At 44.2% G+C, this 110500-nt stretch overlaps 6 protein-coding genes, 1 long non-coding RNA gene and 2 pseudogenes across 7 annotated transcripts; 4 read left to right on the forward strand and 5 right to left on the reverse strand.

Annotated features, from left to right (window-relative positions):
* Positions 1–247: 247 nt before the first annotated feature.
* Positions 248–56249, reverse strand: kat2a (K(lysine) acetyltransferase 2A). The gene is made up of 18 exons (XM_070864311.1): positions 55949–56249; positions 46400–46523; positions 43023–43168; positions 40467–40556; positions 38039–38220; positions 36494–36685; positions 35588–35694; positions 34094–34204; positions 32022–32158; positions 28480–28688; positions 27672–27798; positions 23848–23958; positions 23566–23709; positions 15351–15465; positions 6079–6115; positions 2888–2951; positions 1884–1968; positions 248–1096 (listed from the first exon to the last, which is right to left on the reverse strand). The coding sequence occupies exons 1-18, from the start codon at positions 56216–56218 to the stop codon at positions 903–905; spliced, it is 2445 nt and encodes an 814-aa protein (XP_070720412.1). The 5' UTR covers positions 56219–56249; the 3' UTR covers positions 248–902.
* A 263-nt stretch (positions 56250–56512) lies between these two features.
* On the forward strand, positions 56513–61771 carry LOC139233587 (uncharacterized). Its single transcript, XR_011588185.1, has 3 exons — positions 56513–56616; positions 57831–57853; positions 61535–61771. It is a non-coding gene; the product is annotated as an uncharacterized lncRNA (long non-coding RNA).
* Positions 61772–77422: 15651 nt separating this feature from the next.
* On the forward strand, positions 77423–78382 carry LOC139233588 (heat shock protein 30C-like). The gene has a single exon (XM_070863990.1). It carries the CDS (start codon positions 77505–77507, stop codon positions 78165–78167), a length of 663 nt encoding a protein of 220 aa, XP_070720091.1. The 5' UTR covers positions 77423–77504; the 3' UTR covers positions 78168–78382.
* A 5565-nt stretch (positions 78383–83947) lies between these two features.
* Positions 83948–84888, forward strand: LOC139233589 (heat shock protein 30C-like). Its single transcript, XM_070863991.1, has one exon. It carries the CDS (start codon positions 84033–84035, stop codon positions 84693–84695), a length of 663 nt encoding a protein of 220 aa, XP_070720092.1. The 5' UTR covers positions 83948–84032; the 3' UTR covers positions 84696–84888.
* A 6277-nt stretch (positions 84889–91165) lies between these two features.
* LOC139234207 (U2 spliceosomal RNA) lies at positions 91166–91367 on the reverse strand (annotated as a pseudogene).
* A 163-nt stretch (positions 91368–91530) lies between these two features.
* LOC139234205 (U2 spliceosomal RNA) lies at positions 91531–91732 on the reverse strand (annotated as a pseudogene).
* Positions 91733–93036: 1304 nt separating this feature from the next.
* LOC139233590 (heat shock protein 30C-like) lies at positions 93037–94096 on the reverse strand. Its single transcript, XM_070863992.1, has one exon. It carries the CDS (start codon positions 94015–94017, stop codon positions 93355–93357), a length of 663 nt encoding a protein of 220 aa, XP_070720093.1. The 5' UTR covers positions 94018–94096; the 3' UTR covers positions 93037–93354.
* Positions 94097–96748: 2652 nt separating this feature from the next.
* On the reverse strand, positions 96749–97797 carry LOC139233591 (heat shock protein 30C-like). The gene has a single exon (XM_070863993.1). The coding sequence runs from the start codon at positions 97716–97718 to the stop codon at positions 97062–97064; it is 657 nt and encodes a 218-aa protein (XP_070720094.1). The 5' UTR covers positions 97719–97797; the 3' UTR covers positions 96749–97061.
* Positions 97798–104799: 7002 nt separating this feature from the next.
* Positions 104800–107122, forward strand: LOC139234038 (heat shock protein 30C-like). The gene is made up of 2 exons (XM_070864894.1): positions 104800–105012; positions 106670–107122. The coding sequence occupies exons 1-2, from the start codon at positions 104800–104802 to the stop codon at positions 107114–107116; spliced, it is 660 nt and encodes a 219-aa protein (XP_070720995.1). The 3' UTR covers positions 107117–107122.
* The last annotated feature ends 3378 nt before the right edge of the window (positions 107123–110500 follow it).

Raw genomic sequence — 110500 nt, forward strand, 5'->3', positions numbered from 1 at the left:
CTGTACATGGGAAACGCCGCCACAAAAAGGTGCCTGAAGTTCCCGCTGACCAGTTTTCGCCAAATATGGTGAAATATCGCCAAAAACCCGGTCACAAAGTCGGCAAATTTCTAGCCCTCACATTTATATAATACCATAACCCCTCAAAGTACTTTGTATTTAACGGTTTTACATGGTGACTTATGCAGGAAAACACAGCAATCATTTTACAAATAGCAAGAAATAAAAACTGTATCTACAATTTGAGTGAAGTTACTGCTGAATTTATTTACATCAGCAAGACATTACAGCAAACGTACAAAATGCAACTGAGTTTTTAAAAAAAATTACAAAAACTGAAAGTAGTCAGGCATTATTACAACATGCCCAATATCGTTCACTGACAGGCAACGCTGAAGTCACAGACTCCACAGAGTGAAACGTGAGAAGCTCACTGTAGTATGCATTCTGCTGAAATGATCTGCTTTGTGTAGGTTCCATCATCGATTTCAATAAAGCCACATAAATGTTTGCAACCTTGTGATTTACTTCTGTGATGTGCATCATCTTTGCATACTTGTGAATATTACAGATCACTAAATATCCAAATGGACCATCCAAGGTCTCGATTATCTGCGTACACATTTGACAGTAGAAACTGCATGCAGTGAGATGGATACTTCAACAGTTAAACACTGGAACAGACTGGGTTTTTGTAAAGAAAATGATGCATTATTGGTACCAACGGCCAGCCCATGCAATTACAGCACACCGTAATGGCGTTCAAACAAATTTCAGTAATGCCACTTTCCGAAATGCACTGATCAGACTGAGTTACAGTTTAGGAGTAGTTTATTCTGCTGTGTTCACAGTCTGTCAGATCTGAATGTCCAAGCTTTCATCTATCCCCTTTGAAAGTGTTCTCATTTGTCCAAAAGCCCCATTTCTTTAATCTTGAAGTAGAAAAATTTCTCCAGCATGTTGGCACATTTGCAGTACTCGCTCTCAGGAGGATTATACTCACGGCAATTTGTGATAATACGTTGAACATCAGCGATAAATAACTTCTTGGAAACATAATAACGATTCTTCAGCCGGTCACTCATACTCTTTAAATCTGAGGCAAAAACAACAGTCAGTATAACCTTCATATTCTTATAGGATGAGTTTCTCGCGTAATTTACATAAAAATAAAATATAGGGAACAAGAAATTCCAAGAATGGTAAATACTTATCAAGTTCACAGCTTGTGCAAGTTGGCAGTTTCCACAATGTAAAATAAAATGCATAAATTAACACGTGCTGCATTCACTGATCAATAAGAGAGAGGCTTGAATTTACACTCTTGTAGGCAGTTAGCCTAATTGCCCCATTTTGTATTAACCACTATAATTTAGGAAAGATTTTCAGGGAGCTGTTGCTATGGTAATGTAATTATAGACCTCATGACTGACTTGAAGCAAGTATGAAAATGAGGTCGAAGTATCGTCCTTTCTTTACAAAAACAAAGCCAATGAATGAGGCTCATCCATAGATAAGTTGCCCACCAGAATATATTTTGGCTCAAATTCAAATAAATTGAAAAAAAAAGTTTAAGATAGGTTAGCTGATAAAAAGACTATTGTTTTTGAAACTCTTATTCATCAGTTAAAAAAAAGACAGTATGGTCCAGCTGATTAATGTTGAATCAAGTAAGAACACGCTGCATGTCACCACCAACATAATTACAGAAACTAACTGCATTAATGCTCAAACATTGCCCAAGAGTAATCTGATCAAATGGAAGTAGATAATTAAAAATTAAATTGGTATGTAGAGTCAATTATCCAACTACTTCAGACATCTCCTTTACAACAGAAAGGTGAAAATTAAAATGAAAAACTTGTGCAATTACGGAAACATACCGATTGGAAACCGAATAATTTCGTAGTAATCTGGAGCCTCAGACTTCTTCACTGGTTCCATGAAAGGCCAAGCACTAGGATGGCTCTGTTTTTTAAAAAAAGTGATTTACATGAGATCATTGATACTAGAAAATAGAAGTCCAGTTTTTTTTATTTTAGAGGGAAGTATGTAAAATAAATAAAACTAAGCCAGACTAGGTGATACAGCAGGTTTTGGCTTCAACACCATGGAGCAGTAGAGATGGATCTGATGCTGCAATTCCTTACTCTAAGTTCACCACCTTAGCAGTGCTATCATGGGGAGGTGCCTAGAAGAAGCTGGGTGCTTGCTCACAGGAAAGAAAAACAAAGTTACCGTGGGCCTCACTCAGGTACATCCTGATTTGCATCCAGTCCCACATTCTGGATGTAGAGCAAGCATTGGTGGTAACCTGAGAAAAGGTTACCCGCTCACTATCTTAGCTAGAATGTGTGTTGTGTGAAGACCCAAACAAAGGGTGGTTGGGGGCGGGGGGGAGGGAAAGAGACTTTAAAGTCTTGACTTCAAATAATGTAATTTAAAAAATAGATTACATTGCAACTTGAAGCCAGTGGTGGTATAACTTAATGTTACTCGACTACAAAAAAAATCTTGCCAAAGGTTAACTGAATCATGTTGGCAGTCAAAATATTTTAACTGATTTATTGCAGAAAAGTTCAATCACTGCTGCTGTGACATTTAACTGTTTGATACTATTGCTACCAGTTCAGCATAGAAAATGTTTATTCAAAGGTTTCAGAAAATAGATCAGGTAAAGGTTGCATGACTATACACAGTTTAATCCTTATAATTCAAAATCACGTTGGATAATGCAAATCTTTTATCGCAAAACAATGACTGAATTATATGAGTGTTCAGTATCAGAGGTCCAGAAATCAACTGCATAGTTGTTGTGTTTACACAAATTATCAACAATCCTTTAATCATATCCCGGATACCTCCTATACACCCCTCTTCTTACAACCTTTATTTGTGCCAGTAGATTTTTCAAAGAGTTGTGGAGCTGATCTGGATCCTTCAATTCTTTCCTGGAATACAAACAAGGTAGAAACTGATGACAATCTTTAAAAACAGACATTGGATTGAAGAATAAAGCAGTTTCAGTAGTTAATAGTCTGAAAAATATTTCATTGGCAGGATCATGATTCGAGCATGAAATGTTGTTTGTCCCAAGCATATATTAGCACAAAGAATGAAACACTAATTTTTCAGTGTGTTAATTATTCTCAGTGTACATACATTTTGGAAACTTTAAAACGTCAGAATGACTGACCAAGGGAGCAATTAGTAACTATTTATTTTGAGGCAGATTTGATGGAACACCACAGCAATACCATTCAATTAGGATGGTAAAGGAGTACAAAAACAAACATACTGCCTTCAAACGAAATAAAGAAATAGCAATAAATGTGTAAGGTTCCTGCACTCAAATATCAATAAACCCAAAATCAAGTATTTAGAATGCAGTACAACCTAATGTTAAAGGGAATTCTTTCGGACACAACTCTCCACTCAGAAGTAATCATCAAATGTTTATGCACAAACATTTTGAAACTGCTTTGAAAAGAGGAAATGTTCAGTAACTCTGCATTAAACAGACATTAACTATTGGGGGAGGAGTGGGGGGGAGAGGGAGGGGGGGGGGGGGGGAAAGAGAGGGAGGGAGGGGAAGGAGGGGGGGGAGAGAGGGAGGGGGAGGGAGGAGAGGGAGGGGGGGAAGAGGGAGGGGGGGGAAGAGGGAGGGGGGGGAAGAGGGAGGGGGGGGAAGAGGGAGGGGAGGGAAGAGGGAGGGGGGGAAGAGGGAGGGGGGGGAAGAGGGAGGGGGGGGAAGAGGGAGGGGGGGGAAAAGGGAGGGGGGGGAAGAGGGAGGGGGGGGAAGAGGGAGGGGGGGGAAGAGGGAGGGGGGGGAAGAGGGAGGGGGGGGAAGAGGGAGGGGGGGTGAAGAGGGAGGGGGGGGAAGAGGGAGGGGGGGGAAGAGGGAGGGGGGGGAAGAGGGAGGGGGGGGAAGAGGGAGGGGGGGGAAGAGGGAGGGGGGGGAAGAGGGAGGGGGGGGAAGAGGGAGGGGGGGGAAGAGGGAGGGGGGGGAAGAGGGAGGGGGGGGAAGAGGGAGGGGGGGAAGAGGGAGGGGGGGGAAGAGGGAGGGGGGGGAAGAGGGAGGGGGGGAAGAGGGAGGGGGGGAAGAGGGAGGGGGGGGAAGAGGGAGGGGGGGAAGAGGGAGGGGGGGGAAGAGGGAGGGGGGGAAGAGGGAGGGGGGGAAGAGGGAGGGGGGGGAAGAGGGAGGGGGGGAAGAGGGAGGGGGGGGAAGAGGGAGGGGGGGGAAGAGGGAGGGGGGGGAAGAGGGAGGGGGGGGAAGAGGGAGGGGGGGGAAGAGGGAGGGGGGGGAAGAGGGAGGGGGGGGAAGAGGGAGGGGGGGGAAGAGGGAGGGGGGGAAGAGGGAGGGGGGGAAGAGGGAGGGGGGGAAGAGGGAGGGGGGGAAGAGGGAGGGGGGGGAAGAGGGAGGGGGGGGAAGAGGGAGGGGGTGGGAAGAGGGAGGGGGGGGGAAGAGGGAGGGGGGGGGAAGAGGGAGGGGGGGGGAAGAGGGAGGGGGGGGAAGAGGGAGGGGGGGGAAGAGGGAGGGGGGGGAAGAGGGAGAGGGGGGAAGAGGGAGGGGGGGGAAGAGGGAGGGGGGAAAGAGGGAGGGGGGGAAGAGGGAGGGGGGGAAGAGGGAGGGGGGGGAAGAGGGAGGGGGGGGAAGAGGGAGGGGGGGGAAGAGGGAGGGGGGGGAAGAGGGAGGGGGGGGAAGAGGGAGGGGGGGGAAGAGGGAGGGGGGGAAGAGGGAGGGGGGGAAGAGGGAGGGGGGGGAAGAGGGAGGGGGGGGAAGAGGGAGGGGGGGGAAGAGGGAGGGGGGGGAAGAGGGAGGGGGGGGAAGAGGGAGGGGGGGGAAGAGGGAGGGGGGGGAAGAGGGAGGGGGGGGAAGAGGGAGGGGGGGGAAGAGGGAGGGGGGGGAAGAGGGAGGGGGGGAAGAGGGAGGGGGGGAAGAGGGAGGGGGGGGGAAGAGGGAGGGGGGGGAAGAGGGAGGGGGGGGAAGAGGGAGGGGGGGGGAAGAGGGAGGGGGGGGAAGAGGGAGGGGGGGGAAGAGGGAGGGGGGGGAAGAGGGAGGGGGGGGAAGAGGGAGGGGGGGAAGAGGGAGGGGGGGAAAGAGGGAGGGGGGGAAAGAGGGAGGGGGGGAAGAGGGAGGGGGGGAAGAGGGAGGGGGGGGAAGAGGGAGGGGGGGAAGGGGGGAAGAGGGAGGGGGGGGGAGAGGGAGGGGGGGGAGAGGGAGGGGGGGGAGAGGGAGGGGGGGGGAGAGGGAGGGGGGGGGAGAGGGAGGGGGGGGGGAGAGGGAGAGGGAGGGGGGAGAGGGAGGGGGAGAGGGAGGAGAGGGAGGAGAGGGGGGAGGAGGGGGGAGGGAGGGGGGAGGGAGGGCGGGGGGGAGAGGGAGGAGGGGGGAGAAGAGGGAGGAGGGGGGAAGAGGGGGGGGAACGAGGAGGGAGGGAGGGGGTCGAGGAGGGAGGGAGGGGGAGAGGAGAGGGAGAGGGAGGGGGCTGAACGGGTCCGGCTGACGTGAAGAAGCCGGGCCCAAGACTTCGGGCGGGGCCCGCCCCCAGCAAGGTAAGTGGCCGGGGGAAGCCGGAGCGAGAAATGGCCGTCCAGGTCGGGGCTGCGCTGTTCTAGGTGCGGCCCGAAACTTGGGCCCTATATGTCTATCTATAGTTACAAAGGTCGCCCTTGCTTAACCAAATTCCTTGACGTCACCAGCACACTGGCTGCAGCACATGCACTCAACAAGATGCAGTACAGCATCTCCCTCCCATGACTACCACCACCGAGAAGGATAAGTGCAACAGTGTTGATGTCACACACCATGTTGACTTGGACACATATATCCTCCATTCCTGCTGAGTCATTCCCTATCTAACACCATTGTGAGAGCACCGTCAGCACAAGGACCTCAGGGAGAAGGCTGCTCACCATTATCTCCTCAGGGCAACTAGTGGGTAAGGCAATAAATGTAGCTTTGTTGGCATTGCCCACATCCAGAGACCAATTTTCTTTTAAAATCAAATTTTAGAATAGTTTGCCTTCAATCTTTTGCCCAACTTAAAAATTAAAAAGCCTTTGACAAACTGTACTTACCCTTTCTCTTTGCCACTAGGTTTCCATCCAGTTTCCTCTGTTGGATGGAAAAAGATGATTATTTTACAATTTGGGTTAGAAGTAAAAAGAACACGATTCTCAGTGTCAGTATGTGGTAAACAACTCATTGCCATAATTCAAATTACTGAAATGCCACTTCAGAATACGTTAGACACTGAAGACAAACATCGCAAGATTTAAGAATGCAGAATCAAAGAGAAATTCAACATCTGGTTTGCTCCATTGCAAAATACATAAATCCAGCAACATTACTTCCACTTGCCTTATGTATTGTAATTTATTTTAATGTTACTGATCAGGTGGTGCACTGCCTGAAGTGTGAGACAGTGTGACCAAAATGTAAAAGCTAGCTTTTGGTAAGTAGTTCCATGCATTTTATAACAGGAGCTATAGAAACATAGAAAATAGGTGCAGGAGCAGGCCATTCGAGCCTGCTCCGCCATTCAATAAGATCATGGCTGATCATTCCTTCAGTACCCCTTTCCTGCTTTCTCTCCATACCCCTTGATCCCCTTAACCGTAAGGGCCATATCTAACTCCCTCTTGAATATATCCAATGAACTGGCATCAACAACTCTCTGCGGCAGGGAATTCCACAGGTTAACAACTCTCTGAGTGAAGAAGTTTCTCCTCATCTCGGTCCTAAATGGCCTACCCCTTATCCTATGACTATGTCCCCTGGTTCTGGACTTCCCCAACATCGAGAACATTCTTCCCGCATCTAACCTGTCCAGTGCCGTCAGGATCTTATATGCTTCTATGAGATCCCCTCTCATCCTTCTAAACACCAGTGAATAAAGGCCCAGTTGATCCAGTCTCTCCTCATATGACAGCCCAGCCAACCCTGGAATCAGTCTGGTGAACCTTCGCTGCACTCCCTCAATAGCAAGAACGTCCTTCCTCAGACTAGGAGACCAAAACTGAACATAATATTCCAGATGAGGCCTCACTATGGCCCTGTACAACTGCAGTAAGACCTCCCTGCTCCTATATTCAAATCCCCTAGCTATGAAGGCCAACATACCATTTGCCTTCTTTACCGCCTGCTGTAACTGCGTGCCCACTTTCAGTGACTGATGTACCATGACACCCAGGTCTCGTTGCACCTCCCCTTTTTCTAGTCTGCTGCCATTCAGATAATATTCTGCTTTCGTGTTTTTGCCCCCAAAATGGATAACCTCACATTTATCCACATTATACTGCATCTGCCATGTATTTGCCCACTCACCTAATCTGTCCAAGTCACCCTGCAGCCTCTTAGCGTCCTCCTCACAGCTCACACCGCCACCCAGTTTAGTGTCATCAGCAAACTTGGAGATATTACACTCTATTCCTGCATCCAAATCGTTAATGTATATTGTAAAGAGCTGAGGTCCCAGCACTGAGCCCTGCGGCACTCCACTAGTAACTGCCTGCCATTCTGAAAAGGACCCGTTTATCCCGACTCTCTGCTTCCTGTCTGCCAACCAGTTCTCTATCCACGTCAATACATTACCCCCAATACCATGTGCTTTGATTTTGTACATCAATCTCTTGTGCGGGAGCTTGTCAAAAGCCTTTTGAAAATGCAAATACACCACATCCACTGGTTCTCCCTTGTCCACTCTGCTAGTTACATCCTCAAAAAATTCCAGAAGATTCGTCAAGCATGATTTCCCTTTCATAAATCCATGCTGACTCGGTCCGATCCTGTCACTGCTTTCCAAATGGGCTGCTATTTCATCCTTAATGATTGATTCCAACATTTTCCCCACTACTGATGTCAGGCTAACCGGTCTATAATTACCCACTTTCTCTCTCCCTCCTTTTTTAAAAAGTGGCATTACATTAGCTACCCTCCAGTCCATAGGAACTGATCCAGAGTCGATGGATTGTTGGAAAATGATCACCAATGCATCCACTATTTCTAGGGCCACTTCCTTAAGTACTCTGGGATGCAGACTATCAGGACCCGGGGATTTATCGGCCTTTAATCCCATCAGTTTCCCCAACACAATTTCCCGCCTAATAAGGATATCTTTCAGTTCCTCATTCTCACTAGACCCACTGTCCCCTAGTACATTCGGAAGGTTATTTGTATCTTCCTTTGTGAAGACAGAACCGAAGTATTGGTTCAATTGGTCTGCCATTTCTATGTTCCCCATTATAAATTCATCTGAATCCGACTGCAAGGGACCTACATTTGTCTTTACTAATCTTTTTCTCTTCACATATTTATAAAAGCTTTTGCAGTCAGTTTTTATGTTTCCGGCAACCTTCCTCTCGTACTCTATTTTCCCCCTCCTAATTAAACCCTTAGTCCTCCTCTGTTGAATTCTAAATTTCTCCCAGTCCTCAGGTTTGTTACTTTTTCTGGCCAATTTATATGCCTCTTCCTTGGATCTAGCACTATCCTTAATTTCCCTTGTTAGCCACGGTTGAGCCACCTTCCCGGTTTTAATTTTACTCCAGACAGTGATGTACAACTGTTGAAGTTCATCCATGTGATCTATAAATGTTTGCCATTGTCTATCCACCGTCAACCCTTTAAGTATCATTTGCCAGTCTATTCTAGCCAATTCACGCCTCATGCCATCGAAATTAGCTTTCCTTAAGTTTAGGACCCTAGTTTCTGAATTAACTGCGTCACTCTCAAACTTGATAAAGAATTCTACCATATTATCGTCACTCTACCCCAAGGGGCCTCGCACAACAAGATTGCTAATTAGTCTCTTCTCATTACACATCACCCAGTCTAAGATGGCCAGGTCCCTGGTTGGTTCCTCAGCATATTGGTCTGGAAAACCATCCCTAATACACTCCAGGAAATCCTCCTCCACCGCATTGCTACCAGTTAGGTTAGCCCAATCAATATGTAGATTAAAGTCACCCATGATTACTGCTGTACCTTTATTGCACACATCCCTTATTTCTTGTTTGATGCTGTCCCCAACCTCACTACTATTATTTGGTGGTCTATACACAACTCCCACTAGCGTTTTCTGCCCTTTAAATTCCGCAGCTCCACCCATACCGATTCCACATCATCCAGGCTAATGTCCTTCCTTGCAATTGCATTGATTTCTTCTTTAACCAGCAACGCCACCCCGCCTCCTTTTCCTTTCTGTCTATCCTTCCTAAATGTTGAATACCCCTGGATGTTGAGTTCCCAGCCTTGGTCACCCTGGATCCATGTCTCCGTGATGCCAATTACATCATATCCGTTAACTGCTATCTGTGCAGTTAATTTGTCCACCTTATTCCGAATACTCCTCACATTGAGGCACAGAGCCTTGAGGCTTGTCGTTTTAATCACACTTTGCCTCTTTTGAATCTTGCTGTAATGTGGCCCTTTTTGCCTTGTGTTTCTTTGCCTTTCACTTTTGCGATTCTCCTTTCTATCTTTTGCTTCTGCCCCCCTTCTAGTTCCCTCTGTCTCCCTGCATAGGTTCCCACCCCCCTGCCATATTAGTTTAACTCCTCCCCAACAGCACTAGCAAACACTCCCCCTCGGACATTGGTTCCGATCCTGCCCAGGTGGAGATCGTCCGGTTTGTACTGGTCCCACCTCCCCCAGAACCAGTTCCAATGTCCCAGGAATTTGAATCCCTCCCTTCTGCACCATTTCTCAAGCCACATATTCATCTGAGTATTCCTGCGATTCCTACTCTGACTAGCAAGTGGCACTGGTAGCAATCCTGAGATTACTACTTTTGAGGTCCTACTTTTTAATTGAACTCCTAGCTCCCTAAATTCATCTCGTAAGACCTCATACCGTTTTTTACCTATATCGTTGGTACCTATATGCATCACGACAACTGGCTGTTCACCCTCCCTTTTCAGAATGTCCTGCACCCACTCCGAGACATCCTTGACCCTTGCACCAGGGAGGCAACATACCATCCTGGAATCTCGATTGCGGTCGCAGAAACGCCTATCTATTCCCCTTACAATTGAATCCCCTATCACTATTGCTCTCCCACTCTTTTTCCTGCCCTCCTGTGCAGCAGAGCCAGCCATGGTGCCATGAACTTGGCTGCTGCTGCCCTCCCCTGATGAGTCATCCCCCTCAACAGTACTCAAAGCAGTATATCTGTTTTGCAGGGGGATAACTGCAGGGGACTCCTGCACTACCTTCCCTGCACAGCTCTTCTTGTTGGTCTTCCATTCCCTATCTGGCTGTGGACCCTTTACGTGTGGTAAGACCAACTCACTAAACGTGCTACTCACGTCATTCTCAGCATCGTGCATGCTCCAGAGTGAATCCACCCTCAGCTCCAACTCCGCAACGCGGTCCGTCAGGAGCTGGAGGCGGACACACTTCCCGCACACGTAGTATTCAGGGACACCGAAAGTGTTCCTGACTTCCCACATAGTACAGGAGGAGCATAACACGTGCCCGAGCTCTCCTGCCATGACTTAACCCTTAGATACACTTAAATTGGCAACAACAATGCTAAAAGTTAATTACTGATATATATAAGGACGGGAGAGTGGAGCGCACCAGTTCCAACTGTCGCAGGAGAGAGATAAATAAACACCCACTTGAAGCATGTCCATGGACAGGAAAGCTAGAAGGAGTAGGGGACTAGAGGCTGGGAGGCAGTGCTATTAAAAAAAAGTGAACTCATGTTAAAATGTTCCTTGTGGTGACTAGCTTTGAAGCAAACTGGGATAAACTCAACAAAACAGCAAAAAATACTGCCATTAATTCAGTGCAGTCAATGGCCAGTTCGAACAATGTCTATCAGAATGTCTCAAACCTCCCCGCCTCCATCAAGTCCCACATTAGTAGGCTAAAAACTGCCTGCGAGTATACTAAATGTTGCCTACTTGTCCACTTTATTATACTGTAGTCTATTTTTTCCTTTTGCCAGTGGAGATTTCAGAAGTATGTTTGCATAAACTTCCAACTTTATTCATTACAGCAGCAGGGAACAAGATTGTGCCAGCAGTAAAAATTGGTAACCTTGTAATTGTCACAGGTCACAAATAGGTGGAGCCTGCTTAAAAGCTTGGCCAGTATCAGCAGAATATCCCACTGCAAGCATTGGGAACCTGGCAGCTCTCCAGCCTTAGGCCACACAAATAAGAGAAACCTGTGCAGAATAAAGTTTTTACAGGGATATCCGAGATAAAGCAGATAGGTTTAAGGGGTTAGTTTTGTTCAAGAATTTTTTGTGTGTGTGTTTGTGTAATTAATTTATTGTTTAGATATAGTCAGTGGCTCGAAAAGCAACATGGTTATTGAAAGAAGTTGCAGCAAAATTGTGATTAATTTGATTGGTTGGCTTGGGAAAAAGAATTGACAAATTTGGCTCCTCAGTTTTCTGCTGGTTACCAGTTCCTTACTGGTTCCTTGTTGTAATTGCTGAGCAAATGGAACTATTTTTGGTTTGTTTACAGTTAGATAATCATTTGATTCTTAACTTAACAGACAATGGTTACTTGGATCAATTAGGATTTTTTTGCTCTAGGAATGCATGACATTTATGAAATACTTTGCCCTGAAAAGGACTTGTGCTAATTGTAATACTTTTAACTCTGGAGACATATGCTGGGGTGAATGTTTGCTCAAAGTAAAAGATGCTAGAATGTCAGGATCAAACACACTCAAATCAGTGTAGGTGCAGCTCCCTCTGCAATGCCCAAATATGCTTCAAATGCACTGCTACACTTTCATTTCTATCCCTATATATTCTAAGCGAGTCAGCCAGCCTAATACAGAACTTGGAAAGGTTTTTTGCTGAGGACTCAAAATCTATTGAGAACTGGCTGTAAGGGTACGAAAGGAAGAGCGTTTTGCCAAAACTCTTTATTTCATTTCCTTACGGTAATTAGAGAAGATATTTTTATCTTGATTGTGGGCTGGATTCATATCCGTCCAAGAGATAAAAATGCAGTGTTGAAACCCACTGTACTGGTATCCTAATTTCATAGCAAGGTTTTAAATTTTATAATTAATACAATCTCGAACATTTCAGGGCTGTTATTCATATATGCCTAATACCTGTAGTAATTTATTTTAAAAGCCTGTCTACAAATCCTGCTTCATTATGAAGTCAAAAGCAATTAGCCCAGTTCTGTGTAAACAATGCTTACTTGAAGACTGATTAAGCATATGACAATCTCAGTCTTGATGAGAAGTCACTGACTTTGATTTGCAGCATGCTATAGTGGAAGGAGTATGGTGTCAACATAGTTCAGCATCAGTCCTGGAGACCCAAAGAAGTATGTATGATCACTGACCAAATAACACATTGCTTCATCAAGAAAAAGACATCTGTCAGCACCCCACAAGTCAGCCAATCAGCTTAAGGAAACTGGTAACAGCTGACACTGGTTGTCAGTGAGATAAAGTCGGCCTTTTGGCTAAGATCATGCGTAACTGACCTGACAGGGGAGTAACCATGACCCCAAAGTGGTTCTCCCTGGATCAGGAAGGTGGTTCTCCTATGCTTTTTGGAAATAGGAGGTGGGTGGGGTGGCTTGACCCATCCACCTCCACGGAGGTGTGTGGGGGGCCTGACCCATCCACCTCCATGGCACGAACCTGGTGTATTGCAGTACTTCCAGGAATGGTGCTTGGGCTCTCGGCCTTTTGGCTAAGAGCATTAGCGCAGGGTGATCCTTGATGTGTACAAGGTGACCTCTGGCGTTTGTGATCTGACAAAGAATTGGAAAGATTGACTACGAAAAATTAAAGACCAGACTAGAAGCGTGTGTATGGCCAGGAAGCTCAACTGAAGCTACAATACCAGAAACTACTGGAGAGAAGTTTGTAAAAACTCAAACTTCCGGCAAACTTCTGGCAGCTGCACAGATCAAAGAAAGATGAGCACATAAATGGCACCAGCGTTACCACCATCCCAGAAGTTCAAGAACCAGGTCCTACAGCTTCAGTTGTCTATCGGTTTCAACTTTGGTTTTTCATCAGCTAAGATTTGGGGAACCTCATTTCATTGACGGATATTAAAGAGTGGTACATTAGATTCACTTAAGAAAATATTTTAGAAATGTGTTCTGGTTTTCACAACTAACCATATACTGTACACGTTCTACAATTGTAGAATGAGAGAATCTAATTAGGATACAACACACTCATAATTTTCTTATTTCTGGGCTGCATAATCAGATTGCTTTGGAATTTTTTTTATATTTAACTAATTTACTAGAATTCTTTGAGGATATAACGAGCATGGTGGATAGAGGTGTACCGATGGATGTGGTGTATTTAGATTTCCAAAAGGCATTCGATAAGGTGCCACACAAAAGGTTACTGCAGAAGATAGAGGTACGCGGAGTCAAAGGAAATGTATTAGCATGGATAGAGAATTGGCTGGCTAACAGAAAGCAGAGAGTCGGGATAAATGGGTCCTTTTCGGGTTGGAAATCAGTGGTTAGTGGTGTGCCACAGGGATCGGTGCTGGGACCACAACTGTTTACAATATACATAGATGACTTGGAAGAGGGGACAGAGTGTAGTGTAACAAAATTTGCAGACGGTACTAAGATTAGTGGGAAAGCGGGTTGTGTAGAAGACACAGAGAGGCTGCAAAGAGATTTGGATAGGTTAAGCGAATGGGTGAAGGTTTGGCAGATGGAATACAATGTCGAAAGTGTGAGGTCATCCACCTTGGGAAAAAAAATAGTAAAAGGGAATATTATTTGAATGGGGAGAAATTACAACATGCTGAGATGCAGAGGGACCTGGGGGTCCTTGTGCATGAATCCCCAAAAGTTAGTTTGCAGGTGCAGCAGGTAATCAGGAAGGCGAATGGAATGTTGGCCTTCATTGCGAGAGGGATGGAGTACAAAAGCAGGGAGGTCCTGCTGCAACTGTACAGGGTATTGGTAAGGCCGCACCTGGAGTACTGCGTGCAGTTTTGGTCACCTTACTTAAGGAAGGATATACTGGCTTTGGAGGGGGTACAGAGATGATTCACTAGGCTGATTCCGGAGATGAGGGGGTTACCTTATGATGATAGATTGAGTAGACTGGGTCTTTACTCGTTGGAGTTCAGAAGGATGAGGGATGATTTTATAGAAACATTTAAAATCATGAAAGGGATAGACAAGATAGAGGCAGAGAGGTTGTTTCCACTGGTCGGGGAGACTAGAACTAGGGGGCACAGCCTCAAAATATGGAGGAGCCAATTTAAAACCGAGTTGAGAAAGAATTTCTTCTCCCAGAGGGTTGTGAATCTGTGGAATTCTCTGCCCAAGTCAACCTCCACATCCCCGGAATCAATCTAGTGAACCTTCTCTGAACTGCCTCCAAAGCAAGTTTATTCTTTCGTAAATATGGAAATCAAAACTGCACGCAATATTTCAGGTGTGGCCTCACCAATACCTTATATAGCTATAGCAAGACTCCCCTGCTTTTATACTCCATCCCCTTTGTAATAAAGGTCAAGATATCATTGGCCTTCCTAATCACTTGCTGTACCTGCATACTATCCTTTTGTGTTTCATGCACAAGTACCCCCAGGCCCTGCTGTACTGCAGGACTTTGCAATCTTTCTCCATTTAAATAATAACTTGCTCTTTGATTTTTTTCTGCCAAAGTGCATGACCTCACACTTTCCAACATTATACTCCATCTGCCAAATTTATGTGGCAGTCTGTCAAATGTCTTCTGGAAGTCCAAATACACCACATCCACTGGTTCCCCTTTATCCACCCTGTTCATCACATCCTCAAAGAACTCCAGCAAATTTGTCAAACATGACTTCCCCTTCATAAATCCATGCTGACTCTGCCTGACCGAATTTTGCTTTTCCAAATGTCCTGCTACTGCTTCTTTAATAATGGACTCCAACATTTTCCCAACCACAGATGTTAGGTTAACTGGTCTATACTTTCCTGCTTTTTGTCTGCCTTTTTTTTCAATAGGGACATTACATTTGCAGTTTTCCAATCTGCTGGGACCTCCCCAGAATCCAGGGAATTTTGGTAAATTACAACCAATGCATCCACAATCCCTGCCGCTACTTCTCTTAAGACCCTAGGATACAAGCCATCAGGTCCAGGGGATTTATCTGCCTTTAGTCCTATTATCTTACTGAGTACCACCTCCTTAGTGATTGTGATTGTGTTAAGTTCCTCCTCCCCATAGCCCCAAGACTATCCACTGCCGGAATATTGTTAGTGTCCTCTTGTGTACACTTCCTGCGTAACAATATTTACTGTATCTATTACATTCTCATGATTCATATACCTTCAGCGTTTCTACGTATTCTGTATTCACTCTTCTGAAATGGAACACTTACGAATTCCAGGTATACTCTCTATGGGTATCTGCCGAACTCCTTCCTTGAAGCAGGTGAGGCCTGGATAAACCTTCCGGATCTGTGCTTGCTTTCTCTCAATCAGCTTCTTTATGATCTGTATGGAAAAGGAAAACATTAGTACAACTTCAATTAGAATAGGCTGTAAATATTGAGTATTCGTTTATTTCTGAAACTGTGATTGATGTGCCTGGGGGGAAAAAAAGTGCTTTCTACATTCTGCGACTGTTCAGCATGTAGAGTATTCTGTTTGCTGTGAAAGGGTCACTAAACTGGAACATGAATCATTTTAAATGATCTATATTATTCATTAATTATTGCCTTATTCAGCGCCATGTGATGGCATAAATACTGCACCTGCAGCAGGTCAGGACTTGGGCTGCTACTGCTGGGCCTGGCAGTGAGTCTTGCTTCCCTCCGGTTCTCGGTTTGAAGTGGGGTTCACCTACTCTGCCGGGGCAGAGGACCTGCTCCGCTCTCGGGCCCGCAGGCTGGGCTGAGCTGGGCTGGATTGGGTCAACCTTACTCTCAGCTGTTTGCTGCCCAAGTGCAAAAGGCCGATTCAGGGAATGAAGGCGTTCGGGCCCGCTGCGGCGTCCAGGCCTCTCCCCAGCGGCGTCTGGGCGTTCGGGCCCCCTTCGGAGACGACTGGGCATCTGCTTCCCCGCAGTGCTCCGGGTGTGGTCTGGCCAGGGCTTCTGCAGCTGCAGAGGGCTGGCAGTGCCCATGGAACAGTACCAAGGGAGGTGGCTTACTACTGACTTTCATTTCATTTTAAACTTTTAATCAACTTGGGCAACTTTTAAAACTTCAGGAAAAACTTTTAAACAACTTGGAGAAACTTTTTAAAACCTCTGGAGAAACTTTTAAATAACTTGGGAAAACTTTTTTAAAACTTCGGGAGAAACTTTTTTTTTTAAACTTCTGAAGAAACTTTTAAACAACAACGTGGAGGAATTTTCAAGAATTATTTTCTTTTAAAAATTTTTGTTAAGGAATTGAATACTGTACCCCAATCTAACTAGAAAATAGTTTGGTGTGTTTTATCAGCATCATTTTCATGCATTTGAAACTGAGTTACTCGCGACGACACCCGGCGAACAGGTGCGCCTCTGTCCAGGGCGACCGGGACATCACCCCACCCCCTCCTGCGGCGGGCTCTCATCCCTCCAGTGGCGGGCCTACATCCCTCTCCTCGTTGACGGCTGGACCTCTCCTTCCCCACTGGTGACCTGGCCTCTTCCACTGGTGAGCATCACGGCTATGACTCTTCCACCCTCCCACTCGGAACTCCAGCGGACAACTGACCTTCCTAATGCCTGCCCCCAACCAAGCCTTGGGTCACCTACCATCAAGGGCGCTACTTGGCGCCGAGCTTGCGGCCAACACCTCGCCGTAGGCAACTAGGCTCATACAGCAGTGCTTGGTCTCCAGTCGTCTTGGACCCCCTTGCCACTGGACCAAGACCTTGCTTCGCTTAGCCCATGTGGTGGTGGGTGTTCAACGGCCACCCCACGTTAAAAGAACTCATACACAGGCATCTTACACTCCGTCAACATGAAGTTCGGGACCTGGAACGTCAGGACCCTCATGGACAACCCCAACAGTGACAGGCCGGAACGTCGCACCGCCATAGCTGCCTGAGAACTTAGGCGCTTTGACATCAACATCGCCACCCTAAGCGAGACTCGGCGGGCAGGGGAAGGTCAGCTCATGGAACAAGGTGGAGGTTACACCTTTTTCTGGAAAGGAAAACCAAAGGAAGAACGACGCCTTCACAGAGTCAGCTTCGCCATCAAAAATGAGCTGGTCGACCGCCTCAAAGACTCCCCCTGTGGGACTAACGAACGCCTCATGACTCTCCGACTCACCCTATCCTGGAACCAAAGCGCCACCACCTCAGTGAAACCCCAACGTTGCAGAAGGGCGGGAAAAAGAGTGGGAGAGCAATAGTGATAGGGACTCTATTGTAAGGGGAATGGATAGGAGTTTCTGCGGCCGCAACCGAGACTCCAGGATAGTATGTTGCCTCCCTGGTGCAAGGGTCAAGGATGTCTCGGAGCGGCTGCAGAGCATTCTGGAGAGGGAGGGTGAACAGCCAGTTGTCATGGTACAAGTAGGTACCAACGATATAGGTAAGAAGCGGGAAGAGGTCCTACAAGCTGAATTTAGGGAGCTAGGAGTTAAATTAAAAAGTAGGCCCCTCAAAGGTAGTAATCTCTGGATTGCTACCAGTGCCACGTGCTAATCAGAGTAGAGGGAGCAGGATAGTTAGAATAAATACGTGGCTTGAGCAGTGGTGCAAGAGGGAGGGATTCAAATTCCTGGGACATTGGAACCAGTTCTGCGGGAAGAGGGACCTGTACAAAAGGTACGGTCTGCACTTGGGCAGGACTGGAACTGATGTCCTAGGGGTAACATTTGCCAATGCAGTTCGGGAGTGTTTAAACTAATATGGCAGGCGGATGGGAACCGATGCAGCGAGATATGGCGAAGTAATATGGAGTCAAAAACAGATGGTAGAAAGATAAAAAGCAATAGTGGAAGGCCGAGTAAACAAAGGCAAGAAACAAAAAGGGCCACACTACATCATAATTCTAAAAGGACAAAGGGTGTTAAAAAAAACAAGCCTGAAGGCTTTGTGTCTTAGTGCAAGGAGTATCCGTAATAAGCTGGATGAATTAACTGTGCAAATAGATGTTAACAGATATGATGTGATTGGGATTACAGAGACGTGGCTCCAGGATGATCAGGACTGGGAACTCAACATCCATGGGTATTCAACATTTAGGAAGGATAGAATAAAAGGAAAAGGAGGTGGGGTAGCATTGCTGGTTAAAGAGGAGATTAATGCAATAGTTAGGAAGGACATTAGCTTGGAAGATGTGGAATCTATATGGGTAGAGCTGGCTGCAGAACACCAAACGGCAAAAAACGTTAGTGGGAGTTGTGTACAGACCTCCAAACAGTAGTAGTGATGTTGGGGAGGGCATCAAATAGGAAATTAGGGGTGCATGTAATAAAGGTGCAGCAGTTATCATGGGTGACTTTAATATGCATATAGATTGGGCTAACCAAACTGAAAGCAATACGGTGGAGGAGGATTTCCTGGAGTGCATAAGGGATGGTTTTCTAGACCAATATGTTGAGGAACCAATTCGGGGGGAGGCCATCTTAGACTGGGTGCTGTGTAATGAGAGAGGATTAATTAGCAATCTCGTTGTGCGAGGCCCCTTGGGGAAGAGTGACCATGATATGGTGGAATTCTACATTAGGATGGAGACTGAAACAGTTAATTCAGAGACCATGGTCCAGAACTTAAAGAAGGGTAACTTTGAAGGTATGAGGCGTGAATTGGCTAGGATAGATTGGCGAATGATACTTAAGGGGTTGACTGTGGATGGGCAATGGCAGACATTTAGAGACCACATGGATGAACTACAACAATTGTACATCCCTGTCTGGCATAAAAATAAAAAAGGGAAGGTGGCTCAACCGTGGCTATCAAGGGAAATCAGGGATAGTATTAAAGCCAAGGAAGTGGCATACATATTGGCCAGAAATAGCAGTGAACCTGGGGACTGGGAGAAATTTAGAACTCAGCAGAGGAGGACAAAGGGTTTGATTTGGGCAGGGAAAATAGAGTACGAGAGGAAGCTTGCAGGGAACGTTAAGACGGACTGCAAAAGTTTCTATAGATATGTAAAGAGAAAAAGGTTAGTAAAGACAAACGTAGATCCCCTGAAGTCAGAATCAGGGGAAGTCATAACGGGGAACAAAGAAATGGCAGACCAACTGAACAAGTACTTTGGTTCGGTATTCACCAAGGAGGACACAAACAACCTTGCGGATATAAAAGGGGTCAGAGGGTCTAGTATGAAGGAGGAACTAAGGGAAATCCTTATTAGTCGGGAAATTGTGTTGGGGAAATTGATGGGATTGAAGGCCGATAAATCCCCAGGGCCTGATGGACTGCATCCCAGAGTACTTAAGGAGGTGGCCTTGGAAATAGCGGATGCATTGACATTCATTTTCCAACATTCAATAGACTCTGGATCAGTTCCTATCGAGTGGAGGGTAGCCAATGTAACCCCAATTTTTAAAAAAGGAGGGAGAGAAAACAGGGAATTATAGACCGGTCAGCCTGACATTGGTAGTGGGTAAAATGATGGAATCAATTATTAAGGATGTCATAGCAATGCATTTGGAAAGAGGTGACATGATAGGTACAAGTCAGCATGGATTTGTGAAAGGGAAATCATGCTTGACAAATCTTGTGGGATTTTTTGAGGATGTTTCCAGTAGAGTGGACAAGGGAGAACCAGTTGATGTGGTGTATTTGGACTTTCAGAAGGCTTTCGACAAGGTCCCACACAAGAGATTAATGTGCAAAGTTAAAGCACATGGGATTGGGGGTAGTGTGCTGACGTGGATTGAGAACTGGTTGTCAGACAGGAAGCAAAGAGTAGGAGTAAATGGGTACTTTTCAGAATGGCAGGCAGTGACTAGTGGGGTACCGCAAGGTTCTGTGCTGGGGCCCCAGCTGTTTACATTGTACATTAATGATTTAGACGAGGGGATTAAATGTAGATTCTCTAAATTTGCGGATGACACTAGGTTGGGCGGCAGTGTGAGCTGCGAGGAGGATGCTATGAGGCTGCAGAGTGACTTGGATAGGTTAGGTGAGTGGGCAAATGCATGGCAGATGAAGTATAATGTGGATAAATGAGGTTATCCACTTTGGTGGTAAAAACAGAGAGACAGACTATTATCTGAATGGTGACAGATTAGGAAAAGGGGAGGTGCAACGAGACCTGGGTGTCATGGTACATCAGTCATTGAAGGTTGGCATGCAGGTACAGCAGGCGGTTAAGAAAGCAAATGGCATGTTGGCCTTCATAGTGAGGGGATTTGAGTACAGGGGCAGGGAGATGTTAGTACAGTTGTACAGGGCCTTGGTGAGGTTGTGTACAGTTTTGGTCTCCTAACTTGAGGAAGGACATTCTTGCTATTGAGGGAGTGCAGCGAAGGTTCACCAGACTGATTCCCGGGATGGCGGGACTGACATATCAAGAAAGACTGGATCAACTGGGCTTGTGTATTCACTGGAGTTCAGAAGAATGAGAGGGGATCTCATAGAAACGTTTAAAATTCAGACTGGCTTCGACAGGTTAGATGCAGGAAGAATGTTCCCGATGTTGGGGAAGTCCAGAACCAGGGGTCACAGTCTAAGGATAAGGGGTAAGCCGTTTAGGACTGAGATGAGGAGAAACTTCTTCACCCAGAGAGTGTGAACCTGTGGAATTCTCTACCACAGAAAGTTGTTGAGGCCAATTCACTAAATATATTCAAATAGGAGTTAGATGTAGTCGTTACTACTAGGGGGAATCAAGGGGTATGGTGAGAAAGCAGGAATGGGGTACTGAAGTTGCATGTTCAGTCATGAACTCATTGAATGGCGGTGCAGGCTCGAAGGACCGAATGGCCTACTCCTGCACCTATTTTCTATGTTTCTATCCCTTGGTTCACAACAGCAACTCTAGAGAAATAAGACCAGCAGCAGTTTAACAAAGCATTATGCTTTGAAGACTACATTTCACTGAAGGTGGGGGGGGGGGGGGGCGGGGGGTTAAATTTGCACAATTTATGCAGTTTTCCTAATTTCATTAGCTGTCAGCTTTGGCTGTTTTACTGAAGCCAATGAAATAGGAATACACATTAGATTCCTGTTTTCGGGCAAAGCGAATCTGACCTTTTTCTAGCATTATGCTATAAAAACATGTTGGTATTATAGTACTGTCACATGATGTGGTATACCTGAAAATTTCTTGTGTAGTACCCATTACTTATTTCGTGCATGAATCTCTGACCAATAGAACGAACAAAAATTGGCAGGCAGCTTAGCTATAAGCTACTTAAATGGATTTCAATAGAAATGAAGGCAAAATACTACAGAGACTGTAAATCTGAAATATAAACAGAAAATGCTGGAAATACTCAGCAGGTCAGGCAGCATCTTTGGAGAGAGAAACATATAGACATCTTTACCCAGAGAATGGTGAGATGGGGATATAGACATCTTTACCCAGGGAATGGTGAGATGGGGATAAGAGTTAACATTTCAGGTCGATGACCTTTCGTTACAGCTGGAAAATGTTACAGATGTAACAGGTTTTAAGCAAGTACAGAAGCAGGGAAAGAGAGGGAGGGGAGGAAAGAACAAAAGGGAAGGTCTGTGTAAGGTGGAAGGCCAGACTGAATAAATGACAAAACGGATGATGGGACAAGGCAAAGGGGAGTGGTAATGAGCCAAGTAAAGAAACAAAGTATGGGTCTAGAGGAGCCGTAATCATTACCAGCTCCTGCTGTCCAAAAAAATGGAAACAGTGGTTATGATCTGAAATTGTTAAACTTGATGTTGAGTCCGGAAGGTTGTGAAGTGCCCCATCGAAAGATAAGATACTGTTCCTCGAGCTTCCATTGAGCTTCATTGGAGCAGTGTAGGAGGCAGATGGCAGAGAGGTCAGAGTGGGAATCAGGCAGAGAATTGAAATAGTAAGTGACTGGAAGCTCAGGGTCACACTCTGAACGGTGACGTTCAGCAAAGTGATCATCCAATCTGTGTTTCGTTTCCCCAATCTAGAGACCGCAACGGGTTAAAAAATGAGTCAATTCCCTATGGCGTTGCACATAAGGAGTCAAGATCAAGTGTAGTCTACAAGTGAAATAACATTACAGACCTAGAAACAATTGGACCAAGGGGCACAGACATCATTTTAGTCTCCATTTTAAGTCACACATTCGCTCCTTATTTTTCTATATTTCCAGTATAAACTTCTATCTCCATATTTATAATGGAAACTGTCTATATAAATTTAGAAATGTAATTACACCCTCCTGCCAGTGGTGGCATTGCAGCTCCTCCATTGGGCGGAGGGTATAATTACAGCATGACGTCTACATAGTCAGTTTCGTTTATCAATGTGGGCATCAGAACTTAGAATCAAAAAAATGGACAAGAAGTTCATGCAGATGTAAAATTTTAAAAGATATATAAACACTATCTAATTAATGGTTGTTGTTGCTGTAATTAATCTTATAATAGTTAAATTAATAGTCAGGCACCGAAGCCTTCAGAACTCCTTGGTTCAATTAATGCCCTCTATTGAGCACATCTATTATAGAAACGTAGAAATTAGGTGCAGGAGCAGGCCATTCGATCCTTCGAGCCTGCACCGCTATTCAAGATGATCATGGCTGATCATTCAACCTCAGTACCCCTTTCCTGCTTTCTCTCCATACCCCTGATCCCTTTGGCTGTAAGGGCCATATCAAACTCCCTTTTGAATATATCCAATGAACTAGCCTCAACAACTTCCTGACATACGCCGTGGTGGAGAATTCCGCAGGTTAACTACTCTGTGAGTGAAGAAGTTTCTCCTCATCTCAGTCCTAAATTGCTTATCCCTTATTCTTAGACTGTGACCCCTGGTTCTGGAACTCCCCAACAATGGGAACATTCTTCCTGCCTCTAACCTGTTCAATCCCATCAGAATTTTATATGTTTCTATGAGATCCCCTCTCATTCTTCTAAACTCCAGTGGATACAAGCCCAGTTGATCCAGTCTCTCCTCATATCAGTCCTGCCATCCCGGGAATCAATCTGGTGAACCTTCACTGTACTCCCTCAATAGCAAGAACGTCCTTCCTCAGATTAGGAGACCAAAACTGAACACAATATTCCAGGTGTGGCCTCACCAAGACCCTGCACAACTGCAGTAAGACCTCCCTGCTTCTATACTCAAATCCCCTAGCTATGAAGGCCAACATGCCATTTGCCTTCTTCACCGCCTGCTGTACCTGCATGCCAACCTTTCAATGACTGATGTACCATGACACCCAGGTCTCGTTGCACCTCCCCTTTTCCTAATCTGTTACCATTCAGATAATATTCTGTCTTCCTGGTTTTGCTACCAAAGTGGATAACCTCACATTTACCCACATTATACTGCATCTGCCATGCATTTGCCCACTCAACTAATCTGTCCAAGTCACCCTGCAGCCTCTTAGCATCCCCCTCACACCGCCACCCAGCTTAGTGTCATCTGCAAACTACATTACTGTGCCACCAAGTCAAAAATGTAAAACTGAAGGCATATACTATACAGAAATAATGCTTCTCCTTAAGTGGCCTTACCTCCTTCTGCTTCTTGATAATATGTGATAATTCGGTGTAAGGGATTCTAGGATTAAGCTCACATTCCATCAACGTCGCTCCTTCATAATCCTTGATGTAGCCCACATACCGGCTTTTGGGAACTTTTATATCCTTCGAAAATCCCTGGAGACAGAATAAAGTATAAAAAAAAAATTTTATTCAACACATTTTTTTAATGAGTCTAATGTCTTGAAGACATTAATTAGATTTTTCTCTTTATTCTGCAAATGTGAAAGAAAGCATCGAGCGGAAGAGCGATACCTGCTTTTTGAAGTAACCAATGGCATATTCATCGGCATATGTCAGGAAATGCAGAATGTTGTGCTTAATGTGGTATTCTTTCAGGTGATTCATCAAATGTGTACCATAACCCTGCCAGAAGGAAATATTATTAATATATAATCGAGTGCATTTACTGGTGCTCCTGAGTGGGAGCATATCATTGCACAACTTCAGTGAAAACTTCATCATAAACTCCTCAAACTGCTGCAAAGGGGTGTGTCTCAGTGAAGTTTCAACTACTCTGTTAAGAACAAAGTTGTCAGCCAGAATCGGGGGTGTAAAATTCAGGTTCAAAATTAAACTTCTGTCCAACAGTTATGGGAATTATCTAAGAAGTATTGGTGCATTGGTAGGATGATAGACAAAACCTATAAAATGCACACCATCTGTTTTTCTCACATGATAGGTCAACACAAAACAGCAATAATTTGATTTATTATTGCACCATTTTTATAAATAAATGGTCCCACGCTGGGCCAAAAGATGAATTAATAGGAAGAGTAAGCAAAAAGCTTGGTCAAAGAGGTGGGCTTAAGAAGGGTTTTAAAAGCAGGAGTGGGAGGTGGCGAGGCAAAGGACCTTAGGGAGGGAATTACAGAATGTGGGGCCGAGGTGGCTGAAGGCAGTGGGGTGAGGTGGGGAATGCAAGAAGCCAGAGTCAGAGGAATGGAGAGTTCGGGTCTTAGAGGGGTTGTAGTACTGGAGGAGGTTACAGAAATAGGGAGGGAAAAGCCATGGTGGGATTTAAACACAAAGATAAGAATTTTCCTTTAATGCATTGGGGAACAAGCAGAAAGCGTAGATCAGTGAGGACAACAACAACTTGTATTTATATAGCGCCTTTAACATAGTGAAATGTCCCAAGGTGCTTCACAGGAGTATTATGAGATAAAAAATTTGACACTAAGCCGCATAAGTAGAAATTAGCATGTGACCAAAAGCTTGGTCAAAGAGGTATGTTTTAAGGAGCGTCTTGAAGGAGGAGCGGTAGGGAGGTTTAGGCAGGGAGTTCCAGAGCTTGGGGCCGAAGCAACAGAAGGCACGGCCACCAATGGTTGAGCGATTATAATCAGGGATTCTCAAGAGGACAGAATTAAAGGAGTGCAGACATCTCGGGGGGGGGGGGGGGGAGGAGAGGGGGGCTAGAGGAGATTATAGAGATAGGGAGGGGCGAGGCCATGGAGGGATTTGAAAACAAGGATGAGAAATTTGAAATCGAGGTGTTGTTTAACTGGAAACCAATGTAGGTCAGCGAGCACAGGGGTGATAGGTGAGCGGGACTTGGTGCGAGTTAGGGCACGGGCAGCCTAGTTTTGGATCACCTCTAGTTTACATAGGGTAGACTGTGGACTGTGGGAGGCCAGCAAGAGTGCGTTGGAATAGTCAAGTCTAGTGGTAACAAAGGCATGGATGAGGGCTTCAGCAGCGGATGAGCTGAGGCAAGGCAGATACAGGCGATGTTATGGAGGTGGAAATAGGTGGTCTTAGTCATGCGTGGATATCTGGTCGGGAGCTCATTTCAGGGTCAAATATGACACCAAGGTTGTGAACAGTGTGGTTCAGCCTCAGACAGAAGTTGGGGAGAGAGATGGAGTCAGTGGCTAGGGAACGGAGTTTGTGGCGCGGACCAAAAACAATAGCTTCGGTCTTCCCAATATTCAACTGGAGAAAATTTCTGCTCATCCAGAACTGGATGTTGGACGAGCAGTCTGACAATTTAGAGACCGTGGAGGGGTCAAGAGAAATGATAGTGAGGTAGAGATGGGTGTCATCAGTGTACATGTGGAAACTGACGCTGTGTTTTTGGATAATGTCACCAAGGGGCAACATGTAGATGAGAAATAGGTGGGGGCCGAGGATAGATGCTTGGGGACACCAGAGATAACGATGCGGGGGCAAGAAGAGAATCCATTACAGGTGATTCTCTGGCTACAATTAGAACGATAAAAATGGAACCAGGCAAATGCAGTCCCACCCAGCCGTTTTGTTTATATTTAGGCTGGTTTCATTTCTTGTAGATCTTATGCAAGTGTGAAACCAAACAAGGGTAATCTCAGTGAGCTGGATAATGGAGTAGAGGCGTTAGATAAGGATGGTGTGGTCAACCATTTCAAAAGCTGCACAGAAGTCGAGGGAGAGATAATGCACCAGTCACAGAGAATATCGTTTGTGACTTTGGTTAGGGACGTTTTGGTGCTGTGAGGGGCATGGATCTCAGAGTATGACAACCATATCAGTTTCTCGTTTTTGTTGAAACCTGTACAAATCACGTCACATTACTGTGATCCTTGACAAACAGGTCTGATTAAACATCAATTGTAAAATTGCAGCAACATTCCTTGTACAGAATTCCCAGCCGTGAGCATTCCTTTGAAAAACTGAGAAAAGTTTAATGTTTCCTTCCCCTGCTCCCTCTATGATACAATATGTATACTCAACTCTTTCAATATTGAATACTAATGGCCTGAAACTTTCATAGCCGTGAAACTGATAAGGATATTGAATGATCTGTCAAATCTTGTACAGTGTTTATCTCCTTAGAGGGGAGATAGCCAATATTTAAAATGTATGAGTTTTTAAAAGGCATAACATCTCTACTTTTGAGCCACAATTTGTTCTAGATGTTGACAGCTGATTGCATTGTTTTCTTTTACTGTTTGCATATTAATAAAGGCCCGTGGGCACTGTGTTCATTGATAGCTTTATGTGAGATAAGTTGTGCATTATGCAAAGTTTAGAATAAGCTTTTTGTTTCAATCAAATGCTGATAATGGACTTGGAGCGAGATGAAAGAAGTTAGCAAGAAGTCTGACTGACATGGATCATGTTAACTCCGAGCCTTTACACTGACTGTCACCTTGCTTAAATTTCACGCACTGTGATGCATAATTGTAACTACTGTAATAAAAAGATGCATTGCATAAAGACGCAACACCCGCACTACATATTCACGAACGACACCCAGCACTATTAGCACCCTTTAATAAATGGTCTACTTGGGGGGTGGGGGAGGAGGCGAGGGATTGGGGGGGCGGGGGGTGGGTAGAGGAAGAGAGAGAGAGTGAGACACAAACCTTTCAGTAGTGAAATTAGGAAACACTTCTACACACAAAGGGTAGTAACAGTTTGGAACACTCTTCCATAAACGGCAATTGATGTTAGATCAATTGTTAATTTTAAATCTGAGATTGAAAGATTTTTGTTAACCAAAGGTATTAAGGGATATGGGCCAAAGGCAGATATATGAATTTAGATCGCAGATCAGCCATGATCTCATTGAATGGCAGAACAGGTTCGAGGGGCGAAATGGCTTACTCCTGTTCGAATGTTCCTATGACAGACATATTATAGAGGTTGATGCATAGAGCTGTAGTGAGTGCTAAAGGTGGCAAAGACCATATGTACAAGGTCTTTGCCACCTTTAGCACTCACTACATTTGTTTATATCCAATTATAATTGGATATAAACAAATGATAAGAGCAACAATAAATTTAAAATACTGTAACTCTTAAAATAACTTTTATAACCTTGTGGTTGACAATATATTGGTGAATGTTAATGAATGAATTAAATTATAGGATTACTCAGATTTGACGCAACATGAGTTTGGTAATAAATAATTTCAGAAGTAATGGTTACAGTACAGTTACTAACAATTCTGTCTCAAGTTCTTATTTTAAACCTGAAGGCTCATGTCCATACAAGTGCTATGGATTGTAACCAAGATGCAATCTCTCTCACTTCTGTAGACTTTTGCATCATTAGGAATCACTGGCGTACACGCCACGAAATTATCCCTTACCTTCACCTGCTCGTTGGATGTTACAGCACAAAATACAATTTCTGTGAATCCTTGGGTGGGGAACAGCCTGAAACATATCCCTCCAATGACTCGACCATCCTTAATCAGGGCCAGGGTCTTATGCTTTCTGTAGTAACAGGATGTACCACACATCACACTTTGGAAAGTTTATTTAAACATAAAAGACATTATATTTTTTGTTTCAGTACGTCCAGATTTTTAAAATTACTTGCGATACCTACACAAATAACAGGGACACTCTCGCTGGTCCCTGTTTGAGGGTACAAAATCTAAAATGTCATCACAAATTACAATTTGAAGCTGTAATCAAGATATATACACTGCCCAGTAATTGCTTGATTATTTTTGCTCTCAATTTCAAACTCTCTCATTTCACTGAGCCACATTCCAGGACATTTCACTTAAGTGAAAACAGATTATTGGGTAAAATTCCTTTGCTCTTGAAGCACAACAATGACGCAAATACGTTCGTAAAGACTACCTGTTCTCTAGAAAAATAGTAAATGTGTTCTAAATAAATACATTTACAATTTCAGTTGAAATAAACTAGAATTATTCCTACTTCCAGGTATGAACAACTTTCAAAATTGCTCACAGGCATTGATTACTTTAATTTTGTGACCAAAAGCAAAATGATGTACATCTTTTGACCTTACAGCACAAAGCCTTACATTTTATCAGTATTTTTATCAGAACACACACATTAGAAAAGTTAATTTCTATTTATAACTTGACAACTGTATTTGTGAAAGAGAGCTGAATCATGAAGCGCTCGAAGTGTACTCACGGATCAAAGACAAGCCTTGTGATGTACTCTTTTGGCATTCGTGGTAACTGATGTGAGAAAACATTTTGTAAGCCAACCAACCACATCATTATTTTCTTGTTTGATCTCTGAGAAAGCGAGTTCCCTATGACATGAAATTCAATGACACCTCTCCGCTCCTCCAGACGTGCTGCCTCATCGCGAGCTGCATTTGCGGACAACAAATTTGTCTACAAAGAAACCCAAAAATAAAAGGTGCATTGATTGAAATTCTTGACGGTCAATTGAGCTCCGAGTCAGCTCAATGCATTCTCATCTGCCAAAACTTTCAAGGAGAGGTTTGTTTTGGAACAAAAACAAAGAAACTGATGTCCTCGTACAGAAATTATGTTGCAATCTTATTTGAACAATTAAACACACAGGAAACAAGGGGCTAGAAATTTGCCAGCCATGCGCCTGTTTTTTCGGTAGAAAAAGGTGATCAGGTAAATTGGCCAAAGTCTTGCGGCAGTGGTTTTGAAATACCGCTGAAAAATGGACCGCCGGCGTGCAAGAAGAAAAAAAGCACTATCGTTTTAAATTAGCCATTCAGTGCACCCATATTCTGGGTGAAAAAAAAACGCCCGAGAAAAGTCTGTGTTGCAGCATATGAAGACCTGCAAAAAAGGTAAGTTAAAGTTTGTATTTTTACATTTTTTTGCAGCAATTACTTAGTTACAGGTCTTAGAAATATTTTGTGATTTTTTTTTATTTTTTGCTATTTTATTTTGTGTTTTCCTCTTCCCCCAGGGCTCATCTTTTAGCGGTAATCGGCCTCGGACTAAAGTTGGCGAGGATCACGGTTTCCCCCGCGAATCCTCGTGCAACGCCGATTTTTACCGCTGGGTGCGTTTTTTTTTCCAATTTTAGGCCTTTAAAAAATTATGGTGTGATTTGCGGTATTTTGGGCGAAAAATGACGAAAAAGTACCGCCATCACCAAAAGACAAGTTTCTAGCCCAAGATGTGGTCGCTTCAATGTACCCAGCTTGTTTGTAAATTAAAGCAACGCATCCTGATTATAATTTCCCACATATCAAGTTCTTTATTCAGACGAAGCTAAACACACCCACTGAGGGAAAACAAATTAAAGGCTGTGCCACCATGAACACTTTCAATCGCCCAGTTACTGAGCAGCACTGGCAAATATATAGAAGTAAATCATGGTGGGGAGAAACAAAAATTTGCATCAACGTTTTTTTTTTAAACTGTTCTGGGATGTCGATATGATCAAATTCTAATACTACAGGTACAACGTCTCAAATCCAGCAACCTCGGGACCGAGACTGTGCCGATTTTTGGATTTTTCCAGATTTCGGACAAGAAAATCAAGAGCGTACGTATGCTACCGAGACAGACAAAGTACTAATGGTGGCATGGGTCAGGTCGGGTCGGGCCTGGTCGAGGGTCATTCGGCAAGGCTCAGACCGATTGCACATCATTTAAAACATCGCGGCGAAGCCGATAACTAGTCCAGCCCACCAGTTTTTGGACGATAATCCCACATTTTATTTTACTAAATATCAAATGGGATTTTCTCAAAAATGTCCGGTTTTTGGACAATTCCGATTTTCGGACAGCCGGATTTGAGATGTTGTACCTGTAGTATAAAAGCAAAATACTGCAGACGCTGGAAATCTGAAATAAAACCAGAAACTGCTGCAAATAACCAGCGGGTCAGTCAGCATCTTCGGTGAGAGAAACAGAGTTAACGTTTCAGGATGATGACCTTTTGTCAGAACTGGAAAAAGCTAGAGATTAACAATTTTTAAGCAAATACAGAGGCAGGGAAGGGGGGGGAACGGGAGGAAAGATCAAAAGCGAACGTCGCTGATAGGGTGGAAGGCAGGAGAGATTAAATGACAAAAGGGATGATGGTGCAAGGCAAAAGATGGGAAAAGTAGAGAAACAAAAGATAGGTCTAGAGGAGCTGTAAACGGCAAGAGCGGAATCATTGCCAACAGCTGCTGTCCAAAAAATGACAGCAGTGGTTATGATCTGAAATTGTTGAGCTCAATGTTGAACCCGGAAGGCTATAAAGTGCCGAATCGAAAGATGAGGTGCTGTTCCTAAAGCCTTCATTAGAACAGTGTAGGAGGCTGAGGACAGAGAAGTCAAAGGTGGGCGGAGAATTAAAATGACTAGTGACCGGAAGTTCAAGGTGTTCCGTAAAGCAATCACCCAATCTACATTTGATCATCCCAATGTAGAGGAGAACTGCATCGTTAGCAGTGAATACAGTACACTACATTGGAAGTAGTAAAAGTAAATCGTTGTTTCACCTGGAAGGAGTGTTTGGGACTCTGGACGGTGGGAAGGGAGGAGGTAAAAGGGCAGGTGCTGCATCCCCTGCACTTGCACGGGAAAGTGCCGTAAGAGGAGGAGGAGGAGGGGTTGTTGGATGTGATTGAAGAGTGGACCAGGATGTTGCAGAGGGAACTGTCCCTTCGGAATACTGAAAGGGGTGTTTGGTGGTGGCATCACGGTGGCAAAAATGGCAGGGCATGATCCATTGAATTTGGTGGCCGGTGGGGTGGAAGGGGAGGACAAGGGGAACCCGATCGTGGTTCTGGGAGGGAGGGAAAGGGATGAGAGCAGAAGTGTGGGAAATGGGACAGACAAGGTCTAGGGCCCAATCAACCATGGTGGAGGGGAAACCTCAGTTGAGGAAAAAGGAAGACATATTGAAAGCATTAGAGTGGAAGGTAACATCATCAGAACAGTTGCGACAGAGACGGAGAAACTGAGAGAATTGAATAGAGTCCTTACAGGAAGCGGGATTGGAGGAAGTGTAATCAAGGTAGCTGTGAGAGTCAGAGGGCTTATAGATGATGTTGGTCGACAGCCTATCCCCAGAAATGGAGATCGAGAAGTCAAAAAAGGGAAGGGAGAGTTGGAGATGGATCATGTGAAGGTGAGGGAGGGTAGAAATTGGAAGCAAAGTTGATGACAGTTTCCATTTTGGGGCGAGAGCAGGAAATGGAACCCAAAGTCGGAAAAAGATGCGAGGGAAGGGACTCGAGTAGGACTGGAACAAAGAATGTTCCACATATCCCACGAAAAGGCAGGCGTAGCTAGGACCCACACGCGTTACCATAGCAACACCTTTTATTTAGAAGAAGGGAGTGGAGTCAAAGGGCGGAGGAGGGTTGTGGTGGATGGGGACTGGTTGGGCCTCCGTTCAAAGAAGAAGTGGAGTGCCCTCAGGCTGTCCTGGTGGGGGATGGATGTGCAGAGGGATTGGATAGCCATGGTGAAAAGGATACAGTTAGGGCCAGGAAACTGTTAAAGTGGCAGAGTGAGTCGGAAGATTTGCAGATGTAGGTGGGAAGAGACTGGACAAGGGGAGAAAAAAAAAGAGTAGAGATAGGAGGCATTACAACTGATCCTAATCCAATCTTAACCAATATCCATGCACATGTGCTTCCAGGACTGGAAACTTTGGCTGCTATTCCCTTCCTTGGACAGAAGTGATGAGGCTAGTATATGGATAAATGACTTTCATTATCTCAAACAGTAACCTACCTCTGGGCCCAACATAGCTGCTGGATCTGTGATAGTCAGCATTACTTCATTAACCAGCTCCATAGGAATGTCACCCATCACACGCATCCTCTTTGCATCTTCTAGGGTCATGGTGTCAGATAGTTTCCTTTTCTCTCCTGTAATGGACAACAATTGTCTTAAAAGTATTTAAATACACAGTAAACCATCTAATTTATCTAATGCGTTGCTCCAGGTAAGTGTCAGATTCAATCTCTTGTCTGCACTCCTGAGTTAGCTGATCTCAACCAGGGTTGATGATAGGAGTACTACAACTAGCCTAATCGCCTCTGGCCAAGGAAGAAAATATCAGCCGGTTTTCAGTTCTGGAAGCACTTGTGCATAAGGACTGGATTTGGATCAGCTGTGATGCCAGAAATAACAGCTTGACCTGGATCCTCTGTGGCTTTTCCCCGATTGCATTCCAGTAACTCCATGTCTATAGGCACTGGATCACAACAAGCTTGCCATTAGCTGTGATGGCCCCGCTGCTGAATAGCCTACCGACCAGAGCTGCCCAGACTCTCACGCGAAGTGCAGCTACTGGCACCAATCAAATCATATCCTAACACAAGTCACCATGTTCAAGAGAGGAGAGGTCATGGGAGAAAACTCGAGGTAGAATTGGAGAAAAAAGGTACTACCCTAGTTAAATTTTTCGTTTAGCATCCTCTACCTTTTGGGAGCAGGACACTTGTCTGTTCTTATGACTGTCCTCATGCTGAACTCCAAATCCATGCTAGGTTACTTGGGAATAGGAGACAAGAAAATGCGAAGTTCTACGTAAGGGTAAGGAAGGAAATTCAGGGGTAAATCATCCTGGTTTATTCTCATATTAAGCGTGTGGCACCAGCAAAGACCTTGGAATAATGAACTCATCATTCTTTTGAGCAGGGAATGGTGCACAATATAGGAAGAGTGAAAGGAGGAAATGGGAAGAAAGCTTAGCCAACCTTCCTTGACTGACATACATCGATAGAAAGTATTTAGAGATGTTGAGGGGAAGGAGGAGAAAAATGTCTTTACTCAAACGATTGTGAATCTTTAGAATTCTCTACCCAGAGGGCTGTGGATGTTTAGTCATTGAGTGAATTCAAGACTCAGAACGATAGATTTTTGGATACTAAGGGGAAAAGAAAAGAGATATGGGGATAGGGTGGGAAAATGGAGTTGAGGTAAAAGATCAGCCACGATCTTAGGGTCGAAGGGCCGAATGGCCTACTCCTGTTCCTAATTATGTTCTTAAAAGAATCTCATTTTCTATACTGCCAAAAGTTATGCTAATGTTAAATTAGACATAGTAACCCTAATGTAACCCGCTTACAGGACCTCAAAAGTTCATTTGTTGGGGATTTACAGTTTCCTCTTTTTCTTCAAAACCAGGCCCATCAGGTCACTACATTTAAAAGGCGAATTTCTGATCCATTGTATATTTTGCAGTATATATAAAAATCATTGCTATGGTACAGAAGGCTGGTAACAATTTAAAATACAGGTACCCTGTATATCGATAAATAGAGGGATGATGCCACCATGTGTCCAAGATGGATTACTACATTTTTTTTTACAGCAGCAAACGTGATGTGAACAGCAGTGGCTGATCTTGGCAAGAACAGCTAAGTTAAACCTTGAATATCTAAGTAATGCTGCACCACATCATTTATTGTATAGACTCATATTTTCTCCTGGCCCTTTGTTATACTAAACTGCAGGTGCTTACCCGACAAGTACCAAGCACTACAAGCTGGCTCAGATCCCCATTAATTAAATTGGCTGCTGCATCAGAGTATGGCCTCTGTTTTCAATTGGATGTCTTATGTATCTGACAATGAACAAACTTTATTTATTTTTTAAAACAAAAAACACTTAGAAAAAAATCCGGATCCTACAACTTACATGATCACAGCTGCTCTACTGACAGGATTCCAGCATTCCATCACTTTACATGCAAAACATGCGTTTGTTATATAACTGCATTACAATGCTTCTGATTTTTCTAGCATTAATATCAGATTAAAATAGACTCTTACAGTTCATAGTAACGCAACAATTACCTGATGCTGGCTCAGAAACCCCCATGTCAACACTAATAGATGCTGGACTTGAGCTACAATTGATGTTTCTGCTTGATGTAGGGATACTAGGCACTGGGGACGGACTAACAGCTGAAAAATAAAATGTCAGCAATATAAAAAAATTTTTTTATAAACACAAAGTTTCTATGAACAAATACACATCACGTGATAAAAGAAACATATATAGCAGTGGAAGATGACCCGATCTCCAACCTACATTAAGTGATGCACATTCAACCCATCCACAAAGACAGTCCTTGAGCACTATTGGATATCTGCAGTGCAGTTCGAGCTTCAAATTAGTATGGACAAAGTGCATTAATCCTTTGAGGACTGAGGCAGCATTAAAACACAAAAATCTAATGTACTAGATAAATATTAGGAATTAACAAACATTCTGCATATATTTGCTATATTCTACTTTATAATATTTAGCATTAGCAGTTCAAAAAGGATCCATATTATATGACAGAAACAGGTAAAGTTGAAAGCTGTGAACCAGCATCAGTACTCTTAATGGTTCAGATTTCTATATGGATATTTCAAACCATTGCCCTAACTACCAACAAATCAAGGGAACCCAAATCAAGTTCCGAGGTTTGTTGCAAAATTGTAGACGGCAAGAAACGATTAATAAGAAAGCATGTTTTTTTCTGCTTTGTGCCTTTTATTTTTCACTTTCAAAGATCAGTTGTAACTAAGAATAAAAGTACCTACTATATGGTAATTAAATCACGCTCATTTGATCCTTATTTAGCCCGGGGGGGGGGGGGTGAGGAATGTACTTTCAGTATTTACTCTCCTGATTGATGTTCAGTGAGCGGTGTTGGAAGCCCATTGTATGGGAGTTCAGTGAAAACAGGATCAAGCTCAGTTGTGATGCTGCCCACTGTCAAATAGCCTGCTATGAAATCTGATCCATCAACAATGAGCATTTGGATGAGACAGTGGATGGTGACCAGCACCTTTAGAACTGTGTCCCAGCAAATAGCAATACATCCAGGACAACATGGGAGAAATAAAATAGGCAGAAAAAAGGTCAAGTACGACAAACAAAAAATATTTACTTATAAAAGCACAGACAGTTTTGGAGTTTGTTAATCATTTTTGCACAAGGAATGTTCGTGCCGGGGGAATGAAACACTTTTCATATCAGGCATGCAGGGTCAGGTTAGTAGGTGCACTTTTAAAGTTTTCTTAATTCTGAATCAAGGTGGCTCAGTATCTCCCTTGGAATAGCACCCTCTCTCACCCAGCGAGATATTTTTCCACTTCACACACCAGCTATCTTGTGACGCCACTGAGTAAGATTGCCAGTTAGTGCTGAATTAGAGAGAGTTTTGTGCCCAAACCACAAACTGCCCATGCTCATTTCACATACAGCACCTTAGGGCCAGCAGAGAGACTTTCATTGTCCCTGGCACCTTTTGAGAAAGCAGACCTGTGGCGACTGCTGATTCTAGAGACAGCTACCTGGCTGTTGGCCCAGTTGCACTCCTTCCGCAGCAGACAAAGTGAAATCAGAATCCCAGATTGGAGAACTCTGGCCATAAATCTCTTCCTCCAGCATAGACAGGAATCTAAGAATTAATTGAGAAGAAAAATAAGACAGAGCTGACACTACAAATATTGCAAAATAAAATTACAATATTGGAAAAGCAGTCACTCATCTAAAAATCATACAACAGCAGATAAAATATCAATATATAGCTTAATATAAAAACTCTGACTTCGGGCTTCCAACACATTACAGTTACATTACAGAGCTATTAGAGGAACAACAGGGTTAAGTGTTTAACCTGTTTTACAGCAACTGGCCAACTTCGAACAGTTGCATTTCAGGATAAAGCAACTAAAGTTTCAAATCCCTTAAGACAAATGTTATTTTTAAGTTAGGTGGGCAGTGAAGTGATGGATTGTTAAATTTTCCAGAAACTGTACTATGAATTGCTCTTTGAATTGAGCTCCGCCTTGCAGGGTGGATCAGGTTGTAGTCATTCTCCACTGGAGTGGGCCGTCACATAAGTAGTTAAAGGAAAATTCCTGCTGGAACGAAATAGTGTTTAATCAGCAATAACGAGTCTCAGATTCTGCCATACAGTTTTTTCCTATTGCCAAGAAATGTCCACACTATTTGAATCATACCTGCAGTGTGTACCGCTGGTTTTGTACATCATATTTCCCACACAATGGCTGTGTGTGCCAGCACTTTTCAAACTACCTATCTTGGAGATTTGGGATGGGGCGGGAAGGTTTCTGAGGCTGTCACAGAGGCAAAACTGTTTTCTATTGTAGCTGCCTCTACAACTGCAATATCTATCTCTTCTTTCACAGCTTCAAAGAAAACACTAAATCAAACTTGAAGCGTTAATCTCTTACTTTGGGAAGTGGGTGAGGATGAGTGTTCGTTTTTCTGGCATCAGCTTGTCTTTCTCCACCCTGAACTTCTCAAGCAGCTGTCGTCGAGTGACTGTGAAGATGGACCGAAGCAGTGTCCTCCCAAAGACCTGTGTAGTTTCATACCGAGGAAGGCTGTCACAGCTTTGAGGCACATGACAGTAGCAGAGCCACCTGAAATACAACGAAAATGACAATTAAAAAAAATATTACCCTCCTGTTCTTACAAATAAAAATCCTAAGACTGAGACCTTGGAAAACCAATGTATAAAAAGTTACTATATTAACTTTCAGAAATTAACATTTTTCTTTTTGACTTTGTGACAAATATAGGAACACTTAGCCATATTGTAGCATTGTTGGTCATCAGCTAGATTTTCTTCCTTCCTTTGGCATGGTTACACGTAAACTGCCAACACAAATGAGGAATTATTATGTAACTGTACATAAAAATTGTGACGTGGGAAATTAAAACAGACCTCACTGTGCAGTAGGGGTGCTCTTCTAAGATTGATGCTGAGATATATTACTGGGGCAGAATGGAAAGGGCGTTACATTTTGGATCCTACTGCTTTGCGTGAGTTGGGATATTTGCTTTGCGTGACTTGGGAATACTTATGGAGCATGTTCCATTCCCTTGCACTAACACTCCTCGCCTTAATCAGCTCAAAATTCACAAAAAAGCTAAGACAATAAATGTGTTTAAAGCTAAAGCCACACATGCACAAAGGCAAAAGCCTCCCTCTTGCGCAGTAACTGATTTCACACAGATCAGAGGGAGCACTGTTGATAGCAAAGGAGCAATAGCAATTTTTATATACAAGGATGGAAACTACCCCTACCCAGTCCTTGTGAATTTTTATCATTTTAAATTAGGAAGACAATATTAGGCAGGAAAAGATTAGAAAATAAAACAACAGCTCCCAATTAGCATGTGGAAACAAGAACTATATCAAATTTAACACTGCCCCAGAAGCCATATCCAATAGTTTCCTTTCTCCCTCTTCTCAGACAGACCCCTGATCGGGTTCATATTGAACATGTTTGGAACATTCCAGACTCCCCATAGAAGCCTTTGAATCAAAGTGAACTAAAATACTATGCCTCAGGCGACAAAGGTTGTGCAGTCAATTTGCAACATTGTTCCTTCCCTTTTGGGGTTTAGATCATCCCGCTCCAACAGTCCTATATGAAATGAGTTGTGGCAGTCTCAACCAATTTCTGACAGGATGCAGGGCCAAAGCACAAGAATACCCACTATTTGGCAAACTAACACAAAGTTGATTACAATAAATACTGCAGAAACTGGATGTGTCCCAATGGTGCAATAGAATGCTCTTCTGAAAGTGGAACTGAGGCATATTGCTGGGCAAAATAAAAAGAACATTATTCCACCTCTGGCCAGTGAGGACTCTCACCAGCAGTTCCTTTCCCTCACATCAACATTCCTCATCTAAAATGAGCAAAATCTAAAAACAAAGTAACTGAACATCTCCTCATAGACGTACTTATGACACTCCCCAATACCTGGTATAATTAACTTTGTATGCATCAACATCTTCGTTCTGGGACCTCTGCCGGAACTGAGATGGAGTTTCCAGTTTCCAGTAGTTCAAACAGAGCAGGAACATTTTGGAAAGTTCATACATGGTTTGCTTTTCCTTGGCAGGAATGTGGCTGAATTTGTACTGAACAAAATTAAAAATTCCCTGGTAGAAACAGAATATCAAAGATTTAAATCCAATGAATCATCACACATTTACATCCAAGATTTATTGCTATTGACTTCCCCCAAAGATACTATTCCTTTATTCGCTACGACATCTTACCCTTGATGTTTCCACTCTTAGTCCTTCATCTATCGACACTCTAGGCTTCATTGGGATCGATTTTAACTTTTGGACTGCTGATTGGTTGATCCTGATCACTATGGTGGGTGGGTGGGTGGGTGGGTGAGTGGGGGGGGGGGGGGGGGAGGGGGGAGTCAGGAGCCCAGGGTGGACACAGTCCAGATTATTATTGTGGGGCCTGGAAGACTGCACCTAAAAAAACTAAAAACTTACCTTTATGGAGCCTCTTATCTGCATCAGCAGTAAAGGTGGTTTGAGAGTGCATGACGCACACCCCAACCAGTTCTGTGCTAAAATGTCAATTGGGATATTATTTACATCAAGGACTCTTGATTTGCATTTTAAACAGGGCTTACTGCCTGAAACACGCAGGCGCTTCAACCGCCCATCAGAAGGACCCTCTAAGAACGGCAGCGGGCAGAGTGTTGGCGTTAACGGGGCAGTAAACCAACCGCCCCACTAATGTGAATTTCGACAAGTTATAATCACCACCACTATCTCCTTCATCCAAGTAGAACGTCCCTTTCCATGCCACTTATTTTCACATCAACAACTCAAGGGGTCAACCTTGGCTTAGACACAGCACTCTCACCCAAGTCAGAAGGTCGTGAGTACAAGCCCTATTCGAGAGAGTGGAGCACGTAATCTAGGCTGACATTTCAGCGCAGTACTGCGGGAGTGCTGCACATTTGGAGCGGTCAACCTTTGGATGAGGCATTAAACCAACATCTGGTCTGCCCTCTCAGGTGGACAAAAGATCCAAAGGTAATATTCAAAGAGATGGGGCGTTCTTCTGGTGTCCGCGCCAACAGTGATCCCTTAACCAGCACCAGAAACAGATCATCTGATCGTTTACCTCATTGTTGATTGTGGGAACTTGCTAATTGGCTGCCATGTTTCCTGCATTATAACAGTGACTACATTTTAAAAGTACTTCTTCAATGGCTGTGAAATATTTTGGGAGGTACTGAACTCATGAAAATCACTATATAAATGCAATTTCTTTATAAAATCTTAGTCTGTTCAAGACTTGAATATGCCTCCCATATCTGAGGAGGTTCATCTAGCACTTCTCATATACTCGAGCATAGATACAGGAAAATGGTTGCTTATTATGCAATCCATCTTTGACCTAGTCTCCAACCTCCATCTCTTTCCAGTTGCAACCTATCTTTTCGCTCTCTAGTTTACCGGCGCTCCTCATAATTTTCTTTTCTTATTCCTTCTTTACTCCAAACATACCTAAATGCTCTTCCTCCTCTCTACTTTCTCATCATGTTGAAATCAAGAATCATTGTAGTCACCCAATCCAACACATTCTTTTACAGGGCCCTCAAACTGTGGAACTCCTCACCTCCCTCAGTTTTAACTTTCTCTTAGAATGTTCGGACTTTTAAAACTCAAGCTTGCCATTATCCAATCATTATTGCCTGATTTATCTCTGCTTTTCTTTTATTCTTTTCAATCTTGGTAGTGTCTTGCTTTAGACTCTCACCGTGTTTCTCAAATTTGAAAAATAAATTTGGCCAAGAGGGACAAATTCATTGAATGAGTGTGTTCAAGTACTAAAGATAGGTCAGAATGAGATTCAGGCTTAAATCTCCCAGTTGGGGGTCCGGTGCTCTTCAGGAATGCTCACCTTTAGTTTCAACATCAAGGCGATGAGAACACGGAGAATACATTCTGTAAAACGTTGAGTAATTTCTGCGAAATACACTACCTTTGCTTACTTGAAATTCAAGCGCATCAGTTCATTTAGTTATGGAACAAAGCAATGTAAAAACATAGCAATGTTTTTCCTCCGTCCAAGGAATACAAAGGAAGACTAAGGTTATCTATGGTGTCTCTCCGCTCACTGATATTTAAACCTCCAATGTCAGACGCTGCCACTTTTAGATCATTACTGTCATAACCATAGTTCTACATTTTAGTCACAAGTATATATTGTGTGGCTTCTTTTTGATAAAAGGACTATTTTCATCCCCACTAGAAATGCAAGTTTTATGTTTAAAGTTTTGAATATTATGGGTGGAATTTTCTTCTCTGTCATTCATAATCCAGTCAAAACTACAATCTCACTCAAACTTCCTGTGTTAAAGCCTCACCTGCTCAATGCTTGGTTTTTCAAATGGAGGGCTTCCCAACTTTCCTTCCACCACAGGACATGCCATTTGCAAGATACATTTCCGTAAAAGCTAACAGGAAGGAAATAAAGTCAGCTACTTGCCTCAATACAATGCGCGGAAGTACAGCACAAATGGATGCAATTTAAATACCTGCAGATTCAAAGAGCATGTTGTATTAAAATTATTGGTTTGGTTTGGTGTTTGGTAAACATTGTACAACTTTATAAAAATGCTTGTTCGCTTCAATTGATCCAGCTTGACGGGAAAGCTTTAATGTTATAGCATCTTGCTTTTCAAGTCTGCTCCAACTGATCTCTAAAAGTTAACATACAAACTGTACATTTCTCAAAGTACAGTAACATAGAAAAAATCAAATACTGACTGAGTATTGTTTTGAGCAGATCTTTGATCCATCTAGCCTACTGTTGGACTGCTTGCTTTCTCTTTTTCATTTCATTGCATTAAACGTCAGATTACACACTCAGTTGTCATAATGGCAGGATCAGTCTTTATTTAAACTTCATACTATACAACAAAGTGTGATAGTTACTGAGACATACACTTTACAAAATCAGTGCATGCTGCCTGCTCTTGAGACATAAACCCCAATTCTAGTGTATGCTGCTACAACAGTATTCACTCACATCTCTTGTACAACATTTTGCTGTTGAACACCACATTCCATGCATACTATCAATAAATCATGCTCCATCAAAGGTACACACAAATACTAACAGAATGACAATATAATCTAAACAACCAGCTACTGTCACTCCTGAAATTGTTTAATTGCCACAATCGACTCTTGTCATGCATTTTATTACTATAACACACGTGACCAAATCGACACATTTGAATATGGCTGAATAACTCTCACATCTTCCAGCATCTTCTTTCCTGTGGAGACAGCCTCGGCTTAAATCTCGTACCCAATTTACAATCCATGCTCATCAGAAAGGTGCATGAACATTTAACCCATCATTTGTTATCTCAGCCTGTGATTCTGGAACTAATAGTCCTATATCCCACTTACTAATAGGAATTCATCCAAGTATTTTTTAACACTTGACCAAGTTTTATACTTCATTATTCTGACTGAGAATCCATTTCACAAATCTATCACCCTCTTCCAAAGAAAATTGCAAACATTTATTTTATTCTGACATCTATAACATTAAACTATATCCCCCCCCCCCCACCCCACCCCCCAGTCCTCAGTCCTCAAATCCTGTGTCTGACAGAACTTCCGAATCCAAATTTGCAATTGCTGCGAAAACCTTGAAGATCTCTAACAAACCCTCCTTGTCCTCCTCTTCTCTATACAGAGAAGTCTGGCTCGTCCCCCTAAATTCAGGAGCCAGCTTACTAACTCCTCTGAACTACCTCCAGGAACTCTACTCAAAGATAGGGAAAAAAACTGAACATCCTCTCACCAAGTCCAGATATCATTTCAACATCTGTTTTATGTCACACCCCTAGCTGCACACTATTTGCTTTCTAGTCACCTGTGAACTGAAAGTTTTAACAAACTATCCACCAACCCCAGATCTACTTTTACCTTAAACACATCAACATTTATTATATACTTTACATTCTCAATTCTTCTACCTAATCCCATGACTTTACACTTATCTGATGCCATGGCTCAGTAATAACACTCTCATCGAGTTAAAAGTTTGTGGGCTCAAGCTCCACTCCCGAAACTTGAGCACATTATCTCGGCTGATACTTCAATACAGTACTGAGGGAGTGCTGCATTGTCGGAGGTACCGTCTTTCGAATGAGACGTTAAACCAAGGCCCCATCTAGTCTCTCAGGTGTACTTTAAAAAAAATTCCAAAGCACTATTCGAAGAAGGGCACGTCAGTTCACTTTGTGTCCTGACCAACATTTATTCCTGATCCACCATCACTTATCTGGTCATTTATCTTACTGCTGTTTGTGGAATTTTGCGGTGTGCAAATTGGCTGCTCCATTTTCCCTACGTAACAACAGTGACTACACTTCAAAAACTTTGAAGCATCTTCAGACAACCTGAGGTCATGAAATGCGCTATATATAATTACTATTTCTGTCTTTCCTTTTTCCTGAAATCTTACAAATGAAAGAGTTATAAATAGTCGTGCTACGTGCATGTATGCTCACACAAAACCAATTCAAGATTTCACAATTTATATTTTCAGAACTGTTTACGAATATTTTTCATGTAACAAAAGGATATACAATAGGAAAATGCACTATTGCAGCATATTCAGCTAATTTTACTCCTAAGACCTCACAATTTACATTCGCCCCAGTTCATTAATTATGAGTTTCTCACATTTGTAAATCAAGACCTGCAATACACCGTTGCCATAGCAACATCCCCTATATATGTAGTTTACATTTGTTGCCAAGGAAGCTTCTCAGACTTAACCAATCAATGCTTAGCAAATATTTGCTCCAGGTAACACAGGAAATACAGAACCATTGCTCCAATTTCCTAGATTGTATAAGTTAGCTGAGCTAGAGACTAACTTCCCCACTTAGACTTACCTTGAAAAGATAGAAATAGACTTGTTTTGTGTCAGTGTCCTCCTCTTTGTGAACTGACATGAATAGATTCTCCACGTCCACCACCATCCCAAGCAGCCTGTTAATCTCATCTTCTGAGACATTATCCAAGTGCGAAACATGATCCGCTAATGGTCAAACACAACAAAAACATTGCAAATGTGAGCAATCGAGTTAAAAAAGTCATTTGTTTAGTTCTCCACTCAGGATATTTTAAAACAAGATCTTATTTCTACAACAACAATGTGCATTGAGATAATCACCTTTAACGCAGTAAAATGTCTTAAAGCCCTTCACGGGAGTGTTATCACACAAAATGACACCGAGCCACATAAGGAGATATTGGCCCTGAAATTCCGGCCTCCCAGGACCGTACTGAGTGAGTACGGACCCGGGAAGGCATCGCAAAAGCTGGTTTTCAGTGCACAATGTGCATGCGCTGAAAACCGGCTTTTCCAGTCCGTCAAGTTGGAGCTTATCAGATCCAACACATCTCGGCAGCCAGGACATTTGCATGCGCAAGATTGCGGTACTTACCCATATATATTTTTAAGTTTATCTTGCCCAACGGATGTCCTGAAAACTCTTACGCCTGATAAAAGCAGGGAAATAGTCTACTTTTACAGGTCTAAGAGTTTTAAAACACACTTAAAACATAAAAAATAAAATTTTAAAAACACTATTTTTAAAAACCCTGCTCACTACATTAAATTTATTTTAAAGCATAATTTAAAACACTTTTTTAAAATTTTGAATTTAAAAAAATAATACATAAATAACATTAATTTAAATTAATGTTAAATATGTAGTGTATTTTTTCTATTTTTTATTAATGTGTGTGTTTGGGGGGAGGGGGTGGTTCTCATTTATAATAATGGAACTCCAACTTACGGAGTTCCCATTATTATGAATGAGAACATACTTTACCTTGATTGGTTGCCTGGAGCCACGCGCTGCGACGCACAGTCAGTGGAGGCCTCAGGACCGGGAGCTCGCGTGGGCGCAGAAGGAACAGGTAGGTGCGCATCTTTGTTGTAGAATCCAGTCGAACGCCTGCGGGAAGCAGCCAACCGGGATTTCTGGGCCGTTAGAACAGATGACCAAAAGCTTGGTCAAAGAGGTAGGTTTAAGGAGAGTCTTAAAAAATGAAAGAGAGGGGGAGGGGTTTAGGGGTTAGGCCCTTGGCAGCCAGGCACAGCCTGGAGTGGCGTGGAGTGATTAACACCGGGGACGTGCAAGACGCCAGAATTGGAGGAGCTCAGATATCTCGGGAGGGTTGTAGGGCAGGGGAGGATACAGAGATAGGGAGGGGAGAGGTCGTGGAGGGATTTGAAAACAAGCACAAGAATTTTAAAACCATAACGTTGCTCAATTCTACATCAATTCCGGATGTGTTGTACAACCACAACAACATATTTATATCGCGCCTTTAATGTAATTAAAACGTCCTAAGGCGCTTCACAGGAGTGTTATCAAAAAGAAAGTTGGCACGGAGCTATATAAAATGTTAGGGCAGATAACCAAAAGTTTGGTCGATGAGGTAGGTTTCAAGGAGTGCCTTAAAGAAGGAAAGTGAAGTGGAGAGGCGGAGAAATTTGGGGAGGGAATTTCAGAGCTTAGGACCTAGGCAGCTGAAGGCACGACTGCCAAATGGTATAAATTTAAATACAGGGATTTTCAAAAAGGTCAGAATAGACGGAGTGCAGAGGTCTCGGGGGATTATAGACCTGGAGGAGATTACAGCGATAAGGAAGGGTGAGGTCATAAAGGGAATTGAAAACAAGGATGAGAATTTTAAAATCGAGGCATTGCTTAATCGGGAGCCAATGTAGGTCACAGCAAGCTCAGGAGAAAGGGGTGAGCAACACTTGGTGCAAGTTAGCACAGAGTTAGGCAGAGTTTTGGATGACCACAAGTTCATGGAGGGTAGAACTAGGGAGGCTGGCCAGGAGTGCGTTGGAAGAGTCAAGTCTAGAGGTGATAAAGGCATGGATGAGGGTTTCGGCATCAGATAAGTTGAAGCAAGGGCGGAGACGGGAGACATTACGAAGGTGGAAATGGCCGATCTTAGTAGGATACGAGGTAGGAAGCTCAATTCATGATCAAATCTGACACCAAGGTTGCGAACAGTCTTGGTCAGCCTCAGACCGTTGCCAGGGACAGAGATCAAATCAGTGGAAAGGGAACAAAGTTTGTGGCGTGAACCGAAGACGATGGCTTCGGTCTTCCCGATATTTAATTGGAGGAAATTTCTACTCATCCAGTGCTAGATGTCGGATATGCAGTGACGGTGAAGGGTTCGAGAGAGGTGGAGGAGAGGTAGAGCTGGGTATCATCAGCGTACATGTGAAAACTGACGTTGTGTTGCTGGATGATATCACCAAGGAGCAGCATGTAGATAGAAACATAGAAAATAGGAGTGGGCCATTCGGCCCTTCGAGCTTGTGAAATAGGAGGGGACCAAGGATAGTTCCTTGTGGGACACCAGAGGCGACAGTGCAGGAGCGGGACGAGAAGCCATTGCAGGTGATTCTATGACCACAGCTGGAGAGATAGCAATGAAACCAGGCGAGTGCAGTCCCATCCAACTGGGCAACAGTGGAGAGGTGTTAGAGCAGAATTTTGTGGTCAACCGCGTCAAAGGCTGCAGACACGCCCAGAAGGACGAGAATAATAAATTACTTTCATCGCAGTCAATTGGGATGTCATTTGTGACCTTGGTAAGAGCAGTTTCGGTACTGTGGCAGGGGCGGAAGCCTGATTGGAGGGATTCAAACAAGGCGTTCTGGGAAAGGTGGGCACATCCAAAATCACTCATTTGACACAACAAAGCAGATAATCTCTTTAAAACCCTCAGAATGCTCATCTAAAACTGGCCAATAATATATCTACAAAGCATATCTTCTACTGTTCGCTCTCTCTCCGTGGGGAAAGTCTCCAGTATCCAATTTGCACCTCCTTTCTGATTGCATAAGCAAGGTAGGTAACTCACCACATTGGGAAAATCTCTGCATGGACCTCATTGCATAGCAAAAAGTCAGCCTTGAAAGAGAACTCCCCCTCCCCTCCCCTCCCCCCATTTCCACCTTTCACATCCTGTCACCCTTGTTTGTCTCTATGAGGGAGGCCAACAATTTAGTGCTAATTGTGCTGAATATTGGACACATATGCACTGTGGACCCTTGCATGCTAGGAACTAGATTCAGTTGAAGCAAACTCATTGCACTTGCATCTAAAAGAAAGAAGGCTTTCATCTCATCATGCTGGGCTGGTCCCAGAAGTAAGTGGGACATATGTTAAGTTGCTGAACCATTCAGTTCCCACAAGCCTTGAGTGTCACAGAAATATGTCATAGTTACCCAATGTGTGTCCACAACTGCGACAGGGCTCACTCAGGCTGGCAGCTGGCTGTTGAATATCCATCCTCGGGGCTGTAGGAGGGTTGGGATTTTTCCAGCCATTGCATTTACAGGTCTCATTAGCCTAGAGAGAAATTATATATATTAATACTTAAAACAATGGCCATAATATCATAATGTACTAATCATATAGATCTTGCTCAGTGAGGGGTCTTTTTATAAAAATAAATGCATTTGAGTATTATCTAAATAATTTTTAAGATAATATGTAATAACTCCATGCACTTTGACAGAGGGAGAGAGAAGAAAGCAGTTTTATCAAATTTCAATTTATTAATTCATTACTCGTTACTTCCCTGGTATCCAGGGTATAGTTTCCATGGTAAACACTGCTCACTGCTTTTGAGCAATGTAATAGGTTTGTGGGGAAAAGGGTGACTGAAACATTGCATCTGCCATTGGTCCCTGATAACCATGTGACTGTAATATAACAAAGTGACATCATGGAAGAAAGCTCAATTGATTTTTTGGGGTTATTAAAAAAAAATCTCAAAATAAGGTAACAGTGTTAGAAATTTTAAAATTGGAAAGGGATAGTTTTATCATTTTCTTACCTTTTATTGTTTTATGCATATATATTCGGAAATCTCCCACGACAATGCTCGAGTCGGACGAGCATAAGGTTTGTGTGACCAGGAAAGTGTTAAATGAGATGCGATACTTAAAGTGTGCATTATACATCAAACTTAACGGCTCGGATTTTGCGGTGGGTAATGATGGAGAATGGTCAGCATCGCCATCATTACCCCTCTGAAACTGACCATAACTTCAGGATTTAGCATAGGTGCATCTAAACACGGAAATCCTGAAGTTGCGGTCAGTCATCCACTGCTCTGGACCCCGTTCCCCCATCTCCTCCCCCTCCCCCATCCCCACCCCACAGCTGGTAATCTGTGAAATCAGTGGAACTGATGAAAACTTGAGCATTTCTGTGCTGATATCGCTGTTAAATATCCGCTGTTTTAATAATGTATTGATTGCTGAACAACCGTTCTGGCCCTAAAAAACTAATTTGGATATTTGTAGACTGTCAATTTTTTCCATTATAAGAACATAAGAATTAGGAACAGGAGTAGGCCATCTAGCCCCTCGAGCCTGCTCCGCCATTCAACAAGATCATGACTGATCTGGTCGTGGACTCAGCTCCACTTACCCGCCCGCTCTCCATAACCCCCAATTCCCTTATTGGTTAAAAATCTATCTATCTGTGATTTGAATACATTCAATGAGCTAGCCTCAACTGCTTCCTTGGGCAGAGAATTCCACAGATTCACAACCCTCTGGGAGAAGAAATTCCTTCTCAACTCGGTTTTAAATTGGCTCCCCGTATTTTGAGGCTGTGCCCCCTAGTTCTAGTCTCCCCGACCAGTGGAAACAACCTCTCTGCCTCTATCTTGTCTATCCCTTTCATTATTTTAAATGTTTCTATAAGATCACCCCTCATCCTTCTGAACTCCAACGAGTAAAGACCCAGTCTACTCAATCTATCATCATAAGGTAACCCCCTCATCTCCGGAATCAGCCTAGTGAGTCGTCTCTGTACCCCCTCCAAAGCTAGTATATCCTTCCTTAAGTAAGGTGACCAAAACTGCACGCAGTACTCCAGGTGCGGCCTCACCAATACCCTGCACAGTTGCAGCAGGACCTCCCTGCTTTTGTACTCCATCCCTCTCGCAATGAAGGCCAACATTCCATTCGCCTTCCTGATTACCTGCTGCACCTGCAAACTAACTTTTGTGCATCGAGAGGTGGGCACCGGAGGGACTGGAGTGCATCATCACGCCGGCAACCAAATTTTAATTTGATTTTATGTTTTTAAGTTAATTTGTTTTAATTGCCGGTGCTTTTAGTGTCCCCCTCCCCTTTTATAGGGGGCACTTGGAAAAAAATTTGATTCTGTGCCCAAAAAAAAAGGGCCTTGTAAATGTTGGTGTTTCCCCCAGATTGGGGGGTACGGTTTAATGTTTTTTTGTTTACTCCTAAAAGAGTTTCATGCACAAGGACCCCCAGGTCCCACCGCAGCATGTTGTAATTTCTCCCCATTCAAATAATATTCCCTTTTACTGTTTTTTTTTCCCCAAGGTGGATGACCTCACATTTTCCAACATTGTATTCCATCTGCCAAACCTTAGCCCATTCGCTTAATCTATCTAAGTCTCTTTGCAGCCTCTCTGTGTCCTCTACACAACCTGCTTTCCCACTAATCTTTGTGTCATCTGCAAATTTTGTTACACTACACTCTGTCCCATGTTCCAGGTCATCTATGTATGTTGTAAACAGTTGTGGTCCCAGTACCAATCCCTGTGGCACACCACTAACCACCGATTTCCAACCCAAAAAGGACCCATTTATCCCGACTCTCTGCTTTCTGTTAACCAGCCAATTCTCGATCCATGCTAATACATTTCCTCTGACTCCGCGTACCTTTATCTTCTGCAGTAACCTTTTGTGTGGCACCTTATCGAATGCCTTTTGGAAATCTAAATACACCACATCCATCGGTACACCTCTATCCACCATGCTAGTTATATCCTCAAAGAATTCCAGTAAATTAGTTAAACATGATTTCCCCTTCATGAATCCATATTGCGTCTGCTTGATTGCACTATTCCTATCTAAATGTCCCGCTATTTCTTCCTTAATGATAGCTTCATGCATTTTCCCCACTACAGATGTTAAATTAACCGGCCTATAGTTACCTGCCTTTAGTCTGCCCCCTTTTTTAAACAGAGGCGTTACATTAGCTGCTTTCCAATCCGCTGGTACCTCCCCAGAGTCCAGAGAATTTTGGTAGATTATAACGAATGCATCTGCTATAACTTCCGCCATCTCTTTTAATACCCTGGGATGCATTTCATCAGGACCAGGGGACTTGTCTACCTGGAGTCCCATTAGCCTGTCCAGCACTACCCCCCTAGTGATAGTGATTGTCTCAAGGTCCTCCCTTCCCACATTCCCGTGACCAGCAATTTTTGGCATGGTTTTTGTGTCTTCCACTGTGAAGACCGAAGCAAAATAATTGTTTTAAGGTCTCAGCCATTTCCACATTTCCCATTATTAAATCCCTCTTCTCATCTTCTAAGGGACCAACATTTACTTTAGTCACTCTCTTCCGTTTTATATATCGGTAAAAGCTTTTATTATCTGTTTTTATGTTTTGCGCAAGTTTACTTTCGTAATCTATCTTTCCTTTCTTTATTGCTTTCTTAGACATTCTTTGCTGTCGTTTAAAATTTTCCCAATCTTCTATTTTCCCACTAACCTTGGCCACCTTATACGCATTGGTTTTTAATTTGATACTCTCCTTTATTTCCTTGGTTATCCACGGCTGGTTATCCCTTCTCTAACCGCCCTTCTTTTTCACTGGAATATATTTTTGTTGAGCACTATGAAAGAGCTCCTTAAAAGTCCTCCGCTGTTCCTCAATTGTGCCACCGTTTAGTCTGTGTTCCCAGTCTACTTTAGCTAACTCTGCCCTCATCCCACTGTAGTCCCCTTTATTTCAGCATTGTACACTCATTTGAGACACTTCTTCCTCACCCTTATGATAAAAATTAGTTTTTTTTTTTAAACTTTTAAATGGTTTTAAAGTTTGTTCATGCTATTTCAGATTCTACCTTATCCCCATGTGAAAGTCCCAAACCTCATTTCGCTCTCTATAACATTTTTTAAAAGTGATGATAATAGCGTTTTTTTATTTCCTGGTTTGCAGTCTGTGAGAATTCTTCAATGTGATTGGCTGCTTAGACAGCTTGTTGACGTCACTGCAGCACTACGCTAGGGAGTCTCATTACACAGCGCTACAATCATTTGCACGTCGAGAAAGGTAAACTTCTCTCCACAGAGATTGCGAGAACTTTGTGGGCAGCTTTTTTTGATGCCTGAGGTGATGCCTTAGCATTGCCCATGACTGAAAATTATGGGCCAAAATATATCATATAGATACAGGGTACAGGAAGGTGAGCAATGGAATAGTCAGAAATATATGCAGTACAATAGTTAAAAATATATTTTTACTTTTGTCTGTGACCAAAGTCACTGACGATCAATTGTTATAAATTAACCAATTTATGGGTGTTATTACTGCAGCTGAGAGAAGTATTCATCGCTGTTCTGGTAAACAGTGGTTTCCAGTTTTCAGCTGAACTCCAGGTAATTATAGCCCCAAGTTCAGATGAACAAAAGGATTTCCAAATATATTTATGATCAAATAAAGGCTAACAATATGTATATTTGTTCATAATGTGTGCACATTTATATTCATGAATGAACACTATAATTATATAAAGCCTGGGCTCAGCCTCGTCGAGCAGGGATTCCGATGGATGAATCGTTACAAAAATAAACAAGGCGTGTGTGCTTCTCAGTAGCAGGCACGAAATGAAACACAGAGTACAATAACACTTCAGTTCTAATCATGTATATCAATTAGAGGAACTTACCATTTCTTTCAAAGCCAACTGCTAAACAGATGACAATATTAGCAATAGATTCCCAATGCTATGTATATTATTAATAACCAGTAAAAGTATATTTCAAAGATGCAACACTTCTCAGGACTGAGTTGAGAAGATGATAAATCTGAGAGCAAAGCTCTTACAATTTCTAATTCTTTTTGAATTTCTCCATATCTTCTTAAACGCACACCTACTTATTCTATAATTCACTTTGGGTTCAGATGACTGACATAAATAATTAGCAGTGTGTTTTTAGTATAAGCACAGATGGTTACCCTGCAGTAATTCTTGGGATTGTCTGATCAAACTATATATATTACTTACAACAAATGTCTGAGAGGGAACTGAAGGTAATAATTCAATTTAAAAGTGTTGCTTTTGTGCAGGTTTATTCAACACAAGAGACACAGATTTCAGCAGTAACTGCTATATAGAAGATGTGCAGCCGTATATAACATGATAAATACCTCCATATGAGGCCCTGATTGAGTAATTCACAAAGACAAAAGGGATTTATCTTCAGTGGTGTGGATATATTGATCACACACCAGTGCTGAGCCAGGCATATCTATTCTAAACATGTTGTATTTTATTTTTTAACTGCAAGAAAAAAAGCAAAGTATTTCTTCATTTTCCACCTCAGGAAAATTAGTTGAAACAAATTTGTAATCTATCAGGATTATAGTATGGTAACACAATATAGTTATTTCCACAAAGGATTTTTCTACAAGTTATAAATTCAATAACTTCTCTTGCAATTCACTGCTAGACATGTTATCCTACATGTATTTATTGCAATACCAACAACTCAACTGTCCTAATTTAATGGGATGTCCTGATTTTGCACGTTATTTTCAATCTTTCAATCTCATCCTAATGTCACAACTTCATAGAGACTTTCCTGCATTTAATTTCTGCTCTTATGTCCTCTAAGCTGCCTCCCAAAAACAACCAGATGTGATCTTCCAAGTCTTTCTGCCAACACACCGCTCCATTCCACCAACTCCCGTTGCTTTCTGTACTTCCTTTTCCTCTCCCAGGGATTCTCTCTGGTCACTCTCACTCTGCTCCTCTCCCATGGAGTCTTCTTAGCTGTTCCCAATTCACTCCCGAGGAATCTCTCTGGCCGCTCAGCTCTGTTCCTTTTCACAAGGCAACGACAGCCGCTCGCATTCCGCTCTATCCTAAGGAGATTCTGTGGCTGCTTCTGTGCAATTTTGCTGGACACTCCCATTTCCATTCCTCTTCCATTCAGTGTCTTCAGTGGGCCCCATTTCACTCCTTTCCTTTCCCAATAGTCTCTCTCCCAATCCTGCTCTTTCTGCTCATGAAGTCGCTCTGCCCCCTCTTTAAATATATAATGTTGTTTCTTTCAATGCTCTAATAAAATATAGTACTGAGTATATTCAAGGATGAGATAGATAAGATTTTTGAGGGGAATCAAGGGATATGGCGATCGGATGGGAAAGTGGAGTTGAGGTTGAAGATTAGCAATTATCTTATTGAATGGCGGAGCAGGCTCGAGGGGCCGTATGGCCTACTGTAAGAATCCTGAGAAATTTCCATTTTAGATTTCCACTAAGACAAAATGAAATAAGCATTATTCGTTGTAGGTTTAAATTTGTATTTAGTAACTATTAGTCAATGCATGCCAATTCTTGAATAATAATGCTTTTAAACTAGTGTAATATGCCTTGAATAGACCCGGTTGGATTTTAAAATGCAAGAGGTTTTGGGCCTGCTTTACCAAATATTAAAAATACAGACTTCACCAACCTTGTTAGCAAAGTGATAGTCAGTCTGTGAGAAAAGCTGAGAGAATTAATGGAATTCCAGAGACTGAGATGAGAGGCAGGGACGTGGGAAGGTTACGAATTACATGATAGTTGGTTTTTATTGAATTTTTTTGAATAGATCTATAAATGTGTGTAAGAATTAAATGTAGGAGTTTGTAGCTGTATGCAATGATAACCTGAATTACGTATAACATGTAACCCTTTTTCTTATGCTTAAAAGTCTGTGAGTATGCTGTAACCAGACAACCTGGGGTGAGAAAGATTGCCAAGGTCAAATAGACTGCAGTTAGCCTGGGAACCAAGGTTAGGTGCAGTTACCACTGTGCTGGAATGCTGTAACATCCACAGTGAATTAGAAAAACAAAAGCCAACAGCAAAAGCCATATCTCCACCCAAGGAGACATTATCCTTTTGTATTGCCATAACTACCCCAGATGAGAATCTTGATGGTCAAAAACAGATGATCTAAGAGCGTCATCGGACGAAAAACCTGCGTAAGCCAAGGTGGTATGAATGTGGCATCTTTATGACTGGATTTTGGGTTTGGGTGTCAGTCAGTGATTGGTGTCCTCCTGAAATAGAGATTTTGAATGAGAGTAAGGGTATAGGAAGGGGGTCTTAACAGCTACAAATGGTAGAAGATTTCAGGAGTAGACAATTTCAGGGCAATCAAGGAAACACCCGGGAGACAGAGAGACACACAAGAGACACAGGGTGCAGCCTACTCATGGTTGTGGCTTCTACCAGAGTATAAGGGGTAACACAAGTCTCAATTATACTCTAAACTGCTGCTCGAATACTGTAATGTATTAAGTCTTGCTTGTGCTGAATAAAGTTGGTGACTGTCCCCAATGCAGATCAACTTTGAATCATTTGGAACTTGGGTCGCCCTGGGATTTTACACTACTCCTGCTCCTAATTGTTATGTTCTTATAGGAAACTAAGCCTATCAATACCAATGATTTGAGTTCCCCATTTAGGCACTTTAAAATTTAAAAAACACATAACATTTTCTGAGATTACACTACTCCCTCTCCCCCCTCCCCCCTCCCCTCCCCCAATCTTTTACACAAAACGTTAAATTGAGGCGTCTTTGGTGAGCGTAAAAGATCCCAGAAGAGCAGGAAGTTCTCCCGGTGTCCTAACCAATATTTATACCTCAACCGACATCACGAAATGCAGATTGTCTTTTAATTTATCCCACTGTTGTTTGTGGGGCCTTGCTGCATACAAATTGGCTGCCATGTTTCCCTGCACTGCAATAGTGACTACACTTCAAAAGTACTTCATTGGTTGTGAAGGACTTTGGGTTGTTCTGAATTCGTGAAAGATGCTATTTCAATGCAAGTTAGTTATTACTTTAGATTATCTACTGCTGTTAATTAAAATCCTGCATCCAAACTAGCACAGGGTTTAATTTGATATCAACGGGAATTTTATTTGCTATTTTCTGCCATAATAACAACCTGCATTTATATAGTGCCTTTAACATAGTAAAACATCCCAAAGGAGCATTATCAATCAACATTTGACAATGAGCTACATAAGGAGATATTAGGGCAGAAACTTGGTCAAAGAAGAAGTTTTTGAGGGAGGATAGAGAAGTAGAAAGGAAGAGGGGTTTAGTGGGGGAATTCCAGAGCTTAGGACCTTGGCAGCTGATGACACGGTCATCAATAATTGAGCAATTATAATCAGGGATGCTCACGAGACCAGAACTGGAGGAGTGTAGATATCTCAGATGGTTGTAGAGCTGAACGAGTTTACAGAGTTAGGGAGGACTGAGACTGTGGAGGGATTTGAAAACAAATTAAAAATGCAGTACACTGCAATTTACACATTTATTGTAAAAAAAAATCCATAACAAAAAATCCCCTGCCATTCCTGCAGAAAATGGAAAAAATTATTGTCTTTTCTATCTCAGAAGTATTTTTCTTTCTCTCTTGTATCATAATTTCTTATCTCATTCCTTTTCACCACTTGCCCTCTTTTTCATCTCTCTTGCTGTCTGAGAAGCCATCAGTCTTTCCTTCCTCCCCTCCCTGACTGCTAACAGTAGACTGCTCCAAAGCACTATATAAATTAGATTTTTTTTTAAGTGCATTTAAAATTCCCATCTGTAAAAGAAAAGTTGTATCGGAGAAAACACTTAACTAAAAAGTTTTAGAAAGCTAAGGATGGGGTATTTGAAAATTCATGACATTACACGTAGTAAAATAAAGCAATCCTGATTTTCTCCACTTGCTTCTCAAATTTGATCAGACTGCTAGTCCTACACGAATAGGCTAAAATATTCTCTCACTTAACACCAACAAGACCAAAGTCATTCTGTTCAGCTCCTGCCAAAAAATGGAACATCCAAACTCCTAGTTTTATCCCTCTGCCTGGTCACTGGCTCAGGCTGAATTTAAGTGTTATGTTTGATCCTCAGTAGAGCTTCACATCCACATCCTACCCATCATCACCACCTATCCCTGCAGTTTCATCTAGTCCTATACCAGTAGGTGCCCTCTGCTCTTCCAACTCTCACTGCATCAACCCCATCTGTGTCCCACCTTTAGTGGCATGGAACATCAGCCTTCCGACTATATGCTCAAACTCCCCCTAAATTTCCCACTTTTGTTGTCTCTCCCCAATTTCTAAAGCCTCATCTCAGATCTACCACTGGCTAATGCTTTGGTCACCTTCCCAAATCTTCTGTTTTCACCTCTGAAGGTGGCACCTTGGAGCATTTACTATATTAAAAAGGGTGCTATTTAATTGTTGTTGAGGTTGCAAATTGAGAGGCATGGTGTTACTTGTCAAGCGGTTTGTCTATTTACAACACATCGGTGCTCGCACCTGGTCTCAGAGACTCTCGAGCATATCATAATTTTAAAAACTATATTTTTTTTGCTCCCAATTTTCTGCCCTCTTCTGAATACAGTTCCAAAGGCACCATACACTCTCAGCTGTCTCGCCCCAGTGACCATTCTTCATGTATGATCCTAAACAATGAGTGTGCAGGGTTAAGAATTGTTTTATTGTAGAAGAGGCAATGGAGGAAGGATGTGGTACTTTTTATTCTCCACATGAAAACATTTCAGTTCTAAAATACATGCTCTGTCACCTGGTTTAAGGAAATGCATTGGAGAACAAAAAAGCGACTTGACCCCCAAGCCTTGGAAACGCAGACGAAGATTCTGGCCATTGTGCAGCCCCTGGATGAAGCGGACACTTGCGGCTCTGCCTCTTACCTTGCACGCTGAGAAAACCCCGAGTTTCTCCAGCTTCTTGGCCCGGGGGAAAGCGCGGACCTGAGCTTTGCGCTGGACTGAGCGTTGCTGGCTGCTGCTGGCGCCGGGGCGGGCGGGGTCGGCCGGACTCGGGGCGGCGGCGGCGGCGGCGGCGGCTGCAGCAACGGCGGGCGAGGCCGCAGCCGCGGCCTGGGCCTGCGACTGCGACTGCGATTGCGACTGGTAGGGCGGCTGAGGCCGGGCCTGCGAGGCTTGCGCTGCCTCCGCCATCACGGTGGCCCGCTCTCTGCCATGGAAACCACCAGGGCCGCCACTGCGCCGGCGCGGCGCGCGGGGCACCTTGGGAAATGTAGTTCCCCCCCCCTCTCCTCCTCTCCCCTCCCTCAATCATTCCCGAGAGGACTAAAATTCAAAACCCCGTGTAAATTCAACGTGTTAAAGTTAAATAAGATCAAATGTCGTCATTTGGATGAGAAATAATCGGGTTTGGCGCGTTTTTAAATTTAAGGGTTAGCCGACTGGCATCATGGGAGTTGTAGTTTTTTTTTCCCTTTGGCTGCTATTTAGGTGCGCGCGCACAGTGCAGTCCGCCGCCAGCGCAGTGTGAGCACGACGTGAGGAGAGGTGGAGCCGGTGCCGGTCTCAGCTCACAAACCATGAGGGCCAAGGTGAGCAGAAAGAATACACACCGATATAATAATTATTTTATCTACATATTTTATAATATATATATATATATTTTTTTTTTAAACAAATCGGGTGCTGTAGATGAAATTGTGCGGAAGGCTTTCTCCCGCCCATCGTGTCTCTCTCTCTCTCGAAGGCCGCGACCACGTTGGGTTGGTTGGTTGGTTGGTGGGGGGGGTTGGGTTGGTTGGGGGGGGGTTGGGTTGGTTGGTGTGGGGGGGGGGGGGGGGGTTGGGTTGGTTGGGGAGGGGGGGGTTGGGGCCCTCTCCAGTTTTTCGATTTAAATCGTCAAACACGAACACTTTTGAGCTGTAACTGCCCCCCCCCACCCCCCATTTCGTTTGAGAGGGGTACAGACATAAGTTCCAAATTATAACAAAATTTAACTTCCAACTTTTAAAATAAACTTAGCAAATCGGCGGTAGGCCTCCGCCCTCCCGCTCTACATTTTTAAGGGGTTTACAGGAGAAGGGCCCGCAGTTGGGTTTTTTTTTTATGACTTGGGTGCCTACCGTCTTTTTATGTAAGATGCAAACACTGGATTTCAGCAAAGCCAAAACTGCTGGTAATGGAATGCGGAATCCGAAACCTATCTCTGTTGCTAAAACTCCAGCACAGCAGTCAGCATCGGTGCAGAGAACGGAAAGTTAGTGTTTCAGGTGTGCACCATTTTTTTTTGTCATAAGTGTTTTTGCTCGAACAGGAGAGATTTGGTTTAATGCACAACTAGAGTTAGTTATTGAAGCAGGAACCACGTTGATATTTGAGATTAGAAATACGGGAAACATAGAAAATAGGTGCAGGAGTAGGCCATTCGGCCCTTCTAGCCTGCACCGCCATTCAATGAGTTCATGGCTGAACATGCAACTTCAGTACCCCATTCCTGCTTTCTCACCATACCCCTTGATCCCCCCCCCCCCCCCCTTGAACAGGGCAGGCATGTGGCATTAGGGCTACTGTTGGTGTGGGAGATGTGGATTGGTAATGTAAAGAGTGATTGCAAACCAAATGGTCTTGCATTTTATTGAGCATATCTTTTGTTTGGAGCTGCTGTATAATTAGTGAGTTACAGTAAATTGCATTTTAATTTTGACATAGAAAGAAAACATGTATGAGCAAATCTGTCAATGTTTTGGGGGGGGGGGAAAAACAAATTACAACACCCTAATGGTCTATTTTGTCTTTTTTTCTCTAGTGGAGGAAGAAAAGGATGCGCAGGTCTGTATAAACTTTTTTTTATAAAAAAAAATTCCAGCTTTTTAAAATGAGTGCGTCTCTTTTTTTTAAACTTCAATCCAAAACATTCTTGATTACTATCTATTTTCCTAATTCAATTCCTTTTTTGAGAAATCAAATTTTAAGGTGTTTTTTCTGGCTTGCTGTTCCATCTTCTTTGATCACTTAAATTCCTCTTTGCAGTTACTGCTTTCTACATGGGTGAGGTGCCAAATTTGTGCGATGGGGGTGGGTGTTTTGAGATTTTTTTGGGCTTTCCTTTAGATACTTTGGGCATCTGTGTCCTAGTTTTTTCTCATAAGTGAGTCTGAGATGTTGCTGGTCATAAGTATCTTCACTGGCCCCAATATGTTTGACAAGTTTCTGACAGCCTGGGAGGACAAACAAAATCTCTAAATTACTGAATCGCATACCTTCATAGGAATTTTTGTCCTAGAAAAGCAGCTGAGTATCACAACATTGGGCTTCATTTTAAACTTTAATCAGTGGATTTATTAAACAAAAGATGAATAAAAATTTCTAACTGATTTAATGAAGGGTGTAAATTATTTTGTACAAGTGCAGCGTCCAAAATCAGGAGCTCCGGGCATGGTTGGCCGGAATCTGGGCTCGCTGGCCTGCCCGCACACTTCCTCGGCGGGGTCCCAGCCAGCTCCTCCTCGGTGAGCACACACACACACACACCCCCCTCCCCCCCCCCCCCCTTCTGACGTTCTGAAATACCCGAACCTGGGCTTGGGTGTTTCCAGATTCGTGACGTCAAAGACATTGCAAAGTCCAGAAAAATGCGGAATCCAGAATGGCCTTGGTCCCAAGGGTTCTGGATTCAAGACACTGCACCTATATATAACTGGCTTCTCTGAATTTCAATTCAACCTTTTTTTAATGCTTAAATTTTCCATGGATTCTGATTTTAAATAACTTGACCATACACCATAACTGAACAAATTGCCCTGTTTGTTTGACTGTGAGTTGTCTCCTCCCTCTGACTTTGGAGGTAATGTCAAAATGTCGCAGCATTTGTGTCCAGTAAGACTTGGGACATAATTGATGTAGCTTTTTTTTAAACTCTTCTTGATGGCTGGTGACAAAGTGACTGCTACAAAGTTACTTTTTTTTTCCCCTCAGTGGAATATTAGCTATCTACTAGCAGAACCCCATAATAAAATTAAACTTTCAAAGGCAAGCTGAAGGCTCAAATCTGAAATGAGAAACAAAATGCTGATAGTTCAGGGTACAGTCAGTACATGAAAGGAATTAATGTGTGATGAAGTGTCATGCCCAAAACATTAATCCACCCTGCTGTGCATTTCCAGGATTTTTTGTTTGTGAGAAAGCAGTTTCCCTAAAGCTCAAGCACATGGGTAAGATGTACCTAGTGCACAAAAGCTTTTTTGTACTCTTGTAAGTTTTAATATCCTTGTTCCACACGAGTGTACAATTTATATAAAAAGTTATCTTGACTCAATTGGAGAAGTGATCCTATATTAGTTAACCAAGCCCTCTTTCAAATGATTACATCTTTCAAAGGATGATAAATGCTATGACATGTCAGATAAGGTGGTAGTCAAAAATGTCCTTTATGTTTTTTTTTCCCAAGTCAGAGTTGTAGAGAGATGAGCTGATTGTGACTGTCACTGCCATATTCTACCTGCAAAATGCAGTGCAGCCACAAACTGGTAGTGTTGAAAAGAAACAACTGTTCTGAGTATTTCCTAGTTGGTTTTTGTGACTTTAGTGAACCTTTAACACCATGCATAGCTTCAGTGTTGGGCCACAGACAGGTAGTCACCTTCAAACTTTATATGTGTGTATAAAAATAACTTCTCAACTGCTGGTATTCAACAAATAGTGTAGCCCTTAATTATTGAGTTAGTACTTGCACATCTTGTGGGTTCACCATAACGTTCATTACTTGGCAGTTCATACATTGTGGATTAATTGCCATCAGTCTGTTTCCAAGCAATTTTAATGTGGTGACAAACTAATTGGTCTTGGGTGGGGTGGGAGTTTCACAGTTTTATTCAGCACTCTTAATTTATATTTTAAAAAATTAATGGATGTGGGAATCTTGCTAGTTCCAGCCAGGTGCACATTAATTCTGCCAGGAATAATGGGTAACAGTATGCCACACATGGCCTTGCATAAACTGCTGTATTAGTTATTCAAGCTTTAGTTGGAATTATTTATTAATCAGTCACAAAGCTAGACTTGGCTATAAGTAACTGCCTTCCTTATATCAAAGGTTATTGAAATACCAGGTTAGATTTTTGCCTTCACTGCCTGGTGGAATGAAAATTGGCTGGATCTAAAATGGACAAATGATCTGCTCCCCAGGCAGTGAAGACACAAATTTACCCTACTGTTTTTTTTTTTATCCTCTTAAATGTGAGCTCAAGCTGGGGTTGATTGGTGTGTAGGGAGGTTCTGGGATTGCTGGGAGTGAGTTCAAGGTCTAGGGAAAATGAGTGGTTATAGGTTTAGGGAATTGAGAATGTTCTAGGTGTTTATAAGCATTGAAAATCTAAATGGGAAAGAAGGAGGGAGCAGTGGGACTCGATGGGATTTTTTGGGGCATTGTGGGGGAGCAGGTGGCCCAGGAGAATGGGACCAAAACTCATTGGCTCCTTCTGAATCATTAGGCTTCAACCCTCCATCACTACCTCTTTCTCATCATCAGCCAGTTTCTGTCTTTGTTCTTGCCTTCAAGTGTTTAAACTGCTCGAAGAAAATCATGGGCTGGAAGTGCACAATTGCTAGGTTTGTACAAAGTGCTTGCTGACTTTTTTTTTAAAAAGACAAACCAATTATCTCAACACTGAATTCAGCACTTGTAGTTTCCTTTTTCTTGTATAAAAAATCATTAAGATTCAAATGTTTTTTTTGACAAACCGTTCAGTCTTAAACATTTTTCTTTTGAGCAGTAACACAGAATTTTGTATGTTTGTTTTCCAAATGCTGCTGCAGTTTTCTGTGGAGTTCATAAGGCATTGAAATTTGTATAAATCCATCCCTTGCCTGAAGTAAAAGCTTTGAGAATTCAATTTTTGCTTTTAGAATCTCATCCTCAGGATGAAAGGCAGCTCTCTCATCTATCTACTTTTGGATATAAAAGATGGTTAGTGAGGAAAATGGCAGATAACATTTTCAAGAGATTGGTCAATCTGCTCCAGTGCTGCCCAGTGGCCAAAGTATGGAACTGTGACTTGAACCAAGCTTCATCGCAACCCAGACTTTTGTGACTGAAAAACATAAAGGGAAACCCTTATTACAGTTTCCCTTACAGACCTCCAGGGCAACTATAGGTGTGGATATAAGTAATGTTAAAATTTTCACAAGGAATGTTGACAGGACATCGCAATGCATACATAGTGGGAATGTCAGTGTGGCAATCCAGCACTTCATGGTAGGTTGGCTCAAATGCCCAGCATAAAACATTTTCTCTTTTTTGGGGGGGGGGGAGGAAGAAAGAAGGAGGGAGGAGTCTTTTGTAGAAAGAATATAATACAAAAATGTAGAGGTGTTGGGAGGAGGAAAAAAGAGGAATAATAGTATATTTTTGTCAATCATTTAAATATTGTTTGCGTGCTAGCTGCATTCATTTCGGCAAATGCAATTGGCACTTTATGGTTCACTTTGAACTATGTTTCTATTCCTGAATAGATTGAAGCGCAAGAGGAGGAAGATGAGGGCGAGGTCAAAGTGAGACCCGCTACTAAGGAGCGGCAAGACCACGGTGACTGGCGGCTGTTTTACAGTTCAACTTTGTCAGTGGTGAATGGAAGATTTTCCGGCTTCAGTATTTCAAGGGCTGCTTGTTTGTTTCAGTTACTGAACTTTGTTATGGAATGTGTTTTAATGCTGTTTTTGACTTTTTGTTATAAAATTAAATTAAAATTATTGACTGTTTTGAAAGGTTTTTTAAATCTAGAGAAGTGCACTTTAAAGCCAAGCAAGAAAGTAGAATGATCATTTTACTATAATGGCAGATTTATATTTTCCCCCATTTCTAGTGATTCTAAAGTTAATAAGCAAAATGCTGGTTCTTGTTTCTCATATAATTGAATTTCAGTTTGGCACTCTTGTATTATTTAACAACCTGATTATTATCCACTGGAATTTACATCTGACAACACTGCCACATTGCACAACTCATTGATGCCTCTCCTGTCTGGTGTAAATCACCCTTGCAGTGCAAGAAAGATTAAGTTCAATATTTGTATTGATTGTCTTTTTTCCTGTGCCAAGGGTATTGTTCTAGCATGGGCAAAATGTGGAAAATATCCACTAAAGGGGTTAGAATTGTACAACACAGAAGGAGATCAATCGGCCTATTGTGGCTGCTGGTTCTGAAAAGAGCTCTCTAATTCATTCTCTTTTCCCCATGGCACTGCAGATTTTTTCTTTTCACGAATATATCCTGTTCCCTTTTTGAAAGTTACTGAATGGTTCTTTGTCATTATTATGGATGATAGAGGTTCCACTTTGCAGTGTTTATATTGTACAACTGCCCAAGTAAACCAGACACCAATTATAACCTACCTGAGCAAGGCAAGTTTATACAGGCAATATCCATTATAGATTTATGAAAGGGAAATCATGCTTGACAAATCTAGTTTTTTGAGGATGTAACTAATAGAGAGGATAAGGGAGAACTAGTGGATGTGGTGTATTTGGCCTTTCAAAAGGCTTTTGACTAGGTCCCACACAAGAGATTAGTGTGCAAAATTAAGGTACATGGTATTGGGGGTAATGTGTTGGCAGACAGGCAGCAAAGGGAATAAATTGGTTCTTTTCAGAATGGCAGGTAGCGACTCACGGTTTGGTGCTGGGATCCCAACTAAAAATATATAATGATTTAGACAAAGGAATTGAATGTAATATCTCAAAGTTTGCAGATGACACTAAGCTGGGTGGCAGTGCGAGCTGTGAGGAGGCTGCAGGGGGACTTGGACAGGTTAGGTGAATGGGCAAATTAATGACAGATGCAGTATAATGTGGATGAGTATGAGGTTATCCACTTTGGTGGCAAAAACAGGAAGGCAGATTATCTGAATGGTAACGGATTAGTAAAAGGAGGTGCAACGAGACCTGGGTGTTATGGTACATCAGTCATTGAAGGTAGGCATGCAGGTACGGCAGGCAGTAAAGAAAGCAACTGGCATGCTAGCCTTCATAGTGAGGGGATTTGAGTATAGGATCAGGAGGTCTTACTGCAGTTGTACAAGGCATTGGTGAGACCACACCTTGAGTACTGTGTGCAGTCTTGGTCTCCTAATCTGAGGAAGGACATTTTTGCTATTGAAGTGCGTTGAAGGTTCACCAGACTAATTCCTGGCAGAGCAGGACTGACATGAAGAAAGACTGGATCGACTAGGCTTATATTCACGAATTAAGAATGGGAGGGGATCTTACAGAAACATAAAATTCTGATGGGATTGGACAGGTTAAATGCAGGAAGAATGTTCCCTATGTTGAAGTCCAGAACCAGGGGTCACAGTCTAAGGATAAGAGGTAAGCAACTTAGGGCTGAGATGAGGAGAAACTTATTCACTCAGCATTGTGAACCTGTGGAATTCTTTACCACAAAGTTGTTGAGGCCAGTTCGTTAGATTCAAAAAGGGAGTTAGATGTGGCCCTTATGGCTAAAGGGATCAAGGGGTGTGCAGAGAAAGCATGAATGGGATACTGAAGTTGCATGATCACATTGAATGGTGGTGCAGGCTCGAATGGCCTACTGCACCTATTTTCTATGTTTACTCATTGCTTGAATCATTACTGTCCTAAAAATCTTACTATTTTGCATTCTAAATTCCTATTTCCATATCTATAATGGATATTGCCTGTGTAAACTTGTCTTGCTCAGGCAGGTTATAATTCGTGTCTGGTTTACTTGGGCAGTTGTACAATACAAATGTGCACTTTGGGAGTTAAATATCAATAACAATGTATTGCAACAAAATAGAGACTGAATTTCATGGCTGGCAGTGCTTAAGCAGGAACTTCTTATCATAGGCTGATGGAAAATAACTTCATGCTCAATAGCTTAGATATTTAATGAGATTCTGGTGAGGTGCTGATTTTTCTCTTGTACTTTTCATACAAAACAAATACTGTGTCAAATTCAGACCAACACCACTAGGTTACATAGTGATGCCTTTTTTTGAGCCTATTTAATGAATTATTAAACTTAAGGTTTTCAATTTTGTTCTTAGTGCACTAACAATAGGTGGCAGCAAATCTCCAGTTTAATCAAGTGGTTCTGCTGAGATCAAACAAAGAGCAAAGGTTTCCAAATAATAGCAGAGGCCCACAATTGCACTTACATTTACTGTCTGCTCTAATACTGTTCTTTTAGTTACAATGTGGATATGTTTGCAGAAGACAGTCGGAGGAAGGCGAAGAGGATTTTTAAAAAAAAACTTATAATTTATAAAGGATTGGAGGAATGCAGAAGTTGCTAGATGAAAAGAGACCATGATCCTAGAATAGTACAGCACAGGAGGCAGCCATTCAGTCTGTGCCAGCTCTTTTGAAAAGCAAACTAGTTAGTCTCGTTGCACTGAAATTATTTTCTGCAAGTATTTATCCAATTCCTTTTTGAAGGCTGCAATTGAATCTGTATCCACCCAATAAGGCAATCCATAAAAGATTTTCCTCGTGTTGCCTCTGTTTCTTTTGCTAATCGCCTTAAATCTGTGCCCTCTGGTTTTCAACCCCAGCCATTGGAAATAGTTTCCAATTTATTTACTCTTAACTAAATCCTTAATTTTAAACACCTGTATCAAACCTCCTCTTGGCCTTCTCTGGTCCAAGGAGATTAATCCCAGCTTTTCCAGTCTATTCACGTAACTAGTTCCTCATCCCTGGAACCATTCTCGTAAATTTCTTATATACCCTTTGGGGTCAAACTAGTGTTTTAAATAGATTTTGACTAACTTCCTGGCTTTTTGTACTCTATGCCTCTATAAAGCCCAGGATCCTATATGCTTTGTTAACCTGTCCTGCCACCTTCAAAGATTTGTGCATAAACACCCCCAGGTCTCTTGCAGCATTGTATCCTCTCTCATTCTTACTAAAATATATCACCTCATTTTTCTGCATTGAATTTCATCTGCCCATGTCCTCTTGAAGTCTATTACCTGTACTATCTTCCTCACTGTTCACTACACTTCCAAATTTCATGTAATTTGCAAATTTTGAAATTGTGCCCTGTACCCACAAGTCTTTACTGCATATCAAAAACAGTGGTCCTAGTACTGAACCCTGGTGAATACCACTGTATATCTCCCTCCAGTTTGGAAAAAACAGCCATTCATCACAACTGTTTTCTATTCCTTAGCCAATTTTGTATTCATGCAGCTTCCCCTTTTATCATATGGGCTTCAATTTTGTTAACCAATCTTATATGTTACGTAGGATATACGACACAGAAACAGGCCATTCGCCCCAACCAGTCCATCATCATTATGGGCGGTCCCTCAAAATCGAGGAAGACTTGCTTCCATTCCAAAAGTGAGTTCTCAGGTGACGGAACAGTCCAATAAAGAAATTAGTCTGTCGCAAGTGGGACAGACAGGCGTTGGAGGAAAGGATGGGTGGTTTGCCGCACGCTCCTTCTGCTATCTGCACTTGTTTTCTGCATGCTCTCGGTGATGAGATTAGGTGCTCAGCGCCCTCCTGGATGTTCTTCCTTCACTTAGGGCAGTCTTTGGCCAGGCACTCCGAGGTGTCGGGGATGTTGCATTTTATCAAGGAGACTTTGAGGTTATCCTTGAAACATTTGCCCACCTGGGGCTCGCTTGCTGTGTAGGAGTTGCAAGTAGAGCGCTTGCTTTGGGAGTCTTGTGTCTGTAATGCGGACAGTGTGGCCCACCCAACAGCTGGTTGAGTGTGGTCAGTGCTTCGATGCTGGGGATGTTGGCCTAATCGAGAACATTGACGTTGGTGTCTGTCCTCCCAGTGGATTTGCAGGATCTTGCAGAGGCATCGTTGGTGGTATTTCTCCAGCGATTTGAAGTGTCTACTGTATATGATCCACGTCTCTGAGCCATACAGAAGGGCGGGTATCACGACAGCCCTGTAGACCATAAGCTTGGTACCAGACACTCTTCCTCAGGCGGCCAAAGACTGCGTTGGCGCACTGGAGGCGGTGTCTGCCCTTGGTGATAATAGGCTCCCGAGGTGTGGAAAGTGGCCCACGTCGTCCAAGGTCATGCCGTGGATCTTGATGACGGGGCAGTGCTGTGTGGCGGGGTCAGGTTGGTGGAGGACCTTTGTCTTATTGATGTTTAGTGTAAGGCCCATGCTTTCATACACCTCGATGAAGGTGTTGACATAGAAAATAGGTGCAGGAGCAGGCCATTCAGCCCTTCGAGCCTGCACCGCCATTCAATGAGTTCATGGCTGAACATGAAACTTCAGTACCCCCTTCCTGCTTTCTCACCATACCCCTTGATCCCCCGAGTAGTAAGGACTTCATCTAACTCCCTTTTGAATATATTTAGTGAATTGGCCTCAACTACTTTCTGTGGTAGAGAATTCCACAGGTTCACCACTCTCTGGATGAAGAAGTTTCTCCTCATCTCGGTCCTAAATGGCTTACCCCTTATCCTTAGACTGTGACCCCTGGTTCTGGACTTCCCCAACATTGGGAACATTCTTCCTGCATCCAACCTATCCAAACCCGTCAGAATTTTAAACGTTTCTATGAGGTCCCCTCTCACTCTTTTGAACTCCAGTGAATACAAGCCCAGTTGATCCAGTCTTTCTTGATAGGTCAGTCCCACCATCCCGGAATCAGTCTGGTGAATCTTCGCTGCACTCAATAGCAAGAATGTCCTTCCTCAAGTTAGGAGACCAAAACTGCACACAATACTCCAGGTGTGGCCTCACCAAGGCCCTGTACACTGTAGCAACACCTCCCTGCCCCTGTACTCAAATCCCCTCGCTATGATGGCCAACATGCCATTTGCTTTCTTAACCGCCTGCTGTACCTGCATGCCAACCTTCAGTGACTGATGTACCATGACACCCAGGTCTCGTTGCACCTCCCCTTTTCCTAATCTGTCACCATTCAGATAATAGTCTGTCTCTCTGTTTTTACCACCAAAGTGGATAACCTCACATTTATCCACATTATACTTCATCTGCCACGCATTTGCCCACTCACCTAACCTATCCAAGTCACTTTGCAACTTCATAGCATCCTCCTCGCAGCTCACACTGCCACCCAACTTAGTGTCATCCGCAAATTTGGAGATACTACATTTAATCCCCTCGTCTAAATCATTAATGTACAACAGCTGGGGCCCCAGCACAGAACCCTGCGGTACCCCACTAGTCACTGCCTGCCATTCTGAAAAGTACCCATTTACTCCTACTCTTTGCTTCCTGTCTGACAACCAGTTCTCAATCCACGTCAGCACACTACCCCCAATCCCATGTGCTCTAACTTTGCACATTAATCTCCTGTGTGGGATCTTGTCGAAAGCCTTCTGAAAGTCCAAATATACCACATCAACTGGTTCTCCTTTCTCCACTTTACTGGAAACATCCTCAAAAAATTCCAGAAGATTTGTCAAGCATGATTTCCCTTTCACAAATCCATGCTGACTTGGACCTATCATGTCACCATTTTCCAAATGCGCTGCTATGACATCCTTAATAATTGATTCCATCATTTTACCCACTACTGAGGTCAGGCTGACCGGTCTATAATTCCCTGCTTTCTCTCTCCCTCCTTTTTTAAAAATTGGGGTTACATTGGCTACCCTCCACTCGATAGGAACTGATCTAGAGTCAATGGAATGTTGGAAAATGACTGTCAATGCATCCGCTATTTCCAAGGCCACCTCCTTAAGTACTCTGGGATGCAGTCCATCAGGCCCTGGGGATTTATCGGCCTTCAATCCCATCAATTTCCCCAACACAATTTCCCGACTAATAAAGATTTCCCTCAGTTCCTCCTCCTTACTAGACCCTCTGACCCCTTTTATATCCGGAAGGTTGTTTGTGTCCTCCTTAGTGAATACCGAAACAAAGTACTTGTTCAATTGGTCTGCCATTTCTTTGTTCCCCGTTATGACTTCCCCTGATTCTGACAGCAGGGGACCTACGTTTGTCTTTACTAACCTTTTTCTCTTTACATACCTATAGAAACTTTTGCAATCCGCCTTAATGTTCCCTGCAAGCTTCTTCTCGTACTCCATTTTCCCTGCCCTAATCAAACCCTTTGTCCTCCTCTGCTGAGTTCTAAATTTCTCCCAGTCCCCGGGTTCGCTGCTATTTCTGGCCAATTTGTATGCCACTTTCTTGGCTTTAATACTATCCCTGATTTCCCTTGATAGCCACGGTTGAGCCACCTTCCCTTTTTTATTTTTACGCCAGACAGGAATGTACGATTGTTGTAATTCATCCATGTGGTCTCTAAATGTCTGCCATTGCCCATCCACAGTCAACCCCTTAAGTATCATTCGCCAATCTATCTTAGCCAATTCACGCCTCATACCTTCAAAGTTACCTTTCTTTAAGTTCTGGACCATGGTCTCTGAATTAACTGTTTCATTCTCCATCCTAATGCAGAATTCCATCATATTATGGTCACTCTTCCCCAAGGGGCCTCGCACAATGAGATTGCTAATTAATCCTCTCTCATTACCCAGCACCCAGTCTAAGATGGCCTCCCCTCTCGTTGGTTCCTCGACATATTGGTCTGGAAAACCATCCCTTATGCACTCCAGGAAATCCTCCTCCACCGTATTGCTTCCAGTTTGGCTAGCCCAATCTATGTGCGTATTAAAGTCACCCATTATAGCTGCTGCACCTTTATTGCATGCACTCCTAATTTCCTGTTTGATGCCATCCCCAACATCACTACTACTGTTTGGAGGTCTGTACACAACTCCCACTAACGTTTTTTGCCCTTTAGTGTTCTGCAGCTCTACCCATATAGATTCCACATCATCCAAGCTAATGTATTTCCTAACTATTGCATTAATCTCCTCTTTAACCAGCAATGCTACCCCACCTCCTTTTCCTTTTATTCTATCCTTCCTGAATGTTGAATACCCCTGGATGTTGAGTTCCCAGCCCTGATCATCCTGGAGCCACGTCTCCGTAATCCCAATCACATCATATTTGTTAACATCTATTTGCACAGTTAATTCATCCACCTTATTGCGGAAATCCTTGCATTAAGACACAAAGCCTTCAGGCTTGTTTTTTTAACACCCTTTGTCCTTTTAGAATTTTGTTGTACAGTGGCCCTTTTTGTTCTTTGCCTTGGGTTTCTCTGCCCTCCACTTTCCTTCATCTCCTTTCTGTCTTTTGCTTTTGCCTCCTTTTTGTCTCCCTCTGTCTCCCTGCATAGGTTCCCATCCCCCTGCCATATTAGTTTAACTCCTCTCCAACAGCACTAGCAAATACTCCCCCTAGGACATTGGTTCCGGTCCTGCCCAGGTGCAGACCGTCCGGTTTGTACTGATCCCACCTCCCCCAGAACCGGTTCCAATGCCCCAGGAACTTGAATCCCTCCCTGCTGCACCACTGCTCAAGCCACGTATTCATAGCGCCGCGGATCAAAGTTGAATGTTCAGCCATGAACTCATTGAATGGCGGTGCAGGCTAGAAGGGCCGAATGGCCTACTCCTGCACCTATTTTCTATGTTTCTATCCTGCGATTCCTACTCTGACTAGCACGTGGCACTGGTAGCAATCCCGAGATTACTACTTTTGAGGTCCTACTTTTTAATTTAGCTCCTAGCTCCTTAAATTCTTTTCGTAGGACCTCATCCCTTTTTTTACCTATGTCGTTGGTACCAATGTGCACCACGACAACTGGCTGTTCTCCCTCCCATTTCAGAATGTCCTGCACCAGCTCCGAGACATCCTTGATCCTTGCACCAGGGAGGCAACATACCATCCTGGAGTCTCGGTTGCGGCCGCAGAAACGCCTATCTATTCCCCTCACCATCGAATCCCCTATCACTATCGCGCTCCCAATCTTTTTCCTGCCCTCCTGTGCAGCAGAGCCAGCCATGGTGCCATGAACTTGGCTGCTGCTGCCCTCCCCTGATGAGTCATCCCCCCCAACAGTACTCAAAGCGGTGTATCTGTTTTGCAGGGGGATGACCACAGGGGATCCCTGCACTGTCTTTCTTGCACTGCTCTTCCTGCTGGTCTTCCATTCCCTATCTGGCTGTGGACCCTTCTCCTGCGGTAGGACCAACTCACTACACGTGATACTCACGTCATTCTCAGCATCGTGGATACTCCAGAGTGAATCCACCCTCAGCTCCAACTCCGCAACGCGGACCGTCAAGAGCTCGAGGCGGATACACTTCCCACACATGTAGCCCCCAGGGACACTGGAAGTGTCCCCGAGTTCCTACATGGTACAGGAGGAGCATATCACGTGACCGAGCTCTCCTGCCATGCCTTAACCTTAGATACCCTTAAATTGGTAATAACAATGCTAAAGTTCACTTACTGATATAAAAAATAAAGGAAAAGCTACTCACCAATCACCAGCCAATCACTTACCCCATTGGCTGTGACGTCACTTTTTGATTCCTTTCTACTTCTATTTTGCTTTCTCTCCCGCTGTAGCTGCACCGGTTGCCTTTATAGGCCGCTCCCCTCTCACCAACTGCCGCTGGCTCTCGATCTCCCGCTGGGCCTTTGATAGGTCGCTCCCCTCTCACCAACTGCCGCTGGCTCTCGATCTCCCGCTGGGCCTTTGATAGGTCGCTCCCCTCTCACCAACTGCCGCTGGCTCTCGATCTCCCGCTGGGCCTTTGATAGGTCGTTCCCCTCTCACCAACTGCCGCTGGCTCTCGATCTCCATTGACGATGACTTGGAGTTCAACCTCTGAATGTGCGCAGACACAAGCGGTGTCCGCATACTGTGGTTAGACGACAGAGGATGGGACGGTCTTGGATCTGGCCTGGAGGTGACGAAGGTTGAACAGGTTCCCACTGGTTCAATAGTTTAGTTCCACTCCAGCAGGGAGCTTGTTGAGTGTGAGGTGGAGCATGGCAGCGAGGCTGATCGAGAAGAGGGTTGGCGCGATGGCGCAGCCCTGCCTGACCCCGGTTCAGACGTTCATTGGGTCTGTGGTGGATCCGTTGGTCAGGATCACGGCTTGGCCATCGTGGAGCAGGTGAGGATGGCGACAAACTTTTGGGGGCATCCGAAACGGAGGAAGACGCTCCATAGTCCCTCGTGGTTAACCATGTCAAAGGCCTCTGTAAGGTCAAAGAAGCCATGTACAAGGGTTGGTGCTGTTCCCTTCATTTCTCTTGCAGTTGTCGCGCTGTAAAGATCATGTCCGTTGAACCCGTAATGGACGGAATCCACACTGTGACTCCGGGCAGGGCTCCTGAACCACAGGGAGAAGACGGTTGAGGAGTATTCTAGCGATGACTTTCCCAGTGGCTGATAACAGGAAGATTCCTCTGTAGTTGCCGCAGTCTGACTTGTCCCCTTTTTTAAAGATGGTCACAATTGCTGCATCTCTGAGATCTCCCGGCATGCTCTCCTCCTACCAGATGAGGTCATGCAAATAGTGCCTCTCCGCCATACTTTAGTGCCTCAGCGGGGATTCCATCCGCTGTTCTTGCTTTGTTCTTGAGCTGACTGAGGGCCTTTTCTACCTCGTGCAGGGCTGGGGTTATGCTGAGATGGTGGTGGGTAGCATGCTGCGGGATGGAATCAAGAGAGCCCTATACAGCCAGCGCCTCACAGCTAACCTGGCGACCCCTAATGAGCCCGAGACGCACAGTGCCCACGGCGCTTGGTCTGCCCTCCAGGCCACCATAACCAGTGCCTGTGAAGAGATGCTCGGTCACTCAACCAGGAAATACCAGGACTGGTTTGATGAGAATGACCAGGAGATCCAAGAGCTAATAGATTGCAAGTGCAGGGCATTTCTGAACCTAAAACAACAACCCAACTCGGGAGCAGCAAAGCAGCTTTAAGGCGGCTTTAAGGCCGAGGTCGAACAAAAAGCCCGCGACCTAAAGAATAGATGGTGGGTGGAGAAAGCACAGGCGATTCAGCAGCTGGCCGACAGCCATGGTGTGCGAGGATTCTTTACCGCAGTCAAATCCACCTACGGCCCAAGGTCCCACCCCACTGCTGGCCAAGAACAGGGAGATACCTCAAGGACACCGTGGCAGTCAGGACTCGCTGAAAGGAGCACTTCGACTCTGCCTTTGACACGAGTGTCCAACCAGTCCATGTCGGCATTTATGCTCCACTCGAGCCTCCTCCAGTCTTTCCTCATCTGAATCTATCAGCATAACCCTCTATTCCCTTCTCCCTCATACGCTTGTCTAGCTCCCCTTAAATGCATCTATACTATTTGCTTCTACTATGGCACGAGTTCCACATTCTCACCATTCTGGGTAAAGAAGTTTCTTCTGAATTCCCTATTGGATTTCTTGGTGACTATCTTATATGCTCCTCCCCACAAGTGGAAACATTCTGTATCCACTCTATCAAAAGCTTTCATCATTTTAAAGACCTCCATTAGGTTACCCCTCGGCCTTTTAACAAGAGAAGAGACTCAGCCTGTTGATCCTCTCCTGATATGTATATCCTCATATTTCTGGTATCCTTGTAAATCTTCTCTCACCCTTTATCAAATGCCTTTTGAAAGTCCATATACACATCATCTAAGGCACATCTAGTTTGCCTTCTGCCATCCTGGTTATTGCATGATCCAATGAAAATTGAGTTGTTGACTAATCATAGCTATCAATGTCTACATCACTCCCAACTGACACCAGGAAATACCCCCCCCCCCCCCACACACACACACACACAGTGGTTGAGAGCATTGGGTCAAGTTCCAAAAAAAATCCCCTCTAAACCTCCTACCAATTATTTTAAATCTATGCCTCCCTGGTTGTTGACCCCACTGCTAAGGGAAATAGATCCTTCCTATCCACTCTTATCTAGGTCCCTCATAATTTTATACACCTCAATAACATCTCCCCTCCGCCTCCTCTGTTCCAAAGAAAACAACTCCAGCCTATCCAATCTTTCCTCATTGCTAAAATTCTCCAGTCCAGGCAATATCCTCATAAATCTCCTCTGTACCCTCTCTAGTGCAATCACATCTTTCCTGTAATGTGACCAGAACTGCACGCAGTACTCGAGCTGTGGCTTAACTAGTGTTTTATACAGTTCAAGCATAACCTCCCTGCACTTGTATTCTATGCCTCGGATAATATACTTTAGATTTTCCAAAAATTACTGATTTGGCTTAAAGAATAAATTAGCATCCACTGTTATTGGTTCAATAAGGATGTTATTGAAGGACTTTAAACGTCAGAGATTGATTCCACCTTTCATTTTGACACTGGGATGGGTCCTGAAAATCCTAGCCTGGGAGGGTAGGATGGTGGATAACCCAATGCTACTGGGTCTCTCCCCAGTGGAAGTGATCTCACAATGCCATATCCCTAATGGCAATTGATTCAGCGTGATCGATTGCTACTGGAAGCAGCAGCTTCAATATAAGATTAGTAGGTTGCTGCGATTGTCTTTGGGCGGGAAGCTGCTCTGTTATCCTTGGCTCCCTGCCCCACCTCCCCCACTCACGGCAGATGCCCAAGCAGCATTATGGGCATAAGAAATAGGAGCAGGTGTAGGCCATTTGGCCCCTCGAGCTTGTTCCGCCATTAAATAAGATCATGGCTGATCTGATCCTGGCCTCAACTCCACTTCCCTGCCCGCTCCCCATAACCCTTTACTCCCATATCATTCAAAAATCTGTCCATCTCCACCTTAAATGTATTCAAATACCCAGCCTCCACAACTCTCTGCGGTAGAGAATTCCAAAGATTCCTTCTGAGAAAAGAAGTTCCTCCTCATCTCCGTTTTAAATGGGCGACCCCTTATTCTGAAATTATGCCCCTTAGTTCTAAATTCCCCCATGAGGGGAAACATCCTCTCTGCATCAATCCTGTCAAGTCCCCTCAGAATCTTATATATTTCAATAAGATCACCTCTCATTTTTCTAAACTCCCAAGGAGTATAGGCCCAACCTGCTGAACCTTTCTTCATATGACAACCCCTTCATCTCAGGCATCAACCTCGTGAATCTTCTCTGAACTGCCTCCAATGCAAGTATATCCTTGCTTAAATAAGGAGATTAAAACTGTACGCAGTACTCCAGGTGTGATCTTACCAACGCCCTGTACAGTTGGAGCAGGACTTCCCTACGTTTATACTCCATCCCCTTTGCAATAAAGGCCAACATTCCATTTCCCTTCCTGCTTACTTGCTATGCCTGCAAGCCAACTTTTTGCATTTCATGCACAAGAACCCCCAGATCACTTTCATGGCCCCAAGTTTCGCCATGATTTGCTCCTGATTTTTAGGAGCAACTGGTGTAGAACGGAGTATCTTAGAAATCGGAATTCTCGCCATTTAGTTTGCTCCAGTTCTAGTCAGTTAGAACAGTTTCACTTTGGAACAGAATTTTTTTTTCAAAAGGGGGCGTGTCCGGCCACTTACGCCTGTTTTCAAAGTTTCGTCAGTGAAAACTTACTCCAAACTAACTTAGAATGGAGTAAGTGAAGATTTTTGTACGCTGGAAAAAACCTTGTCTACACTTTAGAAAATCAGGCGTAGGTTACAAATTAGGCCTAGGGAATGGGGGGGGGGGGGGGGGGGGGGAAGGGAAGTCATTAAATTCTACAATCAATCCTTAGTTATACTTATACAAATATTATACAAATAAATCAAACCTGAATAAAAATGTATAAGCAAAGAAAATATTAAATAAACCATCTTCCCACCTGTGTGAAATAGCATCAGCCTTCGAGCTGCTGTGCTTCAGGCAGGCCTTTCATGTTGGAGACAGGCAGGGGTGTGGCGTCAGTGTCTCGACGGCAGTGGTAGGCGGGAAGCAGCCTTCGAGCTGAGCTGCGGTGCTTGAGGCAGGCCTTCATTCCCCGCGAAGATGCAGCTCCCGGACGGACTTGAGGCCATTCGGCCATGAGATAGCAGCGGCGTCAGTGGCTGGCCGGGAGCCGAAGAAAGAACACAGGACACACGCAGCTGATTAAGATTCTTTAGGCCGTTCGGCCACGCTTATGGGGCGGCGTCAGTGGGTCCAAGAAACAAATCTTCACTTTTTCTGCAGTCCTTTTAAAAATGGCCGAGTGCCAAGGTTTGTTTGAGACTGCGCATGCGCGCACGCTCCAACGCGCACGCGCAGGGTTGCCGGCACCACGAAGGCTAATTTAAATTGTACCCGCCCCCTGCTACTTAGAAAATCGGCGCGAGTGTTAGGCTCCGTCCCCCTGCTGCGAAGAGCGCGCCAAGCAGACATCGAGCTCCAAGGAGCTCGAGAATATCGGACTTTTGTTTAAGCGCAGTTTTCGGCGCGAAAAACAGGCGCCCAGCTCGGAGGTGCGCCATTTTTGCCGCGGGACGAAACTTGGGGCCCATATGTTAACATTTTATGTTAATGACCTCATGTCAAGGATTTGAGGCTGGGTCAGACCAGCGGCTGGATGTATTCACTGGAGTTCAGAAGGATGAGAGGGGATCTCATAGAAACATATAAAATACTGACGGGACTGGACAGGTTAGATACAGGAAGAATGTTCCTGATGTTGGGGAAGTCCAGAACCAGGGGACACAGTCAAAGGATAAGGGGTAAGCCACTTAGGACCGAGGTGAGGAGAAACTTCTTCACTCAGAGAATTGTTAACCTGTGGAATTCTCTACCGCAGAGAGTTGTTGAGGCCAGTTCGTTGGATATATTCAAGAGGGAGTTAGATATTGCCCTTACGGCTAAAGGGATCAAAGGGTATGGAGAGAAAGCAGGAAAGGGATACTGAGGTGAATGATCAGCCATGATCTTATTGAATGGTGGTGCAGGCTCGAAGGGCCGAATGGCCTACTCCTGCACCTATTTTCTATGTTAAAAGATGAGCGGCATTTTAAAAAGGAACAGACAAAAGGGGATGAAAAAACAAACATACGAGGGAGGAAGTAGAATGACCTGTAGTATGTTTAAAAGGAAAGCAAGCTTTGTACTGGAGTGATATTAATATTATACAGTAGCATAATTAAAGACAATTAGGAGACACCAAAAATATATGGATAGCTAAGGTGGTTGTGGGGGGTGGTGGATTTGGGATATGGCGGGTTTTAAATGGATACGGGAAAGCTGGCTGTAAAGAAAGTGTGGGCTATAGTTGAGGTCTGAAATTATTAAAGTCAATGTTAAGGCTGGGGGACTGAAAACTTTCACAATCTTGTGCTGTTTAGTTTTTCAACCATTTTGTAAAGATTACTCACTCTAGTAGATAAATTGCCCAAATGAAATGTCACGATTCAGGGACATGAAAGTGCAACTACTTAAGAAAGTACTAATTGTGCTTTGATGCTGACCAGCGACAAGGAAAGCTAAAATAATCAACTGAATAACTCAAAAGAGACAGCTGGTTTACGGATAACTCTATGATGCAGGCTATTTGCACGATTTACCGTCCAATAAACCACTAGAAATTAGATCTAATTATATTGTTTTAGAATATGTAATACAATATTGTACAGCTAATAAATTTAATTTAAACAAAATTGGAACATGTAACCATATTTGCAAACATATCACTATTCAGCAGCATTGACTTAATTTTCATAAACTGATACAGAAACAAGTATAATGATTGCAATTTTTACAAATGACAGTTTAAATGTTTTTAGACCATTGATACTGACGTGACTAATGCTGGTCTATTTCTGACTTAATGCTGTTCCTGTGCAGCACAATAAATAGTTAGGCACTAAGTAAAACCAAAATGCTATCAGGGTAAATTCACGAAGGGTCTTGAATTAGATGTGGAAGGCAGAGGTCATCAAGCATCATGTGGCATAATTATGCAGTTACAGAAATTGCCAAGTCTCTGGACCTGAGGTGGGACAGTGCAAGAGCTGTGAGTCACAGCACTACTTTCAGAGTATGGTCACGCCTTCAAACCTTCAATTACAACAACAATTTACATTTATATAGCGCATTTAACATAGCAAGACGCCTCAAGGTGCTTAACAAGAGCGATATCACTAAAAACACCAAGCCACAGAAGGAAATATCAGGACAGATGACCAAAAGCTTAGTCAAGGAGCATCTTAAAGGTGGAGAGAGAGGTTTAGGTTTACCTACCAGCAGCCTGTTAAACACTTCTACTTCACCAGGCATATTTGCAGCTAACTTTTTGAGTACTTTATTTGCACGATTTACCCTCCACTAAACCACCACTAATTGACTTAATTACTGTTTTACAACATGTAATACCATATTAGCACAAAATGTGTTGCCTGTTATCTAACTGTTACGCCACTGGGACAAATAATTCCAGAAGTTTCTAAAGTTACACCGATGTGTCACTGAGTCGAGTCATTCTGTTTAAAGTAAGTCTGAGACCTCGGTTATTTTCTGCTCACGTGTCATAACCCCAGCAATGTTGAGCTAATTCTGGAAGTGTCTGGAGTTCTGGGAGTGCAATATATAAGGCGGGTGTTCTGAGTGCTGTAGCAGATCAGAGACTGAAGACCGGGAGTTCACATCAGTCGTGTTTGTGAGAAGTGATAGAAGAGGCAGAGACAATGCTGAGCTGTCGGGCTGTCCACCCTTCACGTCTGTGCCAGCAGCCTGTGTGCACATTGTGGCCTGTCCCACACACAGTCTTTGAGCCGTTTGAATGCAACAGGTGGGAACAGGAGGAAGAAGTGAGAAAGATCATGAACTTCATGAACCGAGTTCTTGGGGAGCTGGCCAAAGAATTCTGGGAGGGAAGACCAAAATATCAGGACAACAGACCTGATGATAATGAAGACGGTAAAAGCCAATCAGAGGGCAAGGATGGAGATGGCTTTTCTCTGTCCCTGGATGTCCAGCAGTTCTCCCCAGAAGAACTGAAGGTGAAAGTATTTGGAAGAAAAGTGCTGGTGACAGGAAAACACGAGAAGAAAAGTGATGATGGGAGCGGCTCTTACAGCTACAAATATGAAGAGTTCAGGAGAGAATTTCAGCTGCCAGAAGATGTCGATGCTCAAGCTCTTAACTGCTGTTTGTCACAGGACGGTCGGTTAAAGGTTCAAGCCCCACGCCTGGCACTGCCAGCTGTGAATGGACGAACCGTCCCCATCAACATCACCTCTGATACAACAACCGCTCCCCGGCTAAACCCAGGCAAAGAGGCACAGAAACAGGACGGTGGAAAGGATGAGGGGAACAAGGAAGAGGCGGAAGCAAAAAAGGATATTTAAGACTCATTTACAATGATTTTATCTAGTTATAAAAAAAGAATTAAATATTGCCAGAAGTGAGCTTCTCGGAAATTGATGTCATAGTGTTGAAAATCTGATATTGTTTAATGTTGCATTACTGTAGATAACTAGATTATTTTTTTCTACATGGTATAACAATGAAATGTTCAGAAAAGTGATTCCCTTTGTTATTTTATTAAAATTAAATTCTACTAGTCTATGGCTACAGGTGTTTCATTGAAGTTTACAGCACAGAGGGAGACCATTCGGCCCATCATGCTGCAGGGGTAATCACACCATCTCACAACAACCAGCAACTGGAGCTCGGTTCTAAAATATTCCTTCCCGGTAGTGAATGATTGAGACCCATTTCACTTAGATTCTGTTCACTTAGAATTGAAACAAGTTTGTAGTTGTATTGATCTCTGGGCAGGAATCTGGGCAAGGTGAGCACATTACATTCGCAAAAGAAAGAAAAACATAGCTACCAACTTTCATCAATTGTATATAAAATATTAAATAATGTTCATAGCATACACCTAAAATATTATTTAAAGGTAAACTAGGAAAGTAGGATATGAAATTAAATTAGTAAAAAGTAAATTAAAAACAGATACCAGGAAGAACCTCTTCACTCAGAGAATGAATAATGTTTGCACTAATCTGCCAGGCTGGGATGTCGAGACGGCATCATTTGAGACGCTTAAAATACAACTGGATGCTGTAATCAGACAGCTTGAGGACGACAGGAATTAGCTTCAATGGGTTAATCTCATCCTACAGACAACTCAGAGTGAAATATTAGGAGGGTGATCAACTTTTAAGACATCCCTGATTTGTTGATCAATCTCTCACATATCTGCAAAAATGTTTCCAGAAAAATCTTTTCTGAGTTTTGGACTCGCGGGGAATCAAGGAATATGGGAATCGGGTGGGAAATGGAGTTGAGGTCGAAGATCAGCCATGATCTTATTGAATGGCGGAGCGGGCTCGAAGGGCCGTATGGCCTACTCCTGCTCCTAATTTTTATGTTCTTATGAGTTGGGCACTGACCGAAACAAAGCGTTTTGGGTTCCTGCCATGTGCTCACATTCCAAATGGGTGCCTCGTATTTCCAGAATCTGAAGTGATGCCACAAGCAGCCAGACACTTGGTCCCGCTCTTTTCATATGGCTCAAGAGGAAGCAACTCAGAGCCCTGGGAGTGGCTTCTTGCTCATTTGCAGTGTATGCTGACTCCTTCATGCGCTGGACACAGGGAGTTAATAGATCCTGTGAGAGCAACACATTATAATCACTAGCACAAACTAACACACATTTTGCTAACATGAATAATAATCATGTTTTATGGATGGGCAGAGGGATGAGAGTCAGACCTGTGAGAAAGAGATGTCAATTATTTCTTCAGTGGTTTGTTCCACAGAATATCAAGTCACCCACTCCAGGCCCTGTGATACATTCTTACCATATCACTAAAACACACCTTACAAGACGGCTCTTAACAGAAAACTCATTATGTGACTTTGCCATATGATCGTTTACTATTTACACCAGTGGTTGCAGTACCAAGGAGTCCACTAGGTGGAGCAGTAGTGCACTCGGGGGAGCTCTATTACAGGCCCCAGTGCATCTCTGCTGGAGGAAGAATAGGGAAAAAGGTACACATTTGCATATAATTAGCATTTTATAGTGGCTTTAATGTAGAAGCGTACCAAGGCACGTTACAGAGTGGAGAAAATAATAGATAAAAGTAAACGGAATGGTCCCTAAGCAATGGAGGGAGATGAGCGGGAGTGTCTGAAAGTTTTGTAAGAAAGATGGATTCTGACGGTTTTTATAGCTGGAGAGAGAAGTAGGGAGTTGTTGAGGTGTAGGGAGGGAGTTGCAGAGAGTAGGCCGAGGTGGCTAACGGCTCTGATAGGAAGGCGGATGCTGAAAACAGCCAGATGATTGAAGGAATATGGAATGTAAGGCTGGAGGTAACTGCGGAGATAGAGTGGGGCAAGGCCACTGAGATATTGGAAAATAAAGTTTAGGACCTTAAAACAATGTGTTGTGGGATAGGGAGCCAGTGTAGGTCAGCAAGGATGGAGGTGATGGGCAAGTGGTGTGTAAAATATTACACATGGCCGGATTTTGGACAAGTTGTAGTTTATGGGATGGGAGTCGGGCAAACAGGGCATTCGATAAATTGAGGCTAGAGATAATAAGAAGTTAAATGAGGGGTTAAGGACCTGTGGGACTGAGGCGGGTGATGTTTATCGTTGGAAATAAGTGGCCCTGGTGACAGAAAGTTCAGTTCAAAGCTCAACCAATGTCAAAGACAAAATGAATTCTCACTTGGAGCCAACACAGACTTGTCAAAGGCAAATCATGTCTGATAAAGCTGATACAGTTCTTTAATGAAGTAACAGACAGTTGATTAAGGTAGTTATTGTGTATGCAAGCACTCTAATAATGACTCCACGAGGTACGGTTATAGTACTTGAACTGTAGTGACCTTAGTCCTTTTATTGCAGCTCCTAGAGTGAGGACACCAAGAGGTGAGCTCCCTTTTATACTGTGTTACCTGCAGTGTACAGGTGACCCTTCGGTCTCCAGCAGCAGCACCCTCTGGTGTACAGGTATAGTTTATACAGGGTGAAGGTACATTCAGTGGTCTAGTGTTACAGTACATACATTAACATGCATACATAACAACATTCTCCCCTGAGCCTTTCCCAAGTCCTTATTGCCATGACATGGAGAGGTGATCAGTAGTGGGCTGTGGGAGGTTGTGGTGAGGGTCGTGTGGGTGCCAGGTGTGATCCATGTGCTTGCGGCTGCACTTGTCCATCTTCACGTTGGTGGATTCCGCAGTGGTGGAGTAAGTGCTGTGAGTAAGGTACATACATTGTAGAATGGGTAGGTGGTGGTGTTTGGTGGTGAGCAGGGCCACAGGGCTGTGTGGCCTCCTTGTCCCCCATTGGTGGTGGGAGTCTGGTCATCCCAGGTTCTGCCGGGAAAGCTGGAGAGTACTGGCTTCTTGCTCCCGGTGCTGGCCCTGGTGGCCAGGGGGTATAGGGCCGATCTGGGACAGGTTGCCAGTGGTGGTGACTGTGCTGCCCATTGACCGCTGTCCCTGCAGTGGGTATTCTCCCACTGAGTGTGTGTGAACCCTTCCTGGGGCATCACATTGGTCCCGGAAGCACAGGCTACATGATCGGGTAGCCCGCTGGACCTGGGTGTTTCCCACGGGGGTTTCCTTTGGCATTGACAGTATACCTGTAGAACCCGGTGTCATTTATCATTCTATCAATAGCATACATGACACATTGGCTCCGATTGCATCTAGTTGACTCGACATTGTTATATCTCTTTACATTTTCAAATTTGTCACTTACAACGCTTTCTTGTGAACTATCAGTATTTCTGTACAAGGTTGCATTTATCACGTTAGCATTACTGGCATCACTGTTCAACAGTACAAACTTGTTACTTACATAACTTTTTGAAGCATTCATTACATTTCTCCCATTAGCATTGTCGGCATCACCATTTAACAGTACTTTTGTATACCTGCATTCATTTACTACACTTTTATCTTTAATATCACTGGCATCGCTGTGCCTAGAGTGGAACTGTCCCTTTAATTGTTTTGGGTTGCCGGTCTCCTTTAAGAGGGCCTTACAATCTTTACACCAATCCGGTTCGCCGCTCGGTGACACATGTTGCTCCCTCAACGCTGCCCCTCGTGGTCTGGTCGTGGCCATCTTGATTCCAGGTGCTTCGCCTCGTGGTGCGGGCGCCATTTTCTCTCTCCGCGAGGTAGGCTGCGGTGATCCTTTTCTCCCCAGGTTCTGCCACGGACGCCGGGAATCTATCTTCTGCACCGATCTTCTTCCCTCGGAGTCCTGCTACTGGAGCCTGGTTGTTCAGGTTGGATCATCTTGCCGCTGAGTTGTGCATTGTCTGTGTCGTCGCCACGCAGTCGAGTCGGACGGTAGGTGCCGTGATGGATCCAAGTTTGTGGCCGCGTGGGATGTCGATCGCTGGGGCCTGGAGATTTGGACTTGCTTCATCCATCTTTTACCCAGCAGTGTTGGACCATCACTGGCAACAATCCACAAGGGGAGCTTGTGCATCGCGCCGCCATGGGACACCTGGACGTCCACGCTGCCAACGAGTGGGATGGTGCCTTCTGTTTAGGTGAGCAGCTTTGCCTGGACTGTGGACATTTTTGGTCGTTCGGCGGGATTGTCCCAGAGTTTCTCTAACGCCGTCTGAGTCATCAACGACTGGCTCGCCCCCGTGTGATCGCCAATTATTGTGTATGCAAGCACTCTAATAATGACTCCACGAGGTAAGGGTATAGTACTTGAACTGTAGTGACCTTAGTCCTTTTATTGCAGCTCCTAGAGTGAGGACACCAAGAAGTGAGCTCCCTTTTATTTTTGGTAACCTGCAGTGTACAGGTGACCCTTAGGTCTCCAGCAGCAGCACCCTCTGCTGCACAGGTATAGTGTGTACAGGGTGAAGGGCATTTGATAAAGTACCACGTACTGACATCACAGGTGGGAGGGGCCTACCTGGAGCTCTGCTTCAGATCATTTTGTTTTAATATAATAAATGCAACAGAGGATCTTTTGTCTCGCTAACTTCTCAGTTTATGACCGAGGCTCAATTGAATTCTCAGTGTCTTTGCCTCCCAATAAAAGAGCAAAGAGTGACGTAAACTGGACGTTATTCAGCCATGGAGTTCTCTATTGCCCTTGACACCAGATCTTATCAGAAATGTGTTTAACAAAATGGGTATTGTGTTGTTAAAGCATTCTAGGAAACTGAGTAACAAGAAGAAATCATGATATGCTCTCACTTATTTAAGAAAAGCTAATTCCAAGATCTGGAGCGGGTGTGTAGAGGAATCATGAATAGAAATATAGCAACACATTGGAAACTACCCCAGCACAAAGAATTACACTGGGATAAAGTTTGGGAACAATCGGGAATTAGGTCGACTGAAAATTGTCTGAGATAAGGAACTCAGTGTGCTGGGGTCCTCCACTGAGTGGGGCATCCCCGAGAACATAAATAACCTCAGGCTCACATCTGGTAGTCAGTGTTGAGCTGAATTTTCTGCAAATAACAAACTATTTAACATGATAGACTTTTAAACATCATTTGACTACAATATAATGTCCATGGAGTATTTCCAGACAGTAGGAATGAGAAGGCCATCACTCCATCATCTCAGAACACTGGACTGTAACACATTACCATAGCAACGCACTGTGGGAAATGAAACAGAAAACAAGGGAATTGATGACCCTCTATTGGGCAGAATCAGAACATTACTTGATTTAAACCAAACTGATCTGAATTTCATTCTTTCTGATCACTCTGCTCTGCTGTGGTTAAATGTCACTTTAATATCTTGAACATGACTGAAAATAGCAGAGCTAGAAAGTCACTGACCGACTCTTCATTATCTCACAATGTTAGTTTATCGTTCACTAAGTTGAACACATCTACTTCTCAGCAAACACCCCTTTACCACAAAGTCTGCCTTGTACTGGCCTGTCAATCATTTGCCCCTCCCACCTGTGCTGTCACTGGGTGAGTACATTCCACAAGTCTCTGGAATTGCACCAGTGGGTGTCACTGAATCCCAGTCATTCTTGTTTAAAGCAAGGCTGAGATGAGACGTCAGTTATTTTCTGCTCACGTGTCATAACCCCAGCAATGTTGAGCTAATTCTGGAAGTGTCTGGAGTTCTGGGAGTGCAATATATAAGGCGGGTGTTCTGAGTGCTGTAGCAGATCAGAGACTGAAGACCGGGAGTTCACATCAGTCGTGTTTGTGAGAAGTGATAGAAGAGGCAGAGACAATGCTGAGCTGTCGGGCTGTCCACCCTTCACGTCTGTGCCAGCAGCCTGTGTGCACATTGTGGCCTGTCCCACACACAGTCTTTGAGCCGTTTCAATGCAACAGGTGGGAACAGGAGGAAGAAGTGAGAAACAGCATGAACTTCATGAACCGAGTTCTTGGGGAGCTGACCAAAGAATTCTGGGAGGGAAGACCAAAATATCAGGACAACAGACCTGATGACAATGAAGACGGTAAAAGCCAATCAGAGGGCAAGGATGGAGATGGCTTTTCTCTGTCCCTGGATGTCCAGCGGTTCTCCCCAGAAGAACTGAAGGTGAAAGTACTTGGAAGAAAAGTGCTGGTGACAGGAAAACACGAGAAGAAAAGTGATGATGGGAGCGGCTCTTACAGCTACAAATATGAAGAGTTCAGGAGAGAATTTCAGCTGCCAGAAGATGTCGATGCTCAAGCTCTTAACTGCTGTTTGTCACAGGACGGTCGGTTAAAGGTTCAAACCCCACGCCTGGCACTGCCAGCTGTGAATGGACGAACCGTCCCCATCAACATCACCTCTGATACAACAACCGCTCCTCGGCTAAACCCAGGCAAAGAGGCACAGAAACAGGACGGTGGAAAGGATGAGGGGAACAAGGAAGATGCGGAAGCAAAAAAGGATATTTAAGACTCATTTACAATGACGTTTTGTAAGATATAAGAAAGTTTATATGCAATAAGTTTAAGACAATGATCTGAAGTCATAATGCTAAACATTAATTATTGTTTTCTTCTTGTATATCTGAAATTGTTCACTGTGCCATTATTCACATTATGTTTATATATATGTATTGAGTCAATAAACATTTTGGAACAGTGATGTCCATGATTCACCTTGTTAACTTGTTCAATAGATAATATCCGACAATTCAAAGACTAGCCACTTACTTCGTTTCACACTCAGTAAAGGCACTAATTTGAATTTGGCTTAACTTAAAAGCAGAAAAAGGATGCAAAAAGTTAGTATGCAGGTACAGCAATTAATCAGGAATGCAAATGGAATGTTGGTCTTTATTGCAAGGGGGAATAGAGTATAAAAGCGGAGAAGTCCTCCTGCAACTATAAAGGGTATTAGTGAGGCCACACCTGGAGTACTGCGTACAGTTTTAGTCTCCGTATTTAAGGAAGGATATACTTGCATTGGAGGCTGTTCAGGTAAGGTTCAGTCGGATGATTCCTGAGGTGAGGGGATTGACTTTTGAAGATAGTTTGAGTAGGTTGGGCTTATACTCATTGGAGTTCAGAAGAATGAGAGATGATCTTCTCGAAACATATCAGATAATGAGGGGGCTCGACAAGGTGGATGCAGAGAGGATATTTCCACTCATAGGGGAAACTAAAACTAAGGGACATAGTCTCAGAATAAGGGGCCGCCCATTTAAAACTGAGATGAGGAGGAATTTCTTCTCTCAGAGGGTTGTAAATCTGTGGAATTCTCTGCTCCAGAGAGCTGTGGAGGCTGGGTCATTGAATATATTTAAGGCGGAGATAGACAGACTTTTGAGCGATAAGGGAATAAAGAGTTATGGGGAGCGGGCAGGGAAGTGGAGCTGAGTCCATGATCAGATCAGCCATGATCTCATTAAATGGCAGAGCAGGCTCAAGGGGCCAGGTGGGCTAATCCTGCCCCTATTTCTCATGTTCTTATATATAAAGATCTGCCTCAGATTGAACTGAGTCCGGTAAAAGTATGAAAACATTGCACAGACCCACTGCACCAATAGCTGAGTACATCTCTGTGACCAGAGACATTCCCTGCAGCCTCATAATGACCAGCAATAACAGCCCGCCTTCCAACACAGGCACCAGACGGCCCACCATTCATTTGGTGCATGGTCGTAACCCTTTCATTGGCGTTATCTGCTCAATATAAATAATTGGGAGGAAAAGGAAAGTTACTTGCTGTGCAAGCATGTTTCTTAAAGTTTTAGTTAAATAGTATTACTAGTCCTTCACCCTTCAGCCCTCTATCTTTCAGTATCATAGAATCATAGCACAGGAGGACATTTGGCCCATCGAATCTATGGTGTCTCTTTTGAAGAGTAATCTAGTTAGTCCTGTTAAGTTCAGAATAACTCCACGAGACTGTGTTGTAAGCTCAAACCATTGTGACCTTGGTCTCTTTAATATAACTCCAAAATCAGGCAGCAGCATGGTGGACTGCCTTTTGTACCTGCTTGCTCCAGGGTACACAGGTGACTCATAGGTCTCACACAGGTGTGGCCCCTAGTGGCAAGTCTTAAAACAGGTGAGGTTCACATACATAACATCACTTCTCCCCAAAATCTTGAGTACAAGTTATTTACAGGTTGAGGCGATCCGGGGCTCTGCGTTCCCGGGTCGATTGCCTGAGTTGAAATCTTGGCCTGGGTGAGTGGGTTGGATCATTGCTGCGCTGCGGTGTGGCTGGTCTGATCGGACTGTCGGGCACGGTGGGTTCATCCTCGTGGTTGACAGCGAGGTCAATTTCTGGTTGGATGTGTGTTGGTGGATCATAGATGGTAGGGTCTTCTTCAAACTGTTCTTGGTAGTCCGTGAATCGCAGTTTGGTCTGATCCAGGCGCATGTTTGCCCATTCAGCAATTTCACAACAAACACTCTATTCCCCTCCTTGGCTAAGACAGTGCCAGCAACCCACTTGGGACCGTGACCATAATTTAGAACAAACACCGGATCATTAACCTCAATGTCACGCGAGGCCGCCGCGTGATCGTGGTACACGCTATGCCTTTGCTGTCGGGTATCTACGTGATCATTGAGATCTGGGTGAACTAAGGAGAGCCTGGTTTTGAATGCTCTCTTCATTAACAATTCTGCAGGGGGAACCCCGGTGAGCGAGTAAGGGCGTGTCCGGTAGCTGAACAGGACCCTAGATAACCGAGTCTGCAAGGAGCCGTCCGTTACGCGTCTCAAGCTTTGCTTGATTGTTTGGACTGCCCGTTCCGCTTGGCCGTTGGATGCAGCCTTAAATGGGGCAGACCTGACATGCTTGATGCCATTGCAGGTCATGAACTTGTTGAATTCCAAGCTGGTGAAACATGGTTCATTGTCACTGACAAGGTCGTCAGGCAAATCATGGGTGGCGAACATGGCCCTGAGGCTTTCAATGGTGGCACTGGACGTACATGATGACATTATTATACATTCAATCCATTTTGAGTAAGCGTCCACTACTACTAGAAACATCGTCCCTGGAAAGGGGCCAGCGAAATCTACGTGGACCCTGGACCATGGTTTGGAGGCCCATGACCACAGGCTCAAGGGGGCCTCCCTGGATGCGTTGCTCAGCTGTGAGCAAGTGTCGTATTGGTGTACGCATGACTCTAATTCAGAGTCAATGCCATGCCACCAGACGTGCGTCCTGTCGATAGCCTTTATCATGACTATGTAGGTTGCTGTGTAGGTTGCGTATAAACGTTTCCCTGCCCTTTTTGGGCAAAATCACGTGATTCTCCCATAGGAGGCAATCCGACTGGACTGACAGTTTGTCCTTGTGTCGGTGAAAAGTCTGAATTTCCTTTTGCATTTCCCCAGGAACCCCCGACCACCTCCCATTGAGGATGAATCTTTTTATTAGTGATAGCAGGGGGTCTTGGCTGGTCCAGGTCCTGATCTGGCGAGCCGTGACAGGTGACCCCTCGCTCTCAAAAGCATCCGTTACCAGAAGCAAGTCTGCGGGTTGTGCCACTTCCATCCCGGTGGTGGGCAATGGCAGCCGACTGAGGGCATCAGCACAGTTCTCCGTGCCTGGTCTGTGGTGGATTACAGAGTCGTACGTAGATAACGTTAGTGCCCATCTTTGGATGCGGGATGAAGCATTGGTGCTGATATCTTTGCTTTCTGAGAGCAGTGAAGTAAACAGTTTGTGGTCGGTTTCGAGGTCGAACCGGAGGCCAAATAGATATTGGTGCATTTACTTAACCCCTTTTACACAAGTCATAGCTTCTTTCTCAACCATACTGTAGGCTCTTTCAGCCTTGGATAAACTTCTGGATGCATATGCAACCGGTTGCAGTTTGCCTGTAACACACAACCGACCCCGTACGACGAATCACAAGCTAGTACTAAACGTTTACACGGGTCATACAATACAAGTAACTTGTTAGAGCATAGCAGGTTTCTGGCCTTGTTAAAGGCTGTCTCTTGAGATTTACCCCAAACCCAGTCGGCACCCTTGCGTAGCAACAAATGCAAGGGTTCCAGCAAAGTGCTCAACCCCGGTAGAAAGTTACCAGGAACGAACGCAGCTCCGTCACATTCTGTGGTCTGGGTGCATTCTTGATGGCCTCCGTCTTGGAGTCTGTGGGTCTGATGCCGTCCGCCGCAATCTTTCTGCCCAGAAATTCGACCTCTAGCGCCAGGAGAACACACTTGGAGCATTTCAGCCTGAGTCCCACTCTGTCCAGTCGCTTTAGAACCTCTTCCAGGTTGTGCAAGTGTTCGGTAGTGTTGCTACCAGTGATCAAGCTGTCGTCTTGAAACACCACGGTGCATGGAACCGATTTCAGCAGACTCTCCATGTTCCTCTGGAAGATGGCCGCCACCGAGCAAATCCCAAAGGGGCATCGGTGGTACACGAACAGTCCTTTGTGCGTGTTGATGAACGTTAACTTCTTTGATGGTTTAGCCAACTCCTGTGTCATGTAAGCGGAGGTTAGGTCTAGCTTTGTGAAGGATTTTCGCCCCGCTAGCATTGCGAATAAGTCCTCTGCTTTGGGTAGTGGATACTGGTCCTGTAACGAGACTTGGTTGATCGGTACCTTGTAGTCCCCGCAGATTCTGATCGTCCCATCGCTCTTTAGTACCTGCACGATTGGACTGGCCCACTCGTTGAACTCGACTGGCGATATGATTCCCTCTCGTTGAAGTCTGTCCAGCTTGATTTCAACTTTCTCTCGCATCATATATGGGACTGCTTGGGCCTTGTGATGAACGGGCCGTGCCCCAGGAACAAGATGGATCTGCACTTTGGCGCCTGTGAAGTTGCCGATGCCTGGCTCAAAGAACGCCGGGAATTTGTTTAGCACCTGGGCGCACAGAGGGTCATCCACCAAGGACAGTGCTTTGATATCGTCCCAGTTCCACCGGATCTTGCCTAGCCAGCTCCTGCCGAACAGCGTTGGGCCATCGCCTGGTACAATCCATAGTGGTAAATCATGCACCCTTCCGTCATACGATTCTTTCACTGCCACGCTGCCGATAACAGGTATGAGTTCTTTGGTGTAAGTGCGCAGCGTAGTGTGAATTGGGCTCAGTTTTGGCCTCTGTGCCTTGTTACTGCACAGTTTCTCAAACGCCTTGGCTCATAATCGAGTGACTCGCCCCCGTGTCCAATTCCATGGAGACTGGAATGAAATTAAGTTTGGCTATTAACATTATTGGAGGGCTTTTGGTGGTGAAGGTGTGCACCCCATACACTTCCTTCTCATCCTCCGGTTGAGTTGCCTCACCTGCTCGTTCAGTGTGACCCACGCTGGATCGGTCGCTCTCTGCTGACTCTGCCACGTGGTGAGTCCGAGGTTGCTTGCACATTCGCTGGAGGTGCCCCATTGTTCCACAGCCCTTGCACACATAGTGCTTGAATCGACATTGATGGGCTCTGTGACTGCCCCCGCATTAGCACTCCCCAGCGGCCTCTGAGTCACCCTAGGCCTGGCCTCTGCGGTCGTGTGGGCCCTACTATGTACAGTTCTGCCTGCTGAGGGCATTATTTTATGCACAGTACTTGCCGGTGAGCTTCGGTTCTGTGAAGATATCTGTTTCGTGTTGTCGCTCGTGGATATGAAGGCCTGGGCTATCATGATGGCCTTGCTCAGATCTAAGGATTCGGCAGACAGCAGTTTGCGGAGGATGGCCCCGTGGCCGATTCCGAGCACGACAAAGTCCCACAACATTTCCCCCAAAGATCCTGCAAATTCGCACTGCCCCGCTCGGCGTCTTAAGTCGGCAACAAAGCTCGCCACGTTATGGCCCCCGGAGCGATGGTGCGTGTAAAAGCACTACCTGGCCAATAAGATGTTCTCCTTCGGCTGGATGTGTTCTCGAGCCAGCGCAGACAGCTCTGTGTAAGTCTTGCCGATGGTTTGTCTGGGACCAGTAGATCTTTGAGGAAACCCTATACCGACGACCTGCATGTGGTGAGGAGAATCGCCCTGCGCTTGGTCTCCGTCTCAGCCATGTCCAGCTCATTCGCCATGAAGTACTGGTCGAGACACTCAACGAAGGCTTCCCAATCATCACCCTCAACAAATCTCTCAAGAATACCAACGGCAGCCATTTCCGAGTGAAAGTTCATGATCTGTAACTCGTTAAATTCAGAATAACTCCACGAGACTGTTGTAAGCTCAAACCATTCTGATGTTGGTCTCTTTAATATAACTCCAAAGTGAGGCAACAGCATGGTGGACTGCCTTTTATACCTGTTTGCTCCAGGGTACACAGGTGACCCATAGGCCTCCCAGATGTGTGCCCCCTAGTGGCAAGTCTTACACGCAGGTGAGGTTCACATGCATAACAAGTCCCATTCCTGCTCTTTCTCTATATCCCTGCAATTTTACCTCCTTCAAATATTTATCCCATTCCCTTTTGAAGGCTACGACTGAATCTCTCTCCATCAGCCTATCAGGCAGTGCGACCCAAATCCTAACCATAGTCAAAAGTTTTTCCTCACGTTGTCTCTTGTTCTTTTGCCAATTTCCTTAAATCTGTGCCCTCTCCTGATCGACCCTGTGTAATAATTCTCGCAGTGTCAGTCAGCGGTTAGATTGCTTCGGTAAATTTACTGTGTTACAGCATCGGACAAACTGCTCGTGTTTAGGCTGCTGCAGGACAGCTGGAAACATCAATAACCGTATCACAGCTCCCAGAGTACACATGAGCAATGCCACAGGAGATCGAGTAGTAAAGTATTAAATGGTGTACAATCTGTAAACTCTCAATATGAACTTAAATCAACTCTGGAATATATTTAATTGTTTTTTTAAATTTTATTATTCGTAGCCAATCTTTCCAATTCTTTAGTCAAATCACAAACGCCAGAGGTCACCTTGCACACATCAAGGATCACTCTGCGCCAATGCTCTTAGCCAAAAGGCCGAGAGCCCAAGCACCATTCCTGGAAGTACTGCAATACCAGGTTCGTGCCATGGAGGTGGATGGGTCAAGCCACCCCACCCACCTCCTATTTCCAAAAAGCATAGGAGAACCACCTTCCTGATCCAGAGAGAACCACTTTGGGGTCATGGTTACTCCCCTGTCAGGTCAGTTACGCATGATCTTAGCCAAAAGGCCGAGAAGCGATATTTAATTGTTTTTTTTATTTTTTATTTTTATTTATTTATTTATTTATTTTTAAATTTTTCGTTGCCAATCTTTCCAATTCTTTGTCAAATCACAAACGCCAGAGGTCACCTCGCACACATCAAGGATCACTCTGCGCCAATGCTCTTAGCCAAAAGGCCGAGAGCCGCTGCACCGTTCCTGGAAGTACTGCAATACCAGGTTTGTGCCGTGGAGGTGGATGGGTCAAGCCACCCCACCCACCTCCTATTTCCAAAAAGCATAGGAGAACCACCTTCCTGATCCAGAGAGAACCACTTTGGGGTCATGGTTACTCCCCTGTCAGGTCAGTTACACATGATCTTAGCCAAAAGGCCGAGAAGCGATAGCCAAACACAGCAGGGAATAAAGATTCATGTTGCAGTCCGTAGGAGACAGGTGTATGTATGGATACTGTCAAGGAACCATTTACCAAGTTATGGTGTTGGAAGTGGGGTTGCCAGCTCCCCTTGGAGGCATTCCTGGAAATTTGATCACGTGACATTCTGATCACATGATATCTGCCCATGTGATGCCAATGTCTATCCCATTCACATTGAAAGCAGGTTTTAGTCACTACCACAATAGCCACATGTGGTGAAGGATCCCATGGTCCAATAGCCCTCAGTTAAAGCAGCTTCCTCCTCCCTTCCCCCTTGTTTCTTTCAGTGAGAATGTTTGGGTTTCATTCCCTCGTTCCCCATTTGCCTACCAGTGGAATCAACATTTCACTATTTATCTACAGTGAAGTCTCCAGGTTTCACGCAGCCTTTTATTGGTTGTTGATCTCTCAGTGACAAGCTCTGTGGAAGAGGCTGGGAATGATTCTGATTAAAATTAACACGATTTAACCTCGTACTGACTCCCAACTCCAGACTAACAGTCAGTAACTATTCACAGCACATCACAGCACCTCGCATGGGATAGAACTGACAGCATGAATATAATTGGGTTTACTAATAGCATGTCACAATGGAAGTAGCGTTAGTGATAGTAATGCCCGATTCCTGGAAACTCCTGGTCATTCCAGGAGGGTTGGGAAGCCTAGTTGGGAGTGTTACAACCACATTAATTGTAGGGCCCTCATTGTTGTTCATTTAATATTATAATTCACTAGAACTTAAAACATTGCTACATGTTATCAGTAAACCCAATTATATTCATGCTGCCAGTTCTCTCCAAAGCCGAAGAAGGAAATTAGGTGGCAGTCTTGGGTTCAAGCCCCAGTCTATCGGACTCAGCACATAATTTAGGCTGACAGTTCAGTGAGGGAATGCTGCACTGTAGGAGGTGCCATCTTTCAGATGGGACATTAAACTCAAGCCCCATCTGCCCTCTTGGGTGGAAGTAAAAGATCCCATGACACTATTCAAAGAACAGCTGCAGAATTCTCACAGATTCCTGGGCAACATTGGCCCCTCAACCAAACCCAACAAAAACAGATTATCTGCTCATTTCTCACATTGTGTGTGTGAGACTCTGCTCGTTGTAATATGTGCTGCTGCATGTGGCTATATTGCAACAATGACCGCACTTCAAAAGGATCTAATCGGATGTGAAGCACTTTGAGATATCCTGAGTGCATGGAATGTACTATATCAATGCAAATTCTTGCTTTCTTTATACGGAAATAATATATTTTTAAACTTAAATTGGTAGAAAATAAAAAATTATATATTTTATTCTGAGATTCGCAAATACAGCAAAAATATGATAAATTACTGATGACGAGAGAATCATACAGCATAGATGGATTCCATTCAGAGATTTGTACTTTCGTCCCACAATATACAACTTAAAATATAACGCTCATAATCAAGAAAAGATATTGTTAACAGAAAGCATTTTTCAGACATACAGAATGAACAGAATGAATCACTTATTTAGTTTTACACAAATTCACTTGATTCTCATTTCCCCAGTATAAAATTGCTCTGTGATGTGCGGCACAAGTTCACTGTAAATGAGTATCAACAGTCCTCATTCCTTTCAGCCTGTGTCTTGTTCTCAACAACCAGGCCCCTGTCCTGTTTCTGTGCCTCTTTGCCTGGGTTTAGCCGGGGAGCGGTTGTTGTATCAGAGGTGATGTTGATGGGGACGGTTCGTCCATTCACAGCTGGCAGTGCCAGGCGTGGGGCTTGAACCTTTAACCGACCGTCCTGTGACAAACAGCAGTTAAGAGCTTGAGCATCGACATCTTCTGGCAGCTGAAATTCTCTCCTGAACTCTTCATATTTGTAGCTGTAAGAGCCGCTCCCATCATCACTTTTCTTCTCGTGTTTTCCTGTCACCAGCACTTTTCTTCCAAGTACTTTCACCTTCAGTTCTTCTGGGGAGAACCGCTGGACATCCAGGGACAGAGAAAAGCCATCTCCATCCTTGCCCTCTGATTGGCTTTTACCGTCTTCATTGTCATCAGGTCTGTTGTCCTGATATTTTGGTCTTCCCTCCCAGAATTCTTTGGCCAGCTCCCCAAGAACTCGGTTCATGAAGTTCATGATCTTTCTCACTTCTTCCTCCTGTTCCCACCTGTTGCATTGAAACGGCTCAAAGACTGTGTGTGGGACAGGCCACAATGTGCACACAGGCTGCTGGCACAGACGTGAAGGGTGGACAGCCCGACAGCTCAGCATTGTCTCTGCCTCTTCTATCACTTCTCACAAACACGACTGATGTGAACTCCCGGTCTTCAGTCTCTGATCTGCTACAGCACTCAGAACACCCGCCTTATATATTGCACTCCCAGAACTCCAGACACTTCCAGAATTAGCTCAACATTGCTGGGGTTATGACACGTGAGCAGAAAATAACCGAGGTCTCATCTCAGCCTTGCTTTAAACAAGAATGACTGGGATTCAGTGACACCCACTGGTGCAATTCCAGAGACTTGTGGAATGTACTCACCCAGTGACAGCACAGGTGGGAGGGGCAAATGATTGACAGCCCAGTACAAGGCAGACTGTGTGGTAAAGGGGTGTTTGCTGAGAAGTAGATGTGTTCAACTTAGTGAACGATCAACTAACATTGTGAGATAATGAAGAGTCGGTCAGTGACTTTCTAGCTTGCTATTTTCAGTCATGTTCAAGATATTAAAGTGACATTTAACCACAGCAGAGCAGAGTGATCAGAAAGAATGAAATTCAGATCAGTTTGGTTTAAATTAAGTGGTGTTCTGATTCTGCCCAATAGAGGGCCATTAATTCCCTTGTAATTTGATTAATTTGTGTGAGACTTATCTTCAGTTTACAGAGTTGAGTCTTGTGGAACCGACAATTCAAAAGAGATGGATATAACGTTTATCCTCACGGGGTAATCTTTATTTAAGAACAATAACACGGGTACAAGTAACAATAATAGCACGTCTAACAGTTTATCTACTTTACATTCAAGCAATTTTGAGCAAAAGCCCACGTGTAGCTAATACCAACGGTGGTCAGGTTCTCAGTGATCTACTCGGTGGCTCTCCACAGCACCGTATCACTTTCTTCACAGCGCAAGTACATCATCATTATCATCATCAGAGGCAGTCCCTCGAAATCGAGGAAGCCTTGCTTTCACTCTAAAAGTGAGTTCTCAGGTGACTGAGGAGTCCAAGGCGGGAATCACAGTCTCTGTCGCAGGTGGGACAGACAATCGGAGGAGGAAAGGGTGGGTGGGGAGTCTGGTTTGCTGCACGCTCCTTCCGCTGCCTGCGCTTGTTTTCTGCATGTTCTCGGCGACGAGATTCAAGGTGCTCACCGCCCTCCAGGATGCTCTTCCACCACTTTGGCCAGGGTCTCCCAGGTGTCAGTGGGGATGTCGCATTTTATCAGGGAAGCTTTGAGGGCGACCTTGAAACGTTTGCTCTGCCCACCTGGGGCTTGCTTGCTGTGTAGGAGTTCCGACTAGAGCACTTGCTTTGGGAGTCTTGTTTCAGGCATGCGAACAATGTGGCCCACCCAACGGAGCTGGTCGCGTGTGGTCAGTGCTTCGATGCTAGAGATGTTATCCTGATCGAGAACACTGACGTTGGTGCGTCTATCCTCCCAGGGGATTTGCAAGATCTTGCGGAGACATCGTTGGTGGTATTTCTCCAGTGACTTCAGGTGTCTACTGTATATGGTCCATGTCTCCGAGCCACACAGGAGGGTGGGTATCACTACAGCCCTGTAGACCATAAGCTTGGTGTTACTCGCTGCTTGCACTCACCACCTTGCTGCTGTTGCTCCCACTCTGTGGCAAATGCTGGTCCCATCCCCACCCCACTCTCCCTTTCTATCCCCCAAACCCCATTCCCCTGTCTTGATCACTCTCCCCGATCACCCATTCCCCATTCTCCTTCTCTTTCCCTGAGCCCCCATTCCCCTTTCTGTCTGTTTTTACCCCCACTCTCAATTCCCGACTCTCCCCGGCCAGTTGGGAATCTCTGCCTGAGCTGGCACTGAGCAGCACCCAGTGACAAGCTCCATGGAACGCCGGCAAATGATTCTCATTAAAATTAACACGGTTTAAGATCATTCTGACTCCCATCCCCAGGCTAACAGTCGGTAACTACTCACAGCACCTCACATGTGTGTCGGCAAGGGATAAAACTGACAGCATGAAAATAATTGGATTCACTGATGACAAGTAGCAATAGAAGCAGCGCTTGGGAGAGGAATACCCGATTCCTGGAAACTCCTGGTCATTCCAGGAAGGTTGGGAAGCCGAGTTGGGAGTGTTACAACCACATTACTTGTAGGGCCACCATTGCTGTTCATTTAATATCACAATTCACTAGATACTTAAAACATTGCAATGTTTTATCAATAAACTCAATTATATTCATTCTTTTAGTTCTGTCTAATGCCGAACAAGTTTATTACCTAAATTAGATGGCAGTCTTGGTTGAGGCACTCGTCCCTGAGCCAGAAGGAGTTGGGTTCAAGCCCCAGTCTATCGGACTCAGCACATAATTTAGGCTGACACTTCAGTGAGGGAATGCTGCACTGTAGGAGGTGCCATCTTTCAGATGGGACATTAAACTCAAGCCCCATCTGCCCTCTTGGGTGGAAGTAAAAGATCCCATGACACTATTCAAAGAACAGCTGCAGAATTCTCACAGATTCCTGGCCAACATTGGCCCCTCAACCAAACCCAACAAAAACAGATTATCTGCTCATTTCTCACATTGTGTGTGTGAGACTCTGCTCGTTGTAACATGTGCTGCTGCATGTGGCTACATTGCAACAATGACCGCACTTCAAAAGGATTTAATCGGATGTGAAGCACTTTGAGATATCCTGAGTGCATGGAAGGTGCTATATCAATGCAAATTCTTGCTTTCTTTATACAGAAATAATATATTTTTAAACATAAATTCGTGGAAAATAAAGCTGCGATGAGTTTCGAAAGAAATTATATATTTTATTATGAGATTCGCAAATACAACAAAAATATAATAAAATTCTGATGAATATAGAATCATACAGCATAGATGGATTCCATTCAGAGATTTGTACTTTAGTCCCACAATATACAACTTAAAATATAACGCTCGTAATCAAGAAAAGATATTGTTAACAGAAAGCATTTTTCAGACATACAGAATGAACAGAATGAATCACTTATTTAGTTTTACACAAATTCACTTGAATCTCATTTCCACCGGTATAAAATTGCTCTGTGATGTGCGGCACAAGTTCACTGTAAATGAGTATCAACAGTCCTCATTCCTTTCAGCCTGTGTCTTGTTCTCAACAACCAGGCCCCTGTCCTGTTTCTGTGCCTCTTTGCCTGGGTTTAGCCGGGGAGCGGTTGTTGTATCAGAGGTGATGTTGATGGGGACGGTTCGTCCATTCACAGCTGGCAGTGCCAGGCGTGGGGCTTGAACCTTTAACCGACCGTCCTGTGACAAACAGCAGTTAAGAGCTTGAGCATCGACATCTTCTGGCAGCTGAAATTCTCTCCTGAACTCTTCATATTTGTAAGAGCCGCTCCCATCATCACTTTTCTTCTCGTGCTTTCCTGTGACCAGTACTTTTCTTCCAAGTACTTTCACCTTCAGTTCTTCTGGGGAGAACTGCTGAACATCCAGGGACAGAGAAAAGCCATCTCCATCCTTGCCCTCTGATTGGCTTTTACCGTCTTCATTGTCATCAGGTCTGTTGTCCTGATATTTTGGTCTTCCCTCCCAGAATTCTTTGGCCAGCTCCCCAACAACTCGGTTCATGAAGTTCATGCTGTTTCTCACTTCTTCCTCCTGTTCCCACCTGTTGCATTCAAACGGCTCAAAGACTGTGTGTGGGACAGGCCACAATGTGCACACAGGCTGCTGGCACAGACGTGAAGGGTGGACAGCCCGACAGCTCAGCATTGTCTCTGCCTCTTCTATCACTTCTCACAAACACGACTGATGTGAACTCCCGGTCTTCAGTCTCTGATCTGCTACAGCACTCAGAACACCCGCCTTATATATTCCACTCCCAGAACTCCAGACACTTCCAGAATTAGCTCAACATTGCTGGGGTTATGACACGTGAGCAGAAAATAACCGAGGTCTCATCTCAGCCTTGCTTTAAACAAGAATGACTGGGATTCAGTGACACCCACTGGTGCAATTCCAGAGACTTGTGGAATGTACTCACCCAGTGACACCACAGGTGGGAGGGGCAAATGATTGACAGCCCAGAACAAGGCAGACTGTGTGGTAAAGGGGTGTTTGCTGAGAAGTGGATGTGTTCAATTTAGTGAACGATCAACTAACATTGTGAGATAATGAAGAGTCGGTCAGTGACTTTCTAGCTCTGCTATTTTCAGTCATGTTCAAGATATTAAAGTGATATTTAACCACAGCAGAGCAGAGTGATCAGAAAGAATGAAATTCAGATCAGTTTGGTTTAAATTAAGTGGTGTTCTGATTCTGCCCAATAGAGGGTCATTAATTCCCTTGTAATTTAATTAATTTGTGTGAGACTTATCTTCAGTTTACAGAGTTCAGACTTGTGGAACCGACAATTCAAAAGAGATGGATATAACTTTTACCCTCACGGGGTAATCCTTACTTTAGAACAATAACACGGGTACAAGTAACAATAATAGCATGTCTTACAGTTTATCTACTTTGCATTCAAGTAATTTTAAGCAAAAACCCACGTGTAGCTAATACCAACGGTGGTCAGGTTCTCAGTGATCTACTCGGTGGCTCTCCACAGCCCCGTATCACTTTCTTCACAGCGCAAGTACATCATCATTATCATCATCAGAGGCAGTCCCTCGGAATCGAGGAAGCCTTGCTTTCACTCTAAAAGTGAGTTCTCAGGTGACTGAGGAGTCCAAGGCGGGAATCACAGTCTCTGTCGCAGGTGGGACAGACAGTGGTTAAAAGAAAGGGTGGGTGGTGAGTCTGGTTTGCCGCACACTCCTTCCACTGCCTGCACTTATTTTCTGCCTGCTCTCACCGCCGGGATTCGAGGTGCTCAGCGCCCTCCCGGATGCTATTCCTCCACTTATGGAGGTCTTTGGCCAGCGTCTCCCAGGTGTCGGTCGGCATGTTGCACATTATCAAGGAGGCTTCGGGTGTGTCCTTGAAACGTTTCCTTTGCCGAGCTGGGAGTTCCAAGTAGAACGCTTGCGTTGGGGTCTTGTGTCGGGCATACGAACAATATGGCCCGCCCAACGGAGCTTGTCGAGTGTGGTCAGTGCTTCTGACGTTGGCCTGATCGAGAACACTGACGTTGGTGCGTCTGTCCTCCCAGAGGATTTGCAGGATCTTGCGGAGACACCGTTGGTGGTATTTCCCGAGCGATTTGACCATAAGCTTGGTGCCAGATTTGAGGTGACCGAAGGCTGCGCTGGTGCACTGGAGGCAGTGTTGAACCTCGTCGCCAATGTCTGCACTTGCTGATAAATGCAAGTACTGCTAAAACTTGGCAACTGGCCCACTACGTGCGTGTGTTTTTCTTCACTTTCTGATTATCAATAGTCCTTTCATTAAAAGAAAAAGTAATGTCTGAGAAAAGGTTGTTTTCACCCAGCTTTATCGGGGCCCAAGTGGTGAGAATAGTCTGAAGAACGGTCGGTTGAATAGCTTTCCTTTTCTCACAGACACTTCCCAAGGTCTCCTTTCTGAAAAGCGGTCTTGCAGCTGCAGTATTTCTCACCTGGCCTCGCCAGGTATACTGGGTTATCAGAATTTGGTCAGCTTTTAAGTTCGGCCATTTTAAAACACAGTGACTGTCATATATCGAGACATGTGATGTGCCACCAGAGGGCACTACTATGGGAAACTTGTACAGCAGCTGTATGGTCACTGAGGTGTGCCACCAGAGGGCACTGCAGTGGGAGACTTGTAGGTTACCTGTACAGGTGTGCCTGGCCTAGTATAAAAGGCAGGCCGCCATGTATGATCTTCACTCAGGAGTTATATTAAATGGACTTAGGTCACTACAGTTCAGGTGCAATACATTGCCTCGTGGAGTCATTATCAGAGCATCTAAAGACATAACAATTGGCGACGAGATTACGGACTATCACGCGAAAATGGCTACCCTTGGTACGTTGCAGCAGTTCGCCGATGGTGACAATTGGGATGCCTTTGTGGAGAGGCACGACCATTCCTTCACAACAAACGACCTGGCAGACGATAATTTGGACACACTGGCTGCTCACCAGTTGTGGGCCCACCGTCTATGGCCTCGTCAGGGACTTGCTGGCACCAGCGAAGACAACGACCAAGACATACGAGGTGCTCGTAACTCTGATCCAAGAACAACTCAAGCCCAAGGTGAGCATCCTCACAGCCAGACACCGGTTTTATACCCACCGACGGCCCGAAGGCCAGGAAATCGCAAAACATGCTGCAGACCTCAGGAGGCTGATGGCAACGTATGATTTCGGCGGACACCTCACCGAAGCGCTGTGGGATATCTTTGTCATCGGAATCGGCCACGAGGGCCTTCTTCACAGGCTACTGTCGGCGGATACCACAGTCACACTGCAGAAGGCCATCTCCGTGAGCCAGGCATTCATGACCTCGACCTGCGGCTTTAGGCAGATGACTCATCCTCAGGACTCAAACCCGGCAAGTACCAGCACAGCACCCGAGGCACAGAGCGCTCAGCACGACTGCGTGGAGATGATCCAGCTGAGACAACCCAAACGCACCTTCATGGCTCCAGTGGCAGGACTCCGGAGGAAGAAAACCGGATCCAAAGGCGACTTCCCAGCATCGGTGGCAGAACCTGGGAAGAAGAGGATCACAGCAGTCGGCATCGTGGATGGAAGAAAGATGGCGCCCAAACCACGAGGTGAATCGCTGAAGAAAAAGATAGCGGCAGCCAGACCACGAGGTGCAGCGCTGATGGAGCAACACGTGGTACCAAGCGAAGAAGAGGATTGGGGTAAAGATAGCAAGGCTCCCATAAAGGAGGCCAGCAAACCACCACACTTAAAGGGACAGTCTACAGTCTCAATCAATGTAATAGTAACTGTGAATTCAATGTAAAGCTTGTAATTGATGATCAGAGTTTTATACGTGTAATAAGCAAAGAAAAGTCATGTGATTGCGATCGGAGCTACAGTTTATCTACAATAAGTAATGAAACGCTGTGCGATGTAGGATTTCAACAGTATTCAGATAATGTAGCGGGCAAACACCCATCGGGAGCACACAAGTTCAGCGGGCTAACCAATGCTGTTGCCTGTGTCCCTGGGACCAGAGTGATGCACCACGGAGTGTGGCCAAAAGCGGCTAATATAGACAAGCTGCAGAGCACGCGATCTCAGGAGGGCAATGGCACCGGTATCGATACCCTGCCCCTGATCGGCTCCACCTCTCAGGCACCCGATGGCACCAACCGCCACGAGCCTGAAAGAGCAAACTGTGCTAAGGCGCAGTCCCCAGACCCTATCGCCTCCAAGGCTACACCTGCAATGGTTCTCCCAAATGGGACCGGGACCAGCCAGCATCCCAAACCAAGTAACGCCCAGGCAAGCGAATCATAGAAACATAGAAAGTAGGTGCAGGAGTAGGCTAGTCAGCCCTTCAAGCCTGCACCACCATTCAATATGATCATGGCTGAACATGCAACTTCAGTACCCCATTCCTGCTTTCTCTCCATACCCCTTGATCCCTTTAGCCGTAAGGGCCACTACTAACTCCATTTTGAATATATCTAACAAACTGGCCTCAACAACTTTCTGTGGTAGAGAACTCCACAGGTTCACAATTCTCTGAGTGAAGAAGTTTCTCCTCATCTCAGTCCTAAATTGCTTACCCTTTATCCTTAGACGGTAACCCCTGGTTCTGCACTTCCCCAACATCGGGAACATTCTTCCTGCATTTAACCTGTCCAATCCCGTCAGAATTTTATATGTTTCTATGAGATCACCTCTCATTCTGCTAAATTCCAGTGAATATAAGCCTAGTCGATCCAGTGTTTCTTCATATATCAGTCCTGCCATCCCAGGAATCAGTCTGGTGAACCTTCGCTGCACTTCCTGAATAGCAAGAATGACCTTCCTCAGATTAGGAGACCAAAACTGAACACAATATTCCAGATGTGGCCTCACCAAGGCCCTGTACAACTGCAGTAAGACCTCCATGTTCCAATACTCAAATCCTCTTGCTATGAAGGCCAACATGCCATTTGCCTTCTTCACCGCCTGCTGTACCTGCATGCCAACTTTCAATGACTGATGTACCACGACACCCAGGTCTCATTGCACCTCCCCTTTTCCTAATCTGTCACCATTCAGATAATATTCTGCCTTCCTGTTTTTGCCACCAAAGTGGATAACCTCACATTTATCTACATTATACTGCATTTGCCAAACATTTTCCTACTCATCTAACCTGTCCAAGTCACCCTGCAGCCTCTTAGCATCCTCCTCACAGCTCACACTGCCACCCAGCTTTGTGTCATCTGCAAACTTGGAGATATTACATTCAATTCCTTCGTCTAAATCATTAATGTATATTGTAAAGAGCTGGGGTCCCAGCACTGAACCTTGCGGTACCTCACTAGTCACTGCCTGCCATTCTGAAAAGGACTCGTTTATTCCTACTCTTTGCTTCCTGTCTGCCAACCAGTTCTCTATTCACGTCAATACATAACCCCCAGTACCATGTGCTTTAATTTTGCACACTAATCTCTTATGTGGGACCTTATCAAAAGCCTTTTGAAAGTCCAAATACACCACATCCACTGGTTCTCCCTTGTCCACTCTACTAGTTACATCCACAAAAAATTTTAGAAGGTTTGTCAAGCATGATTTCCATGCTGACTTGAACCGATCCTGTCACTGCTTTCCAAATGTGCTGCTATTACATCTTTAATAATTGATTCCAACATTTTACCCACTACCGATGTAAGGCTAACCAGTCTATAATTCCCTGTTTTCTCTCTGCCTCCTTTTTTAAAAAGTGGGGTTACGTTAGCTACCCTCCAGTCCATAGGAACTGATCCAGAGTCGAGAGAATGTTGGAAAATGACCACCAATGCATCCACTATTTCTCGGTCAGCAGTTCCCTGCGCACTGCTAGATGACTGCCCCTCAGGGAGCAGCAACGACCCGGGGCAGAAGGAAAGAACAGGGAGATCACAGGCATCTGTGAACTTGCCCTATGCTAGGAGCAACAGCATAGGCCCAGAGAGCAGGCAACTTGAGCCACCCGGGCCCCCACTGCCAGCACTGGGCACTGCGCCACCACCAGACTACCTGGACACCATCCAGCAGTTCTGGTACTAGCTTGTCCTCACGCACCGGTGCTGACACCAGTACTGAGTCCAACTATGTATCAAGAATGTATCTCACCAGTCAAGTGTACTTGCCTCACAACTGTACCACAAATGTAATGATGTAAATGCAAATTAATTTTTTTCTGGACTTGAATGTATATGAATGTAACTAGCCACCAGCATAATCTATATGTGGGGCGGGGGTGGAGAGAATGGAATGGTCATGGACTCACAAACAGAAACCACCAGCACCTCTACTGCCAACGAAACACCACCTACTCACCCAAGATGGAAACGACCCTCCAAGCGCCAATCAGATAGAGCTAAGCCCAGAGCACAGTCGATGTATGAAGGCGATTTGCAACAAGGACTTAGGCGAGAGTGATGTCATGTATCTAGACATGTGTACTGCTTGTACTATTACATATGATGTGCCACCGGAGGGCACTACTATGGGAAACTTGTACACCAGCTGTAAGGTCACTAAGGTGTGCCACCAGAGGGCACTTCAGTGGGAGACTTGTAGGTTACCTGTACAGGTGTGCCTGGCCTAGTATAAAAGGCAGGCCACCATGTGTGATCTTCACTCAGGAGTTATATTAAATGGACGAAGGTCACTACAGTTCAAGTGCAATACATTGCCTCATGGAGTCATTATCAGAGCATCCAAAGACATAATTTACAGCAAAAGAAAATGCTGTAGTCTTACATTTGCTCAGGTGCTTTGCTATGGGAATGTTTTGCTGACCAGTTTTCCGAGATGATGGAGTGATGGCTTTCACATTCCTACAGTCTGGAGGAGATGTTCCATGGACATTGTTTTGTAGCCAGAAATTACACGGTTTGATAATGTTTATAAGTCTATCATAATAAATAGTTTGGTAGTTACAGAAAATTCAGCCAAACACTGACTGCCGGACAGACTAACGTTTCACCAGATGTGAGCATGAGGATATTTATATTCCAAGGGATACCCCACTCAATGGATGGCCCAGCCCACTGAGTTCCCTATCTCAGGCAGCTTTCAGTGAACCTAATCCCCGATTGATCCCAAACTATCTCCCAGTGTAATTCTTTGTGCCGTAGCGAGCTTGAAATTTGTTGCTATATCTCTATTCTTGTTTCCTCCATGCCCGTCCCTAATCCTGAAATTAGTTTTTCATAAATAAGTAAAATTATATCATGATTCCCTTTTGTTATTCAGTATCCTAAAATCCGTTAACAACATAAATGCACATTTTCTTAAACAGGTTTCCGATGAGAACTGGTGATGAGGACAATAGTGAACCCCATGGCTGAATAACCTCCTGTTTAAGTCACTCCCTGCTTCTTTACTGGGAGGCAAAGATACTGAGAATTCAACTGAGCCATTGTCACAAACTAAGAATTCTGGGAGACAAAAGATCCTCGATTGCATTTATTGTATAAACACAAAATCATCTGAGGCAGAGCTCCAGGTAGGCCCCTCCCACCTGTGATGTCACTCAGTCAGGACATGCCAGAAGTCTCTGGAATTGTGCCGCAATGTCATTGGGTGAAGTCATTCTTTCCTGCTCACCTGACATGAACCCAGCAATCTTCATTGTGGAAGTGTGTGGATTGCTGGGAGTGCAATATATAAGGCGGGTGTTCTGAGTTCTGCAGCAGATCAGAGACTGAAGACTTGGAGTCGACAGGATTCGGGTTTGAGAGAAGTGATACTTAGAACAAACAGCCATGGTGCTGAGCTTTCAGGTGTCCCAGTCTTCACATGTGAGCCAGCAGCCTGCAGTCACTCTGAGGCTGCTCCCACACAGTATCTTTGAACAGCTCGAACACAACAGGCCGAAAGCAGTGGTGGAAGCAAGGAAGACCATGTATTGGCTTCATGAGCTGCTGGCAAAAGGATTGTCGGAGCTAAGATCAAAATATCAGGACAATGGTACTGATGTCATAGAAACATAGAAACATAGAAAATAGGTGCAGGAGTAGGCCATTCAGCCCTTCGAGCCTGCACCGCCATTCAATGAGTTCATGGCTGAACATGCAACTTCAGTACCCCATTTCTGCTTTCTCGCCATACCCCTTGATCCCCCGAGTAGTAAGGACTACATCTAACTCCTTTTTTGAATATATTTAGTGAATTGGCCTCAACAACTTTCTGTGGTAGAGAATTCCACAGGTTCACCACTCTCTGGGTGAAGAAGTTTCTCCTCATCTCGGTCCTAAATGGCTTACCCCTTATCCTTAGACTGTGACCCCTGGTTCTGGACTTCCCCAACATTGGGAACATTCTTCCTGCATCTAACCTGTCTATACCCATCAGAATTTTAAACGTTTCTATGAGATCCCCTCTCATTCTTCTGAACTCCAGTGAATACAAGCCCAGTTGATCCAGTCTTTCTTGATATGTCAATCCCGCCATCCCGGGAATCAGTCTGGTGAACCTTCGCTGCACTCCCTCAATAGCAAGACTGTCCTTCCTCAAGTTAGGAGACCAAAACTGTACACAATACTCCAGGTGTGGCCTCACCAAGGCCCTGTACAACTGTAGTAACACCTCCCTGCCCCTGTACTCAAATCCCCTCGCTATGAAGGCCAACATGCCATTTGCTTTCTTAACCGCCTGCTGTACCTGCATGCCAACCTTCAATGACTGATGTACCATGACACCCAGGTCTCGTTGCACCTCCCCTTTTCCTAATCTGTCACCATTCAGATAATAGTCTGTCTCTCTGTTTTTACCACCAAAGTGGATAACCTCACATTTATCCACATTATACTTCATCTACCATACATTTGCCCACTCACCTAACCTAGCCAAGTCACTCTGCAGCCTAATAGCATCCTCCTCGCAGCTCACACTGCCACCCAACTTAGTATCATCCGCAAATTTGGAGATACATTTAATCCCCTCGTCTAAATCATTTGTAAACAGCTGGGGCCCCAGCACAGAACCTTCCGGTACCCCACTAGTCACTGCCTGCCATTCTGAATAGTACCCATTTACTCCTACTCTTTGCTTCCTGTCTGCCAACCAGTTCTCAATCCACGTCAACACGCTACCCTCAATCCCATGTGCTTTAACTTTGCACATTAATCTCTTGTGTGGGACCTTGTCGAAAGCCTTCTGAAAGTCCAAATACACCACATCAGCTGGTTCTCCCTTGTCCACTCTACTGGAAACATCCTCAAAAAATTCCACAAGATTTGTCAAGCATGATTTCCCTTTCACAAATCCATGCTGACTTGGACCTATCATGTCACCTCTTTCCAAATGCGCTGCTATGACATCCTTAATAATTGATTCCATCATTTTACCCACTACTGATGTCAGGCTGACCGGTCTATAATTCCCTGTTTTCTCTCCCTCCTTTTTTAAAAAGTGGGGTTACATTGGCTACCCTCCATTCCATAGGAACTAATCCAGAGTCAATGGAATGTTGGAAAATGACTGTCAATGCATCCGCTATTTCCAAGGTCAACTCCTTAAGTACTCTGGGATGCAGTCCATCAGGCCCTGGGGATTTATCGTCCTTCAATCCAAACAATTTCGCAACACAATTTCCCGACTAATAAGGATTGCTTTCAGTTCCTCCTTATGAAGACGGTCAATGAAGACGGTAAAAGCCAATCAGAGGGCAAGGATGGAGATGGCTTTTCTCTGTCCCTGGATGTTCAGCGGCTCTCCCCAGAAGAACTGAAAGTGAAAGTACTTGGAAGAAAAGTGCTGGTGACAGGAAAACACGAGAAGAAAAGTGATGATGGGAGCGGCTCTTACAGCTACAAATATGAAGAGTTCAGGAGAGAATTTCAGCTGCCAGAAGATGTCAATGCTCAAGCTCTTAACTGCTGTTTGTCACAGGACGGTCGGTTAAAGGTTCAAGCCCCACGCCTGGCACTGCCAGCTGTGAATGGACGAACCGTCCCCATCAACATCACCTCTGATACAACAACCGCTCCCCGGCTAAACCCAGGCAAAGAGGCACAGAAACAGGACGGTGGAAAGGATGAGGGGAACAAGGAAGAGGCGGAAGGAAAAAAGGACATTTAAGACTCATTTACATTAATATTTTCTCATATATAAGAAACAATATATGCAGAAATTAGTTTAAGACAATGATATGAAGTCACAATGCTAAACATTAATTCTTGTTTTTATCTTGTATTTCTGAAATTGTTCACTATGCCATTATTCACATTAGACGGTATTATAATTATATATGTGTATTGAGCCAATAAATATTTTGGAACAGTGATGTCCATGATTCACCTTGTTAACTTGTTAAATAGATAATATTACACAATTCAAAAACTAGCCACTTACTTCCTTTCACTCTCAGTAAAGGCACTCATTTGAATTTGGCTTAACTTAGAAACAGAAACAGGATTCAAAAAGTTAGTATGCAGATAGAGCAAGTAATCAGGAAGGCAAATGGAATGTTGGTCTTTATTGCAAGGGGGATAGAGTATAAAAGCAGAGAAGTCCTGCTACAACTGTACAGGGTATTGGTGAGACCACACCTGGAGTACTGCGTACAGTTTTGGTCTCCGTATTTAAGGAAGGATATACTTGCATTGGAGGCTGTTCAGGGAAGGTTCAGTCGGTTGATTCCGGGGATGAGGGGGTTGACTTTTGAAGCTAGGTTGAGTAGGTTGGGCTTATACTCATTGCAGTTTAGAAGAATGAGAGATGATCTTCTCGAAACATATCAGATAATGATGGGGCCCGACAAGGTGGATACAGAGAGGGTATTTCCACTCATAGGGGAAACTAATACTAGGGACATAGTCTCAGAATAAAGGGCCGCTCATTTCAAACTGAGATGAGAAGGAATTTCTTCTCAGAGGGTTGTAAATCTATGGAATTCTCTGCCCAGAGAGGTGTTGAGGCTGTGTCATTGAATATATTTGAGGCTGAGATAGACAGATTTTTGAGTGATAAGGGAATAAAGGGTTATGGGGAGCGGGCAGGGAATTGGAGCTGAGTCCATGATCAGATCAGCCATGATCTTATTAAATGGCAGAGCAGGCTCAAGGGGCCAGATGGCCTACTCCTGCTTCTATTTCTCATGTTCTTATATGTAAAGATCTGCCTCAGACTGAACTCAGTCCGGTAAAACGTGTGAAAACATTGTACAGACCCACTGCACCAATAGCTGAGTACATCTCTGTGCCCAGAGACATTCCCTGCAGCCTCACAATGACCAGCAATAACAGCCCATCTTCCAACACAGGCACCAGACGGCCCACCATTCATTTAGTGCATGGTCGTAACCCTTTCATTGGCGTTATCTGCTCAATATAAATAACTGGGAGGAAAAGCAAAGTTACTTGCTGTGTAAGCATGTTTCTTAAAGTTTAAGTTAAATAGTATTACCAATCCTTCACCCTTCAGCCCTCTATCTTTAAGTATCAATGAGATCATAAAACCATGCAATAGTACAGCACAGAAGGACATTTGGCCCATCGTGTCTGTGCTGTCTCTTTTGAAGAGTAATCTAGTTAGTCCCTTTCTTGCTCTTTCCCCATATCCCTGCTGTTGTATATGGAGAAAGAGTCAAACTGAACACTGTGAGCTCAAAGTAAAGTGTTACCTTCGTCTTTTACTGCAGGTCTCCAGAGTACCTCTCCAACCTGTGAAGCCTCCTTCAATACCTGTGCTCCCAAGGGATTATGGGATCCCTTGGGACTCCAGGAGATGAGCCCTCTGGTGGCTGTACAGAGTAGATGCAAGTTTACCTATATAACACCTGCAATTTTACCTCCTTCAAACATTTATCCCATTCACTTTTGAAGGCTACGACTGAATCTCTCTCCATCAGCCTATCAGGCAGTGCGACCCAAATCCTAACCAGGCGTCGAGTTAAAACGGTTTTTCCTCACGTTGCCTCTTGTTCTTTTGATAATTTCCTTAAATCTGTGCCCTCTCCTGATCGACCCTGTGTAATAATTCTCGCAGTGTCAGTCAGCGGTGAGATTGCTTCGGTAAATTTACTGTGTTACAGCATCGGACAAACTGCTCGTGTTTAGGCTGCTGCAGGACAGCTGGAAACATCAGTAACCGTATCACAGCTCCCAGAGTACACATGAGCAATGCCACAGGAGGTCAAGAAGTAAAGTATTAAATGGTGTACAATCTGTAAACTCAGAATATGAACTTAAGTCAACCCTGGAATATATTTAATTGTTACACTAGCCAAACACAGCAAGGAATAAAGATTCATGTTGCAGTCCATAGGAGACGGGTTTGTGTATGGATACAGTCAAGGAACCATTTACCAAGTTATGGTGTTGGGAGTGGGGTTACCAACTCTCCTTGAAGGCATTCCTGGAGATTTGATCATGTCACATTCTGATCACATGACATCTGAGCATGTGATGCCGGATCATGTGTCATCTGATCACATGATCCAATGTCTATCCCATTCACTTTGAAATGTAGTTTTAGTCACTACCTCAATAGCCACATGTGGTGAAGGATCCCACGGTCCAATAGCCGTCAGTTGAAGAAGCTCCCTCCTCCCTTCCACCTTGTTTCTTTCAGTGTGAACTTTTGGTTTCCGTTCCTAAATTCCCCATTTGCCTACCAGTGTAATCAACCTTTCACTATTTACCTACAGTGAAGTCTCCAGGTTTCACGCAGCCCTTTATTGGCTGCTGCTCTCTCAATACCGCTCGCACTCATCACCTTGCTGCTGTTGCTCCCGCTCTGCGGCAAATGCTGGTCCCCACCTGCCATGTATAATGGGGAACAAAGAAATGGCAGACCAATTGAACAAATACTTAGGTTCTGTTTTCACGAAGGAAGACACAAATAACCTTCTGGAAGCACTAGGGGACCGAGGGTCTAGTGAGAAGCAGGAACAGAAGGATATCCTTATTATGCGGGAAATTGTGTTCGGGAAATTGATGGGATTGAAGGCCAATAAATCCCCGGGGGCCTGATAGTCTGCATCCCACAGTACATAAGGAAGTGGCCCTAGAAATAGTGGATGCATTGGTGATCCTTTTCTAACAGTCTATTGACTCTGGATCAGTTCCTATGGACTGGAGGGTAGCTAATGTAACACCACTTTTTAAAAAAGGAGGGTGAGAGAAAACGAGTAATTATAGACCGGTTAGCCTGACATCAGTAGTGGGGAAAATGTTGGAATCAGTTATTAAAGATGAAATAACAGCACATTTGGAAAGCAGTGACAGGATCGGTCCAAGTCAACATGGATTTATGAAAGGGAAATCAGCTTGACAAATCATCTGGAATTTTTTGAGGATGTAACTAGTAGAGTGGACAAGGGAGAACCAGTGGATGTGGTGTATTTGGATTTTCAGAAGGCTTTTGACAAGGTCCCACACAAGGGATTGGTGTGCAAAATTAAAGCACATGGTATTGGGGTAATGTACTGACGTGGATAGAGAACTGGTTGGCAGACAGGGA

Source organism: Pristiophorus japonicus, chromosome 21 (genome assembly GCF_044704955.1).
Source record: "Pristiophorus japonicus isolate sPriJap1 chromosome 21, sPriJap1.hap1, whole genome shotgun sequence".
NCBI lineage: Eukaryota > Metazoa > Chordata > Chondrichthyes > Pristiophoridae > Pristiophorus > Pristiophorus japonicus.

Excerpts from the sequence above, each read along its gene's own strand:
- kat2a (XM_070864311.1), bottom strand. The coding sequence starts at position 56,218 with ATGGCGGAGGCAGCGCAAGCCTCGCAGGCCCGGCCTCAGCCGCCCTAC. Across the intron at positions 28,689-32,021 it reads CAGCTATGTTGGGCCCAGAG|ACAAATTTGTTGTCCGCAAA; the intron begins GTAGGTTACTGT and ends GTTTCTTTGTAG. Across the intron at positions 1,097-1,883 it reads AATTATTCGGTTTCCAATCG|ATTTAAAGAGTATGAGTGAC; the intron begins GTATGTTTCCGT and ends TTTTTGCCTCAG.
- LOC139233588 (XM_070863990.1), top strand. The coding sequence starts at position 77,505 with ATGCTGAGCTGTCGGGCTGTCCACCCTTCACGTCTGTGCCAGCAGCCT.
- LOC139233589 (XM_070863991.1), top strand. The coding sequence starts at position 84,033 with ATGCTGAGCTGTCGGGCTGTCCACCCTTCACGTCTGTGCCAGCAGCCT.
- LOC139233590 (XM_070863992.1), bottom strand. The coding sequence starts at position 94,017 with ATGCTGAGCTGTCGGGCTGTCCACCCTTCACGTCTGTGCCAGCAGCCT.
- LOC139233591 (XM_070863993.1), bottom strand. The coding sequence starts at position 97,718 with ATGCTGAGCTGTCGGGCTGTCCACCCTTCACGTCTGTGCCAGCAGCCT.
- LOC139234038 (XM_070864894.1), top strand. The coding sequence starts at position 104,800 with ATGGTGCTGAGCTTTCAGGTGTCCCAGTCTTCACATGTGAGCCAGCAG. Across the intron at positions 105,013-106,669 it reads ATCAGGACAATGGTACTGAT|ACGGTCAATGAAGACGGTAA; the intron begins GTCATAGAAACA and ends CTCCTTATGAAG.